At 54.1% G+C, this 122,539-nt stretch overlaps 7 protein-coding genes across 24 annotated transcripts in view; 3 read left to right on the forward strand and 4 right to left on the reverse strand.

Annotated features, from left to right (window-relative positions):
• Positions 1–6,989, reverse strand: part of SLC39A11 (solute carrier family 39 member 11) — a 309,601-nt gene extending 302,612 nt beyond the window's left edge. Inside the window, exon 1 of the mRNA XM_075904010.1 lies at positions 6,801–6,989. The gene's annotated coding sequence lies outside the window, so the exon portion shown is untranslated. The remainder of the gene's footprint in view (positions 1–6,800) is intronic.
• SSTR2 (somatostatin receptor 2) lies at positions 4,676–29,434 on the forward strand. 2 transcript variants are annotated; one of them, XM_006119066.3, is made up of 3 exons: positions 4,676–4,802; positions 7,136–7,267; positions 19,006–29,434. In XM_006119066.3, exon 3 carries the CDS (start codon positions 19,092–19,094, stop codon positions 20,205–20,207), a length of 1,116 nt encoding a protein of 371 aa, XP_006119128.1. In that variant the 5' UTR covers positions 4,676–4,802; positions 7,136–7,267; positions 19,006–19,091; the 3' UTR covers positions 20,208–29,434. The 2 variants fall into 2 exon arrangements, with proteins under 2 accessions (XP_006119128.1, XP_075760123.1); XM_075904008.1 differs by lacking the exons at positions 4,676–4,802; positions 7,136–7,267 and adding an exon at positions 13,967–17,575.
• Positions 29,435–43,949: 14,515 nt separating this feature from the next.
• COG1 (component of oligomeric golgi complex 1) lies at positions 43,950–58,211 on the forward strand. Of its 4 annotated transcripts, XM_075904016.1 has the most exons (15): positions 44,005–44,328; positions 45,581–45,825; positions 47,380–47,561; positions 48,361–48,531; positions 48,666–48,822; positions 49,852–50,062; positions 50,566–51,354; positions 52,441–52,587; positions 53,603–53,764; positions 54,644–54,768; positions 55,619–55,727; positions 56,356–56,465; positions 56,563–56,641; positions 57,165–57,203; positions 58,049–58,211. In XM_075904016.1, the coding sequence occupies exons 1-14, from the start codon at positions 44,041–44,043 to the stop codon at positions 57,186–57,188; spliced, it is 2,799 nt and encodes a 932-aa protein (XP_075760131.1). In that variant the 5' UTR covers positions 44,005–44,040; the 3' UTR covers positions 57,189–57,203; positions 58,049–58,211. The 4 variants fall into 4 exon arrangements, 3 of the variants coding, with proteins under 3 accessions (XP_075760132.1, XP_075760131.1, XP_075760130.1); XM_075904017.1 differs by lacking the exon at positions 57,165–57,203 and having other exon boundaries at positions 43,950–44,325; positions 45,576–45,825; XM_075904015.1 differs by lacking the exon at positions 57,165–57,203.
• Positions 58,212–59,155: 944 nt separating this feature from the next.
• VCF1 (VCP nuclear cofactor family member 1) lies at positions 59,156–73,120 on the reverse strand. 6 transcript variants are annotated; one of them, XM_075904018.1, is made up of 4 exons: positions 72,860–73,110; positions 69,911–70,007; positions 62,821–62,883; positions 59,156–59,790 (listed from the first exon to the last, which is right to left on the reverse strand). In XM_075904018.1, the coding sequence occupies exons 1-4, from the start codon at positions 72,904–72,906 to the stop codon at positions 59,557–59,559; spliced, it is 441 nt and encodes a 146-aa protein (XP_075760133.1). In that variant the 5' UTR covers positions 72,907–73,110; the 3' UTR covers positions 59,156–59,556. The 6 variants fall into 6 exon arrangements, with proteins under 6 accessions (XP_075760133.1, XP_006119142.3, XP_025038397.1 ...); XM_006119080.3 differs by lacking the exon at positions 72,860–73,110 and adding an exon at positions 72,426–72,659; XM_025182612.2 differs by lacking the exon at positions 72,860–73,110 and adding an exon at positions 71,042–71,219.
• A 2,189-nt stretch (positions 73,121–75,309) lies between these two features.
• MTNAP1 (mitochondrial nucleoid associated protein 1) lies at positions 75,310–83,331 on the forward strand. 3 transcript variants are annotated; one of them, XM_006119068.4, is made up of 5 exons: positions 75,310–75,491; positions 76,381–77,949; positions 79,123–79,230; positions 79,808–79,924; positions 81,475–83,331. In XM_006119068.4, the coding sequence occupies exons 2-5, from the start codon at positions 76,389–76,391 to the stop codon at positions 81,552–81,554; spliced, it is 1,866 nt and encodes a 621-aa protein (XP_006119130.2). In that variant the 5' UTR covers positions 75,310–75,491; positions 76,381–76,388; the 3' UTR covers positions 81,555–83,331. The 3 variants fall into 3 exon arrangements, with proteins under 3 accessions (XP_006119130.2, XP_006119132.2, XP_006119131.2); XM_006119069.4 differs by having other exon boundaries at positions 75,311–75,491; positions 81,470–83,331; XM_006119070.4 differs by lacking the exon at positions 79,808–79,924 and having other exon boundaries at positions 81,470–83,331.
• A 432-nt stretch (positions 83,332–83,763) lies between these two features.
• On the reverse strand, positions 83,764–93,171 carry CPSF4L (cleavage and polyadenylation specific factor 4 like). Of its 4 annotated transcripts, XM_075904022.1 has the most exons (9): positions 92,795–93,171; positions 92,247–92,297; positions 90,379–90,506; positions 89,643–89,730; positions 88,615–88,710; positions 87,912–88,005; positions 87,383–87,464; positions 85,454–85,633; positions 83,764–84,166 (listed from the first exon to the last, which is right to left on the reverse strand). In XM_075904022.1, the coding sequence occupies exons 1-9, from the start codon at positions 92,895–92,897 to the stop codon at positions 84,098–84,100; spliced, it is 891 nt and encodes a 296-aa protein (XP_075760137.1). In that variant the 5' UTR covers positions 92,898–93,171; the 3' UTR covers positions 83,764–84,097. The 4 variants fall into 4 exon arrangements, with proteins under 4 accessions (XP_075760137.1, XP_075760138.1, XP_075760135.1 ...); XM_075904023.1 differs by lacking the exon at positions 89,643–89,730 and having other exon boundaries at positions 90,379–90,531; positions 92,795–93,149; XM_075904020.1 differs by lacking the exons at positions 89,643–89,730; positions 92,247–92,297 and having other exon boundaries at positions 90,379–90,531; positions 92,795–93,045.
• A 6,927-nt stretch (positions 93,172–100,098) lies between these two features.
• On the reverse strand, positions 100,099–116,898 carry CDC42EP4 (CDC42 effector protein 4). 4 transcript variants are annotated; one of them, XM_075904024.1, is made up of 2 exons: positions 116,744–116,898; positions 100,099–103,002 (listed from the first exon to the last, which is right to left on the reverse strand). In XM_075904024.1, exon 2 carries the CDS (start codon positions 102,914–102,916, stop codon positions 101,927–101,929), a length of 990 nt encoding a protein of 329 aa, XP_075760139.1. In that variant the 5' UTR covers positions 102,917–103,002; positions 116,744–116,898; the 3' UTR covers positions 100,099–101,926. The 4 variants fall into 4 exon arrangements, with proteins under 4 accessions (XP_075760139.1, XP_075760141.1, XP_075760142.1 ...); XM_075904026.1 differs by lacking the exon at positions 116,744–116,898 and adding an exon at positions 116,043–116,587; XM_075904027.1 differs by lacking the exon at positions 116,744–116,898 and adding an exon at positions 112,306–112,725.
• Positions 116,899–122,539: the final 5,641 nt, after the last annotated feature.

Genomic DNA, 122,539 nt, shown 5'->3' on the forward strand with positions numbered 1-122,539 from the left:
CCGGTCCAGGCCTGGTCCTTTTAAGACAGCAGCCCTGGCTGACAGGCTGGTCTGAACATTCACAGCAAAGCTCCTCCGACACGGATGGGCACCACTTGAGGTGGTTGGCCAAGCCTGAGGATGTGTCCCAGAAGCAAACGTTTGCAATATGAGTCCAGAGCCAACATGCCCCGCTTCACGTATGAGACTGACACACGCCTCTGAGCAGGGCAAACAGAACCAGCGAATCATCCGCTTTCGATGGACACCTGGCCTGGCCCACTTTGTACAAGATGTGGTGCGAACCTTCAACAGTGGCTGCAGCCATGGTTTGTAGGTTAGAATCGTAGAATCACAGAATCCTCGGGCTGGAAGAGACGTCAGGAGTCATCGAGTCCAGCCCCCTGCCCAAGGCAGGACCAATCCAACTCAATCAACCCAGCCAGGGCTTGGTCAAGCTGGGACTTAAACACCTCTAGGGATGGAGAGTCCATCCTCTCCCTAGGGAACCCAGCCCAGCGCTTCACCACCCTCCTAGGGAAACAGTTGGTCCTCATGTCCAACCGAGACCTCCCCCACTGCAACTTGAGACCATTGCTCCTCATTCTGCGTCTGTCACTACTGAGAACAGCCCCTCTCCAGCCTCTCTGGAACCTCCCTTCAGGTAGTTGAAGGCTGCTCTCAAATCCCCCCTCACTCTTCTCTTTCTGTTCATCTCAGAAAGTCAGTAACATCTCTCTCTCTCACACACACACACACACACACACACACACACTGTGAGCTGGAGGAGCAACCCCGCTGGGGAGACGCAGCCGAGACAGCAAGATCTCCCCCCACCTCCACCCTCCAAGGATGATGGGGTGTGAAGGAGTCAGACCCCCGGATTCCCCCTGCCCTCCCAGTCCCTTCCTACAACCCAACAACCCAGCTGGGTTCTGCAACTTCCTCTCCAGCTCCCAAACAGCCAAAGTGCCGTTCCCCCCCCCCCCCCCCCATGCCTGCAGAAGGGGAAGGGCACAGTTAAGGGTTAAGGTTAACCCCTTGTTAACTTGGAAGCTGGCAACGCCGCAACCCCATGCCACAGGCCTGCTTGGGGGCATAGCCCTGCACTTCTCACGCCTCCCAGTTCCACAGGCAGCCATGGGAGTTTTGCCCAAGTACCAGGTGCCCGGGGCAGGCCCCTGGCGAGGAGACAGGCATCTTTTCCCAGGGCACCTTTGTTCCCAGGGACCATCTCGGAGCCTTATTTCCATGCCCCGAATATCAAGGCAGAAGGCAGTTACTCTGCAGCAATCGCTGATGTGCTAATGCAGGAAACTCGGCCAGCCCAGCTGGCACATACCTGGTGTGTGAGCTCAGTCCAGGCCTGGAGCTGCCTGGAGCTAGGGGAGGGGCAGCGCTCTCACATGGCAAGCAGGAGGCTGGTGGGCAGAAGTTGCTGATTTCAAGCAGAGACTGCGGATGCACAACTGCGTAGGAGCTCGCTGGGGCTCTTTAGCACAGCTGGGCTATCCAGCTGGTAGACGGGAAAAGCAGGTATCCACGGCCTCGTATTTCCAGAGCCCTGCCAGGGACCCCCAGCCCCTGAGAGCCTCACGCACCAAATAGCCACGTGGGTACATACGTGGAAACAGCAATGCAGGGAAACAGGGCGACGTAAGAGGGAGAAGTAGATGGAGGCAGGAACAGTGCCACCCCTGCAAGCACTGAGACAAGGAGAGGGGCTGGAGGTTGGTTTCACCATGCAGGGAGCATCGATTTAACCAAATCAATCCAAAAACGAGCCCAGATCCGTGCAGGCCCTGCCTTTGCACTCAGAGTGCCTGTCCCTTAAAGACGCGAGGTAACTCATGTAAGTTCACAAGTCGTTCGCTTCCAAAACAGCACCGGGCTTTGCTAATCAGGAATGCCAGGCAATGACACAGCTGGGGATGGGGAGCCCTGGACCAATGTTTCCACTAATCTTTTCCATCCAGATGCGGAATACATTTTGTTCTGTGCATCCAGGCATGGGTGAATGTGCACCACCAGTAGAAACACAAACCCTAGCTGTGGGCACTTTGCTAATCAGCTGGGCAGCATTTGAATCTCTCATAAGAACATAAGAACGGCCACACTGGGTCAGACCAAAGGTCCATCTAGTCCAGTATCCTCTCTGCCAACAGTGGCTAATACCAGATGCCTCAGAGGAGGGATCACAACAGGTAATCCTCACGTGATCCCTCCTCTGTCACCCACCTCCAGAGAAACAGAGGCTAGGGACACCATTCCTACCCAGCCTGGCTAATAGCCATTAATGGACTTAACCTCCATGAATCTATCTATCTAGCTCTTTTTTGAACCGTGTTCAAGTCCTAGCTTTCACCACATCCTCTGGCAAGGAGTTCCACAAGTTGACTGTGCGCTGAATGAAGAAAAACTTCCTTTTGTTTGTTTTAAACCTGCTACCTATTAATTTCATTTGGTGACCCCTAGTTCTTATAGTGTGGGAATAACTGAACAACTTTTCCTTATTCACTTTTTCCACACCCGTCATGATTTTATAGACCTCTCTCATATCCCCTCTTAGTCTCCTTTTTTCTAAGCTGAAAAGTCCTGTCTTTTTAATCTCTTCTGATATGGGACCCATTCCAAACCACTAATCATTTTTGTTGTCTTTATCTGAATCTTTTCCAATGCCAAAATATCTTTTTTGAGATGATGTGACCACATCTGTACACAGCAGTCAAGATGTGGGCGTCCCATGGTTTTATATAGAGGCATTAAGGTATTTTCTGTCGTATTCTCTATCTCTTTTTTAATGATTCCTAACATTCTATTTGCTTTTTTGACCGCCCCTGCACACAGAGTGGGGCTATGTCTACACTGGCACGATCTTGTGCCAGAAATATGCAAATAAGGCTAAGCGTGGAATATCGCCGAGCCTCATTTGCATATCTAATGAGCCGCCATATTGCGGAAGAGGCTCTTGCGCAAGAAGGAGCATCTACACTGCCCCTTCTTGCGCAAGAAAAACCCTCTTGCACAATGACGTTCCGCTGATTATTTTCAGGAATAATGTCATTGCGCAAGAGGGTTTTTCTTGCTCAAGAAGGGGCAGTGTAGATGCTCCTTCTTGCGCAAAAGCCTCTTCTGCAACATGGTAGCTCATTAGATATGCAAATGAAGCTCGACGATATTCCACGCTTAGCCTCATTTGCATATTTCTGGTGCAAGATCACGCCAGTGTAGACATAGCCTGGATGTTTTCAGAGAACTATCCACAATGACTCCAAGATCTCTCTCTTGAGTAGTTGTAGTTAAATTAATCCCCATCATATTATATGTATAGTTGGGATTATTTTTTCCAGTGTGCATTCCTTTACATTTATCCACATTCAATGTCATTTGCCATTTTGTTGCTCAATCACTTAGGGTATGTCTACACTACCCTCCTAATTCGAACTAGAAGGGTAATGTAGGCATACCGCACTTGCAAATGAAGCCCGGGAGTTGAATTTCCCGGGCTTCATTTGCATAAGCCGGGCGCCGCCATTTTTAAATCCCGGCTAGTTCGAACCCCGTGCCGCGCGGCTACATGCGGCACGGACTAGGTAGTTCGGACTAGGCTTCCTAGTCCGAACTACCGTTACTCCTCGTAGCCGCCCGGCACGGGGTTCGAACTAGCCGGGATTTAAAAATGGCGGCGCCCGGCTTATGCAAATGAAGCCCGGGAAATTCAAATCCCGGGCTTCATTTGCAAGTGCGGTATGCCTACATTACCCTCCTAGTTCAAATTAGGAGGGTAGTGTAGACATACCCTTAGTCTGGTGAGAGCTTTTTGAAGCTCTTCCCAGTCTGCTATGGTCTTAACTATCTTGAGCAGTTTGGTGTCATCTGCAAATTTTGCCACCTCCCTGTTTGCCCCTTTCTCTAGATCATTTATAAATAAGTTGAATAGGACTAAATAGGACAGACTTTGGGGGACCCCACTAGTTACCTCTCTCCACTCTGAAAACTGACCATTTATTCCTACCCTTTGTCTCCTGTCTTTTAATGAGTTATCAATCCATGAGAAGACCTTCCCTCTTATCCCATGACAACTTACTTTACTTAAGAGCCTTTGGTGAGGGACCTTGTCAAAGGCTTTCTGGAAATCTAAGTGCACTATATCCCCCTTGTCCACATGTTTGTTGACCCCCACAAAGAACTCTAGCAGATTAGTAAGGGACAAGCGCACGAGCACACAGTTTACAGAGGCCACTGCCAGACCGTACTGTAAGGGAGACTGGGGGTTGGACTGAGGAGCCCTGGATGTAGAGTCCAAGACCGGAATGGGAGGGTGTGCTGGGGAGAGGCAGGAATGAGAGGACTCAGCAGAGAGATGGGTGGGAAAGGGCTTGAACCCCTATCTCTGTGTTGTGTCTAGCTCTAACTGGCATGTCACACAAAGAAACCACAAAACCTTTTCCCTAACTATAAGGAGAGGATTAAAATTGCAGCTCACCTTTCCAGTAGCCAAGCTGGGGACCTGCACGGCGCCTTTAACAATAGCTCTGATTAAAATTAACATAACTCTGCCTTTCTCCTGGCATGGAAAATAGCCTCAGGCCAAGAGGTGCTTTATTACATTTCAGGCTGGGTGTTTAGCTTTTCCATGCCATTTTTCTCCACCTTGGACTTTATGTCCAAACAAAGGGGCCGATTCGATTCCCAGCTCATGTGCACTGGTGTAAATCCAGAGTAACCCTACAGCCATGGATCAAGGGAGCTGCTCCAGACAGATGCCTGAGTCCCTGCGATCAGAACCTGGCCCTAAGAAAAGCTATTTTCGGAGAACTAACGTAAGTGATCCCACGGTTTGTATGTTACAGGCTCAATAACACATTAATTCTGCTGTGTGCGGGGTGCGACGCTCGCGAACCAGGCCTGTCTATCAGGCAGAGAAGCAAATGCAAAGTTGTTCCTGTCCCAATCAGTGGCATAATTGACTAGCTGGAACCACGTGGCCAACACAATTATGTTGCAAATTGAACCGAAGCCGGGGTATGCTGCTAAAGGGAGCTCTCGAGTGCAGCGGAAGGCAAAGCAGAGCTGCGTCTGAGCTATAGACGGAGAGGAGGAGGACGTGCAGACAGCAATCCGGTTACAGGAGACAGAGAGGGCAGCACACGACTAGGCATTCGTGAGAGATGAAATGATACAGTCATCATTACCAGCAGTAGCTTTATCTGCACTAGCATGCGGCTGGCATGGCAGGGCCAGCTGAGTGTGCCAGTTGGGCAAGAGAGGATGCTGGGGAGGGGCCCCCACATTCCCCATAAAACTCTTCTACTGGGAGAACATGGAGAAAGCTGCAAAAACAACGAGGAGTCCTTTGGCACCTTAGCAGATTTATTAGAGCATCAGCTTTCACGGATAAAACCCACTTCCTCAGATGAACTGAAGTGGAGTTTACAGAGGCAGGGGGATAGATACAGACAAGAAAAGAAAGGGGGTGCTTGTATAAATGAGGCTAATCAAGGCAGGGTGGAAGTGGCTCACTCACAGCACTGATGTGGAAACGTGGATATCAAAAGAGGGGGAAATTGCCTTTGTACTGCGTTAAGCAGTTAAGATCCCTATTCAATCCTAACTTGATAGTCTTGAATTTGCAAAGGAATTCTAGGTCAGCCGTCTCCCTTTGTAAGCAGTTTCTGAAATTCTTTTGTAGAAGGATGGCTATCTTCATATCCACTACTGAATGTCCCCCTATAGGTTTCAGGGTGTTATCATTTTTCGGCAGAGGCTGTCCAGTCTGGCCAACAGACATGGCAGAGAGGCATTGCTGGCACATATCACATTAGTGGACGTGCAGGTGGATGAGCCCTTGATGATGTGAGGAACTCAGTGTCTATAGAACCTCAGTCCCTGCTTCATTACTCCCCGTTACGGCATCAGCCCCTGGCTTGGGCTTGGCTGTGCTAGAAAGCGACAGGGCTTTGGCGAAACGGTTTAGTTAAATTGGTACAAATCTCTTAGGGTGCATGTAGACTACATTCCTCTTTCAAAAGAGGAATGCAAATGAAGGAAATCGAAAATGCAAATGAAGCGCTGATTTACAAATCTCGTGCTTCATTTGCATAATCTCGTCCAATCGCTTTTTCAGAAGAGATTTTTTTCCCAAAAAAAAAAACTAGTTTAGACGGGATTCTTTAAAAAAACAAACCTCTTTCAAAAGAATCCTTATTCCTGAAAAAATGAGGTTTACAGAGTTCTTTTGAAAAAGTGGTAGTTTTTGAAAGAACCATGTCTAAATTGTTTTTTTTTAAATCTCTTCCGAAAAAGCGATCAGACGAGATTATTCAAATGAAGCGCGAGATTTGTAAATCAGCGCTTCATTTGCATTTTCGATTTCCCTCATTTGCATTCCTTTTTCGAAAGAGGAATGTGGCCTAGACACACTCTGACGCAGGTAAACAGGCGCACCTCTCAGGGCCACTAGGCAGCTGCCAACACGTGTGAAGGCAAGAGGGGGAAAGGTTAAAGCCGCGTACACACACCTGCATTAGAGACGTGTACGAGTTTAGCTCCAGGGCAGAGCCCTGCTCACCCGGTACGCTGCTGTTCGCGAGTCATTGCTAGAATTACCTTCTCCTGCTGGGAGGATTATTGTGCGCAGTACAATAGCACTTTAGAGGCCCCAGCCAAGATCCAGGGCCATTGTGAAAGATGCTGTTTTATGGGGAAACTGAGGCACGGGGCAACTAAGAGCCAGATTCTCTGCTGGTGTAAACCAGAATCGCGTCATTAACATGGAAGTGTTTTGCTCAGGTTTACATGGGAAGCCAGATGTGTCTTACCTCCCTCTGAGACAAGCCCTTGAGAGCCCGAAAGGCTCGGCCCCTTGGCTCCTGGCTCACTCTCCATGTTGAGGCTGCAGGGATGAGACTGGCTGGGGATAAAGCTTCTTCCTGCCATGAGGGAGGCAATCCAGCCTGGTGACGTGGCTTGTACCCCTTGTCCCTCTTCGCCCTCGTTCTGACGGGCAGGCTCCGTCCTGCCCGGCCAGGCCAGGCCTGGGACCCGGTGTGGGAGGGAAAAGGGGAAACTTGGAATCTCTGTGGATCAATCCCTCCTGCATAAACAAGAATCTCAGAGCGATGACCCAGCATTTCTGCTGTCAATAATTAACAAGGGCAAGAGCAGCGAGAGCCACGGAAGGGACCACCCGACCGGCCAGTCACAGCAGAAGGGGAGCAGCAGGCCTGGCTGAGACGCACCCTGCCTGCATAGGGATTTCCATACCCAGCAACAGGCCAGCGCGCCGGTAAGCTCTGCTCCAGGGGAGCACATTCCATTTGCTAGTTTCACTGCTCCGCTCTTCCAGAAACCCTCCCTCTCCAGTCAGTGTCCCTACCTGCCACAGTGCGGAGGTGGGTTTGGACAGGGGCAGGGCCTTGGTAAAAGGGTCGGGGAAGGAGGCGAGCCCAGGGCGTTTGGGTCTGAGCTAGATCCTGGGTTGCGCTTACATTCAAAAAGGGACCAAATGAAAGTAATGGGCAGCAGGTTTAAAATGAATAAAAGGAAGTTCTTCTCACAGCGCAGTCAACCTGTGGAACTCCTTGCCTGAGGAGGTTGTGAAGGACTATAACAGGGTTTAAAAGAGAACTAGGTAAATTCATGGAGGTTAAGGCCATTAATGGCTATTAGGCAGGATGGGTAAGGACTGGTGTCCCTAGCCTCTGTTTGTCAGAGGGTGGAGATGGATGGCAGGAGAGAGATGGCTTGATCATTCCCTGTTCTGTTCCCTCTCTCTGGGGCACCTGGCATTGGACACTGTGGGTACTGGGGTGGATGGACCTTGGGTCTGACCCAGTCTGGCCGTTCTGATGTTTTTATGACCTTGTGCTTAAAAAGGTTGGCCACCACTAGCTGAGACTAAAGCTTTCCATCCCTCTGGAGGCTCGGCTGCCTGCCGTAGGCTGAAAGCAGAAGAGACCAGCCTGCCCCCAAACGCCCAGGGCCCCTGCAATGCCAGGGAGCTGATTAGGTGAGACATGCTCCCAGCTGGTGAACTACACCCAGGGGCAGCCTGTGACTATAGGCCGACTCGGCCGTCGCCTTCAACGGCACCCAATGATGACATCACGGGGCACCCGGGGCGCCCGATGATGACATCACTCCATTGACAGCTGTGCAGGCGGGGGCGCTAATTGTGCGTTCCGCCTGGGGCGCCAGCTGCCGCAGCCTGCCTCGGACCACTCCTGACTACACCCCGCGCTGCGGGAAAAATCCCAATGTCACAGCCAATCTGACGTGCGGAAAATTCCTCCCTGACACCAAACGGGTTGGGTCCGGTGTGCACACCCCACACTAGGCCGGGGGGGGGAGGGTACAGAGGAAGTCCCGCCCCCTCCCCAGCCGTACTGGGCATGCTCGAAGTGCTGGGCCAATATAAAAGGAAGCAACTCAGCTCCGTCTGGAGTGGATGCTGGAGAGGAAGGACTTGAGGCGGGAGCTTCAGCTGAGAATAAGCCACAGAGCTTGTGGGAGGAGGTAGGAGCCCCGAGGACCGAAATAAGCCGCCACAGCTGATGGAGCACCAAGGAGTGACTGATGTTGAGGAACCTGAAGATCCCGAAGCTTCGTGGGCAGCCACGCCACAGAGTACCATAAGAAATGATCCAGGGAGGGGCCGCAAATGGTATCTCCCACCTGCTGTTTCGGTGAGATTCCCCGCTGAGCCAGTGGTGGACTGATCAGCCACTGCCAGGGAGTAGTGGAGTCAGGTGGGCCCAAGCCCTTCTATAATGGGCCACTAGACCTTCCCTGTTGGTGGCCCTTTTGGTACTGGCTATTAGGCTACACTGCCCTGTAGTGAAGAGCTGTTCGTTGACTCTAGCTATTAGGCCATGCTGCCTTGGACGATGGGTCTGGTGCCTTTGCCCTAGACCTAGGACCATGGGATGGGTGAGGTCTGAGATCACCCCCCGGTTGTAACTGCGATGTTGACACATATCCTCCTCCCACCCCCTTGGGGGACGCAGTGTGCAGACACTGTGACCCTAGGCATGTGAGCACGACACATCAGCCAGGCATCAGAGACAGAGGAGTTTTGTACCAGCTCGGAGCCCCCATCTGTCCTGTCTGGTGTCCCATCTCCAGCAACGGCCAGTCATGGCCAAGCATTGGTGCGAGTTCTTGGGCTATTACCCCGACTCCGCCCTCTAGGTCTGTCTCCCCATCCGCCAGACACAATAATCCCGATCTGCTTCTTGGGAGGAGCAGGCCTAAGGCTTTGTTAGTTCTTGCACGACGTGTTACGCTCCTCCGGAGACAGCTGTCGCAGAAGAGAAAAGTATCTTTTCCCAAACACCAGCGGTATCTTGTCCCAAAGGGAGAGAACCCTCCTCCGCTTTGTGTTGTTGACACAACACAGGTCTGAATCCAGAGTCTGCTCCAGTTTCCTGCAAAGCATGTGAGATTTCCCCAGCTTTGCCACACTGGTGTCACTGTCGCTTTGGTTTTTGAAACCTACGCCATAATGCCATGCATCGTGAGAGTAGCATCAACTCTCCTTCCCAGCATTGGTAATGTTTGTCCGAAATGCAAACCGTTACCCCCATGGGGAGCCAAGCGGCTAAACGCTCAAGAAATGTGCTGGCTAATGCCAAGCGATACTCTGTTAATTAAGGATCAGAGGGGTGGCCGTGTTAGTCTGAATCTGCAAAAGCGGCGAGGAGTCCTGTGGCACCTTAGAGACTAACTGAAGTGTAGGAGCATAAGATGCATCTGACGAAGTGGGTCTTTGCCCAAGAAAGCTTATGCTCCTACACTTCAGTTAGTCTCTATGGGTATGTCTAGACTACAGGGTTTTGTCGACAGAAGTTTTGTCAACAGATACAGTCAACAAAGCTTCTGTCAACAAAAAGCATCTAGACTGCAGCCAGTTCTGTCGACAAAGCAAGCTGCTTTGTCGACATAACAGTGTGGACGCAAAGGACAGTGTAGATGCAATAATGCCTTCTATCGACAGAACTCTGTCAACAAAAGGCGTTATTCCTCGTAGAATGAGGTTTACATACGTCGACAAAACTGCTGAGTTTTGTCGACGTTATGTCGACATAACTCAAAGGCAGTGTGGACACAGGTATAGTTTTGCCGACAAAAGTCCACTTTTGTCGACAAAACCCTGTAGTCTAGACACACCCTAAGGTGCCACAGAACTCCTCGCCGCTTTTGTTAATTAATAGGGAGCCTGCAACACACAATGGGCCCCAGTCTCAATGACACCAAAGGAAAACAGCAACTCGGGGCCCCTGATGAGAAAACAAGAGGAGAATCCAGAGCATTCATGATGTTGATAAAAGGAAAACACTTCTGTTTCCAGCTGGCAACTTCCCCTGAAAGCTTGTTGTGCTTTGGCCTTGGCCGGCGCTAGAGTAGTACAAAGAAAAGCGAAGCCCACAATGAGAAAACTAGAGTGAGCAGATGTCCTGATTTTATCAGGACAGTCCTGATATCTGGGGCTTTATCTCATATAGGCACCTATTATCCCCTCCACCCACACACACACCACAGCCCAAATTTTCACTGTCTGGTCACCTTAACTTTCCAGATGCCACATCAGTCACAACATCTGCACCTCCTCTAATGTGATGTTTGCCATCAAGTGCCAACAAGGCCTTTCTGCCATGACTATTGGCCAAACCGGACAGTCTCTGCGCCAAAGGATAAATGGACACACATCGGACATCAGGAATGGCAACACCCACAAACCTGACGGGGAACATGTCAACCTGCCTGGTCAATCAGTCATGGATTTAAAAGTAGCCATGCTCCTCCAAAGGAATTTCACCTCCCAGTTACAGAGACAGAGCAGAATTCATCTGCAAATTTGACACTATTTCCCTGGGCTTGAACAAAGATATTAACTGGATGTTGCATAATAAAGCCAGTCTCCCCTGCCTTTCACTCCTCATTTTCACATCAAATCAAAGTATGGGACACTTCCAGCCCACTTAATTAGCCTCATTAGCCCCGGTCCTACAATGACAGGTACCTATTTCCCCCTTCTTTGTGTTATAAATTCTATACATTTGTGTTATCCCTTTCCAGCTCCTCTGAAGAAGTGGGTTTTGCCCACAAAAGCTCGTGATACTACCTACTTTGTGTTAGTCTCTATGGTGTTCCAGGATGGCTCGTTCTTTCCAGCTAGACCATCCAAGAGTTCAAACGGCCAGAGCGAAATATTGGCCCTAACAGAATCAGTGGCAACTTTCTGTTGTTTCCCAGGGAGGCCAGGATTTCACCGCATGTCAGTTCCCCAGTGTAACTTCATCAAGGGAGAAAACCAGCACAGAAAAGTCTGAACAATACGACCAGCTGAGCTACTGTCAAACCAGCTCGCCAACAGGCGGAGCCCCAGTTGGCAAAGACATTCTGGCCAAATGTGCCAACGCGGCCTTTAAGTTTTGGGTGTCTCTATTTTTTGGAAGCCAGTCGTCTTCGCTGTCAGACGCCCCCTCCTGTGCATTTCTCCCACCGGTTTTACTGCTCACAAAATCAGCAAGGCAACTGGATCGGACTGTACGACCCCCTCTTGATTCCTCCGCCTGTAGCGGTCCCCTCAGGGGACACCCTGAGTACTTATTCACCCGTTGTTCTAATGGTCCCCACGGGATTTTGACTTTGCGTATAGAACGGGCTGCAGGGGCGGGCAAATTCAGAACAGCCCATGTACTCTGAACTAGCATCCCCACCGATTGATAGGATCTGCTCTGATGCTGGGTTAGACATCAGCCTTACATCTTCACAGGTCCTAAAAGAGCTTAGAAAGCTTTGACATCCCCCCGTTTCCGCCCGAACACTGCTAGCCGCTGTGCACCCTTGCTAGCCAAAAACCATTTGAATCAGCCATGTAGCTGCTAATCGGTCATTTTTGTTTGGTTTTGGGACGGGGGTTTGGTTTGTACGCAGGTCAGCTTGTCCGCGAGCAGGTAGGTTAAATGTATTTCAACAGCCCATAGATCTGTGAGTCTAATTACAGCAAATCTTTGTGCACTCCACTCAGCGCGGAAGGAGGAGAAGGTGTGATGGAGCTCAGGGGCACTGAATAAAGCATCGGGCAACAGAGAGAAGCTGCCACTAAGAAAGTCACACGGCGTGTAGACATCGGGCCTGGTGCTGTCAGATTTATCATAGAAGGAAGGAACCTGCCAAGCACGTGCCTACAAGTCTAGGAGGGCAGGGGGAACTTCCAGAGGTAGAGAGAATGTTTCATGGTAGAGTTGCAGTGATCAGCACCTGGGGAAGGGCTGGTCTCCTTAGAGGTGCACACTAGGGAAGAGAAACGGAATATTCCCACTGGTCTAAAGGGAGAACTGACGCAGCTCCAAGGGTGTGTCTACACTGAACTCGAAATACGCTATGCAAATTGAGCTACACAGCACTTATTTCGAAATCGAGCACTCTTCCTCCGACTCCCCTTATTCCTCGTACAATGAGGGTTCCAGGATTGAGAGTAAGAAGTCCTTCAGCTGGACAGTATTTTGACACTGGGCATGTCTAGACTACATCCCTCTTTCGAAAGAGGGATGTCAATGAGACAGATCGAAATTGCAAATGAGGCCGGGATTTAAATTTCCCGCACTTCATTTGCATAATGGCGGCCGCACGTTCTTTCGGAAAAGGGCTTTTCGAAAGTAAAACCGCTGTCTAGACGCGGTTCTTTGGGGAAAAAAACCCTTTTTCAAAAGAACCTGTAAACCTCGTTTTTTCTGGCCTTGCAGTTCTTGCGAAAAAGGGGATTTTTTTCCGAAAAAACTGTGTCTAGACGGCAGTTTTACTTTCGAAAAGCCCTTTTTGAAAAGAACGCGTGGCCGCCATTATGCAAATGAAGCGCGGGAAATTTAAATCCCAGCTTCATTTGCAATTTCGATCTGTCTCGTTGACATCCCTCTGTCGAAAGAGGGATGTAGTCTAGACATGGCCACTATTTCAAAATAACTGCTTGCTGTGTAGACACGGACTCTGTTATTTCGGAATAGTGCTGCAGTGTAGACATACCCCAGGAGAGAAGGCGAGCGGGGCAATAATTGTGATTGGACCAGCTTCTGTTGATGAGGGAGACAAGGCCCCTCAGGGTTCTGTGTGTGGCCCACGAGACATTTTGTTTGCTGTTGACCGCACACAGGGCCACCAGAGTCTTCTGGTTTCCAGCCACACAGGTTGCTTCCCACCGGTGTTACTAACGTGACACGCACGTAAAGCCAGGGCCCGTGCAGGGAGGTGCGGGCTGAGTGCACACAACAGTGACTGTGAGAGCTGTGTGCTCCCTCTGCAGCCAATCCCAGCGCTGCCGCGGTTCCGTCGGCGCCCCCCGCACATTCAAGTGCAGTGAGCAACACAACCCTATGTCTGGAGAGACCATCCTGCTTACGACGGTCCTGTGGCCGCTGAAAAGGGAGGAGGGCCAATCGTGTGCCCCCCTCACTAGTTCAGTGACACAGAGCTCTTCTTCAGGTGGGGTGTGGATTTTTCACACCCCTGAGTGCCACCGCTGGGTCACCCTCAGTTTTTAGTGTAGAGGAAACCGAAACCTCCTCCGTTCCTGACATGGAGCCAGCGGAGAAGATAAGCTGTGGTCACACAGCTGGGGCGGGAACAGCACCCAGTGTCCTACCCCGCAGTGCCCGAGCTCACCCCTTGGGGGCAGCACTAAGGAATAACAACCCTTGTAGGAACAGACGTGCCTTCCCAAGCATCAGAGGGGTGGCCGTGTTAGTCTGAATCTGCAAAAGCGGCGAGGAGTCCTGTGGCACCTTATAGACTAACTGAAGTGTAGGAGCATAAGCTTTCGTGGGCAAAGACCCACTTCGTCAGATACATGTAGTGGAAATTTCCAGAGGCAGGCATAAATATGCAGGCCAGAATCAGGCTGGAGATGACGAGGTGGATCCAATCAGGGAGGATGAGGCCCATTTCTAGTAGCTGATCTGGAGGGGTGAATTCCAAGAGAGGAGAAGCTGCTTTTGTAGTTAGCGAGCCATTCACAGTCTTTGTTTAATCCAGAGTTGATTGTGTCCAACCTGAAGATGAACTGTAGCTCAGCAGTTTCTCTTTGAAGTCTGGTCCTGAAGTTTTTTTGCTGCAGGATGGCTACCTTTAGATCTGCAATTGTGTGTCCAGGAAGTTTGAAGTGTTCCCCTACAGGTTTTTGTATGTTGCCATTCCTAATATCTGATTTGTGTCCATTGATTCTTTTACGTAGGGACTGTCCAGTTTGGCCGATGTATGTAGCAGAGGGGCATTGTTGGCACATGATGGCGTATATTACGTTAGTAGATGTGCAGGAGAATGAACCAGTAACCCAAGCTCTGGGTTAAAGACGCTACTGATCCTCATGGGGGCCCTAGGTTCGGCTCTCTGGCTAACGTCCCCAGAGGAGGCAGCGGTGATTGGTTATCGAGCTTGTCTCCGAAAAGGGGCAAGACAGCGCCTGCTCCAGAGAGGCCAGGGTCTAGAGCGGCAGCTGTGCTGTGGGGTGGGGACTGACACTGACAATGCAGCACGGAGCCTCAGTCCTGGAGCAACACTGGCAAAGAGGCCTGCAAGGGCAGCGTGCACTGTGTAGGCGCCAATGTTCCCTCTAATTTTTCCATCCACGTGCAGAATAAAGTTTGTTCTGTGCACCAAGTCATGTGCAGATGTGCACCACCCATAGACACACACGCTGCTAGCTGGGGGCAGCAGTGGGTGCTCTGCTAATCAGCTGAGTGGCATTTGAATCTCTCCTGGGTGGCTGCCCAAGTGCTCAGCTCACAGAACACTGGTAGGCCCCCATCCATACCTGCCTCCGGCTGCTGCTATTGGCCTCGTCCTTCAAACTGATGCCGAAGAGAAAGAAAACATTCTTCCGTCGGCTGGGGCGGGCGACAACAATGTGCAACTCGCCTTCCGCCAAGTACAAGACAGCAGCAGCTCCCGGCCGTGGCTTCCCCACGGAAAGCTGCCTGGATCAAGGACAGCGTGCCAAGTGCCACCTGGGGAGTCAGCAAGGTACAAATAACCCTCTCGCTAGGATGCTGACGGCTGCACCATCTGCTCTCTCCGATCCCTGACACCCTGCGCTCCTTTATGAGCCTCATTTGGATATTTATTTCCAGGCTGTTTATTTTAGGGAATGGATTTTTCCACCCTCCTGGGGATTTATGAGGCTGTGAATGATTTTTCTTTGTACCCCTCCAAGACCTGCTTTGGGAAGTGAACTTCCAACCACAATGGGAGTTTCAGCCCCTCTTGGGGTTAATCACCTGGCTCTTTGGTCCAAACGGCTCTTGGTTTCCTGCATTCTCTTGTCTCTTCGATAAGTGACGAAGGAGGTGGGGGGAAATTGCTAGCAGTTCAGTGCCGCCAAGCTCTCCAACAAACCAGAGCAGAGGTTATTGACCCCACCCCACCCCTTCTTTTGCCTTTTTTCTGCTCCCGTCATCGTTACTTGGTAACTGACACGTGGTAAAAGACAGGCCGCTGCCCATCAATAGCTCGCTGCATGGTATACCTCACACGATCCATGCACAGATCTCAAAGCACTTTGCAAAGGTTGCATCCCAATACCGGTGCCCCTCCCCAGGACAGCTCGGAGGCCTCGTTAGCCCCAGGAAGTCAACTCATGAGGCCGGGGGGAGGGGAGGCTGTCTGTGCAGTTTTCTCAGCGGGGATCACTTTCCATTTCACAGCCATCAAGACTTTCCAAGTGACATGTTGGTCCGATCGGTCCTGCAGCAGGCAGTTCCAGAGGGAGCATCAGCACGTGTTTGTTCCCCCACATGACTGGGTTTATTGTCTTAAACGTGGTGCCAGGGAGGTTCCCAAATAAATCAGGATGCAATCAAGAAATTAGGCCTCACAACACTTGGGTCAAGGGAGAGCATTCTACGGAAGTGGAAGTCAAGACACAGGGAAGTAAAGTGACTCAGAGCCGGACCCTGCACCCGCTGCTCCCACAAAGCATCTTGCTGAAGTCAGCGGGTCTGCTCCCGTGAGCAAGGACTAGTCATGGGAGCATGCACGCAAGGCCGGCCTTTCCCGTGTGTCCCAGAGCTGGGAATCAACTGGCCTGGGAGTTATGGTGGTTCCAAGTCTCCTCCACTGCCCTAACTGTGTCACCTGCATAGGCAGGGGGGCTAGAAGTGCGCCCAAAGGAAACCGAGTCAGGATGGAAAGGCACATTAGACCTGAGGGCTCTCCTGGGGGAAAACAATATGGCCTCTGGAAAGAGAGGTTTTTTCTCTCCAATCCCCGCTTTGCTCCGGAAACTGTCCATGGTGTTTTCTCCCCAAAGAGCCTGAACAGGCAAAAGGAAACTCTCCAAAGCGGAGATGCAGACGTAGCAAGAGCCACTGGGAAAACCTTGCCTTTGTGGTTTTCCACCTTCACCCAGCCCCACTGCCTTGCTCCACGCCAGCCGGCTATGGGGTTTGCGAGTTCCAACGGCCCTTGTGAAATCCATGCGAAATGCCCTTTTCTGCCCCCTCGAGTCGCCTCTACAAAGAAGCCGCATGTGCTGCCAGCGCCTGCTAGGAACGGAAAGACTTGAGACCTGGCTACAGGGCAGGCGTGAGACTTGGGAGACAGGCCAGGGGCAGAGGGACACAAACTAGCGTCGAGGGACAGTCCAGCATCTGCTGCACTTTTGAACAGAGCCGGCTTGGTGAAACCCACCTGGGCTGGCTACGGGCTTATCTCCCTTCCTGGCCAGTGCCTGTTGCAGCTTGCCGGGGAAACCCAGCCCCCTCCGTGGGGATGCCAGTAATTCGAGGCCCTTCTGCCTGGTCCTTCCTCTGTCTGTGGGGCATGCCTCTCTCTCTGCCTACTTTCCCTTTCTGCAGCTGCCTTGTCCCCCCAGAAAGCCAGCCAGCCAGCCAGCCAGCCACGGCTGGAGCCTGCTTTTCAGCGGGCTGCTTGCAACCAATGCCTCCTTTGTAGGCAGAGCAGTCCTGCAGCTTTCCCGGCGGCTCGCCTCACGTATGGCTCCTTCTCAAGGCGACCACATTGCTGGAGAGCGAATTGATTTCCCTTGGATTTTAGAAGAGATTTGAATGGGAGGCCAAACCCACCGAGCTGCATCCCCCCGGGTGTTATGGACCCACGGGGAGGGAGCGAACCCTTTAATCCCTCCCAGGTCCAGATCCAGATCCACTCTCTCACCCTGCCTAGATCCCCCCCCCCCCGCCCCGGGTTGTTCTCCTCCCCCCAAGAATGCAGCTGCGTCTGGGCAGGAGCAACCCCCGCTGCGCCATGCGCACGCGGCGCGGCCCCTGCCCGCTCCAGCCCCCTGCAGAGCCGGGGGGGGGGGGGGGTTCCCCGCCTGCCCCCTTCTGCGGCGGGGGCGGAGGCAGCTTGCTCAGAGCTCAGCCCCCAGCCGCGCCCCCCCGGCCACTCGTGCACAGCGAGCAGCTGCTTCGCATGACGCAGCCGCGGTGCGTGGGGCAGGGGACGGGGGCAGGGGCAGGGGCGCTCTCCGCGGCGGTGCCGGAGCCGCACTCGGGGGGAAGGCGGCTGCCTCGCCAGGAGTTGGAGGGTCCCCGGGAGCCGGGGCTGCGGCCGGAGACACGGCGCCCGGGCGCGACAGGTGAGTGAGCTGGCGGGGGGGGGGGGGGGGGGGCTGCAGGTGAAAACTTCTGGGGGGGAGGCAGAGGGAGCCCAGACCTGCCCGGCTGGGGCTGCTGCGGACTCGGAGGTTTGCCTGCCGCTTCCTGGGGGGCTCCGAAGAAGGCGCCCCCCTCCCCGGGTGTGGAGCCAGGGACATGGCTTAGGGCAAGGGGGCTGGCTGGAATGGGGGGGGCGCGATCAGCTGGGGCAGGGTGGCTCTGGGGAAGGGGGGGAAATGGGTCTGGGGGAGGTTGCAGCGTCCTGCACTTGCTCCTGCTGGGGGCGGAGGGGATCTGTGTGTGTGTATGGGGGGGGGGGTTGGTTGTGGATTTTTGTCCCCCCCCCGCCTTTTCTATTCCCCCCACCTTTACTGACCCCTTTGTGGCTGCTCACAGCTTCTCCCCCCTTCTCGGGGCTCTTCTCCCCCCTCCCCTGCCAGCCACCAGCTCCCCTTGCCTCTCCCCCTCCCCTCTCCCCCGCTAGCTTTCCTCCCCCTCCGCCTCCCCCCACTAATCCCATGCCCCAGGCGCCGTCGGAGTCAATGCACAAGGCTAGAAAAAGCCCCCCTCCCCCAGCCAAACCCAGAAGGGCTCATCCCCCTCCCCCTTTGGAGCCCAATTCGCAGGGGTCTGCACAGGAGAAGCCCAGAGTGCAAGGAGCCCAGAGGGGCGTCTCTGGCAGAGCCCAGCGTGGTCCCGCCGCTCAGGGTGCCAATTAAGACGTCCAGCCGCGTCCTGTCTCCGCTGCTCCCGCGCAGCCGGAGCTCCGGCACGGCCAGAGCCAAGGCATTAGCCTGGCGAGGGGCGGGAGGCAGGCTGTGCCGAAGGGACTGCGGGCGAGGAAGTGCAATTGGCAAATGTGCCGAATTGGTCGGGGCGCTGCAAGATGTGCCGTGGTGCATCCCTTGCCCTGAGCATGCCGAAGGGCGGGGAGCGTGGTGGCCGAAGGAGCGGGAGCCTCCTTCGCTCCTGAGTCGTCAGGCAAACGGGTGGCACATTTTAATTTGTCTCGTGGAAATAAAGCTCTCCCAGACGACTGCCGGATTAGATTTACGGGGCCCACGTCCTCCCTGGAGTCACCCTACTGCCATCGATGGGCTTTCGCCGGGGCTGGGGTGGGCTAGTAATAGCTTATGTGTTACAAACCGAACAGGGAGGGAGGAAGGAGGAGATTTCTAGCCTAGGTGAGACCAGTGGTCTGGCTCCATCAGCCTCCTGCGTCGGATCCAGGTTTCAGAGGAAGGTAAAGAAAAACCGCTGGAGGGAGTTAGGAGATAAACTGTCTCTAGAGAGCATTCCCACCTGACCACGCCCTGCTCCGCACAAAGTTGCCTTAAGCCCCGAAGCAGAAGGGTTAAGCAAGAGCGAAGGTGCTTTCTTATTCTTGTTCTGTTCGCTGTTTGATTTCTAGATGCTCCTCTCTGTTGGTTCATTCGAGCCGGGCACAGATGAGAAGTGATTTCATCTGACTTGTCCTCGCCCGGGACCAACAGCACCATGGAGATGGAGTACGAGCTGCCCAACGTCACTGCCTTCTGGTTCTCCTCAGCCCCCCAGTTCGACAACTTCTCCGCCGAGACGTCAGCCAACACCTCCCAGAATATTACGGGCCAGCATTTTGACCTGACCAGCAATGCCATCCTGACCTTTATCTACTTTGGGGTGTGCATCATCGGGCTCTGTGGCAACACGCTGGTGATCTACGTCATCTTCCGCTATGCCAAGATGAAGACCATCACCAACATCTACATCCTCAACCTGGCCATCGCCGACGAGCTCTTCATGCTGGGGCTGCCGTTCCTGGCCATGCAGGTGGCTCTGGTCCACTGGCCCTTCGGCAGAGCCATCTGCCGCGTCGTCATGACGGTAGACGGGATCAACCAGTTCACCAGCATCTTCTGCCTGACAGTCATGAGCATCGACCGGTACCTGGCTGTGGTCCACCCCATCAAATCCGCCAAGTGGCGCAGGCCCCGAACCGCCAAGATGATCAGCGTGGCAGTGTGGGGGGTTTCCCTTCTGGTCATTTTGCCCATCATGATCTATGCTGGGATCCAAAGCAACTACGGAAGGAGTAGCTGCACCATCATCTGGCCAGGCAAGTCCAGCGCGTGGTACACTGGGTTCATCATCTACACCTTCATTCTGGGCTTCCTGGGGCCTCTCGCCATTATCTGCCTTTGCTACTTGTTCATCATTATCAAAGTCAAGTCCTCTGGGATCCGCGTCGGCTCCTCCAAGAGGAAAAAGTCGGAGAAGAAAGTCACCAGGATGGTCTCCATCGTAGTGGCGGTCTTCATCTTCTGCTGGCTTCCCTTCTACATCTTTAACGTCTCCTCCGTCTCCATCCGTATCGTACCTACGCCCGTCCTCAAGGGGATGTTTGACTTCGTCGTGGTCCTCAGCTACGCCAACAGCTGTGCCAACCCCATCCTCTACGCCTTTTTGTCCGACAACTTCAAGAAGAGCTTTCAGAACGTCCTCTGCCTGGTGAAGGTCAGTGGCATCGATGATGCAGACAGGAGCGACAGTAAGCAAGACAAATCCAGGCTAAACGAGACCACAGAAACTCAAAGGACCCTACTCAATGGGGACCTTCAGACAAGCATCTGAAAGGATGCCAGGAGTGCCCGTCTCCTCTGTCGTCTTTCCTCCCTCCCCCCCTTTATATGGCAGTGGCGCATAGCAAGTCAGGTCCAGAGTATTTGGTCTTCGTTTGCTTAGTGGACGGTGATGTGGAGGGCGGGGGGGGCTGTGCCAAAAGTAGCCACTCTGCACGAGGCAGGCGGGTTTGTTAATCTCCAGAAAGATGCCTCTTAAATGCAACTTTGTGCATGGAAAACCAGACACGCCCACTCGTGCCGGGTTAAACCTCCAGTCCTGGGCCAAATGCATTCCTGTGGCAACTGCCCGCATTGCCCCGGTGCGTTGCCCTCAGAGACGTGTTAGGACATAACGGAGCATGTTCACACATCTCTAGCCACACCCATGGAAGGTGGCAGATCCTGCCTTGTGCACTAGCGGGGCAAGTGTGCCACAGGGCAGCCCGGGGAGGCATTGCTGCTCGATTTGGTCGCACATCCCGGCGTGCCCCTCGCAGCATAGACCAGAGGTCTTTAGACAGACCTGTTCATGCCCGTGTCTGTGCAAAGCAGGAGACTCAGCGGGTAAGCTGAAAACGGGAGCAAGCGGACCTAAGAATCAGACAGTAAGACATGGAGAATATTTAATTCTGTTACCCAATCAGTAAAGGTTTCATTTGTTAAGAACGCCTCTCCTGAAGCTCCCCTACTTTCCGGAGACTGTTCCCGCCTTTATTTACAAGTTGCATCGCCTGCTGCTGGAAAAGCAGCAGAACAGGATGAAAGAGATGCCATCTGATGGCAAACAGCCCAGCCCCAGTACAGCCTGTGAAGATGGATAGAGCTGACTTAGATTTGCACAGGTCTCCTACGAGATTTGGCACCCAGCTCCAGGCAGCCTGGAATAATCTGTTTGTTTACACACTGGTGCCGTCAGATGCATACTGGTGGGATCTAGATGAGCAGTTACGTTTGTCGTGCACCTGTGATCAGCTGACCTGGACTCTGCCCACCAGTCGGCCCCTCTTTCCAGGGCTATGTCTCACCTCCCAGACCTTCCCTTTAGATTAACTTGCCACAAAAAAAAAAGAAATCTTTCCTCCTTTCCCTCACCTCTATCATTTTTCCCCTTCCTTCTCCTGAAACGAATGAGAGAGCCCGCTCCAGGAGGCAGCACAGACCACGTTCAGGCGTGGGCTAGTGATGGGTTGGAGTTTCCATAGTCATGCAGCTACTGCTTTTCTGGTTTTCTTCAGTGGAATATAGCAGGGACTTTTGGAGAGGAGGTTGCCCGAGAGGCATCTTTCACATGGACAATCCCTGCACTTTTTCAGTCGTCAGAGAAACAAGCCCAGATGGGAAGGGCCTTTTGGGTCGAGCATTCGCGATGCTGTCACAGAAACACCGACCTGAATACTTCAGGCGTCTGCGTGCTGGGTTTGGCGTTATTACACGCAGGCTCGTGCTCGCCTGCTCTCTCCGGCTGCTCGGCGATACGTGTCACTCCCACGTACACGCTTGCTGTGGATGGTTCTGGACGAGGGCTGGCAAGCAGAGACTCTGCGGGTTGCAATTTGCAAGCAACCTGCCATCGGTTCTTCTGTGGTGGACGCTTGACGTTGTCATTGCTCCGAGCATGGACATGGCTTGGACGCTGCAGATGTTGTTTAAGGAAGGTACCAAGGGAGAGGCTAAAAGACACTGGATGACTCGATGTAAAATGTTGGCAGATGCCAGGCAGGGTTGGTGAGGGCTTGGTTCTAAAATCCAGGCACCGGTGGAGGGGTGTGGTGGGCTGGGATGCTGGGGGAGCAGGCTGGGGGGGGGGGTCCTGGCCAAATTTTCATCGGTTAGTGGTGTAAATGTGGAGTAATTCTTCAGAAAGCAGCGCCGATCTTCTCCGTACACATGAAGGCAACTGAGTCGCCGGCAGCTGTACAGTGCGTGGGGGAGACTGGAGCTGCTAAGCTACTATGGCGACAGGTGTAAATATGCTAGCTGGATCAGAGAGGATTGCGTGCTGAAGGCCAGAGCAACCGGTCATTGCTGGGTTCATCTGTAGAGAAATCTACTGATGCTACTCGGATCTGCTCCTCACCCCATCAGAGTGGAAACCCTGGGGATTAAGGAGTCAGATCGAGGGAAGAAAAGAACAGGCTTTTCCCCCCCCTTTAAATCACCAGTAGGTCCCAGATTGTACCCACATAACCAGCAACCTCAACCTGGTCTCTTGCAAGAGGTGCTTTGGGGGTAAGACACAGCCCTGGGGAGATGCGAGAGGCCTCTGTGGAAGCACTGAGGGCTCTGAATGTTTGCTCTCCAGTGCTGTGGACTGCTAGAGAAAAGATGCTTGAATTACGGCCAGGTAGCTTTCAGAGGGGAAGTCCACAGATCACATTTACAGGAGGAAGAAAGCTTGTTCTCTCGCCAGTCGTAGGCATTTTGGCAAGGTTGTCAGCTTAGTGTCTGCAAACCTTACAAATAATTAGACACACGCCTCTGGTGAGGTTATTTCCCCACCCACACATGAACACTTTACTGATGACTTGGACTTTTCGGCTTAGAAAAGAGAAAACTAAGGGGTCTTGTTTACAGAGGTCTGTAAAATCTTGACTGGTGTGGAAAAAGTGAATAACGAAAAGTTATTATATTATTCCCACAATATAAGTACGAGGGGGTCACCAAATGAATTGAACAGGCAGCAGGTTTAAAACAAAGCAAAGGAAGTTTTTCTTTCATTCAGCACACAGTCAACCTGTGGAACTCCTTGCCAGAGGATGTGGTGAAGGCTAGGACTTTAACAGAGTTCAAAAAAAGCTAGATAGATTCATGGGAGTTAGGTCCATCAGTGGCTATTAGCCAGGATGGGTAGGAATGGTGTCCCTAGCCTCTGTTTGTCTGGAAATGGGTGACAGGAGAGGGATCACATGAGGATTACCTGTTCTGTTCCCTCCCTCTGGGGCACCTGGCATTGGCCACCTACACCACACCTCCCAAACCCACGTGTGGAACTCCGGGCTAGCATCCACATTCCCTGTCGAACTCGGCTTGACTCCCCTTTGCACAGAGCCTGGTCACGGTCATTGACAGCAATGCAAACCAAGCGCAACAGGGTGGACAGAGCTGCGTAGCTGGCACAGTAATCATTCACCCCGGCGTTCATCGCTACCCATGGTGCGTGGCCAGGGAGAACCTGGGTTTGAAGCAGGCTAGCATTCTGCTGGTGCAAAGCAGAGTTTCGCACGGTCGGCTGCCATCAAACGAATGTGCCTTCATTTGTGTTGAACCAGACTCTTGATATGTTCTTCTCTGAGGAGTTTTCCTGTATACAATGCCTGTTCAAGGGCAGAAATTCTGCCCTCAGGTACTGAAATGCAACCCCATTGCCTTTGTGGGGGTGTTAATCGAGGGTACGTCTCGGCTCTCATACGTAAGCAATTTCCCTCCTCTTCCCACCTCCCCGCCACCCTGTCTTTTCAAACACAGGAGAGAGACCAAGGAGTTTCACCCCTGCAGCCCTTAATCTCACTGCGGGCCATTATCTCTGGGCTGTCTGCGAGTTATGCCATTATATTCCATTTTTATAAGGAAGTAAATATTGACCAAGGCTTTGTGACAACAAATAAAACATACTATTGATGCTCGGGGGATTTAAACCAAGAGGAACGTGTCACATTAAAATGAAATATTAAGTCATGATTGCCAGGTGTGACGCAGCCGGGAGCCCTTTGTTAGGTGAGGGGTTAGTATTACAGCTGGGTTTGAGGTGCTGAATACCTTGTGGGGGGCAGAGGAGTAATTTGTATGGCAAGGAGACAGAGGTCTGTTTCAGCCACTCTCTACTGAGCCGTTTGCAGGACTTCCGCAGAAACCTGTAGCGAGCGCAGCTTTATCCCAGAGCCTGCTAGCACGTTGGGTAGGACGGCGTCATGTATCCTGTCTGCCTGCAGAAATGGCACCTCTTAGGCTATGTCCACGCTCGCGGCTTCCTGCGCAAGTATGGCAGTTCTTGCGCAAGAATCCGCAGAGCGTCCACACGGCCTGCCCGCTCTTGCGCAAGGAAATTTACAGTACGGCGTGGTAAGAGAGGGCTTCTTGCACAAGAGCTATGCTCTTTTTTAACAGGTGTAAGCCTCTTGCGCAGGAGCTCTTGTGCAAGAGGGCAGTGTGGACGTTCGGCCGGGGTTTCTTGTGCAAGAAATCCCTATGGCTAAAATGGCCATCAGAGCTTTCTTGCGCAAGAGAGCATCCACACTGCCATGGATGCTGTTGTGCAAAAGCACATCTCGCACATGGCAGTGTGGACGTTTGCTTGTGCAAGAGTTCCTGCACAAGAACCCTTGCACAAGACGCCGCTAGTGTAGACGTAGCCTTAGAGTTTTAAACCAGCGGAAATGACGGGACCTCGCTTCTGTCAGTGTAAACGGGACTTAATGGCAATTTAGTTTCCACCCGCTGCCGGCCGACTTAGACCAATCCAAACAAGACTCTTGGTTTTACACGAATAGGAGGCCCCAGTTTGGTTTTAAATCGCAAATGAACAAATGCAGTTTTGCTGGAGTGGACCCGGGGAAGAAGAAGGAAAGAGGTGGCTGGCTGTGATGTGTGTTGAAGAGCAAAACCCTTTGGAAAATGAATTGCTTGGCTACTTAATACTATGCACATCGTGGGGCTCAGCCTCTGCTCCCAAGAACCACGGCTCAGTTAAGGCCAACTTTTGCCAAAAGAGGCCTCTGATTTGGGGTGCTTCGCTCCCCACTTTGCTCCTGGCTTTCAAAGGGCTGACCCCCTCTCTCCCCCAGCTGCAGCTGGAATCATTAAGTGCAGAAAGTCAGCCGGACCCCAGGACTCAAGTCCCACTTATTAAAATGCTGGGCCATAATGAGGGTTAATGAAGCTCCGCTGGTTCCCCAGCCACACTTGAGGCAAGAGAAATAGTCCATGAAATGGCTTGGGCCTGATCCAGGACTGGGACTTAGCCCAAATTCCTAGGATGGGAGAGCAGAAGGACCTCCTGCGGCCCCAGGGCTGAGAATCGTCAGCCTTGGGGAACTCGGAGCCTCCACTTGGGTGCAGGGAGGGATCCAGCAAAACCTCCCACTGTGGGAGTTAAGGGGGAGCATCGCGGGCAGCTGCAAGGTGAGGGGGGCAAAGGAAGCTGATGGGAACTGTCTGGGTCCTGTGTCCAAGAGGCTTTGCTCAGGGACAGGGGTTTGCAGGCACATGCCCAACAAACACCAATGCCCAGAGGCCCCACCCGAAGCAGGGAGCCACGGGCCTCCTGCGGGGAGGGGTGTGAGGATGGGCTGGTGGGATGCGGCTTCCATGCATCCTCCTCCATCACCCCAGTCAGCAGCTGAGCCGTCTGCCCATGTTCCACAGGCAGGATTCTCCCTGGAGTAAGCGGGGGTGCCATCAGGAATTAACCCTCTCTGGAAGAACTGAGGAGTCCCATGCACTGCCTCTGCCGCTCCCTCTCCTCCCATGCACTGGGCTCAGCTCGTAACTGGAGCGGTTCCTCTTCCTGCAGATCCTACAGCCTGCTCCGGGCTGCGTCCCCGGGTGGGCCCGAGGACTGCCGCAGGTCCGGATTGAGATGGACTGCGGCAGCACTCAGCGGGCTAAGCCCCGAACTCGCACAGGAACGTTCCCTGCCTGAGGAGAGAACCGTTCTCCTTCCGATTCTTCGGCCAAAAAGATTCCGCCGTTCAGCCATGCCCGTCACGTGCCGGATTTGCAAGGGACCATGTCCTGCCTACATGGCGCATTGGGAAAAGCCTCGTGTGCCCCTCGCCATGCCAAAGCGCCTGCCTCGGTGAACGTCACAGCAGGCGTGTTGATTGGGGAGGGCTTGCGGTGATGTGAAAGGGGAGCGGGAGGAGGCGTTTTTTCCACACTGCAGACTTCCCCTTCGGCTCATTCACGAAGTTAATTAAAACGCCTCTTGGTCCTAGCTGGGGCTGCTGTAGCAGAGCCCAATAGATCTCAAGGATATTGGGAAGCAGAGAGAGAGAGAACCACTAAAGCTTGGCTAAGAAAAGAGCTAGATACATTCATGGAGGTTAGGTCCATCCGTGGCTATTAGCCAGGTATTAGCCTAAATCCCTAGCCTCTGTGTGTCTGGAAATGGGTGACGGGAGAGATCACGTGAGGATTCCCTGTTCTGTTCCCTCCCTCTGGGGCATCAGGCATGGGTTTCCTTCTGTCCTGCATGGGCCTGGCCCTGCACTCCATGGGCTTACAGATGCTTTGTTGCTTGCAGGGTTGTTTGAGTGCTGGGCTGCGTGTGTTGCTTTGTTTACTGTAGGGCTGCTGCGCAGAGGCGCTGAATGGCACGCGTGGGATCGTGGCGAGTGCCAGTTTCGTTGTAGGTGGCTGTGCATGCTGGTTTGTCATTGGACCACTGCTGCTCCGGAGGGCTAGGCCGGCCACGCTGGTCCGGACCTGGACATGCTCTCGGCGTAGCTGATGTGCCAGGCTGCAGAGAGGGTTGAGGACATGGACAAATATCCCGGAAGAAGTCGGTCCTGAGATGTCGGAACCCTCTGTTGTCGTCGCGCGGCTGGTGTGTCTGTCCCGACCAGCCACTGAACATCAGCGTGGCCGCCGAGCCGTGGTCGAAGGAACCGAACTCATCAAGTAGGGCTGCTTTGCAGGTCTCCAGCACCTCCTCTTAAACCCTCAGGAATTCATTGATCCCTGCGACCCACCGGCGAACAAAAAGACTTACCGCCCTCCCCCCATGTTCCAGACCAGGACAGAGCGACAGCGACTTGCTCAAAGCGCACAGCGAGACTGTCCTCGGACCAGAAAGAGAACCCAGGAGTAGGCACTCCCAGCCTTTTTGTTAGCCACAAACCCTGCTTCCTCGCATCAGATCATGCCACCAACGGACTGGGGGGCGGGAAGCTATCAGCAAAACTGGAAGGAAGTGGGGGAAAATCTTGCCAGAATCCCCCAGGTGGCCGTCTTCGGCTGTTCTGGCAATAACCAGACAACTTTGGAATAAATTTCAGGGCAGGGCAATGGAGCGCACTAGAGACAATTATCCTCTGAATCTCCAACAAGCAGAGGGAGAGGGGGCAAGCCAGGAAAGGCAGGCAGCTGCTTCTCGCTCAGTCTCTGCACAAGTAGCAACTCTGGACTGGCGGCCAGTGAGTCCATCTCTGTTCAGCCTTGTTGCAGGGAGAAGGCACGCGGCGGCTAGCTCCACCAATGGCTATTAGCCCAGATGGTCAGGGATGCAGCCCCATGCCCCGGGGTCCCCGAATCTGTCAAACAGCAGGATGGTGAGCTGTTAATTTCCCTGTTCTGTTCATTGCCTCTGAAGCATCAGGCCCTGGCCGTTGTGTGAAGCCAGGATGCTGGGCTAGCCGGGCCATTGGCAGATCGGCGTGGCTGTTCCGATCTGTGTCTCCTACCATGGCCTGAATCCCGCCAATGGATTTGCCAATGCTTCGGGCACGGTGGAGACCGGCTGTGTGAGGACAGAGACGTTCACGGGAGGCTTGCTCTGCCGTCTGTCACGTACCTCTTGTGAGCATGCAGCGAGGGCGCCGCAGCTCTCCAGCCCTGCGCCTCCCACCCACATTAAAACCCAATGGTGGCCGTGCAGCCTAGTGGTCAGAGCAGGAGCTGGCACGTCTGGGTGGTAGGTCCATTTCCCCCACCAATTTGCCGTGCGACACCGAGTCTGAAACAGGGACGTGCCTAACCCCTAGATGCCAGCTTTGCACAGCACGGGAAGAGGCGCAGCTGGAAGGCGCGAGGGAAATGCAGAACACTGTCAGCCGGTACAGGCCAGAAGGATGAAGGGCTCCGGGCCTCATGTGGATGTACAGCACCCGGCGCGCTCAGGGCCCCCAGTGCTCTTAATGAATCGATATCAGAGAGAGATTCTCTCCCTTTGCCCTGGGATTAGCAAAGTCAGCGATTCCAAGCCAGAAGGGCCCCCCCACAGGTGGGGGGGTCTTCGCAGAACGAATTCACAGCTGCTCAGAGAGACCCTCTCCCCGTCCCTCTCCCCAGGAGCCAACACCACAGAAACTCCTGGCCATTCTTGTCAGGCTTGCCCCTCTGAGCCTCTGCCAGGCTCGGGTCCGTTGGCCTCCACGGGCGTCAGGCGCGCGCCGCTCCTGGCAGGATCGGGCCCCTGAGCTACATTTGCGATTCCTCTCTGCCTTCAGCATCCCTCTCAGAGCGGGCGCGTGGCGTGAGCGAAAGCATGGATGCCCGTCTCCATGGCGACGCGGTGGCCATCACTTCACAAACGTTTTAGAGCGTCGGGGACGGCCGAGACCAGTCCTGCCCAATGGGGACATCACCGTTCTCCTCTGCCCGTCCTCGCTGGGGGCCCTGCTCCCTGCAGGAGCATGATGGGGCGGGGACAGACGGACAGGAAATTGTGTTTTGTGCTTAACCCTTGTAGGTGCACGGTGGGGGCTGTACAGCCACGCGCACAGCACAGAGCAAAGCCATGCATCCTTTGCTTGATCCAACGCACTGGCTGAACATGAACCAGGCTCTCCCATGCTGGGGAGGTAACGCTTAGGAATCCTGGGTTTCAGATGGGGGAAATCAAGGCGGGGGGGCAGGTGACACGATAGGAAAGGTCCCTGACGCACCCAGCGGGTTGACAATATTGTAGTTAAGGGGTGAGGATGGTCGTGGGCGAGCGTGTAACGAGAGGCGCCGTGTTTTCGGTTCGCGGAGGACGAGGGACAGGCACCCATGCAGGTGCTAGAGTCGATGTGCTGGGCGCTCATTGGGAGCGGGGCCCTGCAAGGAGCTGAGTGCTGCTCATTGGTAGTGGAGGGCATTTGGAACCTGGCATAGGTGAGCAAAAGAGAAACTGCACGTGGGCTCCGGTGGGGCCAGCCAGGCAGGGACTAATAATGCAGGCAGGGGCCTGGAGGGGGGTCTTTTGGCCAGCTCATGGTCACCTTCCTGAGGTCTTACCCTGCTTCTCCACACTCCACCTCTTTGCTCTGTTTTTTCTGAGTCCCCTACCACTGTCGGGGGGACCTGCCAGGCCCAGAACTTGCTCCCCTGTGTGGTATAAGCCCTGAATTCAAAGCTAGCCTTAAAGCTGACTTGTGTGGCCATCGGCCTGTCTGGGTGGGACCCTGGGGGATCCCAAAGCACTCCGCTTTATCCGGGCCCCACATTTGGAGCGTTTCTCCTGGTCGAACGAGAAGTCCTGTGGCACCTTATAGACTAACAGAGTTATTGGAGCATGAGCTTTCGTGGGCAAAGACCCACTTCGTCAGACATGCATGCATCTGACAAAGTGGGTCTTTGCCCATAAAAGCTCAGGCTCCAATAACTCTGTTAGTCTATAAGATGCCACAGGACTTCTCATGGTTCTTGCAGATTCAGACTCACACGGCCACCCTCCTGGTCGAAGATGACCCCACGGAGTCCCACCTACACCACTCCTTGGCCGAGTGGAGTCGCTTGGGCACCACCTCTGCCGCTCCCTCTCCCCCAGCGTTCGGCAGGCTGGCTCTGCCGTCTCTGAGTCTGCGGAGCTCTGCCGTGGCTCCACGCGGCTCTGTTGCCCGGACACTTCCTTTCCTGGCAGATTTTCCTAGAGCCTGGGCCCTAGGGGTGCAAACCGGAAGAGACCAATTTCCAGTACCAGGAAATGGCATGACCTTGCTGGGTCAGCGTCCTCTCCTCTGCCCTGTTGTAGGGAACAAATCCCCTGTCCCTTTATTGTAGATTTGTTCTCTACCACAGTTTGCCTGTGCAGCAACAAGAGTTGCATGGTTGCGGCAGCTAATGCTAGTTGCCTATGCATGTCTCCCAGCATAGCCGGGCTCGGCTTCATCTGAATGATCATCCTCATGGTTTTCCCAGTTGATCCATTTTTATGTGTGCATGCAGCCCCAGGCAGCAAGGCCTCTGTCTCAAAGCAATCCCTTTTATACCCAGGTGGTAACACATGGAAACGGAAGCAGCTGAACTCCCAGCCGGAGATCCAGGCCAGTCCTCGGGTAGCGAACGTGAGGTGTGACACCCCGCATTCCCCTCTGCCTCTCCCAGTTCTTGCTCCCTTTGCTCTCTGCACGAGGAGGTGGTGCTACGCCCTTGTTCACACATACAGCCCTTTGGCCATCAGCTCGACTCCAGTAGCGTCACACAGGTGAACAGTTGGGAAACAGAATGGCTCCTGTAAGAAGTGATACCTGAGCTACCTCCCGCTCCACAATTTCCCCTGGAGAGCGGTAGAGAGAAATGTTTCACGTGGCTCATTGCAGAAAGTGTCCCTGCAGGCAGTAGCAAAGCAATGCAGTGACCTAGGAGCTTTGGCATCAGGGAGAATTCAGCTCAACCTCTGCTTCCCAGGGACTACAGCGGCATTGAGAAATCAGGGCCCATTGCAGGTGTGCAGTCTCCGGGGTATATTAGTCCAAGAAGTCCATGTACGTGCTTTGGGCCAGCCGCCGCATGCACTGATGCACGTTCTATCGGAGCCCTTCTGTGACTTCTCTCCCCCACTGAATCGTAACCTGAGTCACTCTCAAAACCCTGGTTTACACTCGGGCTTTATTTCAAACGAAACCCTCCTTACGTCGAATTTGTAAGCGACGTGTCCACACGACCACGCCTGTTATTTCGAAGTAACGGGCCGCTTAATTCCAAATCTGAACTCCTGCTTTTCATCAGGAGTAACGTTCATTCCGAGACCGCGATTTCGAAAGAGCGGTCGTGCGGACGCTCCGGTGCCGCTATTTCAAAACAACGACGCCCCAGAGTCATGCGCACGCATTACTCCCCGGGCTCTGAGTCCGAGGCAGTGTATCCACATTAACGGAGCCTGCCTCAGACTCCTTGCAAGGCCGTAGTGAGAACAAGCTACAGCCGGGCCCCGAGTTACGAACGCGCAATCCACGCTTACGAACAGCGCGGTCACATTTAAATGAATGGAGTCCGACTTACGAGCAGATCGAGTTACAACCAAGTGTTTGGTCCGTAACTCCTTTGTAAGTCGGGGACTATCTGTATTTTGAATTTGCTAAATCGGGAGTTAAGATGAATGTAGTCATTTTGAAATCGTTTCCTTATATAGACATGGGCAAAGAGTAAAGTCCCTTCATCAATTGAAGGGCTTGGCTCTCCTCTCTTTAATCCAGTGTAGATAAGGAGTAACTAGGAAGTCAGAGCAGTCACACCTGTTTGGCACCACGTTAAGGGCCGGAGCCAAGCTTGTACAGGAGATCCAGGAGAATTAGGGCTCTAAATCCACTGCTTCTACACTATTATTTTAACGCGAGCGGTCATTTTCTCCTCAAAGGCATCTGAAGACAGCGACCACTCCGCTTGCTTCATCCCTATGGTTATTTGATTCAATTCCCATTGACAGCCCATTCACTCCAGTGTTAGGGAGATCCGGGTGGGTTTACATTGGCGTGAGGACATACGCCCCTCCTTCCAAAGGAGAAACGCTCTGACTGCGGCAGCGGTTCCGCCCTATCCCTGCTGTGGGGCTGGTTGGAGAGGAGAGAAGGGGTGTATATACAGTACATAGCAACACATTTTAGTATTATTATTGTAGCGAGACACATGGGAGTTTTGTACCCCGCTATTTTGCTGTTGTTCCGAGTGTACAAGTTCATGTGCAGTGTTTGTGTGCGACTGTCAGGCCCTCCTTGTGTATGGTCCCAATTGATCTGGGTTGCCTCGGGACCCAGCCCTGTTACCCCTGCTGGGCGGAGCAGGCCCACCAAATTTCAGCTGCACTACACAGAGGAGTAAGACATGCTCACGCAGTAAGGGATGGAGCCAGTGTTCCCTGTCAGCGGAGCGCTTGAGTAGCTACCCAGGAGAGAGTCTAATGCCGGCCCGCTGATGAGCGGAGCACCCGCAGCCTGTGCTTCTATTGGTGGTGCACCTCCACACATGCCTTGGTGCACATAACAAAATTTATTCTACACACGGGGGAGAAAAAAAATAGAACATTGGATGCAGCATCCTCTCCTTTATGTGCCAGTTACACAGACGCATTGACACATGAGCCGCGGAATAACGGCGTTAGCCTCTCTGCCGAGTTAGGGCAAGGGAATCTTCTCTCACTCGGAATGAAACCTGTATCCCTCGACCCGGCGGCTGTCTATCTGTGTTCTCTATACGACGTGCGTGTGTGTCGGTTGTGGTACCAGATGTGACTTCTCGGACTGTAACACCAGAAGTAAAGTGACTTCATTGGCTTTTTGTTTCTCTTTGGGAGCGTGCGGGTCTAGGCATCTGAATGTGAAACCAAGTCCTCTGCTCGGGGACCGGCGGCTCGTTACCTGGCCCCCCATCTGGAAGCTAGTGGGGGGGCAAGAAAGCAAAATATGATGGATCAATGTTGTTTGCTCTGTTATAAGAAGGGATCCGATTTTCATGGGAGCAGAAATTGTGGTGGCAAGCCCAGCCCTGAGCACAGAATGGCTCAAACACCCTCCAGGGTCAATTCCTCCCTGATTGCTCCTTGTTCCTAGGAGCAATAGTATACACTGCTCATGTAAGCTACCGGCAGAGCTAACATCTTCCCTCCCACCCCCAGCTTGGCTGGGTTGCTTTGGCCAGCGGGAGCCTGTAGCAGAAGCTGTGCTACTTGCCCCATGGAGGGAGTAAATGGGCTTCACCTAGACCCCAAGTCCATGGAACCAGTGCAGAGGTGGAAGGACGCGTAGGCATCAGTTACATTTTGTAACCTCCTTGATAAGGCTGAGTCTGGCCCTATGTGATTAACTGAAAGGCCAGGAAGGCAGTGGCAGGGGATGAAAACAACCCCTCTTCCCCCAGCTGCAGACATGCACCCGTCGCCAATGCACCAGAACAGGGGCTAGACACGCACTGTCAATTCCAGACAGACCTAAGACAATGAATTGGAGGGGAGGGAGGTTGATCTCATGTCACCCCCCAACTTCCACCCCTCCACTAAACAAAAATCCCAGCTGCTGACCGTCTTTTCCCATCGCTGTTCCCCCAAAGGCTGGGACGCCGGCTCCTGGGAGCCCGAGGCAGCTTCCCATCCTCCTGCTAGGTCACGCCTCAAGCAACCCTATGGAAACCCATCCCTGGGGTGCGACACAGAGCAAGCTACGAATCAAGGGGAGAGACAGCATCTAGGTCTTAACTACACAGGGAGAGAAGGGAGATTCCCTGAGGGAAACATTCACCACCGAGTGCAGCCTCTGCCCAGTTCAGCCCCGCAGCGGAGAACGGGAACTCAGAGCACATGGAACTTCAAAAGCGATTTGGGCACCTAAGCCCCTTGGAAAATACCAGGCAGAAGGGTTATCTAGACGGCCATTCACTGATGTTCCTGAAGAACAGGGAGGTGAGAGATGGAGGAGGGGAGATGCTGGAATTGCCATTCCTCTCCCTTAACCCCTTTAGACAGTTGAATGACCAGCCGGCCCAAAACTAGACTCCGGCCCATTTTCCTGTTGCTGAATTAGAGAAAGAAAGTCACCAGGCCTCACTCACCCTCCAGGAAGCTGGAACATGCCTTCAGCGTGCCACTACGCTGTGCTAATGAGGAGGGCTGGAGCTCTGGCACAGCGTTGTTTAAATCAAGAGAGTCACGGCGCCATCAGGGTAAACTGAATAGGAGTTTGGTAATTTCTGATCATACCGTCTGGCCATTCACCCTGGCTGAAGAAAAAGGGTGAGGTTTGGGGGGGGGAGGCCCTTCACTTATCCCAGACGTGGGGAAAGCATCAGACTGAGGAGGAGGGGAAGGCAGGAGACTGTCCTATTCAAGTGAGCGATGCTACGACCGCATGCACCACACCACAACACAACACAACACTCAGAGCAGTGAGTCGGACCCATGCTGGAGGATACAGAGCTACGTCTACACTGGCATGATTTTCCGCAAATGCTTTTAACGGAAAAGTTTTCCGTTAAAAGCATTTGCGGAAAAGAGCATCTAGATTGGCACGGATGCTTTTCTGCAAAAGCGCTTTTTGTGGAAAAGCGTCCGTGCCAATCTAGACGCGCTTTTGCCCAAAAAAGCCCCGATCGCGATCAGGGCTTTTTTGCGCAAAACAAATCTGAGCTGTCTCCACTGGCCCTTTTGCGCAAAAGGACTTTTGCCCGAACGGGAGCAGCATAGTATTTCCGCAAGAAGCACTGATTTCAGACAGTAGGAAGTCAGGGCTTTTGTGGAAATTCAAGCGGCCAGTGTAGACAGCTGGGAAGTTTTTCCGCAAAAGCAGAAAAACTTGCCAGTCTAGACACAGCCCAGGAGTCACCACTGTGGGATCAACTTGCTTTCCAATCCCTCCCTGGCGTACCGGGCTGGTGACCCATCTAAAACCTTCCTGCAGGAAGTCCCAGATAAACAGAGAAGGCACAGACACGCCCAGAAATCATGGCATCAGAGACTTTTCCTGCAGGGTGACCAACCTGCTGCCTTAACAATCATCTTTTTTTTTAAAGGAGAAAAAACCTTTGGCTTCAGCCTCTCTATAAGGTCGAGATTTTTGTGGCAGAGGCTGGAGGGCAGGTTAGCCCACACGGGCCTCATGTGGGTCCTCGTGTACCTTCCCCAGCAGCGTCTAGCACTGGTAATTGTCAGGGACAGGTAACTGGGCTAGACAGACCTTAGATCTAAGCCAGTCTGCTACTTTCTATGGAAGCTCTAAAAAAAAAAAAACCATAATGAACAGAATAAGAAAAAAACCACACAAATCCCTGTAGTTTCAATCAAATTATCTATAGCAAAATTGTTTGAAATTCTGGCTTTTCAAAGTAAACCCATTTTGGAACAGCTGAGTGTGCCAGAAAGTTTTCAAAAAAAAAAAAAAATCCAACAAAAAACCTCTGGGAATGGTTTTTTTCCCCCCTATTAAACATTTTTTGAGGATTGCTAATCTTTAGAGAAAGTATTGCAACTGGACCTGTTTAGCACTGAGAATGCTATACTGCTCAGTCACTGGTTCTGGCAACCTAGATGACACAAAAACACAAAGCACCGACTGGTCTGAAATCTTTTCCTAAGACGTTAACCTGTGGAACTCCTTGCCAGAGGATGTGGTGAAGGCTAGGACTTTTACAGGGCTCAAAAAAGAGTGAGATAGATTCATGGAGGTTAAGCCCATCAATGGCCATTAGCCAGCATGGGTAGAAATGCTGTTCTTAGCTTCTGTTTGTCTGGAGATGGGTGACAGGAGAGGGATCGTGTTGTGTTCCCTCCCTCTGGGGCATCTGGCATTGGCCACTGTCAGCAGACAAGATACTGGGCTAGATGGACCTTTGGTATGATCCAGTCTGGCCATTCTTATGTTCTAAGTTTTGAGTCATGACAACAAAGCTATTGGCCTTCCAGAAAAGAGATGCCCAATGGCCCGGGTCTTTGCATTCCTGTCTATCAGTCATCAGTGCTCCCTGCAGGAGAAGGGTGAAGCTGGCATACATCACAGAAAAGTCCTACGCTCATCTCTGAATAAAACAATGCCTGGTATAACAAAAGCATCTTTTATGAATATTAACAGGTCCCAGGGATGACATCTGCAAGCAAACTACCAGTCATAGGAAATCTCCTCTGTTGGAAAAGAACACGTGTATGTCACAGACATATTGCCAGGGAGATTAACAGAGATATTTGCTGACATTGTAAAGAAATTGTCCTTTCTGTAATTTATTGAAGAACAGCTCGTTCTGCAACCAGAGAGCGCTGATGCTCAAGTCAGGCTGTGCACAAAGGCTTGCAGAAGCCCTGGAGAGCACAAAACCACTGAAGTAAACCTCTGACAACCCGGTCTAAGCTGCAAAGCCTGGATCAGAGGCAGATCTGAAGGATCAAGAGGAGGTTGGTTTGTTCCATTCTGAGCCAGCTATGGAAGTCTGATCTGTCTCAGCACTGCACCAAAGCTTGGGGTCTCTTTGGACTCTGATACCGCAGCAGGGGCATCTCTCCAGAAGTCCTGTTCTCTCACCACACCACACAACCACAGCCCACTGAATCTGCTTCTTTCAGTTCATCACCAGAGATCCAAAACCAGGTAGCCTGTGTGCACACACTTGTGGGAAAGCCCTTTGCAAACCGCAATATTTCTGGGGCAGGCAGTTTTACTTGCTAGAGGGAGGCATTTGTTTAACTAGAACGTATGTGCATTAGCTCTACAGCAGTGGTCACCAGCCAGTAGATCTGGATCTACTGGTAGATCTTGGAGCCTCTGACAGGTGATCCTGACAGGTTTGGCAGGGAGGCTGTCAAGTGCCAGCACTTCATCTGCCCCTCTCAGCACTACTGTGCTACTCCTGCCCTCTGCCTTGAAGGTGCCCCTCACCCAAAAAGGCTCCTGCTTGCTGTGCAGGGCACAAGAAGAGGAAGGGGGGTGCTGATGTCAGGGTGCCCCTCCCTCTATCCTGTACCACATCTCCACACAGCAGAGAGGAGCAGGGATGGAGACAGTTTGCTGGCTGCTTTGGGGAGTGGTGCAGGGCCAGGGTAGAGGTAAGCCTGCCTTAGCCTCATTGCACCACCACCCTGAAGCCACCTGTGGAAAGTGGTGCCCAGCTGGAGCCTGCATTCCAAACCCCAGCCCCAGTCCTGAACCCCAAGCCCCCAGCCTGATAAAAGTGAGTGAGATTGGGGAGGGAGGGTGGAGTGAGCAGAGAGAAGGGGCAGGAAGGAGGCGGGGCAAGGGTGTTTGAGCGTGAGGTAGATCCTGGTTTGCACTTAAATTCAGAAAGTGATCTCATGCTTAAAAAGGTTGGAGATCCCTGATCTAGAGGTTTCCCAGGCAGACTCGTATATATGAAATCTGACAAGCAAGACACCTTTCGGCTTCAATCAGGAGATGTTAAGCCTTCATAGCAAGCTGCAATCCAATAACCAGGCTGGGAAGCTCTTGCAAACCGAACAATGATTAGAATGGCCGGCTTCGTCATGTTTTTGAGACAGTTCCGATATTTTCGTCCTAGTTCGGTGTCACACTTCATGGGAAACATGGCTTGCGGGGGTGGGACTTTCTTGTTTAGGAAAAAAAAAAGGGGGAAAATAAACGAATGCACACCCATATATTTCGTCCTTGCCCAAGGCAATATTTGCTCAAACCTGAGAACAGCTGTATTGTTACAAAGCTGTTGCCTTAACAATTATTCTGTTGAAAGCCTTCTTCCGCAGGGCAAACTTGATTCTACTGGGCATATTTGGCAATGTTCATATTGTACATATTTACAGAGCTAACTCCGAAGCTGTAACCCTGGCTTTCCTTGATCCAACTGGTTATTTGACATACTGAAGAGGCTACTTTGTATTTAGATAGGGCGGGGGGGGGAAGAAATCCTGAAGCTGTTGTCCATTTTTGCAAATCCTTTCCTTTTAATTTGCTGTACAAATTGGGACGTGACTGTGTTAAATGCAAGCATCAGAGGGGTAGCAGTGTCAGTCTCTATTCACCACAGGAATCCTCACTGCGTTCGATATCTGTGACTACGTCTCCTCCTAGTGTCTGGCCCCAATAGTTCTTGCAACTGGCTTCTTATTGCTGAAAAAAAAAATGTGGGTTCTTCTTGGCGTTTGAAGTACTGTGTTCCAGTCTCCCTCAATAGCTGAGGTATCAGCCCCAGTGAAACATACATACTATTGTTTTATTAGTGGTGTGGATTTACTGGCTTGCATAACTCAAAGCCTTTTAATATCTTCAACTAGTAGATTTACTCAGTGTTGCTCGGATCCTTAACTCAACTAAGCCTTTTTTTTTCTTTCAATAAAAGGAAAATGTATGCACTTTATTTAAATTATTGTGTGTGTCAAAAATACAGTGTTATTCGTGTGAAGTTAATTTTTATTTTGGATTTCTTTAAAAGATGATTTTTCCTTTTTTTGTATTTTTTTTGCATGGGAATTCCATCAAGTGTATTGTTTTCTTCATCCCTATAAACTCTTATCATTAGTTATGTTTTAACTAAAAGGGGGGTGCAGAAATCAGTGTTGGGGGATGAGGAAGGCTCAAGGCAGGGGTTTAAGGATGTGAGGGGTGCAGGAGTTAGGGTTGAGGGTATGAGGAGAGGAGAGGTGCAGGGCAGGGGGTTGGAGTTGTGGTGAGGGTTGGGATGTGAGGAGTGGGGCAGGTCAGAGGGTTGGGGTTGTGGTGAGAGCTGGGGTGTGAGGAGAGGGGCAGGTCAGGGGGTTGGGGTTGTGGTGAGGGCTGGGGTGTGAGGAGAGGGGTAGGGCAGGGGGTTGGGGTTGTGGTGAGGGTTGGGGTGTGAGGAGAGGGGCAGGGCAGGGGGTTGGGGTTGTGGTGAGGGTTGGGATGTGAGGAGAGGGGCAGGGCAGGGGGTTGGGGTTGTGGTGAGGGTTGGGATGTGAGGAGAGGGGCAGGGCAGGGGGTTGGGGTTGTGGTGAGAGCTGGGGTGTGAGGAGTGGGGCAGGTCAGGGGGTTGGGGTTGTGGTGAGAGCTGGGGTGTGAGGAGTGGGGCAGGTCAGGGGGTTGGGTTTGTGGTGAGGGCTGGGGTGTGAGGAGAGGGGCAGAGCAGGGGGTTGGGGTTGTGGTGAGGGTTGGGGTGTGAGGAGTGGGGCAGGTCAGGGGGTTGGGGTTGTGGTGAGGGTTGGGGTGTGAGGAGCGGCTCAGGGCTGTGTCAAGGTACAGGAGTCAGGGCAGGGGGCTCAAAGCAGGGGTTTGTGATTGGTGTGTGTATGGGGGGTGCAGGAAAGGCAGGGGGGCCCGAAGCTACTTGCTCTTCCCCTTCCTGTCCCTGTAACAGAGCAAGAACAAAGTGCACAGTTCACCGGCCTCCTGTCCTCCGCAGCCAGAGTGAGGAATGCAGCAAACTGTGCACTTTCCCTTCACTTCCTGACAGGAAGGGGAACAACTAGCAACAAATCGGGGGGGGGGGGGGGGGAGCTTCAGCCCTCCTCTCCCTGACATCACCAAACCCTTACGTTGCTTTAAGGTATGATAGGAGGAAGCTGTATACTGAATCTGTGGTCCTCGCTCTTACTGTTCAGGAGGAGCTCCTGACAGACAAACTCTCTAAAGGAGATAGTAGATGTATAAACACCAGAAACATAGAGTAACGTGCAAATAATAAACAGACGCCAACCAGAGGGTCCGTGTTCAGTTCTGCGCTTGCTGGCTGTGAAAACAGGTGCGCCCCTACGTGACAGGTTAGGTTTCGGTTTCACTGTTTCCAAGAGCACAGATATTCCAGCTGCTAAGCAAATACAGCACAAAATGAGACTGAAGGATGGAATACAAGGCCTAGCACCAGGGCCGGCCCATGACATTTTGGCACCTGAGGCGGGGAGCTCAAATGACGTCCCCGTGTCCCCTTGCTTGGGCCAAAACTTTGAAGGGTCTCAGTTCTGCCTCCTTCCCGTTCTACTCCTCTCGTGGTTCTGCTCTGCTACCTACATCTGCACCAGCAGCAGGCACAATTTTCTACCCTCTGGGTCCTAGTGGCACCCCTCTACAGTCCGTCACCGGAGGCGGCCACCTCAGTTCGCCTCATGGTATGGCCAGCCCTGCCTAACACCTGAGCCCACATTATTTTGGAACGGTTTGATTCATATCTCCAAGCACAGTGCAGTTCCAGCCTTTTGCCCCGGGGCAGACGATAGAATCTGGAGGCTGCAGGCAGGGTACCATTGCTGTTCAACTTGTATTACTCAAATTGCAAATTCATCCTGAAACCTTCCCCTGGAGACACAAGGGATGTTAATTCAGCTTGATGAGCGTCCAACAGCTCCTAGGACTGTTTTTCACGTAGGGCAAATGGCCTTCAAGCAACAATTAATCACAGACAGGAGGAGAAATACACAGTGGCATTCCAGCGCCTCTTAACGTTCAGGTACTTGTTTCTGGTACGCGCAGAGTGAGAATACGGTACTTTGAGATGCCTTTCCCATTTTCCCCAGCCCATTTCCCGGATCAATATTGGACACCTGGCAACCCTATCCACTCTACAAATATATCCCACAAACTTTGCCAGAGTCCTTCCAAATGCAGAATGGAGTAAAACAAACTATCCTAAATCATTTCACATGTAGGACAGATCAGTGGTCTCCAACCTTTTGACACCCACGATCACTTTTTAAATTGCCAGAACAAGCCAAGATCTACCGCCCCATCCTTCCCTGAAGACTCCACCCCTTCCTTGAAGCCCCGCTGTCTTTATTCTCCTCTCCATCACTTGCTATCCCCAGCCCTTATACACTCTACACAGCCGCTTTTTTTCTGATTCTTCTGTAGGAAGAGGTTTTTCCAACATTTGGCCTGTCTAGATTGGTCCAAATGTCAGAAAAACCCCTTCTTTCAGAAGCCCCCTTATTCCTCGTGGAATGAGGAATACAGGGGTTACCGAAAGAGCATGTTTGCTCTTCCACTAAAAAAAGCGAGAGAACAAACGCATCCCTGGATGTGGAAAAGTTTTTCCGGGATACCTCTGGAATCCTGGAAAAACTCCTGCAGTCTAGCCATACCCTCACTGGGATGAGACAGGATGGGTGGGCTCTGGGGTGGGAATGAGGGATTTGGGTGTGGGAAGGGGTGAGAGGTGCAAGTTCTGGGAGGGAATTTAGATGCAGTAGGAGGTGGAGAAGGGGACGCTGGCTTGGGGAGGAGGCTCCAGGCTGAGGAGTGTTGGAGTCAGGTGGAGCGTTGGGGTACTGAGCAAGCCACATGCTTGTGGATGTGAGGGTGCAGGAGTTTGGGTTGGGGTATGTGAGGGGCTCAGGGCAAGGGGGGGTCGGTGTATGATAGGCTCAGATCTAGGATCTGGGGTGGAGGTGTGCAGGAGCGTTCTGTTGTTGCGGCCAGATGGAGGCTTGGCCCCAGTTGGGGGTTTGTTGTCCAGGCTTCATTTTGAACTAAAATACTATGTCAAACACAAAAAGTTTCTGCCTTGTCTTTATTTATAAGAAGGGCAGGGAACCTGTTTTGAGTCAGGGGTCACTGACCCACAAAAAGGTCAGTTGTGGCCACACAAGTGAGATGCAAAGAAACAACTCCTCCAACCCCCCCCAAGCCTCACTAATGTGGCCCCAACTGCGCTGGTGCGAGCAGGGAACATGGTACTGGGGAAGGGTGTTAGTGGGTGTGGATGCCAGTGGGAGCAGGGGACAGGGTCTTGCTGGGGGCAGGGGACAAGGAGGGCCCCGCACCCGCCTCCTCCTGGGACTCCTACCCCCCTTTCCCCCCGCAGAGGAGGGTAGCCCCGGAGCACACCTCCTCCAGGGATGACTTCCCCCTTTCCCCGCAAGTTCCCGGCACGCCACAAACCTGGGGGGAAGGGAGCAGCCAGCACATTTCCGGGACCCCCGGAAGTGGCGCGCAGCTGCAGGACTTCCTTCCACCCCACAGGAAGCCGGTACTACCTCCATTTTCGCTGGAGGTAGGTAGTGGGGTTTCTTGGGGGTGGGGGGAAACGGGGGAGTCCCCGAACACCTCACGATCGACAGGTTGGTGACCATGGGGATAGATTGTGCAGTTCTCGTTCCATCATCTGAGCCCATATTTAGGACCGGACCCAGGAGTTAGACACGCAAACACTTTCTTAGGCCAAGTCTATCCTGGCACTTTACAGAGCAGTAACTTTCTGGCTCAGGGGTGTGGAAAAAAAAAACCACACTCCTCTCCCTGCACCAAGCACAGCAAGTCACAGCACTATGAAGCGCCAATGTGATCTAGGGATGTAAAATCCCATTTAACTGGTGGGTGTGTGATGTGGGGGGCCGCCATTGGGCTGGAGCAGCCACCCCCTCACTACAAGCAGGGGCTACTCCAGACCAACAAGAACAGTCCTGTCAGCATCCGGGCCTGAGCCAGCCGGTCTGCAGCAGGTAGGGAGCTACTCCAGTCTCCACCCATTAATTGCTTAAACCTTCACATCCCTAGCGTGAACCAGGCTACAGCACTGGGATCCACATTCCTAGCACTGTTAACTACTCGCCTCATGGAGGTGGTTTATAGGGAGATCTCTCTCCCAGCGTTCATGCTGTAGCCACACTTTTCTGTTTAAGGCGCTGCCGCTTTGGATACATAGAACTTAAGGCCAATAGGGACGATTCAGTCTTCCCTCCTGTGCATCACAGCCAATAAATTTCACCCGGTTACCCCTGTATTGAGCCCAATAACTTGGGTCTAACTAAAGGTGATCTTTCATATTTCCACCTTAATGCCGGCAGAAATATTTTAAAGGTGTATTCAAGCATATATTATAAAGCAGTATGTACTATGTGTTACTTAACTACAATTTTACAACTCAATATAACCAGTTTTTAGATTGGATTTTGACCTTCCCCTGCAATGGGGAAATACATAAGTTGACTAAAAACCAAAGCAGACTACTCTATTTGTATTGTGCAAGCTCCATCTAGAATGGTAAACCATGTAAACAAGCAGCATTATAATAGATCAATGTTAGGCACTGTACAAGAAGAGATGGACTCCACCCTCTAAGAGATTAATCTACATTCAAGGTTTATAACCTAGCTGTAAAACAAACACACGTAAAAATTGGACAAAACAGAAGCTTTGAAAACTCTGGAAGGTTTTTTTAGTTCCGGTGGATTACTGCTTTGTGGAAATTAGTGCCTAGTTCCCACAATGATGTGTGCACTAGAAACACAGAAACAGTCGAAAGATTAAAAAAACCTGGGAGTTGGGCATTTCTGGTAGAAACTTCATGTTTAAAATCTCGTTATGACTTTCTCCTGGGGTTCAGCAAGCGCCCCCAACAATGGCACACAGGGATGGGGATAGGACAGTATCAAACTGAGGGTGGGGATGCCATGTGTTAATTTTTTTGATTGGAATGGCCAGTCCAAAGGGGATCCTGGTGCTCTGGTCAGCACTGCATACTGGGCTGTTAAAACAAAACAAGTTGGCCTGGGGTTGGCAGGCTCCATACCTGGTTCCATGCGGCTCCCCAGAAACAGCAACGCGTCCTTCGGCAGAGTCAGCTGCTAGGCTGAGGAACCGCGACGAGGCCTCTAAGTGCTGCCCTTGAACTGCCCCAAGCGCCAGCTCGGCAGCTCCCATTGGCTGGGAACCACGGCCAATGGGAGCTCCCGGGGTGGTGCCTGTGGGCAGAGGCAGACCCTCCTGGCTGTGCCAACCCCTAGGGGTCACCACTTATGGGGAGCCACCAGAGGGGAGCGCTGCCTGGAGCCTGCATCCCGAAATCCCTCCCACACCCCAACCCCCTCCTGCACTCTGAACCCCTCGGCTCCAGCCCCCCCCACCCCCTCTGCTCTCAACACCCCTGAGCTCCCTCCCGCACTCCAAAACCCTTGGCCTGAGCCTGGCAGCTCCCCCTGCACCCCAAACCCCTAGCCCCACATCAGAGCCTTCACCCCCTCCCACACGCAAACCCCCTGCCCCAACCCTGTGAAAATGAGCGGGGGGGGGGGGAGCAAGAGAGGGAGGATGGAGTGCATAGGGGCGGGGCCTCAGAGAAGGGGCGGGGCCTCAGCAAGGATGGGGGGGAAGGTGTGAGGCTTTGTGCCATTAGATCCCTAGGCGGGGGCAGGGCATCTGGCAGGGAAAGGCTCTATGGGGTGGGCGCCCCATGGCAAGGGCTGGAGAGGTGGGAGCCCGGGGGGGGGGGGGGAGGGATGAAGTTTGGGGGCCCCTAAGGAAGGGGTTGGAGGGAGGGGGAAGTGAGGGGGCTCTATGGGAGAGGGAGCAAATGGGAGGGGAGGCCTATGGCATGTGGGGATTTATGGAAGGGGGCGGGGCTCAGCACCCTGGGACCCTATGGATGGGGGCGGGGCTGCTTTTGCCCTCCCCAAGATGGCGCCGAGCGGTGCCCGGAAGTGCCGCCGCCCCTCCCCAAGATGGCCGCGGCGCCCCGGCCACGTCGCGCGCGCCACCGTCAGCGGCGGACGGTGGCCGCCCAGGGTCGCGCCCAAGATGGCGGCGGCGGCCGGGCTGGCGCGCGGCCCGGAGGCGGCGGCGGCGCTGTTCGAGGCGCACACCACGGCCGAGCTGCGGCAGGTGGAGCGGCGGCTGCGCGGCGGCATCGAGCACAAGCGGGAGGAGCTGCGGCAGATGGTCGGGGAGCGCTACCGGGACCTCATCGAGGCGGCCGACACCATCGCCCAGATGCGCCTCAGCGCCGAGCGCCTGCTGGGGGCCGTGCGGGGCCTGCAGCGCGGGGCGCCGGGGCCGCGGCCGGCGCGGGGCGCGCGGGGGGGCCCGGTGAGCGAGGGGGCGGGGCCTGGGGGCGGGGCGGGGCCAGGTGAGCGAGGGGGCGGGGCCTGGGAGGCGGGTGAGCGCGGGGGCGGGGCGCGCGGGGAGGCCAGGTGAGCGAGGGGGCGGGGCCTGGAGGCGGGGCGGGGCCAGGCGAGCGAGGGGGCGGGGCCGCCGCTGGTGGGGGCGGGGCCCGGTGAGCGAGGGGGCGGGGCCTGGGAGGCGGGTGAGCGAGGGGGCGGGGCCTGGGAGGCGGGTGAGCGAGGGGGCGGGGCCGGCGGGGCCTGGGGGCGGGGGCGGGGCTCGGTGAGCGAGTGGGCTGGGCCTGGAAGGCGGGTGAGCGAGGGGGCGGGGCCTGGGCGCGCGGAGGGCCAGAACACCATGGACATCAGCCTTGGCCAAGGAGGCGCCCCCAGCGCCCGGAGCGTGGCAGGTGCTAGAACCCCCCATAAAGCCCCCCCCCCCAGGGCTGCCCCAGAGCCCGGCGCCCTCGCCAGCCCCCCTATAGCCCCCCCAGGGCTGCCCCAGAGCCCGGCGCCCTCGCCAGCCCCCCTATAGCTTCCCCAGGGCTGCCCCAGAGCCTGGCGCCCTCGCCAGCCCCCCTATAGCCCCCCCAGGGCTGCCCCAGAGCCCGGTGCCTTCGCCAGCCCCCCTATAGCCCCCCCAGGGCTGCCCCAGAGCCTGGCGCCCTCGCCAGCCCCCCTATAGCCCCCCCAGGGCTGCCCCAGAGCCCGGTGCCCTCGCCAGCCCCCCTATAGCCCCCCCAGGGCTGCCCCAGAGCCCGGCGCCCTCGCCAACCCCCCCCCAGAGTCCTCCCCCCGGGCTGCCCCAGAGCCCGTCGCCCTCACCAGCCCTTCTATAGCCCCCCCAGGGCTGCCCCAGAGCCCGTCGCCCTTGCCAGCTGCCCACGCTGCCCTTTGGAGAGCCGGCTGCAGCTCTGCTCCGCTCCTGCCTGGTGGCCCACTGCTGGCTGGGACCTAGCTCTGCCTTTTCCCTCCTGCCAAGTTGTGCGTAGAGCTGTCCTGTGAGACTGGCTCCCGTGCTGGGCATTGCTGCGGGAGGCCACTGGGAACATGTTGCCAGTGGATGCAAAACCTGGGTTGCAGCGCTGGGTTCTGTGCGGCTGTAGCCTGCTACATGTCGCGTCAGAGAAACTGACAGGGACTTGCTGGAGTTAGCAGAATTATTGCATGAATTTAGCAAAATTACTCCCTTGGCAGTGCGATTGTCCCACAGTAAAAGCCTCTCCTGTCATGCCCAGACGATGCTGCACTCGCAGGAGAAGTTCTATAGCATGGCCGCACAGATCAAGCTGCTGCTTGAGATTCCAGAGAAGATCTGGAGTGCCATGGAGGCCTCTCAGTACTTACACGCCACAGAGCTGTACCTGCTTTGCTGCCATCTCCACAGTCTCCTGCAGCTGGATGCCTCCAGCTCCCGTTACAGTCCCATCCTCGCACGCTTCCCCATCCTAGTTCGACAAGTGGCGGCAGCCAGCCACTTCAGGTAAGCAGCCAGATGGTGTTTGCAGCTCTAATTTGTCTGTCAGGGCACTTTACTGCCTTACTATTGTACTGACAAACTTGAAGGTCCCTTACAAACATTCAATTATCCCTCCTATTCTGTCTCTCCTAGGGGAAATGGGGATTATTGTTCCACGTGCACACAGGATGTGAGACACAGAGGTGAAGCAGCTTACCCAACATCCCAGAAAGGGCCACTGGCAGAATTGACAATAGAACCCAGGTGTCTCGACTCCCAGGACTCTGTTCTCCTGTCTCATAGAAAGGGGAAATCTAGAACAGAGCCCTGGGAGTCAAAAGTCCCATGTTCAGCCCTGGACTTAACAGGAAGGAAGAAGGGGAAGGAAAAAAAAAAAGTCCTGCCCCTTCCGCCTTTTTCCCCCCCTCCCCTGCTTTTTTCCTATTTAGTCAAGGACTGAACGTGGCCCCCTCTATGCTTGTCAGGCATCACTCTTGAATGGATCAGAAGGGATGCTTAAAGTGAGATCTTGCCTTCCCATTACCAGACAAGTGTTTCCATCCCCTAAGCCGCTCAAGATATCAACATGAACCTTTTGTAAGTGGGACAGTCCATTCCAATTGGATGGCTGAATTGGCTTGGACACCTTTGCCCGTTTCCCAGTGGAGAATCATTACTGTCATAACATAAGAACATCAGAACGGCCGTACTGGGTCAGACCAAAGGTCCATCTAGCCCAGGAGCCTGTCTGCCGACAGTGGCCAGCACTAGGTGCCCCAGAGGGGGTGGACTGAAGACAATGATCAAGCGATTTGTCTCCTGCCATCCCTCTCCAGCCTCTGACAGACAGAGGCCAGGGACACCATTTTATCCCCTGGCTAACAGCCTTTTATGGGCCTAACCTCCATGAAATTATCTAGCTTCTCTTTAAACTCTATTATAGTCCTAGCCTTCACATCCTCCTGTGGCAAGGAGTTCCACAGGTTGACTACACGCTGTGTGAAGAAGAACTTTCTGTTATTAGTTTTAAACCTGCTACCCATTAATTTCATTCGGTATCTTCATTTGCGGACCTTTCAAAGACACAAAGTGCTGTGTAGTCGAGTGAGAACGTACTGGAGTACGTGTTAGCTGGCAGGATCATGGCATGTAAACCACCTTTAAGATTGCACTTTACAGTTACTGGGCTAGGAAGGATTGGTGAGCTCAGCCTCCAGGACTGAGCCATATAGTCAGCTGCCTTGGGTGCCTTATAGGTGATTCTTGTTGATTATCCCCATGGATGCAGAAACGGCTTCCCCTTTTGTTCTATGTAGTCTCTTGCACAGCTGCAGCCACCTCCTACTTTCATCCTGTGGGCTATGCATCAGGCAGCAGCTCTGGAGCAAAGGGAGCCCAGCTGGCCGTGCAGTGGGGAGGAGGAGATGAAGGGGGAGAGGGAAGGGTGTGTGGTGAGTGGCCAGAGGAGGAGGACAGTGGAGAAGAGCAATTGGGGGAAGGGGTCTGGTGGTCAGCAATTAGAAAGTTGACAACCCTGTTCCACACGTGGTGACTGTGTCTGCCTGGTTTCCTCATTAGATCCACCATACTGCACGAAAGCAAATCACTGCTAAAATGCCAGGCTGTTTCTGACCAAGCAGTGGCAGAGGCCTTATGCTCAATCATGCTTTTGGAGGACAGCTCTCCGCGCCAAGCCCTGGCAGACTTCCTGCTGGCCAGGAAATCAGCTGTTCAGCAGCTTCTCAACCAACCGCATCACGGTCAGTACAACTGGCTTCTCTCCGGAACTGATGTTAAAGGGAGCTCCAGTGTTTGTTTCTCTTCTCAAGAAACGGGCAGGAACTGAGCGGAACGGGATTTGTCCTATCTGGAGCCACTGTGGGAATGTCATTGCTTTGAATCAGGGCAAACAGACAGCTCATTATTTCTCTTGTCCTTTAAAACAGTAGTGGCCAAAGATAGCTGGGACCAGGAGGCTGCTTTAGCACAAGAAGGGGGTGACTGGCTCAGAGCGACTTCTGTAGCTAATTGACCTGTCACAATAACTGCTCGGGCTGCATGTATGAGTTGTTTATATTAGGCCAGTGGTCACCAACCAATAGATCGGGATCTACTGGTAGATCTTGAAGCCTCTGACAGGTGCTCCTGACTGGTTTGGCTAGGAGGCTATCAAGTGCTGGCACTTCAGCCGCCCCTCCCAGCACTGCCCCACTGATCTTACCCAGAGCCTCAGAGCTTCCCCTGGGAACCTCCTGCTTGTTGTGCAGGGTGGGGGAGACAGAGGCAGGGGGGCACTGATGTCTCTGTCCCCCTCTGTTGTACCCCATCTTCACAGATTGAGGAGGGCAGGGCCTCAGCAAAGGGGGGGGGCAGGAGGACTTGGATTTGAGGTAGTTCTTGGACTGACAAATTCAAAAAGTGATCTTGTGCTTAAAAAGGTTGGAGACCACTGTGTTAGGCCCTTCTCTAGTAACGGTGGGAGCAGGTAAGTGCAGATCTATCTTCACTGCAAAGGTTTCACTGTACCTACACATTAAGAGGAGATGTTTTCTTTTTTAGGTGCTGGCATAAAAGCCCACGTGTGTTCGCTGATGGAGTTACTAACCACAACCCTGTACCAAGCTCATGCCCTCTTTTACACCCTGCCTGAAGGGATGCCCTCAGATCCTTCCCTGCCCTGCAGCTTGCTCTTTTCAATGCTGGAGACCACCACAAGCCAGGACCCAGCAGGTGAGCCGCTTGCTCAGGCAGTGAGGTTTGGGATTGGCTTCTCTGTCTAATGGCCTTCTGTGCATGCTTATGCAACCAGGGCTTGGGCAAGGCCATGGTGAACCCACCCCGCTCATGTGGCACCATTCTTCTAGGCAAAGGCATCCACGTTTTGAAAGAGGAGATGAAGCTGAGCAGCTGGTTCAAATCTCTACCACTGTCCATTGTAGAGTTCCAGCCAACCCTCAGAACCTTGGCACATCCAATCAGCCAGGACTACCTGAGAGACACTCTCCAGAAGTGGATTAACATGTGAGTGTATAGAGGGAGATTTTTCTAAGGGATGGGTTAGGACAGTGCTCATTCTATCACTGCATTTCTCCTACAGTGAAAGAGGAGTACGGCTCCATCAGACACCACTAGATCTGTCTGACAGAATTAAGTGCTCCTGCAGCACTCCTGGGCTGGGAGCTGTAAAATGAAGCCATGGCTGCTCCCATGGGATTCTCATCTGCCTGTCAGGACACCTTTGTCCGCCACAGAAATGCTGAGATCGAGGATGATACAGACAAAAAGCTCCTTTGAAAGCCAGCTTGCTCAATATGCTGTAAGACAGCAAATTATGCACAGATCTCTTCCCTGCAACACTGAGAATAGTAATAGAGATGTATCCATGTTAGTCTAGTCTAGCTGAAACAAAAAACAGGACTTCTGAGGATCTGAGGAAGTGGGTCTGGCCCACGAAAGTTCATCACCTAATAAACCATCTTGTTAGTCTTTAAAGTGCTACATAGTCCTGTTTTTTGTTTCTGCAACATTGAGTGATCTGTGTCTAGGGTTCCTACAGTATTACAGAATAGAAAGTCCAGCAAACTCTTATTCACATTGCAAAATGCGCCTCGGTCGGTACCTGTAATCTTTAGTTTTTCTTTCCTGAGGTTGGTCTCAGTCCAGCATCTCTCTTCTTATTGCTGTCCTGCTGTGCCTTGTGAGACAGAGCTTACCTTATAAAGGGCCCAGGCTCCTCCCCTTTCCCAGCATGCCTTGCCAAGAGGAGAGTGACAGTCAGGCCTCTCTGTAGAGAACCTGATGTGCTGCTAGTAGTTCCTGGGGATGACTCAGCATGTGGGTTAATGAGGCTAGGGATGCAAGTAGCTGGATCACTGTGCGGGAATAGGTAACTTCCTAGATCATTTTCAGCTCTGCCAGAGGTCTCCTTGCTACACCCTTTCACTGAACAACAAGAATCCCTTTGTAGTCCAGCCTATCACAGTAAAGGTTCTTGGCTGGATTTTCTGGAGCTGTGAGGGGGTATGGGATTGAAGTGCATGTTACTTTCAGGTGTAGTGAAGATATCAAATCTGGACTCATCACTCTGCTGGTCTACGTGAAGAGCCTGAAAGGCCTGGCTGGCATCCGTGACGCTGTGTGGGAGCTGCTCACCAGTGAGTCCATGAGGCAGAATTGGGACACGGTGTGTCGTCGACTCTTGGACAAGTCCATCTCTTTCTGGGAGGACTTGCTGCGGCAGCTTTTCTTGGACAGATTACAGGTGAGATGCGGTCAGGGAATCAGCCAGGCTGACATGGGCTGCTTGAAATTAGTGTTTAAGTGCTGTCGCCTTTCACAGCCTGGCAGCAGTGTTCTCTAATTTTTTCCATCCGTGGGCAGAATAAATTTTGCTATATGCACCAAGGTATGTGTGGATGTGCACCAGCAGTAGAAACACATGCTGCCAGCTGTGGATGCTTTACTGATTAGCTGGGTGGCATTGAATTGCTCCTGGGTGGCCGCCCAAGCGCACAGCTGACAGGGAACGCTGCCTGGTAGTCTCAGCAGAGAACAGATTGTATGAGTGGGCAGGAGGAACCCACATTAGCGGGCTACGGGGAGGCTGGTGATGCACGGGCAGGTTTACCCAGCTGCTCCCTTTGCTGTACAGTCTGTGGAGAGGGGCCTTTATTCTCCAGGGCTGTCCCCAGTACCTTTTGGCACCCTGAAAATGGGTGCTGTGACAGCCACCAAGACCTGAGAGAGCCCAGTTCTCTTTTCCAGACCCTGACAAAGGAAGGATTTGACTCCATCTCCAGCAGCTCGAAGCAGCTTCTCATTTTAGCGCTCCAGGAGCTTGAAGCCAAGTCCAGCACCTCCGCCCCCAGCAAGCACACCCAGTTTGAACACAACATGGCTTTGTTTCTGTGGTCAGAGAGCCCCGGCGACCTGCCTCCTGATGCGGCCTGGGTCAGCGTGGCAAACCGCAGCCCGTTTGCAAAGAGTGGCCTATCCATGAAGGCCCAGGCTCTCACGCCCTGTGTGCAGAGCTTCTGTTCTGCCTTGGATGCCAAACTGAAGGCGAAACTGGACGACCTTCTGTTCTACCTTCCCGCTGACTCTTCCACGCCCAAGGAGACACGGGGCATGCAGGCCAGGAACTCTGCTTTTGATAGATACGCCGATGCTGGCACCGTAGAAGAGCTGCTCCGGGATCACTGTGTTGCCTGCATCCAGTACGTCTTGGGCTGTGCTAGAGAAGAGCTGAAGAGCGCCGAGGACAAGCTGAAAGGACGCACCGACGCTCTTCAGGATGCCAAGCTTGATACCGTCCTCTTCATGGCAAGACTGTGTCAATCGCTAGGCGAACTGTGTCCTCACCTGAAGCAGTGCATTCTGGGTAAATCGGGCAGCACAGAGAATGGAATGAGGGAGACCCGGTCTTCTAAAAAGCTGGGGAAAGGGAAAGCCCAGGAGGTGAATCCCATGCAGGCCAAGTGGCAGGAAGTGAAAGAACAACTCCTGCAACAGAGCCTGTTTGCCTATCAGATTTGGAGCTCCGCTGTTATAACAGTAAGTAGCAGGTTTCTTTTTCTGTTTAGGCTTCTTTCACAGCTGCCCACAGCCACTATTACGCTTGTAGCTTACTAGTTCAGCACAGACTTTTCATTCGTTAGAACACTGCTGCTACAAGAGTTACGGTACCTGCTTAAACAACAAATGGTCCTGCAGCACTTTAGAGACCTACAAACATTGTATCATGAGCTTTCGTGGGCACAACCCACTTCAGATGAATAGAGCAAGGGGTCTGGAGTTACAAGTCAATACCAGAAAAAGAGCGCGGGGAGGGAAAGAGAAGGGAAAAAAATCTTGTCAATTAGAGTGTCTGTGCAGAGAGAAAACTGTTGCTTGCCATTTTAACCAGACTGACCATTCTCTCAACGACCTTAAAACATGCATGTTGCTTCAAAGAGATTTTAACTCCAGACTTCAAAGAGAAGCCTCAGAACTGTCATTCATGCTTAAATTTGACATGTAAGGGCCTTAACAAAGATGCTAATTATCTCACCCATTACAAAGCTAGCTTCCCCAGTTATCACCCCCTAATATCATTATCTCACAGACACTAACCTTCCCCCTTCACTCCTCCCTCTGATCTAAAATCTGATTTGTCAATTTTATGTGTTCACTTTTTTTTTTAATTGTATCACTTTGGTATATATGGTCGTGCCAATTTTTTTTTCCACAAATTGATCTGAGGAAGTGGGTCTGGCCCATGAAAACTCATCACCTAATAAACCATCTTGTTAGTCTTTACAGTGCTGCATAGCTCTGTTTGTGCTAAGTGAGGCTAATAGAGTGGGCTATAAGTGCAGGATACTTCACTTTTGATGTCATTAGGGTGTTGAATGTAGTGGTCCATCCAGGTCAGGTACTTGATCAAATGCTAATGAATATGGCTGAGCAATAGCTCTGACCTAGTCACACTCTGCTGCCAGATCCCGTTGTGTGACGTTAAAGACAAATGGAAACAACTTTGCCCACCTCAGTCTCCTCAGCAGATTCACTAAGTGAAAAGCACAAAGCCATAAGTAAACCATCTGACCCCTCCTCTCTGCAGTGACCTGTTCCTGAATATTTGTATTTTTCCCCTCCTAGGTCTTGGTTCACCGTTTCACCCAGACTTTGCTGCTAGATACAGCTGGCTCTATCTTAGCGACAGCCACCAATTGGGATGAAATTGAAATTCAGGAGGAGACAGAATCTGGAAGCAGTGTAACGTCAAAGATCCGACTCCCTGTACAGGTGTGAGAAACGTCCTCTAGGTGAATGGAGGGAAATAATCTTTAGAGCCAAAAGCTAGTAGAAGTACTTTCTCCGACTGCTGCCTTATTAAATAGCTCCCAAACCTATACTTCACTAGCGGCGTGAAAAGGAGTAAAAAATACTCCCGAGTGTAAGCCTGAGTGATTGGGAGGATGGTGCTGTGAACAGTGATAGAAAAAGAGGGAAGACGAGTTCAGTTTAAGATCTTAATACAGCAATGGAAGCCAGATAAGTACTTCTCTGAGCACCTTCTAATCTTTAATGTATTGGACCTCTTCATCCCCCTGAGGACGACATGAGTTGAGATGTGGGCTTAAATAGGAGACAGGCCAGTGTTATCAGCAATACAGTCCGTGGTTGAAACGATAAAGGGAAAGAGCCCTAGGGGAAGAGCTGAGCCCACCAAGAGAGGACAGTATCTCAAAACCCCATTGTGTGTAAGAGGTCAGGAAAGAGGGGCTGAGCAGCAGCCCAAGTAGGATGAGAGTAGAGTAGAAGCCCTGAGATTTGGCCAAGAAGAGGTAACTGAAGACCAGAATGACACCCGTTTCCATGCAGCAAAAGCAAGTTAGGCGCCTGTCTGGAAGGACCACAAGGCAGGGCTAGAAGAGAAATCAGAGCATTGGTTGGAAATTGCACACTTAATGATATTCGCGTGGAAGGGATGATAGCTGGCAAGGCAGCTAGGACTAACAGATGGGTTGGAGGCTGTGGAGACCAAGACATGCTGCACAAGGGAAGAGCCAGAGGAAAGTGAGAGGGAAAGGATACGTCCAGGGCTAATAAAAGTAAGGAGATAGGTCAGGATAGGACCACTGGGGCAGGGTACTGTGAGGAGAGAACCATGGGAGGCGATGGAGAAGAAGGAAATGATACCAGGGGAAACCCAGAATTCAGAGCTCATCTTACTTCCTTGATCGTGCCAACATCCCCTACAGAAAGGTCAGGACCATATCTCCTTTCATTGGTTTTTTTTTTCTCCCCACCCCCACAGCCATCCTGGTATGTTCAATGCCTCCTGTTCAGTTTGTGTCAAGAAGTCAACCGGGTTGGAGGCCATGCTCTGCCAAAGCGTACCTTGCAGCTGCTGCTGAAGACGTGCCTGGCAGAAGTGCTGGCTGGCTACGAGAAGCTTGTCGAAGAGAAGCAGGAGAAGGTTTGTAACTGGGATTTCATTCTCCACTCCGGGACAAACTGCTGGATTTAAGGGTGTGCTAAAAGGGGTCTGCAAGTGCCATTGCTATTAGTCAATCTTTCCTGCTGGCCAGGGAGCCCTACAAAAATTCACCGCCGAGAAGCCCCCAGAAATGTGAATATGCATTGTGGGGCCTCGCCCTAGACTGGGATCTGGCTCTATGCCACATCTCTACATGCCAGTGCCTCCGTTTCCCCAACCAAGCCTCCCTTTCATGGATTTTGAGACTGTAAAGTGCCGTAACCCCTTGAGAGTCTATGCAGGGAAGGGAAGTAGTGGGTTGCACGCTTCCACCTGTCTGCCTAGATGGTCAACACAGGCCTCGAAAGGGAAACAGACCTTTGTAAGGTCTCACTTTTCCCATTAGTATGATGCTAGTAGAGATGGCTGCAGTTCTCAGGGGGTGGTGGTGTTACTATAGTAATGCAGACAAGACAGAAGATCTTCTGTATATTCAGTTTGAGAAACTGAAGCAAGTGCTTTCTTTGTCTAGTCCGTGTGTCACTACATCCTTGATCTTTTCTTCTGCTCCAGGAGATAGTTGGCATGTCTGGTTTGGTCATTGCTTTTCGATGCTGCTTTGCTAATATGTCCAGAAGCCTTTGGCACTGTTAGAACTAATACGTTCATGGCACTTCACAAACAAGACAGCATGCCCTGTAGAACTTACGGTAAAAGACAGCACACAAAGAGGATGTGACATAGGGTAGCTATCTGAACTGTTTGTCTGAAGCCTGCTGCTTATTGATATCCAAGTAATTTGTTTGTTCTGTCTTCAAAACACCTTTGGAAATCGTTATGAAGAGAATGTTGAAATGTGCCCGTCTGTCTTCCTTGCAGAAAGGGTCATTCCCAATGACTCAGAACAGGGCGCTGCAGCTGCTCTATGATCTACGCTATTTGAATATAGTCCTAACAGCTAAGAGTGAGGAAGCAAAAGCCAGCAGGAGCAAGCAGGACTCCAGGTACCGCCAGTGTCCTAAGTCAAATACAAGAGAGGCTGTTCAGTGTTTAAAGCAAAGTCAGTCCACTGGTGACATCCTCCTTCCTCACCCACAACCACAACTTAGTGGCTCTTTTGGTCTTGCTATAGGACAGAAGCCACCTACCCAAATCCATCAGAGCAAGCTAGAAGCCTTTCAGGGCAGCATGTGGGGCACTGATGTGTCTGCCTCTACCTGTCATGTTCCTGTCCCATAGAAGGAAGGCTCCAGTATCTTTTCCCCAGCTCTAAGCAGTCTAAAAATGGAAGAGTGGGATGCAGGTGGAGTATTGGAGCTGAGCCACACCAACCGGTCCCCTCTATTAGGGTAGATCTTATATCTCTAACAGATGCCTCCAGAAAACTCTTCTGCCTCTCGAAGTAGTCTTGATTAATCTTATTTTTAGAAACGAGGCACCTGTTTAGCAGCAGGTTTGTGAAGCAGAAGGCCAGGAGCACAAACCCATCTCCAGCACTTCAGAACAGATGGCTTCCTCTCCAGGAACGTTTTGTAAACAGGAATAGAAAAGCCTTCAAAACCCTTTCACCTCGTCCCTGCCACAGTTAACTGACACAATAGGAGGCTAATTAAATGCAAGTTTTCCCCTGTTCCAATGAACTAGGGGAAGCCTGGTAAAACTGACAACTGCTGCTCCTCTGATTTGTGCCACCTGCTTGTCCTGAGACACAGGTCAGCTGAGAGGGGAGCAGCTTTGTTTGAGGGACCCTGGCAACAGCACAGTTTCCATTTGCCCCATCATCAGCTTTTGTCCGCCTTGTAAATCTGCTTTAATAGGAGGAACGTAATTGGGATTTTTTTGGGCCTGTTGTAGGATTGAGAAGGTGACAGACTTCTTAGAAGCCAACATTGATCCGTTTGACTTGGATGTTTTCACTCCACATTTAAACAGCGGCCTTAACCGCCTGGTGCAACGAACCTCAGTAAGTTGAGGGAAAGCAATCCTCTAGCGGAAGTAAACATTGCAAAACCTGTTTGCTGCCCTAGTCTACTGTAGAGTTACCAGGCAGGCCGATCATTTCTTTGTTACACGGTTCAACAGTAGCTAACTATTGGCCTACGCGCTAGGGAATATTGGTTAATTTAACAGTTAAGTAACCTCATGAATTCTTATCGTTTTCTCAACTATTCTATACTGCTTGGGGGCAGGGCCAGACTACAGTGCGCACTGGCCCCACTCCCAAGGAGCCCGCCATTCCACGCTGCTACCTCTGTATCAGAGTCAACAATGTGGAGTGCCTGGCAAGAGCTGGTCCTGTTTAAAAAACAGCGCCCCTCAGGAACCAGCTGCTTGTCACCCTGTGCTGTTGCCTCTGATACAGAGGCAGCAGCGCAGGGTGGCAGCAGCCCCGTCTGGGGGGGCAAGACTGAAATGTAAAAATCTAAGCTAGTTGGAGGAAACCGAGTCAGCATTACATCAAAAACAATTGTGTGTGTATTTGAGGGCTTCTCTGTATAAGCAGGGGCTTCTTGCTCCTTGCGCTGTTGCTGTTTAACGGAATCCTCAACCACCAGAAAAAAAAACCCCAACACTTATTTCCTGTTGTCTAGGTCCTGTTTGGCTTACTAACGGGGGCAGAGAATCAGTATACCAATAGAAGCAATCATCTGAGCTCCCAGGAGCCTCACAATATCTTGCCATTAGCATCTAGTCAAATCAGGTAAGCGGCTCAGTTATACACATACTACTTCTTAGAAAGCAATTATCTTGAATTGATAGTTCTGTATGACTGCATTTAATTGTCATCTCTCTCGAAGATTTGGACTTCTACCACTGAGTATGTCAAGTTCTCGAAAGACTAAATCTGCTGTTAAAACCACAGAAAATCCAACTCAGGTTAGTAAAATTGTTATAAACTATCCTAATTTTACCCCACGTCCCTACTGTGTTACCAGGTCTGAAAGGAGCCTCTTGTAAGTGTCCTAGGGTTAAGGAGGATAATTAAAATTAAAAAAAAAAAAGAGCAACAAGAACTTAGTTCAGGGATCCTAAAGAAGGAAGAATGGGTTGAGCAAATATGTCAGCAGTCCCTTTTAAGAGAAGTCCTTTTTGGGAAAGTACTGTACAAATCGTAATCCTCACAGTAGGTTTGCATGTTAGAAATTCCCCTTTTAAAGAACCTGATTGCTTGCAAAAATGAGCTAATTTGCCAAAGGCTAAAAGCAACTGATAGCCCCGAATGCCTAGATTGTGCCTCAGCCCCAGGCTCCCAGCTGTCAGACCATGAAGTGCACTGATAACACAGTTGATCCACTGATGATTTAAAACTTGGCTTCTCCATCTGTATTTAAGAGAAGCAGCAGAGGAATGTTCAACCATTAATGGATGCTATCTAACTATTTTATAAACTTCATTCCAGTGTGATGGTGACCCGTACTCCTGAAGAAATCTTGCTTGGGTACTTAAGCTTGTGTGCATTCTGAGTGGCTTGCTTCACCTAAAGTGGCATTTATAATGTTTACCAGTTGCTCTGTATTAACATGAAATGTGTACAATGGTACATATGTCCCACAGCTTAAATGCCTGTTTAGACAGGGCTTCTGTGCTGAGGACTGGGAGAGCTAAGGAATACCTACCTGCTACAGGAAGTGGTATTTCTAAATGCACTCCCTGAACCCGTATCTCAGTATGGCCCAGTAAAGATCCCCTGCTCTTGTATAAGAGTAGGGATAGTTACCTAAAAGGGGGCCAACCTATTGCATTCTGCTACTTCACTTTCTTTGTGTAAATCAGCTTTTAAAAGGGTATTCTGGACCTCTTGGCCTCAGATTAGCTTGTGTAGTTTAGAAACAGTGATGTGTCTTCCCTGTCTGCCTGTGTTACTAGTGGTGGCTGCAGTGATGCATGTCTATCTAGTTACATAGAAAGCCCCTTCTCTGAAGGGCTAGCAAATACGCTCTCACCACCTATGTAGTGAATCATGTACAATTGTAGAGTACTTAAACTGTTGTCTATGTATAAAAGCAACAAGAGTAGGTTTTTGCTCATTTTTAAAGCAAGGGAGAAAATGGAAGTAGCCACCTGAAGTACTAGAAATCTACTAGAAAGGGATCATAAGGCTGAGTAATGCTGCATATGTAGTGGGAGAAGCAGGGGTTCAGGCTGGACTTGGTTCCAACTCAATTAAGTTCCTGATTCTTTTACCTTACTGTGCCTCCCTGCAGTTGCTAACACCGGGCTGTGTGTGGAATCAATGTAAGTGGTGCTACTGCAGTCACTGAGTCTCTCATTTTAAAAAAACAGGTTCTACCTCCTTCAGTCATCACAGCAGAAGAAACATTCCGCCCTGGTTCCTTGTTCAGACAGCTTGCAACGGAGGAGGGAGACACGGCTACACCATCTCTGTTCAAATTAGGTTGGCTTTCTAGCATGACCAAGTGACCTAATAAAAAGATGAAATACTCAAGCTTGTCTACACATTCATTTCCACTGAACACATTCTCCCATACCTGTACTGGCGAACCTGTTCAGGATTAGTTTCTAAGACCACATGCCCTTATCCCTTCGCCCTAGCAACCGGAGAGTGGTTATGCCATTGTTTAAACTAGGAGTAGGTTAAGAGATGGCAGTGTGACCATACACTCACCCTTTTCTCCTCTTCTCAAAGCTTTATCACTTAAGGCTGGGTAAGAGAAGGAGTGGACTGCGAAGTTCAGCTTTCCCTTTTGCTGTGTATCTCAGGCTGTGTCTACATTGGCACAATCTTGCGCAAAAGCAGCCCCTTTTGCGCAGAAACTTGCTGCCTGTCTACACTGGCCACGAGTTCTAGCGCAAGAACACTGACGTTCTAATGTATGAAATCAGTGCTTCTTGCGCAAGAAATATGATGCTCCCACTCAGGAATAAGCCCTCTTGCACAACTGTTCTTGCACAAGAGGCCAGTGAAGACAGGCGACATGAATTTCTTGTGCAATAAAGCTCTATGGTTAAAATGGCCATCAGAGCTTTCTACACTGATATGGATGCTCTTGCGCAAAAGCACATGCCAGTGTAGACGCTCTCTTCTGCACAAGTTCTTGCGCACAATCATGTCAGTGTAGACATAGCCTCAGAGTACTGTGGCATGCTCTCTGAAAATACCCAACGCCTCCTGTCTCAAGGGGGGAAGCTGCTGCTACCTTGGCTTCATGCTGAAGTTTCATCTAAGTTTTCTTTATAGTTCTTGAGAAGAACTGTTTGTCTTACCGCTGTGTGGAGGACTAAAGGTAAAGTTTAGTAGGCCCAGCTCACTACACTGCACAGGAAGTTCTCCAGTTAGTGATCTTGGGTGATACCAATACCACTAGACATTTGCAGCGAGTGTCCCTTTAACTACTCTCCAGCTTTGCAAATAATACTTGACCATGGAAACTAGGTTACTAGTTTATTGAAATTAAAAAAGATTTATAAAACTGAAGATGAACGTTTGAAAGGACTTTACATAAAGCAACAGTTGCTAACTAACAGATTAGGCAGTCAATCTGAATTGGACTCATTATGCACGCCTATAATACAGATGTGGGTTCCTCGGACTCATTGTACATGTATTTGACACCCACCCCAAAAATAATCCTATAAAAATTGCTTCAAAGCCCCTTTTGCATTGCAATAGTGCAGCAAACCACAAGTAAACAATTTCCTGTTAACCTGTTATTTCAAATATAGACTGAAAAGGCAACAGGCGTTTTGTGCAATTTTAACAAACTTTTAAGTTGAAATATCAAATCTACACAGTGCTGTCCCTTCACAGAAGGCAAGGAACTGCTGGTTCATCATGTAGGAGGGCGTCCACGGTTCTGTAAGCTGTGAAAGTGTGCCTCCTTCAGGATCTGGTTGATGTGGAAGTAAGGACCTTGACTTAGTGCAGACTGCTCATGGAAGGATGGGGGGGTGACAGGACTGGATGCTGCAAGTATCTGGTTTAAGCTGGTTTCTGGACCGCTTCCTCTGTCAGGGCTGTTGATACTACTGCTACTGCAACTGCTGCTGCTATCGCTGCTGGAGGACTATGAAACAAAGAGAAAGTTAACAGGAAGGTAATGCTTTTTTTTTTTCCCCTCCTATGCATATTTTTACAGCTTAAGCAAGAATTCTTCTCAGTATTTCCCTCCCACAGAGTTTCATAGATCACCTGTAGTCTGGACAATTGATAAATAAATCTACTGAATGCCAAGAAAGCACATCCAGCTGTTTTAATGAGGGTCAGTCCAAAGACATTTCAGGAAGCCCAGGTGATGTGCAATTAATTGTGTCCACTATTCACTAGGGCTGTTTGACCCAACTTATGGAAAACTGCAGGTTAACAGTTATTTATAATCAGGACTTCAGACTTCATCCCATTACTTGTGTTAGCACAAGTGAATTTTAATTAAATTTTGGTCTGCTAAGAACTGGAAATGAGAACAGGATTTTAGTAAATTTTACAAATCTCTAGAGTAAGGTGTAAAGTTTCATAAAATCCACCCCCTCCTCCCCACACACACACACACTTTTTTTCATTTGTCAGTAAGCAAGTTCAGAACAGCTATGCACATCACACAAAGCGCATAGGACACACAACACCCAAATTGTCATGGGACCATAAGCAACAGGGTATACGTTTCCATTCCATTTGCAAGTTAGATTTCTGTCCTGGAACTAGGGATGTAAAAACCTGTTTAATGGGTTAGCCAGTCAAATGTAATGTTTGACCATCTAACCGATTAAAGGGGAGGAGGGCAGGGGGGCCATTCCAACACTGTGGACAGGCTAGAGCGCCCCCTTCCCTTCACTGCAGATAGGAGCCGCCTCAGCCCTTACTGGTTAACCATTCACATCCCTACCAGGTACAGATTGACACACTTAACCAGGATTCTCTGGTCTGGCAATCTCCATGGTCTGGCACAGATGTTGGAGGACTAGAGAATCCCAGAGGAGGGTCAGTAGCAAGGCTCCCTGCGGGGCTGGCAGGGCATTAGGCTGCCCACAGCTAGCTGATGGCAGGTCTGCCCACTGGAGATGGGAGACATGCACGCAGCTTCCCTGTGGGACCTGGAGCCCCAGCACTGCACATGTGGCTGCCCAGCAGGAGGTGAAGAGCCAGCTAAGACGCCAGCGGGCTGGGCCAGGGGTGGGAGCCAGCAGCAGTGGAGCGGTTCCTCCCCTGGTCCGGCAAAATCCCTCATCCGGGACCAGTCAGATCCCAAGGATGCTGGACCAGCAAGGTCCAGCCTGTACTTAGTTTTCTGCAACATAATGCATTTTATACTGCAGTGGGAAACGTTTACCCAAACACCTCAAGGCTACAATAAACAGCAAGCCCCTAAATCACTCATGCAGAAAGCAAGACAGAACTCATGATTTAGCTTGCATAAGAGGACAGGTTTTTTTCTCTGTAACCAGAATAAAATGTGTACGTGGTTTTAATGGTCATGACACCAATAAAGTATTTTCAGTATTCCACACGCACACAGCTTATTTTTGGTGTTCCAAAAAGACATCAAGGCTTCATCTTCACAGCAAGTTCTTCCAGCAGAAAATATGCTGAGGGACTCATTAGCATAAATTGCAATCTCATTAGCATAATTTCTGCCATTTGTTTTTGAGCAAAAAACAGCAGTGTGGACTTTTTTGTGCAAAAAAACCGTTTTCTGCAAGATCCTTATGTCTGTCCCGGAGAGATTGCAAATTATGCTGAGTCCCTCATTAGCATATTTTTTGCTGGAAGAACTCACAATGAAGATGTAGCCCAAGTGGTTTAGGCTAAACAAGTTTAAGGATAACTAATGTTTTAATGGATTTGTTTTTGTTTTAAACAGTTTCCTGTTTTGCTATTCTCATGTAGTGTTCACACTGACATTGTGCTAAGGGCTTGAGAATCTGAAAGTGAAAACAGTTAATTTACCATCCACTGAGAATTAAATTTAAGAAGTGAGCATTATAGAGTAGACTTTAATCTATGGTTATTGTTAGTAATTTTTTTCAGTAATTTATAAAAAAAGTTTTCATCTGATAGCATACCTTTACCTTAGCATACATTACTTTGGCCAAAAGGAAGAGAAATGTTTGCAAATATATACATCTCTCTGTAACAAATCCCATCTTATCCTCCAACTTCTAGTTTGAATACAAGGCCACTTCAGCTTTTTGTATGAGGCACCATCATACAAGTAATGTGTGTATTATATAAATCAAAATTTGGCAGCCATTATGCATTTTTTTGGCAGAGTACTGTTTCTTAAGAACAGTCAGCAGCAATTATATTGATCAGAAGCAAGCCCAATAAGATACATCCAGTAGGGATGTGAATTAAATGGGATTTTACATCCCTAACAACTGTATGTTTGTACTCTCAAAGTAGGCAAAGCCTCAGTACATCCCCTTGAAAGAATCTACTACCGAAGAAAGAGTACACTGAAGGGTTTACCCTAGGATCTGGAGCAATGCATGCTCACAGATCAGATCAGACCAGACCAGACTGCAACAGAAACCACTTCCAAAAATCAGCCAAAAATATCCATGCTCATCAGATTGCTAATGAAAGCAAGCATTTGACATGGACCATGACACCAAACTAGTTAAGCAGAGTGTAGAAAAATCGATTTATATAACAGGTTTTAATTATTGCACCATAACAGCAAGCGATTCCATTTTGCTTTTTTAGGTCAACTATTATAATAATAATAATAATAATAATTAATAATAAAATAAAACAAGAACACAAAGCTGAGGCTGATAGAAACGGTGAGTCTGAATTATGGGCATTTGAAATCAGTGCAAGACCACTGAGCAATAGAATTCACCAGGTCAACTAAAAAGGTATTTCAAACTTCCTTTGTTAAGAATACAATAAACAGTCAATGCTGTATGAACGACTGGCTGTTTTTCCTACAGCTGTTATACCATACAGAGGCAGAGATTACACAAGAAGGGCACATAGTGGTCATTAATTCACATTTGCTAAGTCACCTCATTTTTCATAAATTACTTAATGCATAAAATATAAACTGTGCACTTTTACACTCATAAAATTACAGCAGCCTTGGAGAGAAACCCACCGCACAGGACACTTTGTTTTCGTTTATCCTGCTTTCCTTACAGTTTTTCGTTACAGGCACCTTCTGAAAATCAAGGTAAAAACTATGATCAGTACTTAGTAGTAATACTTAAATTTTTAAGTCATAACAGAACACACTTTTTAGTACTGACTGAATATAGTTTCCAGTCTCTAAAAGCTTTCTAATTGTAACTATTAAGTGAAAATGTGACATAGCTTGTGTCCTGGGACGCGTTTCCTACCTCTAAGGCTGTTTACAGGTGTCTCAGTCAAACAGTTCTCCGTTTATTTGAACGGATACAAAATGTGAAGCTCTTTATTGCCCAAATCACATTGAAGACGTACCTTGTTAACAAACAGTTGTAAATTCTTCTATTGAAAGAGGACCATAATTAGGCACATACGGTCCTTTTTAAGATCACTGCTGAAATCATAATTATCTACCCAACAATAGATGGATATCAAAGGCAAGATCAAGGAAAAGGATTTCAAACATCTTCAGTATTGAAGGGAATCTTCAAAATTCATCTGTCACATCTACCCCACTTTACTAGTACATACACCAAGTAGCTACAATGCTTCAGTTCAGCTACAATTACAAAAACAGAACTGGAACACAAGAGATCAGTCAAGCGTGTGGGCTTGTTTTGCTGTTCTGTAATGGAGCACCAAGCAAAGCATACAGCCAGTTAGACCAGTGTTTCTCAAACGTGGACACCGAGGTTACACATGGCCACCAAGAGCTTTTTGTGCAGCCACAGCTGAGCGGCAAGGAGCAGTGGCTCTCCCCCAGGGCCACCGGCAGGGGTTGCCCTGGTCCCCCAACCCATTGAGAAGCAGGCAACTAATGAGAGATCCCCACTCTCCCAGGGACAAGGGGGTTTCCCCTTCAGCATGGGGGCTGCAGGCTCTGACCACGGCAGTGGAGCTTCGGACTCACCCCTTCACACACACACTGCCTTTGGCCACGTGTGCTGGCTCGAGACTCTGGCTGCATCCAGGTTTCAGCCACACGCTCCATCCCCCAGCTATGTGGTGGCAGGTGCTGGTCCCAGGCTCACCTACACACGTATTCATTTCTGGTGCCGGGTGCAGAAAGGACTCCGGGCCCCAGGCTCACCCCTGCAGCTTCCTGCTGCCTCCCCATCCATCCCTCCAGGTCTCTGCTGCCTCCCTACCCATCTCCTCATGCAGAGCTTAATTTGTCTCCCAGCTTGCCAAAGCTAAGTATTGTGAAAAGTGATATAGGAGGCCCCCGATTTGCGACGCAATCCGTTCCTGGGGAAGCGTCGCAAGCCGGGAGCGTCATAACTCGAACCCTCATTTACGATAGGCGCCATGCACCTGCCGTAAATGCAGGCTGAGGACAAAAGTCGGGGTTTCCGGCCCCTTCTGCACTTACAAAAATGGCTGTAAGTGCGGGGGGTTGGAACTCTGGTGGTCACAGGTCGGAGGCCTCCTGTATTTGTATTTTTGTTACTTTCTCTTTTCACTGCCTCCCATCTGGCTTGCAAGTCTGTGCTTTGAAAAGAGGCATTAACAAAACACTGTTCACAGAAACAGATTTACTAGTCAACTAGTCTAAAAATGAAAAACAAAAAAAACCCAAGAACATGCAAGCACCTTATGTGTTTCTATACTGTTTAAGTCTGTTAAAGCAGTGGTCCTCAACGAGGGGTACGTGTCCCTTCGGAGTACAGGGTCTTCCAGGGGATACATCAACTCATCTAGATATTTGCCTAGTTTTACAATGGGCTACACAAAAAGCATTAGCAAAGTACCAACTAAAGAGGTCATATAAGCAATGACTTGTTTATACTGCTCTACATATTATGCACTAAAATGAAAGTACATTTATATTCCAATCTATTTAGTTTATAAATCTATGGTAACAATGAGAAAGTAAGCAATTTTTCAGTGATAGTGTGCAGTGAAACTCCTGCATGTATCTGATTTTGTAAGCAAGTAGTTTGAGTGAAGTGAAACTTGGGGTCTGCAAGACAAATCAGATTTCTGAAAGGGGAAGAGTAGTTTGGAAAGGTGGAGAGCCACTGCAGTAAAGAACAGAGAGAACTGGACATGATGTTATTAAGTCTGCAAAAAGACCCTTCCTAAATACACAACGATTTGGACAGGTGTGTGCATTTTCCCCCATAAAGTATTTTAGGAAAAGTGGTCAGAGCAAGATTGAGACCACCATGATTTCTGTTGTGAGAATCCCTGATTTAGACCATTATTCTCTGAGTCTGAGACAAGTTTGGGAATAGGCCTTCATACATCATGTGGGATCACAATAAAGAGCTGGAGAGACCTCCCTTACCACAGAACGTTTGGGGGAGCTACCCTACCTGCAGTGCTTGGCAGAACCATGTTCAGGTTCTCAAAGCAAGTCATAACACAGTAACTCGCTCAGCTGATGGAGCAAGGTCTAACGACCTGGTATCCTGTCCTCAGCCTGACCAACCAATTATAGAAACCCCATTTCCTAATGGTCCAACAGCGAAAGCTTATTCATGAAGGAAGGAACATACATTAGCTGAAATAATGAAGATCCTCATTCTTCCTCAGGAGAAACAAGTTCTTAGTGCTGCTTCTCGCTGATGACTCTGTTCATCATTAGGGGTTTATGGGTGGTATAAGATGGAACCCTTAAAGTGGCCTCATCACCAGGCAGCTTACAAAATCAGCTACAGCACAGAGCAAACCCATGTGTGCTAGAGCAGACTATATAGGAGGCAAAAATATACACATGTGCATCTGAAGGCAGGACCCAAATTTCTACCGTATATTCCGGCGTACAAGACGACCTCTGAAGTTAAAAAACATCCCCCAAAAAATCGGGGGTCGTCTTGTACGCCGGATGCCCCGCCGCCGGAACCCCTCCGAGGCTTTGAAAGCCTCGGGGGAAGCCGGCGGGGGGGCATCCCAGGCGCGCATGGGCTGCCCGCCCGCCGGAGCCCCTCCGCGGCTTTGAAAGCCTCGGGGGAAGCCGGCGGCGGGGCATCCCAGGCGCGCATGGGCTGCCCCCCCTCCGGAGCCCCTCCGCGCCGCCGCGGAGGGGCTCCGGAGGGGGGGCAGCCCATGCGCGCCTGGGATGCCCCGCCGCCGGCTTCCCCCGAGGCTTTCAAAGCCGCGGAGGGGCTCCGGCGGGCGGGCAGCCCATACGCGCCTGGGATGCCCCGCCGCCGGCTTCCCCCGAGGCTTTCAAAGCCGCGGACGGGCTCCGGCGGGCGGGCAGCCCATGCGCGCCTGGGATGCCCCCCCGCCGGCTTCCCCCGAGGCTTTCAAAGCCGCGGAGGGGCTCCAGCGGGCGGGCAGCCCATGCGCGCCTGGGATGCCCAGCCGCCGGCTTCCCCCGAGGCTTTCAAAGCCGCGGAGGGGCTCCAGCGGGCGGGCAGCCCATGCGCGCCTGGGATGCCCAGCCGCCGGCTTCCCCCGAGGCTTTCAAAGCCACGGAGGGGCTCCGGCGGGCGGGCAGCCCATGCGCGCCTGGGATGCCCCCCCGCCGGCTTCCCCCAGGCTTTCAAAGCCGCGGAGGGGCTCCGGCAGGGGGGGGAGCCCAGGCGCTCCTGGCGGCTTTGCTCCCGGTGCCTCTGGTCTGCTGGGGACCATCTCCAGCAGACCAGGGACACCGGGAGCAAAGGAGGCGGAAGGGCGCTGGGGTATAAGATGAAACCCTATCTTTTAATTAAAAAGATAGGGGGTCGTCTTATACGCCCAGTCGCCCTATACGCCGGAAAATACGGTAGTTTATAAATGGAGATCTTTAGTATGACTAAGGAGCAAAGTTAAAGTCTTAATGCAAAACCACACGCCTGAGCAGGACAGAAAACATGTCATAGCATTCCGAGTGCTAGTGCAATAACCAAGATTTAACATTTGCACAATGCCCTAAATGTAGCTATTTTCTAATATGTGCATTTGTGAACCCCAAATTCAGCCATCTGGAACTGTTCTATCGAGCAGAGGTTGCCTTGTTTTCATGGCAATTTGTCAATTACAAAGCACAGATGTTACATATGGTCAGCTCCATATGTCAAAGCAATATAAATAAAGAATCTTCATGCACCTTGAGCACAAGATTCAATTTCACAACTTGCCATGTGATGTCTTTAGAGATATGCTGAAATAGTAATATCTAATTTTCTTATATAAACTGAATGCATCCGTGATAGAAATTGTGAAGTTTAGATCACATAGGCAGAGAGATTTTTAAGTCTACTGCCAGAGCTGCCAGGCAGAAACACTTCTTCTGTACAACATCAGGAATAGGGATGTTAAAATGAGGTTCATTTACGAATCAAGTAGTTCACAGAATGTATACTCACTGTTCAATTAGTCATTAAGGGAAGGCAGCCCGGCTCAGTCCCGGCTCGCACCAGATCCAAGACCAAACCCCTCTGTGGCTCTGCAATTTAAAATGCAGTAGGAGCTGGGGGGCAAACTGCCTGGCTCCTACTGCCTTTTAAATTGCAGAGCCACTGCGGGGTTTGGTTCGGACCTGGCATGAAGCGGGACTGAGCCAGGCTGCCTGCTGGCCAAAGCAGCCTCTGTCTGCTGCGCGTCTGGGTCCACTATGGCCAGAGGCTGCTCCGGCAGCAGCCCCTGTCCACCGAGGGGCAGGGGAGAGGGAGAGTCAAAGCAGCAAAGCAGCCCCTATCCAAGGACAGCCCGGGCCACTGTGAACATGGGCTGCTGCCGGAGCAGCCTCTGCCCACAGTAAGCCTGGGCCCATTGCGGCAGAGGCTGCTTCATAGCAGCCTCGCCTGCTCCCCCCACTCCTCCCAATCTGCCTTCGGCCACTGACAGAGGCAAGCAGCACCATGGAGACGGTGCTGGGAGGAACTAGCTTTTAAGCCTGCTTCCCCCAGCACCATTTCCTGCTTCCCCCCTGCTCCCTCTGGCAAAGCTTGGCTTGCCAGAAGCTGCTTAACACACCTGGAAGTTTCTGTTGGATAAGTGATTCAATGTGAAAAATGGAAAGCCAATATTTGTGCCCTGCTGTTATATCCAAGAACCAAAGGGCAAGCTCATCCCAGGAAGTCTTACTTCCAGTAAAAGGATAGTCAAAGCAGCCAAGGGCTTTCATGACAAACAACTTGTTAAACTTTTTCCATATAAAGTCATGGTCTATCATACCAGCCACTCCTTTAAGCAGCAAGACTCGTCCGTCCCCCAGTTTTTACAAGTAAGTCCAAATAGGCGGATGGGGTATGAATTTTCATATTGTTTTAAAATTAAATAGTTTAGAGCCATGACAATAAAATAAACAGTATTTTGCTTAAAATGATGTAGCACACAACTTTTTGTATTGTTAAAATACAGTACCAAAGCTAGCAGCTTATACTAATTGAAATACATGTACACACCTTCTCTTTTTTTGCCATGACAAACAGCCAGGCTTAACAATAAGTGGTGTACACATGAAAAATCCCACACCCACAACCATGATTCCATGAACACATTTAGAAAACTCTCGTTACCATCTCAAACATGAGGAACTCTCTACTACAAATAGACTGGGAAAGATGTGCAATGGGAAAGTTACTACAATTCAGCAATGCACATACAGTTGAGTGGTCTTGAAGGAGGGAGTTTGCTGGACCAGGGCAGGTCAGGCGTGGAGCTCTCCCAGGGCTCCCCTCCTGGCCCCCATCCAGTGACTAGGCCTCTTCCTGGCCACCGGCCTGGCCAATGTGCTGCCCCCAGCCTGTGGTGGGGCTCCACGCCTGGCTGGAGGCTCTGCACCTCCCCTGTCCCCGGCCAGTGGCTCCATGCCTCTGGCTGTAGGGGATCCCTATCCCTGGCCTCCAGCAGATCCACACCCCCAGCCACCAGGGGCTTCGTGTTCCTGCCGGCGGAGCTCTGCTCTCAGCTGGCAGGGCTCGTGCCTCCTCCTGCTCCAGCAGTTGGCTGGGCTTCCTGGCCCTCCAGGCCACTGGCCCTCCAGGCTGCCTGCCAGCTGAGTTCCCATCTGCTGGCAACCTCTATGGCTGGGGCTCTTTGGTCGAGCAACATCCGTGGTCCTAATGGGCCACAGATCTTGCTGGACTAAAGAGTCCTAGACCACAGAGGTTCAATCTGTACTAGCTTCTCAGTGTCAACATGTACAGTAATTTAGGCAGCATTGGACACCACTTGTTTATTTTGGGAATAAGCATTGGAACTAAGTCTCAAAGTTAGAAAGTTATTACTTAGCCCTTGCATAACAACGTCCATGTGCAGATCTCAAAGTGCTATGAAAACAACTAATTTAGGATGTTATCTAATACCCACTGAAATCAATGGAAGCCTTCCCATTGACTTCAATGGACTGACCCTCAATTTTCACTCTAACCGTGCCTTAGGGTTAACAATGTCTTATTGCTGGGCAAAACTGAGGAACAGAAAGGTTAAGAAATCACCCAATGTCACACACAAAGTACATGGCAGAGATAGGAGTATCCAGATAGCTAAAGTCCAAGTCCCATGTTAACCACAAAAAGCTCTCCCCACAAAAAACTGAAATACTTGGCACCCATATAGTACTTTGCAAATATCCAATGAACACCACTGCTTACTAAAGAACACTGTGCATCATAACACTTACCAGGCTATTAGCACAGGGAAGAGTGCTCATTAGTTTTCCGTTACTTTTCAATCATTTGTTATAAACAAGAAAAAAACTCTGCGATCCTAAGTAGTGTGTCTAGCCAGACAGAGCTACCATACATTACCACCAAATTATTCCCTTGTTGTCTTCCCTATTGTGTTGCATATAGTGTGCCTATAAACTCTCTGGGGCAGAAAATGTCTCTTTTCTAAATGGGAAGTGCTTAACACATTTTGAAAATATATATTTTGTACAACACCCAATTCAAGTAAATTAATTGTTATAAAACAGTACACACACACAAAATCATTAAAAAATAATCAACTGCAATGGAGAACATGCTGATTGTGCTTCAAGCCTCAAAATTTTATATTCAAGATATGTCATAAAAAAATCACTGTTACTTAGCTGATTTCCATTAATACAATTATACACATTGCAGTTATGACTCCATCTTACAAAATTAAGTCAATCAGAATCTAATTGGAAAATCTCTCACCTCAGTGTCCCAGGAGTCCTGAAGAACAGCATTTCTGGTACTACGCTTTGTCTGTGGGATGTGGCCATCTTCTTCACTGCCATTCCGTCTCCTCTTCCTGAAGAAATTTATGGGAAAAGATTTAAGAGAAATTACCTCACTTTGTAGACAACCCCATGAATCTGTTGTTGGTGGAGGGTAAAAATTAATAGGTTTGGAATGGCCTTTTGCATTAGCGGTTCAGGGTTCAGCCACAGCATTACCCTTAAACATGCTTTTTCCTTTTGTTTTCATAGTTTGGGATGATAGGGTCCAGTCAAGACCAGTATTATGTTTTGATATATATATAAACTTGCTCTTTCTCTCTCTCTCTCTGTTCCATAGCCTAGGAAACTAGATAACTATGGAGTTGCTCTATTTTGTTATGTCTCTTGCTTATCCTCATTGGCTCTGCATAACATCTTCAGGGTCAAATTCCTTGTAATCTCTGTAACATGTTAATTTGTAGTATAGGAAACTGTTGATTCAATTAGAAATTATATAAATAGTAATTAGGGGTGGGTATAATTGTATTCATTATTTGCTTATTAATATTCATTTTATGGGAGTTAACCTTACTAAATAAAGTTTTAGGAAAAGTAGTGATAGACGTGTGAATTAACATACTAAAATAGATAAAAGGTTCTGACTATTGCCAATTCGGGGCCACTTGGACACTGTGTTGAATGTCCAAGATAAACGTGCAGTTCCTTTTACCCCATCCGCTCCTGGGTTACCTGTTTCTTCTCTAACATCTGTGAGCAAATAAACAGCAAAAACCATAAGCTACAGCTACTTATTGGATGTCTCAAGAACCCAACAGCTTAGAACATATATTTTTCCACAGCTGCTGACAAGAAAGTACTAGGAAATACATCTCCCTCTCTCACTACATAACCAGCATAACCAGCTGGAAGAATTTGGACTGATCTTCCACCAAAAGAGAAAAGTGTGTTTAAATTCTCTAGACTACTTTGAATGTCTTAGCAATACATGTAAAACATTTATCTAATACTCAGACGTTCTAAAAATAAGGTTGGGGTTTCTGAATGACATCTGACTAAGGAAAGCAGCAGGGAATAGAATGGGAGTGACTAAATTTTCAGTAGCTACCCAATTAAATTCATCTTGTTTATATGGATCCTGCAGTTAGACACCCACGATGCCTTGCTTTATTCTCTTGACTCTGACAGCATTTTAAGTTAACTAAGATTCCGGGTCAACATTTCTTTAAACACTGAAAGAAAGCATCCCACTGAGGCTTTGAAAAACATAACATTAAAGGCCAGTCCTGTTAATCTCTCACTGCTTAGGATGGCTTTGCCAACCTTTTATGACATCACTGTTGCTTCATGATATTATGAAGACAAACTAACTGTAACCACAAGGTATTTAACCTCTTAAGATGTATCTATCTCTTTATGAACTGGCAAAACCTTAATATTAGTGGTTCATAACTCTTTCTCATAATTTATATGATGATGGTAACACACAAAAGGTTGTCAGAATCAGAGCCATAACCTGCTGGTATATAAAATCTAGGCTGCTCTAGCTTCTGGAAATCACTGCATGCCGCATAATGGGCTTAAACATGGCACTTGTATTGAAACTTGGCTTTTGTACTGATTCTGTCCTTTGTAAACAAGTTGTTATTTAGTCAATGCCTTCTGGATAACAAAATAATGATGCATCTTTATTTGTATAATTGGATCTCTAAGAGCCCGCAGTCATGGACCAGGAAGCCACAGTGCTTGTGCTGTGCAAACAGAACAGAGATGGAGTGTAAGCTCTTTGGGGCAGGGACTAAGCATTAAGACAAGAGAAAGATACAGATGAACTGATGGAGGTATAAAAGAAAACCATGGTAAAATACTAATCAGTATGATAGGATGTGGTCTCAGATATCACCAGCCTACCCCTTGTCAAGCTTTTTGTGGCAAAGGAAAGTTTCCAGAAGGAATCTGAAGAAGGATAATGAAGTTGCTTTATGAATGATTACAGGGAATGCTTCCCGAACATGAGGCACAGCACGGAAGAAAACATAAAGGTACTAACAGATGGATGACAGGAATTGTGAGCCAATCAGCAGTGGGAACTGACATTATTATACTGAGAGATAGCAGGGCTGTGTAATGAAGGGCCTTGAAAGTACAGACAAGTAGGTTTTTTGATATGATAGAGAAGAAGGAATCAGTTGTGGGATAAGAAAGAGGTGACATGATCAATGTGACAGGCTAGAAAGGTATCTTTGCAGCACCATTCTGAAAGGATATGAGACAGAGAGGCGAGACAGTATCTTAGCTATGTTATGCGGAAAGCATCTGCAAGGTGTGAGGACGTAGAGAGCGGTCTGAGTGGAGGATGACAGCCACACTGCAGGAAGGAGAGTTTTGTTCTCCATAGCAGAGATGTAATGGAACAGGCTGAGAGGAGGGGGAAATGAGGAAGAGCCAGGTTACCCTGCTCCCAGGCCCGACTGCTTGCTTAGGCTGCTCACCTTGGGTATGTTTCTATTGCAACCAGACACCTGACTGAGCGCTTCACTGCTGTGCAGCCATTCCCCCTGGCTCTGGACCGCGGGGGGGGGCCCCAGCCCAGCATCGACAGGGCAATGACGCAGCCCCTCCCTCGGAGCCCGGCAGCTGAGCGCCCTGCAGGCAGACCCTGGCGGGCAGCGGGGAGGGGCGAACAGAGGCCTGGAGCAGCGCGAGAGGGGCCCAGGGCAGGGGCACAACGTGCCCCCCCCTCACTGTATTAATAGCAGCCCCCCCCCGAACCGAACCTCCCCTCCCCCCCACCACTGCACTGCTCCCCTCAGGGTGCCCCTCCCCCCGCCACGCTCCGGCCCCGCCCCCCGCGCTACCCCTCCCCCCACGGCCCCGCCCCCGCCCCTCTACCTCAGCCCGAGGCCCCGCCCGCCCCCGCGCTCACCTCTGCCGCGCTCCCCGCTCGCTCGGCAGCGGCTGCCGGCAGCTCATGGCGGGGCTCCAGGGGGCGGGGCTCAGAGGCGGGGGGGGGGGGTGTCTCCGGCCGGAGCCCAGACCGCGGCCCCCGTTGCCGACACTCAGCCCCTTCCTCAGCTCTCACAGCCGCTTCCGGCGTCTCCGCCTCCCGCGCAAGCGCATTGGCTCATCCTCCCCCCCGCCTCCCCCGCCCAGCTGTCCTCCGCGCAGGCGCACTGTCCCATCCGCGGGGCACTGCCCTTACTGCGCAGGCGCGCGCACCAAAACCCGCCCCCTCTCGCGTAGACGTAGGGACCACGCCCCCACTGCACTACGCAGTATTTCCGTATCGCGCTTGCGCACTGGCTACGTGCCGCTTCACTGCGCATGTCTGCAGGCCGGACTACCGGCCTGGTTCACCTCAGCGGGTTCCTGAGTCTTCGGCGCATGCGTCTTCCCTCAACCTAGACAGGGTCAACAAATCAAGCGCGTGCAGTCGCGCTAGGCCCCCGTCTAGGTGACCTTTGCATTTCCTGTTTGGAAATGTTATTTTTAGGGAATCCTAGCGGGGCATCCCAGGCAGGAATCTGAGTCCTCCCAGCGACTCAGCCAGACTGATGGTAGCACAACCACAGTCAGTGACATTTAATATCAGGCAGGTGAGAAGTCACCCTGCTGCTGGGTAGGTCCCCTGCAACAACAGCTTTATTGACACCCTCAGGGCAAACAGTCCCCATGACCTCCTTCAACAACAGCTTTATTGACACCCTCAGGGCAAACAGTCCCCATGACCTCCTTCAACAACAGCTTTATTGACACCCTCAGGGCAAACAGTCTCCATGACCTCCTTCAACAACAGCTTGATTGACACCCTCAGGGCAAACAGCCCCCCATGACCTCCTTCAACAACAGCTTGATTGACACCCTCAGGGCAAACAGTCCCCATGACCTCCTTCAACAACAGCTTTATTGACACCCTCAGGGCAAACAGTCTCCATGACCTCCTTCAACAACAGCTTGATTGACACCCTCAGGGCAAACAGCCCCCATGGCCCCCTTCAACAACAGCTTTATTGACACCCTCAGGGCAAACAGCCCCCCATGACCTCCTTCAACAACAGCTTTATTGACACCCTCAGGGCAAACAGCCCCCATGGCCCCCTTCAACAACAGCTTGATTGACACTGCCCCCACATGGGCTCCATCACTCAGTTTTACTGATGCCCCTCAGTGCAAACAGTCATTCCCCTTATCAGGGCAACCTTCAACAATGGCTTTACTCACCTCCTTAAAAAGGTCACCTACTGCTTTATTCTGTTTCTTTTTATTTAGAGGCTCATACTAGTGCCTGTCACCCCAACCTTTGAACACCTCCCTCGTGAGATTGGAGACTGGCAGACGTGATAACAGCAAGGGGGCTGCAGAGGCATAGACATTATCACTGCTCTCCCCTGGGGAAGGAGGAGAGGGAGATGCTCCTTATTTGGGGGGGGGGTCATGAAACCACCCTCCTGTCCCACCGTTGTCCTATCTTTTCACATTGAGACACTGGTCACTACAGAAGGCCTAGGTTTAGCTGCTGCTTTTAGTTACCCAACTCATGGTTTTATCATCACATGTGTCAGGGACATCAATGTTCCCTGTAAGCTGTGTGCTTGGGCGGTCACCCAGGAGAGATTCAAATGCCTCCCAGCTCATTAGCAAAGCACTCACAGCTGGCATAATGTGTTTTTGCTGGTGGAATACATCCACACATGCCTTGGTGTACAGAACAAAATGTATGCACAAGGGTGCAAAAAAAAATAGAGGGAACCTTCCTTGGTCAGGGTATTTTTGTGGTTTTGCGTAAACCCCTGGCTCCCAAAGTCGTGATGCTGTCGGCTTTCATTTAAAAACAAAAATAATCACGCATCTGACGAAGTGGGTCTTTGCCCACGAAAGCTTATGCTCCAACACTTCAGTTAGTCTATAAGGTGCCACAGGACTCCTCGCCGCTTTTGCAAAAATAATCTTCTAGCCCTCACAGAGGAAAGGTGAACCTTCAGGCTCAAAACCCAAAAGGCAAATTTAAAAAAAATCAGTTTCATTTGGGTTCTGGACATCCAACACTCGGGTCATCTGAAGAACTGGGCTGTGCCCACGGAAGCTCATGCTACCATCTACATGTTTTGTTAGTCTTTAAAGTGCATCCAGACTATTTGTTGTCTTTTAAGTTTATCCTGTGCAGAATAACTCGGCTACCCCCTGAAGCTAAAAAAAATCAACTACTCTCCTCCTTCAAAAAGTATTATTTTTTACAATCACATAATTTTTTAGGCCAATCTCATAACATGGGAGGGGGCTTTGAAAAGTCTGAGCCAGGGTTCCTGAACTCTTGCAGTTTGCAACAGGAATGCTACAAAAGTAGCACATAACATGTCATGTGACAGGGTCAAGCTTCAACAAGAGCTTTATTAACACAACCACGTGGGACTGAGCAGAGAGGATGGTGCAGCCCTCAGGACACAGAGCTAGAGCCAGCCACTGCTCTAGAAGGACTTGTGTTCCCCCTCCGAAATGCTGCTGCTGGCTCCAGGCTCCTGGAGCTCAGGGCTGGAAGTAAAGCTGTCCCCACTGAGCAGGTAGGAAATGGGATGGCAGCCATTGGTCTTGCTGCAGGAGGAGGGAGGATGCTAATGGAGCAGAGAGGAAGGAGAGAGCTTAGCCAGGAAATTGGGTGTATTTCTGCTCTCAGTGAAGTGTCATCGTGACAAAGGCTGGAGTAGGGAGGTGTGGTTTTTTATTTACACATCCAGCACCCAGACAAATCAGGCAGCATTTTGAATCCTGTTTTGTTCTCTCCCCTTCCCCCAACGCACCGAGAGAGAAGCCAGCCCTTCTCTGGAAGGGGCTGGCAAACTTTTTTGCTTTGAGGTTTTGTGTGTCTAATTGCTGGAGGGAGGGAAGGGAAAACATCAGAAGAAGCGCCGGGGGTACTGCAAAACTCAGATCTCCTTCCAGGGGGGTGGAGGGTTTTTTGTAAGGGGTGGGGATGGCAGCATGAATGAGGTATCCTGTTCTGGGACCCTCAGCATCAAAAAGGCAATGTTCACACGGCTGCGTCAAGGATCAATCATGCAAGGTTTAATGCAGGCAGGACAGATGGGAGTGCTGTGCTTAATGACATGTTTTCTGCATGTGACCCTTGCAAGTTGCATTCCCTTTGCAGTCTTTCAATTGTGGCCACTCTAGAACTGTTGCACTTCCATCTCTCTCTGCCACTGTCTTTTTTTTTTTTTTTTTTAACTTGGGAGTGCTTATCACTTAACCATGCATGCTTCCCTTTCCATGTACTAGTCATGCATTTTATCCTGCTGTCAAACAACTTCCTCTTGCTAAACTAGCCCCTGCTTCTGGCCTCTCTCCACTCCTACACACCTTTCCTGAAATGAGCAGCATTTCACCATAATTCCTATCACAGAATCTCTTCTTGCTCATAAATAACCCTTTTTTATTTTCCCACCTTTGCAGATAGAAAGATGGCAGGTGTCCCACCAGGAATGGAACTGTGCCCCTATTGTGGGAAGCCATTTAAACGACTGAAATCCCATTTACCACACTGTAAGATGGCAGGAGACAGAAACACTGCTTTTGACTCAGGCAAGGTGCTATATCCTGACTTGGAAGCATCTTATGCCAAGCCAGTTAGACCTCTGGCTCCCGAGGAAAAAAGGGGGCAAAGCAAAGAGAAGATGATAGGCATAGACAATGGCTCAGAAAGAGAAAGTAAGAAAAAAAACCTTGACACAACAGGGAACAAAGCAGAAAGCAAATTAAATCCCTTGCAAAGAGGGAGTTTTGCTGGCTCAGAAATAGCCAGCAGTTTGCCTGCAGAAAAACCAGGTAAAAATACAAAGCGGCAAATTAAACTGGCTTCTGAAAAGACCCACCGAGAGGAAGGAATGAGACTAGTTCAAGAAGAGGCCAGTATGCACACAAAAGCATCAGAGGATAGAACTTCAGAAGCAAAGCATGCGAAGAAGTTACCCAAAACCCAAAAAAGCAGAAGTAAAAATACTTCTGGTGCTGAGAATTTGGCACCTGGTGGCATTCTAGAGCCTCCATCAAATCAGGATGAAAAATCTGCCTTGAAGTTCCCTAGCGACCCAATAAGATCTTCTGCAAAACAGAAACAAAGAAAGGTAGGGTCTCCAACACGGGAGGTGGCGGGTCCTTTGGATTTACCCACTAGTGAGCTTGAAAGTATTCCTAGGGCAGCTATTGAGGGAGCTAAAGTAGTTATTAAGAATCATCGTGTCAAAGTGCTAAGAGGTAGGACTGAATCCAAAATTCAGGGCTCCCTGGCAGACAGTGCTACCACAGGTAATTCTACAACCCAGAGATGTTATATGGAAGTACTAGCCCCAGACAGCTCTGAAAGCCATGCTGCGATAGTCCAGCCTGACCATTGGAAGAACGAGAACGTTATAGGGGCCGTGAACACAAATGGTTTTCATTTGAAGCTTGCAGAAAATAATACGTTGAGTGCAGAGCGCGAAAAAGGGGATAGTTTAACAGCAACTGAAATGCACACACGCACTGATGACAGGGAGGCCGACTGCCTCACCCCGCTGGACAGAGTGGATAAAACCGAGACAGAAGAGAAGCAGTTTTACTTAAATGGGGACGTGGATTCTAAGGCCGCTTTCTCGGCTTCCCTCATCGAGAGGCGCCATTCAGCAAGAGACACTCTTAGTAGAGCCAGCGAAGGCATAGCCAGCCACTACCTAACCTGTGTGCAACAGCTTCAGAAGGCTGAAAAGCAGATTGGTTTCCTTTCTGAGCCTGCCCTGATTGCAGGGAGAAGAAACAGCGAGCTGGCTTTGAAACACCACTTGGTCCACACCTCCGAAAACCAGCCCACTTGTCTGTTCCAGTCTTCTGGCAGAGATATACAGGCAAGATCCATTGGGCTGGAGTGGTTTCCAGAACTGTATCCTAATTATCAGAGGCTGAGCATGCTTCCAGGGAGACCTGTTCAAGGGGACACGGAAATCAAGATGAAGAAGATAGAGCCTGGTTTCTTGGAAGGACTGCAAGGTAAAAGGAGGCTTTCAGTCACTACTTTTGAGATGTTCTGCCTAGCAATCACAGATGGGCTACATCCATTATATAATATCAGGGAGGGGGTCCCTTCCAGTTCTAGTCTTCTATGATAAGGGGCAAAGCTATCATAGAACACTAGAACTGGAAGGGACCTCGAGAGGTCATCAGATCCTGTCCCTTGCCCTCACGGCAGGACCAAGCACCGTCTAGGTCAGCCCTGACAGGTGTCTGTCTAACCTGCTCTTAAATATCTCCAGTGATGGAGATTCCACAACCTCCCTAGGCAATTTATTCCAGTGCTTAGCCACCCTGACAGGCATTTTTTCCTAATGTCCAAACTAAACCTTCCTTGCCACAATTTAAGCTCATTACTTCTTGGCCCATCATCAAAGGCCAAGGAGGACAATGTTTCTCTCTCCTCCTCGTTACACCCTTTTAGATACTTGGGACATAATAGCAGCTTGCAAGTATCTAAAAGGGTGTAACGAGGAGGAGAGAGGGGACATGATAGCAGCTTTCCTCTCTCCTCCTTGTTACACCCTTTTAGATACTTGAAAGCTGCTATCATGTCCCCTCTCAGTTTCCTTTTTTCTAAACTAAACAAACCCAATTCTTTCAGCCTTCCCTCATAGGTCGTTTCCTAGATCTTTAACCATTTTTGTTGCTCTTCTCTGGACCTTCTCCAGTTTCTCCGCATCTTTCTTGAAATGTGTTGCCTAGAACTGGATGCAGTACTCCAGTTGAGGCTTAATGAGTGCAGAGTAGAGCGGAAGAATGACTTCCTGCTCTTGCTCACAACACTCCTGTTAACAAGTGATTAATTGAGTGATTAATTGAGTAAATAAGCCCTCATTTACGAGCTGTCACATGGAACCTTAATTTGTATTCACTAGGATTAGCATGGCTTTCCCTAGAAAAGCAAGCATGCTTCCCTCAACGTAGGCCTTGTTTTTTCTAGATAGGACGGACCTCTTCATGCAGCCTATGATCTCTCTAGTCCAGGGGGAAGGGTGGTACGTTTTTCCGCCTCGAAAGAAGCAGGGAAAATCCCACTGTTGGAATCATTTTGAACTCTGCTGCATGCAGGGAGTGCAGCTTGCAGACTGGGAGGGAAGGGAGACAACATAACCCAGCCCTGTTGTCCCACCTCTGACTTTTGTTTCATAGTTCCCCTTGCAGAAAGGCGTCTGATGGATGTGAAACTCAAGGAGCTGCCTGGCTGGCTGGCAGCTTGTGACTTCTCTCCAAAGGGACTGGTCAGAGCAGTGCGGAAAGGTGAGCCTGGATCGTTTGCTTCCTTTCTGTACGTTGACTTGTCTGAAACCTAGTCTAAAAAAAATTAGATTGGCCCTCCTTGGTCTGGCACCCTCGGGACCTGACTGGTCCCAAAGGAGGGAGTTTGCCAGACCAGGGGAGGTCAGTTCCAGTCCCTCTGCTGACGGTCTCCTGGGATCCATCAGCAGACCCAGCCAGGCTTCCTGGCCCTGGGACACTGGGCCCCCTGCTAAGCTTCACTGCCTCAGGGCTGCCGGGCTCCGCTGCTTTCAGGCCACCGCTGCTGGGCTTCTGACTCCCTGGACAGCTCCGGATGCTGGGCTCCATGCTGCCAGCCTCCCAGAGCTCTCCGGTCCAGAGAGTCTGTTGTCCAGCAACAGCCGTGGTCTGGTTGCCAGACCATAGAGGTTCAACCCGTAGCAACAGCACATCGGGGTGGGAGACAAGGCGAGGTAGGTGGCATCAGTTATCTTCATGGAAACGGAAGTGGCTTGACTCATCCAACCATTCAGCTTCTAAAATTAGTCTGTCAGCTGGAGACGAATAACCAAGCTGGCCTGCATTTCGGTTTCCCCAGCCTGGAGCTGTTACTACAACAAATACATCGACGTAAAGAAGGGCGGAGCTGCTGGGATCTCCATGCTGGTGGCTGGATATTGCATCCTGAGCTATGGCTGGAGATATGAGCATCTGAGTAAGGTTTTCTTTTTGATGTTTTGTCTCTTCCAAGCCGGTCCTTTTATATTAGAGCGGGGCAAATCTCTGTTAGCCAAGTGATTTCAGGGTTATCATAGAACACTAGGGCCAGAAGGGACCTCGAGAGGGCATCAAGTCCAGTCCCCGGCCCTCACGGCAGAACCGAACACCATCTAGGCCAGCCCTGACAGGTGTCTGTCTAACCTGCTCTTAAATATCCCCAGTGATGCAGATTCCACAATCTCCCTCAGCAATTTATTCCAGTGTTTAACCACCAGGTGGTGCACATCCACACATGCCTCAGTGCACATAACATTTATTCTGCACATGGATGGAAAAAAAGAGGGAACATTGAATACTAGGGCTGTCGATAATCACAGTTATCTAAAAATAAAGCATGATTAAAAGACTGAATGATGGTAAATCAGTTTTAAACCCACGGTCAAAAAAATGAATATCAATTGGAATTTATTAAATATTTTGGATGTTTTTCTACATTTGCAAACATATCGATTTCAATTGCAAACACAGAATGCCAAGTATGCAGTGCTCGCTTTATATTTTTATTACAGATATTTGCTCTGTAAAAATGGTAAGAGAAATAGTATTTCTCAGTTCACTTCAAACAAATGGCGCAATAGTGGATGTACATCGTAAAAGTGCAATTTACAAATATAGATGTTTGGGGTACCTAACTAGAGCCCTGCAAATCCGCAGATATTCACTTTATATCTGCAGGTATCCACATTCACGGATAGGAATGCGGATATTCGCGGCTCATTTTTGTGGATACATGTATACATTTTGTATCTAGCAACTTGCACATTTGTGGATAGCTGCAGGTATCCACATGCATGAATTTTAACATCCCTAATCCACATACACAAATCCATGTAAACATGTAACCGCTGAATTCAGTGGTTACATAGTTACACGTGGTGGGAGGGGGGAGCTGGTGCTCACGGCAAGCCAGCTTTTAAGCCTGCCTTTCTGTGCTGCCTTTCTGTGCGCAAGAGGGCTTTTGCCCGAACAGGAGCAGCAGAGCATTTCCGCAAGAAGCACTGATTTCAGACAGTAGGGAGTCAGTGTTCTTGCGGAAATTCAAGCGGCCAGTGTAGACAGCTGGCAAGTTTTTCTGCAAAAGTAGCTGCTTTTGTGGAAAAACTTGCCAGTCTAGCCGCAGCCGTGCTGCTGTGTATTTATGCTGGGGAAAGCACAATCAAAGCGGTGTGCCTTGCACTCTGTGTGAGTACGTACATGGAAGCATCTAGCCAGTTGTGCTCGCAATACTCTTATTTCTGCTAGCTGGGTGTAATTAGGATGCATTTCCCCTGGGTTCTCTTCCTTTCCTGCTTGAACTATCATTCTTCCGCTGCCTGGCATTTACAGGACAGCTGAGTTAACCTGCAGGAGACAATTACAGTGAACCCAACAAATCAGTGAAATCGCACTCCGGCTTAGACATTGATGGCCACTGGAAAGTCCCGGCTGAGCTTAAATGCTACCAGAGAAACGTTCACATTGTATTTCTTTTTCTGTAAAGAACAGGATCGCTGGCGCAGACATCACTAAGGAAGGCACAAGGGCATTTGAGGATCAGAGACAGAAAATACACGACCGCCGGGTGAGACTCCGGCACGGCGCGTACGACCCACTTTCCGGCAGATCGCACAGCTTTGGAGGCCAGCGCTCTCCTCTGTTTTAATCAGCTCCGTTAATTTATTGCCAAAGGGAATGTTTTCTATTTACTCTCCCATACCGTGTAGTGTTAGCCAGAGGGGCACGTTCTGCAGAGACTGACAGTTTTCTGAGAGCACTAGCAGGAAATCTGAGCTGATGTTTAGTACCCGCAGAGCCAGACCTGGATTATAGGGCAGAAACTGGAAGATCAAAACCTGAGAGCTCCTGCTTTTAGCTCATATAGCACCTGAATCTGGTGCCAGATGTTCTAGGCCCCTGAGAACTTGCAGGGGAGGGGGCAGGGACTACAGGCGCCTGCTCCCCCCATGTTTTAGTTTCAAAGGTGAATGGCAGGTTCCAGTGTGAATACTGGGCAGAGGACCCCAGCCAATAAGACAGGGGTGGGCAAAATTTTTGCAATGGCCCTGGGCTGCCCCGGAAGGGGCAGAGCCTCAGGTGGAAGGGGCGGGGCCAGGACACTTCCCGTGCTTCCCCACCCACGACCTTGATTGGTCTGTGGGTGTGGGAGCACATGAAGTCTTTGCCCCCACTGCCTCCCCCAAGAAAACCGCCAGCTGTTCTGAAGAGCTGGCAGCTCCCTCTAGGCGCCCACACCCCTGGTGGTGGGAGGAGACTTTGCATACTCCCTCCCCCAGGCCTGGACTGACCCGGGGGCTGGGAGGGAAGGATCCCATGAAGTCTGCCTCCACCCTGCAAGGGAACCTCGTGCTTAGTCACCCACCAGCTGAGCAGCCACTGGAGGTTGACTCTTAAGTGCTGAGCCTCTTGCAGGGCTCCCTGCCCTCCGGCACATGGTACTTAGAGTCAACCACCAGGGTTGGCCAAGCACGTCCTGATTGGCCTGGGGCAAGGGAGTGGCAGGTTGGGCCTGCAAAGGCCCTTTGGCCTATCCCAGCAATAAGAGGAAGAGGAGGAGTTTGGAAGGACCATCTGCCCAGCCCCCCAGCTCGGTTGTAAAAGTGGGATGGCACCAGGGACCTATGACAGACGCTCAGCGGGGGAAGCATGACAACCCCTGGTCCCATTCCGCGTCCTGCACCCGTGCTAAGCAAGACATGCTGTTTGGCCCAGCTCTGCACGACAGTCTGAGCCCAGACGCCACACTCTGCAAAGCCTGGCTCGTTTAAGGACAGGGCTGTGAGCCAGTCAAGCGCTGCAGGAACCACGTCAGATCTGATCTGGAGAGCTCCAAGCTGACAGTTTGACAGCGCAGCAGTCGGGGTAAGACAGACCCCTTCTCCGCCACACAGCCACCGCGACGCACGAGGGCAGCCACCCAGCCCGGTCTCTCCCTTGTAAGCAACACGCGGCCTGTCAGAAGCTGTTGCCGTAATGACGTGTAAAGAGGCACTAAAGCAAAGCAGGAATGACATTAACTCAGCAGCATCCTATTATCGGCACAGGACAAGCCGTACTATTCAGACGGTCCTCTGGGTAGAACATGACCCTTCTAGCAGAACAAACAAGAGTCAGTGATTAAAATAGTGTTGATTCTAACCCTGCCTCTAGCCAGCTAGGATTCTATTTCCTCTCTCCAGGACAGCGTAATGCAATCAAAAGGGGATCCAGAACTGTTGGCCAAAAGCTTTATTACAAATACATTACAGTAGCATTAAAAAACAACACTCCGGCTGCCGAACAAGAGTAAAACCACATTTTACCAAGACTTCTCTCTCCCTTGCAATAAATCTGGTGTTTTCTTAACTCCGATTTTGTACGAGGCGCGCTGTTACAAGGCAATATCGTCCCGCCTTCCACTGGAGCCTTAGCACCCCTCTTGAGGGCGTGTTAACCCCATTGTACAGTAGGAGAAGTAGAGGCACACAGCTATTAAGTGACTTGCCCAAGTTCACGCATCAAGGTGGCGGTTAGTGATGAAACCCAGTTCTGGTCCCCGTCCTGTCGTCTAACCACTCCAGGCTACGGAAAGGTCAGCTTCTTTCTCCATCTCTCAGCAATTGCATGAGATGTTTTGAGAGAGAGCACCTTGAGTATTGGGAGAGGAAAGAACTTGGATTCGGCCGTAGATTCACAGGATCCTGCTAAAGGCTGTGAATTGCAGTCTAGAAGCCAGAGGCTGCCCTTTTCAACTTCGCGCCTACTGAAATACTTCCTGACCCCAGCACACAGCAGGCCCCTGAATAGTAGCCAGAATCCAAGCGGACTGTTCGACCGTGCCTTTCAAAACCACGGTTTAGTGCTGGCATGATTATCAGTGTCTGACACACCAGCCGGGCCTGAGCCCCCTGCCAACACAACAGGGTGGGGTCAGAAAATAAACATCCAGTTACAGTTCCAAAGCAACTGCATTTCTCCCTCCCCTTTCCCCAAGCAAAGAGTGGTAAAAAAACCTGCCTGGAGCAGGATGACTCCGACTGGGCTTTAGAAAGACACCCACTGTCCTGACTGGCCGCCAGTGTATCCCAACATAGCCTCTTCCTTTGGCTCCTCTTCCTGGCGTGCTCGCCAATCATTTCCCCGGCTGGATTCCCAGCCGACTCTTGCGGCATTTGTTGGCATAGTGGCCCTTTTCTCCACACTGCAAGGGAAGCGAATAGCAGAACATCCCCATGGGCAAGGAGATCAACCTAGTACAGCACAGAGCAATTGCCCAGGATGGAGGGTTTAAAACAGGTGGGGAGTCTGGCCCCTGGATTGCCTGGATCCAGTGCCCGGGCCTCAGGGCTCCACCCCCCTAAGGACTGGGGAGCCCACCCTGCCTTTCCAGCCTCCACTGCCTCCCGGACAACTAATTTTTCTGTGGGTCAGCAGTCCCTGACCCCAAAGAAGGTTCCCCACTCCTGGTTTAACCCAACACACCGGCTGCATCTAGACTGGCATGATTTTCCGCAAATGCTTTTAACGGAAAAGTTTTTCCGTTAAAAGCATTTGCGGAAAAGAGCGTCTAGATTGGCCAATCTAGACGCGGTTTTGCGCAAGAAAGCCCCGATCGCCATTTTCGCCATCAGGGCTTTTTTGCGCAAAATAGCTTTCAGCTGTCTAACACTGGCCCTTTTGCGCAAAAGCATTCCCAGAAAAGAGTTTGTGCCCGAACGGGAACGTCAAAGCATTTGCGCAAGAAGCACTGATTTCGGACAGTAGAACGTCAGTGCTTTTGCGCAAAATCAAGTGGCCAGAGTAGACAGCTGGCAAGTTATTCCGCAAAAGTAACTGCTTTTGCGGAAAAACTTGCCAGTCTAGACACAGCCCCCTTGTCCTGGCATAGGAGATGGAGATATCGGGTTGGTAGGATCTGGCCTGGCTCGTCCACAGGAATAATGGCCAGCCAGCTGCGCCACTCTTGTCCCAATTAATCGGTGGTAGGACGGAGCGGCCGTCCCACACGTGGGGTCACCGAGGCACTCGTCGTACCGACCCCCTGAACCGACACTCCTGACTAGAGTCCCCGCAGGGTAACTAGCGTCCCATCCTTCTGCCTCACCCCCACTGCACTGGAGTCTGTTCTGGTTTTATGGCACCGGCCCACTCCCCTGCCAATCCAGACCCCCACTCCAGTCCTGGGGGCTGCGTGAGAGATCGTGGCAAACCCAGGAAGACAAAGGGCTCAGCAACGGGCAACAACAAGGCAAGGAGCTGCTGCAAGTCAGCAAACCCAAGTGCTTTTTAAGCTGGAGTAGAACCTTGTTCTGTCCCCTTGGGGAACAGCAGCCGGGCAGCGACGGCTTCGAGTCCGTGGGTCCCATAATAGCAGTAGCCTCGGAATAAGACCAGACAAGGCTTGCTCCAAGCACTGGCATCTCTGTTTGGAGCCGAGAGTGTGGGGGAAGAATCATTTGTAAAGGGCTCCCCGGCACCAGACACTGACCTTGAAACATGTGACTTGCCCAAGGGGTCGGAGCACGGTGTAGGGGTAACCCCCAGTCTCTTGGGCCTTCTTCATCTGGCATGGGGCAGCCTTCACCCCGGGCTGGTGAGAAAGCGAGGGGACCTCCAAGGCTTGCGGCTCCTGACCTCGCTTGCCAACAGCGGCTGGTGGGGTCAGCCCCTGCAGCACAGGAGAAATCAGCCAGGCTAGCTGTGGTCAGGGCAAGCTAGCTACAGGGCAGGAGCATCCGAGGTTCACAGCCGGCTTTCCCGTCTGCTGGAATCTCACCCCTGGCTGTGAATTGCCATGGATAGCCGCTGGGCCTGAGAAGGACTTTCTAGCCGGGGGCGAGGGTACTCAAAGCCTTGTGTTGCTGCCTATTTCTCGGAAGCGGCACAACTTCAGCAAGGGAGAGGAGAAAGACCCCGCTCCGGAAGATCCCAGCGGTTATGAGGCTCTCCTGTGACGCGGGAAATCTGGTTCAAATCCCAGCACCACATCAGGTGTCGGGGGGCGGGGAGTTGAATCTTGGTCTCCCACATCTTCGCAGAGAACGGTAGCCACCAGGCTAAAGGGTACAAGCAGGCACCTTTTCCCAACCCTTTCCCCGCCCCAGTGGTGGGTAAATCCAGTCCTTGGGTTTCTGCAAACATCCCCAACACGTAAGTAAAAAAGCTTCAGGGGGTAGCTGAGTTAGTCTGTACAGGATAGACTTAAAAAAACAACCTACTTATAGTCTGGTAGCACTTTAAAGACTAACAAAACACATCGGCTGTGTGTACATTGGCACGATCTTGCGCCAAAGTGGCCACTTTCGCACAAAAACATGCTGCCTGTCTACACTAGCGGGAATTCTTGCGCAAGAACACTGACATTCTAATGTGTGAAATCAGGGCTTCTTGCGCTAGAACAATGATGCTCCCGCTCAGGAATAAGCCCTCTTGTGCAACTGTTCTTGCGCAAGAGGCCAGTGTAGACAGGCAACGTGAATTTCTTGCGCAAGACAGCCCGATGGCTAAAATGGCCATCAGAGCTCTCCTGCGCAAGAGAGCATCTACTCTGGCACGGATGCTCTTGCGCAAAGGCACATGCCAGTGTAGACGCTCTCTTGTGCAAATACTTTAACACAAGAACTCTTGCGTTAAAGAGTATTTGCACAAGATCATGCCAATGTAGACGTAGCCATCGATAGTATTAGGAGCTTTCGTGGGCACAACCCGCTTCTTCAGATGACTGGAGTATAGGATGTTCAGAACCATCTGAAGAAGTGGGCTATGCCCCCGAAAGCTCATGATCCCATCTACAGCTATGTCTACACTCACGGCTTTCTTGCGCGAGAAATATGCAAATGAGGCTACGCGTGGAATATCGCTGCTCCTCATTTGCATACCTAATGAGCCGCCCTTTTTGCAGAAGAGGCTCTTGCGCCAGAAGGAGCTGTCTACACTGCCCCTTCTTGCGCAAGAAAAACCCTCTTGCGCAATGCCGCTATGCCGATTATTTTCAGGAATAACAGCGTTGCGCAAGCGGATTTTTTCTTGCGCAAGAAGGGGCAGTGTAGACAGCTCCTTCTGGCGCAAGAGCCTCTTCTGCAAAAAGGGCGGCTCATTAGGTATGCAAATGAGGCACGGCGATATTCCACGCGTAGCCTCATTTGCATATTTCTCACGCAAGAAAGCCGGGAGCGTAGACATAGCCTACATGTTTTGTTAGTCTAGTTCTACCAGACTTCCTGTTGTTTTTTAATACTTCCGTAAAACTTTGGGTTCAGTTTCCTCATTACTGACGAGTGCTGATTTTGGGGGTGGGGGTCAGTTTTCAGGGATCTTGCTGTGAATTTGTGAACGGTTTTGGATCATCCAAGTCAGGGTTAGGGAGAAGGGTGGGGGGGAGGGAGAAGCTAGTCGCTGAAGAGTGTCCAGCCCTCACCTCAGGAGACGCCCACATGGGCGCCTTTCCAGGCCTGCCCTGGGAGAGATCCGAGTTACACAGCGTCACGTCGGCCTTGGGGCTGTCGGAGGGGCAGAAGGAAAAGACAGTCAGTGATACCAAGCAGGGGATTTGACAGGCCAAGCAAACCTCTGTCACAAGCAGCCTTGTCCGGCCGGCCCAGGCAGTGTCATGCAAACCCAAGTGCGAGACCCAAATGGGGGAGGGGAGGCAGGAGGGCAGAGTGGGAAGCCAGGGAATTCCCAGGCTCGGAATTCCGGGAAGCTGGTAGCCACATGCAGTCACCTGCCCTGCCCAGCAGATGGCGCCACGGGCACAGAACAGAACTGGTGAGGCTGCGTGGAAGGGATTAACTCAGGTTTAAGATCCAGCTGTTCTGCAGACAGAGGTGCTCCTCCATCTCCCCGAGGCAACTGCCCACTCTCTGGGCTTTCGTAGAGGCAGTCTCCATGGTACCCCTCCCCCCAGGCCTTGCCAAAGTCCCTCCTATCCCCTCCCAGATACATACTGCATGAATTTGCACTTGGGTCCTTCCGGGCAGAAGCCGGCTAAGTAGTTGACACACATCACTCTCCTGGTGTGTTTGTATTTACACAGCGGACCTGCCACAGACGCACAGCCAGAGAGGGAGAGAGGTCAGTCAGCACGGAAAGGGGGCAGGGCCGCCACTGGGGCTGGGTCAGCGATGGGTCTCTTCCTGGGACCAGAGAACGGAGCCCCCCCCCCTCCCCTTTGTGAAGAGTTTGTGGCCTCATTTCTTCCTTTACAGTCTAACTCCCTGCCCCCCACTGTGTGCTCAGTGCCCAGAATTCCAGCCAGCTGCTTAGACACAGACCATATCCAATGGCCATGCATTTTGGGGGTCATGAGGGCCAGATTACACACGTACCCTTTTCCATTTCTACCTCCTGTCGGTTGCCAATTTTTTAATTAGCTTCATGAACAATCATGTGTTGCAGAATAATGCAAGGGACTCTATAGAGAACAAAGTGTTTATCACTGGAAGATCTCAAAGCACTTGAAGGGCCTTCAATATGCCCAGAGTGCTGCCAGGCAAGTATCGGGCCCATTTTACAGATGGGCAAACTGAGGCAGGAAGGAAAAAAAAGGCTACGCCACACCTCAGTAACCGAGCCAGGAATAGAACCCAGGCATCCCGCCCCTTAGGCCCCCGCTCCCGTTCCCGTAGTTACCAAGCACAAAGCATTCACCCTGTTTGCAGAACCCTCTGTTGTACCAGGGACAGTCCTTAATTCTGGAGGCTGGGTCAATGTGCAGGAAGGGGCATTCTCTGTTGCTGCACTCGCCTGGGACAGGATATTTATGGAGAAGAAAGAATTGTAGTGCCACATATTTGAAGTCCTGTTGCTGCCTGCCTCTCAAGATGACAGCCAGCAAAGATCCCTCCTTCCCCCCCCCCCCCCTGTAAAGAACCATAAGAACAGCAGTTTAGAGAGCACCAAAATTTGAGAGGCAGCCACCTCTGGGCTGGAGCGCAGCCCCCAGCGAGCAGAGACCATGCTGCAGAATAAGGAGAGAAGAGAACGTTTTGGGCCACAGGCACCAGGTTGAACCTCAGCTCTTCAGGAAACAGGCATGTGTCCCACTAAAGCAAACAGGGATTTGGCCCGTAACGTCCTAAGCCAGATACACCCCCTTCCCGCCCCCAGCAAAAGCACGAAAGGTCAAGTCAGCACAGAATCAAACCTGAGCAGTGTTCCCTGAAAGTTCAGTGCTTGGGTGGCCGCCCAGGAGAGCGCTGGCCAGCTGACTAGCAAAGCATGGCCAGCATGTGTTTTGACAGGTGGTGCACATCTGCTCATGCGTTGGTGCACGTAACAAAATTTATTCTGCATGGGGATGGCAAAAGTTAGCAAGAACACTGCTTGGGATGATCTGGGGGAGTTCAAGTGCTCCTGACCGGATACTTACAATGCCCCCTTCCTTCTGGGGGTTTCCTTTAGCTCCCCCAGCTTGGCAATCACTCACACGGTACCAGAAGGTTAAACACACCTGAGCACCTGCCTCCAGCCTCTGCCCCCAGCCCAACGAAGAGCTCTGGGTTTGCACGACCCCACCACATCTCAGCTGCTGGCCCTGCCAGACAGAGATGGGGCTCTCCAGAGCTCACACCCTGAACAAGAACAGGGTGGTAGAGGGGCCGCCCCCCATGCGGGCACATGGACCTCAGGGTCCGGGGAGCAGCCGTTAGCATGAAAGGCCTGGCTGAGCAACGCACCTCGACAAGGGACCGGCTCTGCTGCGCTTGGGGGCAGCCGGCACGACCGGCAGGGAATTCCCATCTTCCCTGGTGCAACGGGAACCTGCTGCCAGGTCCGGATTTATAAGGGTGCCGATGGCCCCGGGCCAACACTCAGCCTGTGCCCCTCCCCACCTGCGTGCCCCCTGAACTCCTGTCCCCAATCGGCCCTGCCCCCTGCTTGCTTCTCTGCCCCTTCCCCACCCCCACGCCTCTGTCCCCTCCCCCGCCCGCATCTCCCTTCCCTCTGCCCCTTCCCCCCTTCACATTCCTCTCCCCCTCCTCCCGGCCCCCTTTCCCCTGTCTGCAGCTTGCTCCTCTCTGCCTGACCCCTTCCCCAATGAGAGCAGCAGGCAGGGTCCGGTGGCGGTGGAGGGCAAGCAGAGGCAAGGCCACGGCTGGGGCCCACGCAAGGTGACTCTGGCCCTGTGGCTGCACAAAGCGTGGCCAAGGGGGCCAGCCGGCCCAGCCATCTCAAACCTACGTCGACTTTGGGCACAGACCCGCCCGGGTCAGAACTCAGTAGGGTCAGGCAGGACCTGAACGTGCCTTCACTTTCGCACGGGACAGGCCCCGTTCCCCACCCGTCCCGGCAGAGCGAGGCCCGGACAGGCCAAGAACCGGCTCCGACGGGGTCCGGAGCGTGCGCACGCCCCACGGGAGCTGCCCCCGCTCAACGAACCGCGCCACGAAGCCGCCAGGCCCCGGCACCTACCAAACTTGGAGTAGAAATAGCACTCGGGCATCTTGGTGACATCGTACTCATGCAAGAATTCGCACTGGTCCCCCCTCTTGCACAGTCCACGCAGCCAGTGCTTGCACACCACCGTCTGCTCCCCGCTGCTGTGCCGGAAGGGGCACATCAGGCCTGGACACGGAGCAGAGACGCCTTCGTCCCTCCTTTTTCCACAGGAGCCCACTCCCCCCCCGCCTGCCGAGAGATGCCGGCTCCTACTCCCACCCCTGCCCGGGGTGCTCCTGAACCGCAGCTATGAGGCAAGGGGAGGCATTGCCTTTCCAAACTGCCCCGCCCACACTCCGCCCCCTTTAGCCTGGCTCCCAGCCTGCCCCTGGGCTTCTGCCATGCTGGGGTTGCCGCCACTGGGGCAGGGCGCTCTGTCTGGGGCCAGGCCAGGAGACTGAGGATACCTGGCCTCCCACATGCCACCTACCCTCCATGAGCCATGGGGCCAGGGAGGCTCATGCAGGGGGCTGGAAAACTGTCCCTGTGGTGGGGGTCTTGCCAGGAGGGGGGGGTGGCACATGGAGGTGTCCCCGGTGGTGGGGAAGGGTTTTGCACAGGCTCTTGGGGGCACGGAGCCATTCGATGGGGGCAGACTGGGGACGGAGTGCAGACAGGGCTGTGCCTGGCAGTTTGGGCAGGCAAGGGTACGGGAGGGGGTTGGCTCCCAGGGGAAGCAGGGCATCAGGCGGGAGGGGCTCAGGGCTGGGGGATTTGCCCCCCCCCCCCACTGCTAGGTTTGCCTGCCACCCATGTGAGGCCTCCGTGAGGAGTCTCCCCCCCCCCCACACACCCCCTCTCCAGCACCCCCGCAGCCGGGGCTGCCATAGGCACAGCCGACAGCGTGGGGACCCCCTTCTTAGCAGGGTCTCGCACGGCACCGGGAAGGAGACGCTCCCGCGCCCGGGACCTCGGGGGGTGGAGCCCCAGGCCCTGGTGGGAGCGGCCCCAGGAAGCGCGCTCGGCTGAGCTGGGGTCTCGGATGCTAAGGGCTCCCTGCCGAGGTGCTTCCGGACCACCCCATCGGCATGGTACCCGGGCGCCGGCGGGAGGCCAGGGCAGGGCACTAGCCCCATGGAAGGGGACAGGCGGAGACAGAAACAGACCAAGGCCTCGGTCCCCAGGCCAGCCGCCCGCTCCTCCTCCCTGGGAAGCATGTGGAGCAGGGCCGGGGAACCTTTTTTGGGTCGGGCTGCAAAAAAATAAGAAGCAACCCCCTCTCTTCTCCTCCCCCCCCCCCCCATTCCCCTTGCACACCAGAGCCTAGGGGAGCCGGGGCTGGTAGATTTTGTGGTATCCCCCCCCCCCACACACACACACAGTGGGGTGGGGCCAAAAATGAGGCATTTAGTGTGAGGGAGGGGGCTGCTGAGAATCAGGCTTGGGAGCGAAGTCGGTGGGAGGGAGGGTGCAGAAGCAGAGTGGGGGTGTTGGGTCTGGGTGGTAAGGAGGGTGCAGGAGCGGAGTGGGGGGCAGAGCCCGGATAGGAGGGGGCCACAGGGCCGGAGCACCAGCTTCCCAAAGCCGGAAGGGCCAGATCTAGGCAAACCGGTCCCTGGGCCGTAGGATTCCCCACCCCTGCTATAGAGGGACCATGCTCAGCCGCCGGCCCTGGGCCCGAGGGTCCCCAGTAGGTCAGGGAGTGGTGCTGCCAGCCTCCAAGCAGCCCGCTTGCTCCGGCGCCCGTTCGTGCCAGCTGGGACGCTGGATCCCAAGTGGGTGGCAGACCCCACAGGCTGGTCCCGGAATCTGCCTGGGGGCCTGGAGACGAAAGGCTCCCTGCCAGGCTCCCGGCCCCTAAAATGCCAGCGTCCCTGCGCCCCCCCCCCCCCCCAACTCACCCTTTGCACACAGCCCTCGGAGGAAGAACTCGCACACGGACGCCCCCGACTCTGGGGGGAGAGGCAGTTAGCGGGGGGCGGGTCCCCCACCCGTAAGCCCCTGCAGGACGCCCCGCTCCCACCCCACTTGTCGCTCTGCAGAGGCGGGACCCCGGGGCTGGGCCAACCCCCCAGCTAAGAAGGGGAACGCCTCCCCCTCCACCCACCAGTCTATCCCCATGCAGCACCCTCGTGTCACTCTGGGGGCAAGCCCCTCACCGTGGCACCTGGGCGCCGGCATCGCCACCTGCAGAGAGGCTGGGGTCAGGGGGCCCCTCTCTGTGCTCACCACACCCCATCCAGCTCTACCCCAGCGCTGCCAGTGCCAGATCCCACCCTGAGCCCCCTGCCAGCCCCCAGCCGCTCTGCATGACCCGCCGGAGCCCTCTCCGGGCCCGTGGCTGCAGAGAGACACCCCAGGGAGCTGGGAGTGTGAACTCAGAGCTGGGGCAAGACCTGGGGGTCAGGCCAGGGCCCCTCAGCTTGGAAGCTGCAGGTCCCCCACTTACTGTCCATGCCTGGGAACGGCAGGAGCAGGGCCCCTCGCTGGAGGGCCACATCCCGCTCCAAGTCAAACACCAGCTTCTCCAGGCCAGCGATGAGCTCCTGCATCTCTGCCCCGCCACCGGGGGGCACCCCCCACCGAGCCCCAGGCCCAGGGAGCCAAGCCAGCCTGCACAGGCCCAGCTGAGGAAGGGGAGTGAAGAAGGGGCCAACTGCAAATCCCCTCTCTCCAATCTGCCCTTCCCCGGATGCTGCAAGCTCCCTGCTGCCTCCCTTCCCTCCTGAGCCCCCAGCTGCTCCCAGACGAGCCCCCACCCAGCTCAGAGCCCCCCAGGAATCTGCACCCCCCCTGCTCTGGCAGCAACCCAGGGAAGCGAGCAAGGAGGCTGCAATGTGGAGGGAACAGCTCCCAGCATCTGCTCTCAATTTGCAGCTGTGATTGAGTGGGGCTGGGCCCCAGCTGTAAGGAAATCAGGGCTGGGCCCCAAGCAGGCCGGCCAGGTTAACCCCTCGCTCCCCGTGGCCCTCCGCACAGACCTGGGCGTTTACTGCCAGCTGGCCAGCACCTCCCCCCGAACCCCAGGCTCCCTCCGAGTGCTTTCCCTTAACCCTTTCACTGCACAAAGCTTTGCTGGGGGGCAACTCCATCACCGTGGGGGGCGGGGCGCTCCGGGGGCTGTTTCTCTGGGGAGCCACCTGGGTCCAGTTCCAGAGAGCGAGGGACAGGCCTATCGGGTTTCCCTCCATCCCCTGACACTGACAGCAGCTCTTCTGCTCAGCTGGTGACGTGTTACTGAACCCCCCCTCCCCAGCTGGATTTGGATCTGGCTCCGCTCTTCCCCGGCACCTGGCCCGTGTTATAAAAAACCAACAGCCCAGCACGCTCGCCTGGCCAGAACTGTTACACTTATTTATTGTTTCGACCGTCAGGAGCAGCAATGGTGGGCGGCCCCCGTTGCGCTCGGTGCTGTACAAACACTAAAAACGGCCCTCATTTGCCCCCTTTTCAAAGTGCCACTGGCCTGTGTTACGGCTGTGCCCACAAGCCAGCAGTCTCATTTTTCCACCCTGGTGCGGAATAAATTTTGTCATGCGCACAGAGGCACCTGTGGATGTGCACCACCTATAGAAACATATACCGAGCAGCGTGTGACTCTCTCCTGGGTGACCACCCAAGCGTGCCACTTACAGGGAACTCCGGGGTTGGGCCATGCTGCAAGGTGGCACAAAACTCCGGAGGGGCAGCGACGTGCCACCCAACACGGTGCGTCTTGGGAGCTTCAGGTGCAGCCTTCCTGGAGCCAGCTCAGGCCTTGTTTAGCCCTGGGATGCTCGTGCTCTGCTCCTTTGGTACCTGAGCAGGGGGAAAGGCCTGGGCACAGCTTACTAACACGGGCCTCGTCCAAGGGGTACCGAGGCCAGCGGCAGACTCCGGCCATCAGCTCTAGGCAGGGATGGAGGTATCGGCATCTCCCCAGCCCAGCTCGTGTCTCTCCTCTGGGTGGAGCCTGAAGGGCGTGGCCCGTGCCATGTGGCTTGTGCTTCGTGGCACCCGCTGCCCCTGTGCCCAAGGAGAGGCTGAATGAGGAGCTGGCCTAGGTATTAACCCTCCTGCAATGCCCCTTCCGGAGGAGGCTTTGCAGCCATGTGGGCATCTCAGCCTCCATCACCGTCCTCCCTGCGTTCCCCCCGGCATCCGGCCCGGCAGCCCCATGCGCCCCTGCCAGCACCTCCCTCTCCCCCCGCGGGCCCCGGCCGCAGCCTGCTCAGCCAGCCGTGCTGTGCGCTCGGCCCTGTCAGCGTGAGGCACGGGGCGCTCGCCGACGGGCAGCCGAAGGTGACAGCCGTCGGAACAATCCCTGGCAACCGCTTGACGGCTGAGGGGGCTCGCGAGGCAGGCGCCGGCCCTGGTGGCGGGGCGCTGCTCGCGCACCATCTCCAAGGTGAGGGGCCGGTGTGCTCCCTCTCCCACAGGCGAGAGCGAAGCAGCCGCTCTGGGGCCGGCGCACCACGGGGAGGGAGGGCAGAGCGGCCGGGTTCCCCCGTCCTGCTCCCTTTCGTGACGGGAGCCTCTTTAAGATCCTGGCGGCGACAGAGCGAACTGAGCGGCCTTGAGGCAGGACAGAGGGGGACATTTCGCTCTCCACGCTCTGCTCTGGAGACCTGGGCCCGGAGGTGCCACGTGGACCCTGCCTACGTGGGATGCGGTGGGGGGCTGCTACTTGGAGCACTCCACGCCCAAGAGCATGGCCCCCTGGATCCCACCGGGAGCCTAATTTTCAGAGGCTCCCACTGACTTGGCCTCTCCACACCCCTGGAAAGCAGCTTCCATTGCTGACCAGACCCAGCGGCTGCAGCCACGCGGAAAGTCTGAGATCTCGCTTCTCTCCGAAGAGTAACTGTTAGCAAAGTGGGCATGAAACTGGCGTGCGTGGTGCCCATTAGGGACCCGGGCAGAGTTCAGGAGATGGGCACCACTGGGGACCCTAATACATGCCAGAGGTCACCCAAGGAAATGAAGAGGTAGCAGGTTTAAAACAAACCAAAGGAAGTTTTTCTTCACGGTCAACCTGTGGAACTCCTCGCCAGAGGATGTTGTGAAGGCCAGGACTTGAACAGGGTTCCAAAAAGAGCGAGATAGATTCATGGAGGACAGGCCCATCAACGCTTCTTAGCCAGGATGGGGTAGGACTGGTGTCCCCAGCCTCTGTTTGGCCGAAGCTGGGGATGGCCGACAGGGGAGGAATCACTTGATGATTCCCTGTTCTGTTCATTTCCTCTGGGGCACCTGGCATTGGCCACTGTCCGAAGGCAGGACACTGGGCTAGATGGGCCTTTGTTCTGATCCAGGATGGATGTTCTTACGCAGCTCATCCCATGACGGCAGGGACAGAGGAGTCTAGCCCATGGTTATTGGGATGGCCACACGGCCGGCTGTAGCACCTACAGGGCTGCAATGAAATGGGAACCGTCTCTAACCGTTTTACAATGTCGACATGTGCCTCAGTTTCCCCGTATTACACCTGACTACGCTGTGGGGCAAACAGGACCGTTTGCTCTCTGGGCCGGCTAAGAGACATAGCTGCGAACATCACCGTGCTGTCGGAGCCAGGATGGGTCAGGACAAGGGACTAGCCCAGGCTGGTCCCACCTCCGTGGAGAACCAGACAACGGCAAATCCAGCCACCGGGACATTGACACCTACCAACCAGGCTCCAGAGAGAGCTGGATTTCCCCACCTCTCAGCAGGGAGGCAACCGCCCCGGGTCCCAAAGGACAGAGAGACGTGAGTGCTGGCACCTAGCAGCCATTGGAGCTGTCCCATGGCCCTGGCTAGGCGTTGACCTGCGGCTCTGTGCGGACCTAGGCTGCTGACGGTGCGAGTGTCAGTGGGGGGAGGCGCATCCGGCCCCGTCTCTGCCGCACCGAGCTCCTGGGGCGAGCCGGAGCCCCGTGGGAGGCGGGGAGGCTACATGGCCAAGCCTGAAGGAAGCAAGAGACACCTCTGCGAGGAGACCGGTCCCCAGCCGGAGGTGGGGGGCTGGGAGCCCTGCTCCTGAGCATCCGTGACCAGAGCAACACCGTCCTCCCCAGCCTGCCTGCGTGGAGGTTGCGGCAGCTGGTGTTGTCCGGCTCGGGCAGGCAGCCGAGCCCCCAGGCAGCGGGGGAGCAGTAGGGTTAGGGGTCAGGACCAGCCGGCGGAGGACGCTACCGCCAGGAGGCTGCCCCGAGCTCCAGGGGAGGCAGGGCCTGGGGAGCTCAGGGTGGAGCAGGGAAGAGGGTTCGGGGGGGGGAGGGCAGCCTCTTTCCAACCTACTGTCCCCCCCCCGCCAAGCAAGGAGGGACCCGAGCCAAGCCCCTAAGACGCAGACCAGGGGCCCAGCCCCCCAGCCCTGCCTAGGCTCCCACTGGAGCATGGGGGCTTGCCCCTCTCCCCCCAGCGCGCCCGCCGGCCCAAGCCTCCGTGTCTGGAGCCTGCTCCCCGGCCGGGGATGAAGTGGGGGGGCAGGGGACACACATTTCTGGGGGCTCCCATTTGTACAGGTGTCCCTGGCCAGAGCATCTCTCTCTCCTCCTCCAAGGCCAGCGGGGGGAGAGGTGGCCCCATTGCTTCCTCCCCCCCCCAAAGCCGGGCCTGATCACCCATCCTATTCTGGCTGTGCCACTGGTGCAGATCTGCCCCGCCCCGCCCCCGTGGCACCTGCCCCAGCTGCCTTCGCTCCAGCACGGGCAGGGCAGGGGGCTCCCAGGTTCGTGCACACGCGGAATTCAGCCCTCCTGGCTGCCCCTGCCAGCTGGTACCACGACACTGGGACTTTAAGAAACCACAGAGGGCAAACCCCTCACCCAGCCGCCAACTGCTGCTGCTTTCTTCCCCCAACAATAGGCCAATGTCCCAGCCCAGAACTCCCATTGTATCAGCTGCCGCCTGTCCAGAGACCCCGCCCTGCGCCGCCCTCACTTGGCACTGCCCCTCTAGTGTATCGGAGGGTTAGAAGCCTGGCCCCACCCTCTCCCCTTTGCACGTTCTCCCCCTGCACACTAGGGTGTTTGCACGCTCACCCCCTGCACACCTGGGCGCTTGCACGTTCTCCCCCTGCACACTAGGGTGTTTGCACGCTCACCCCCTGCACATCTGGGCATTTGCACGTTCTCCCCTTGCACACCAAGGCGTTTGCAACCTCACCCCCTGCACACCCGGGCATTTGCACGTTCTCCCCCTGCACACTAGGGTGTTTGCACGCTCACCCCCTGCACACTAGGGTGTTTGCACGTTCTCCCCCTGCACACCAAGGCGTTTGCAACCTCACCCCCTGCACACCCGGGCATTTGCACGTTCTCCCCCTGCACACTAGGGTGTTTGCACGCTCACCCCCTGTACACTAGGGTGTTTGCACGCTCGTCCCCTGCACACTAGGGTGTTTGCACGTTCTCCCCCTGCACACCAAGGCGTTTGCAACCTCACCCCCTGCACACCCGGGCATTTGCACGTTCTCCCCCTGCACACCAAGGCGTTTGCAACCTCACCCCCTGCAAACCCGGGCATTTGCACGTTCTCCCCCTGCACACTAGGGTGTTTGCACGTTCTCCCCCTGCACACTAGGGTGTTTGCACGCTCACCCCTTGCACACCCGGGCATTTGCACATTCTCCTCCTGCACACCTCGGCATTTGCACGCTCTCCCCCTGCACACCCGGGTGTTTGCACACTGCCCCATGTGCTTCAGTTCTTCGCTGGCCTTCCTCCTGCTGTACAAAGTGATGCTGGTACATTAGAACAGGCCCCCTGCCACCTCCCCTGACCTTGCTAATATCCCTCAGTCCCACCCACAACCAGGGGCCCCTGGAAGCTGGGTGCTTGGGTGGCTGCCCAGGAGAGGTTCAAATGCCACCCAGCTGATTAGCAAAGCACCCACAGCATGGCTTTGTACTGGTGGTGCACATTCACACATGCCTCTGCGCGTGTAATAAAATTTATTCTGCAATGGAAAAATTAAGAGGGAGCATTGCCCACAGCTCCCTGCTACTCCCTCTCCCCCCCCCCCCAGACAGCTCCACCAATAGCCCTCACACTCCCCCCACCTTATAGCACAGCTGCCCCAGCTCGGGGAGCACACACAGGCAGTCCATGCTGTTCCAGCCCTAGTGCTTCCCCCCGCCCCAGCTCTGCATCTGCCTCTCCAGGCGGCTCTTCCCCACCAGCCAGGCCTGGCTCTCCTTGCAGCCAGCTCCCGGTGCCTGGCTGCAAACCCACCAGCCGATCCACAGCAACACAGCCCAGGCCCGGCCAATTTTCCCCACACCTGGACTTGGGCCCAGGAGCCTCTCCGGCATCCAAAGGACCATCCCCCAAGCTGCTGGGAGGCGAGCGAAACCAGCTGGCCCGGTGGGGTCTAGCCGGGGGCTCGGCTGCGCAGCTGGGCCTGGCCGCCGTGCCGAGAGAGGCGAAGGAACCAGGTCAACAGCCCCGCGGGGCAGAAGGTTACGAAAGCAGCAGCTGACGTCCGAACACTGGCCGCCTTGTGCAGGGGACCAGCCTCACTGAAAGAGTCGCTTTGTGCGCCGCGGCCGAGCGTGCCACCGGGGGGGGGAAGACGAGGCCGGAGTCTGCGGCTCAAGTTACCCCGGGCCAGTTTCCCCTGGGTTTGGTACATGATGTTCTGGAGCAGCCCAGCCTGGACATACGTGGCTCTGGGGACCCACTCGGCAGGGCTGGCAGCAGCGGGTGGGGGGAAGGGGCATGCGAAGGAGCAGCCTGCCAGCAGAGAGACGTGCCCGAGGGACCAGGGCGGCAGGGGTATGGAGAGCTGCTGCAAAGCGCTTATAGCTGCAGCCTCGCATGCTGCTGTCTCTTTCCTGGATCCCACAGCCCTCGGCCCCACCAGCTGCAGGTTCGTCTTGGCAGCCGCCCCCTTTCCTCCCCCCAGGCAGGGATGAGAACACAACCAGCCCCACATCCCCCCACACTGTCCCACTGCAGGCTCCCTGTAAGCTGAGCACCTGGGCGGCTACCCAGGAGAGATTCAAACGCCACCCAGCTGATGAGCAGAGCATGCCCAGCCGGGTTGTGTTTCTCTTGGTGGTGCACATTATTCCGCACATGGATGGGAACAAATTATTCCGCACATGGATGGGAAAAATGACAGGGAACACGGCTGCCAGGTGCCACCTTCCTCAAGGACAAGGGCTCACGGGGGTGGGGGGGCTTACGAACAAGTCCAGGCTCGCTGCGTGATGGCGTAGGGAATGGCCCTGCCTATGCAGCATCTGCAGGCTTGGGGGCACCGGGGGGAGACAGACAGCAGCCAGCAGGGGTGCGGCTGCTCCCTCCAGGTCTGTTCTTTAGCCAGCTGATATCCCGCCCCTCCCCCCCCGCGTGACCTGCCTGACTGCAGCTGCACCAGCAATCCCATTTGCCCTTCAAACCCGCAGCCCGTAAGCCCGCGTCTCTGAGCACGGAGGCCCGCTGGGGTTCTGTGGGGCTGGGCGGATCTCCTGCCAGGAGAAAGCCCCACAGGCAGGATCAGCCTGGCGGTTCTCTCCCCCCACAGGGCGGCCCGGCGAGAGGCCGGCTCCCCACTCCAGCAGAGAGATGCAACGTATCTGGGAGCAGAGCGGGTGGATGCGTGTGCAGCCCTGGGGACGGCAGCAGGAGGCATGGAAGCACCAACTGGATACTCAGCATCTCTCCAACCCCCTCCGCCCCGCCCACACATTGCCCAAGCAGGGCTTACGATTGGAGTGTGACAGACCATGCCCCCCATCCCCCCGCCAGCCCGGCACTGCAAAGACCCCCCCAGGAGCCAGGCTCTGCTTTCACTACTGTTTAATTCTGTTCTGCATTTTACATACATCATAAAATCCCCCCCCCCCCCCAACATCCTCTGCTCGGCTGCGCCGTACAGCTCCCAGCGCGCCGGGCAGGCACGCTGCAGGATATCCAGCCGCTGCTCCCTCCTGGTGGGGCAGGGGGAAATTGAGCACAAAAATTAAGTTGGAAAAAAAAAAAAAGAAAAGAAAATAAGTTAGAAAAGGTCCCCGTTAGTGTTTTATTGCTACCCACGAGTGCACGGAAGGAAGGGCAGGGGCCCATCGCTGCAGCCGACGGACTCCGCACCCTGGTCAGGCTGCACCTGGCCGCTCGGGCGTGTCTGAACAGGGGCCGTCACCCCGGGGAGAAGATGGGGCAGGGAGAGTGATTCTACCTCTCGCGCCCGCTGCCCATTCCCAGCCTGCTGGCCTCCAGGAAGCGGAGCCACGCCCATCATGCCCACGGGCACAGAGATCAGCCCCCACGGCAGGCCGGGCGAGGGGCCAAGCAGGGCCCCCCTAAGCTTTACGTCCAAGATCACGGGCTACCCTCCTTCCCCCAGAGGGCAGCTGGGTCTCACCCCGCCACTGCCCGGCCACAGCATCCCATCCGTCCGCGCTGCACAGGAAAGGCACGGTGGGCTTGGGGCTGAGGCCAGCCTAGGGACAGAACAGCTGGAGGGCCAGCCAACATCTCTGCCCCAGCCCTGTGCATCCAGACAGCTGGGGCTAGCGGGACGCCCCAGAAGGTTCCTTCCGCCATCACCCTCCACACATCTGGTACCAGCACCAGCTCCTGGGTCCTGCTGCTACAGCGGCAGGCCCCCTGCCACGCTGGCGACCGCTCCGCATCGTACCAGGATGTTCCGGTTGGGCAGTGGGGAGAGGATGGGATGGCAGATGTCCCTGCTGCAGCATCCCAGAAGAGGGATTTTCCCAGAGCAGCCCATCTGGGATGAGGTCGGGGTCCAATACATAGGACCAGCTAGGACAGGCTCCAGGGAGCCCGTGGGCCTTAAGACACTGCAGCAGGACACACACACAAAATGGAAATTAGATACAAACATTTTTTTTAAAACCCTTCTACTGCTCCTAGAGCTGCAGGCCCTCCCCAGAGACACGCCGGCAACCTAACGCGTCTGCCGGCTTGGCACCGGCTGGCTTTCCGATCCCGCTCCGCTCCACAATATGCAGAATTCTCCACTCCGGAGCCACGCTCCGTCCGACTGGAACGTCCCCTCCTCCGCAGTGACAAAGCGGGCCGAGTACAAATCAGAGCCCAATAAAAACACAGGGGGGAGACTAGAGATGCCAAAGGGCCCTCGAGCTGGAAGCCTGTTCCTTGTAGTTCAACTCTATATCGCTTGATGTGGGCAGGCAATCGCGGTTCTAGCCAAAGTCCAATGGAAACGATAGTAAATTTCCCCCTGGCTGGAAGCGCTGGAGTTTTCTTCGGGGAAAGTAACCGTCTCCCGCGTGGCGAGCAGCCTCGGGCCAGCTCCCGACTGCTGTTCTCCCCTGGCTCGTAGAGCCGTACAGGGAGAGGCTGTGACACGTAATCCTCGGACTTTAAACCCAAGTTCCTCCCTCTCCCGCAACAACCTCAGAAAAACCCTTTAACATTTATCATCTTCCTGTTCCACAGGTTCATTCACAGTCCCCAGAGGGACAGCCGAGGAGCAGACAGGACTCTGTCTGCAGTCTGTGGGGAAAGGAAGAGGAGTTAGGAGTTAAGTATTTCCCGGTGCTATTTCTTCTGACACAGTCAGTTGCCGGTTATTCCTTCGTGTGCCCAAGCTACCGCAAACGAACACCAGTCTCGCCTTGCTACACTCGGATCTCGTCATCCTCCTCATCCGCGAAGGAGAACTCCTTGTCGGGCCGCTTGGGAGGGCCGTGCCCGGCATCTGCAGGGACCCCGTAGCTCTGTCTTGCGGGAGACGGGTGGCGTTCCTGTGCCGAAAACGAGTGGCTGTCCCTGCCGAGCGGGCCACGGGCGGGGCCCAGGCTGGAGGCCACAGCTCTGCTCTCGTCCTGGCAGGGTGGTGCCGATGGTAGGGAATCCGGATTCCCTTCCCGGATGAGCTGGTGGGCTGCGGGTACCCGGGTCGGGCCTCCATCCCTCCAGGGCTCCTCCGTTACCATGGCACCCAAGTCTTCCTGCTGGTCCCACTCGTCTTTGTCCATGATGCTCAGCACATCCCCCAGCATGGAGGGCCCCAGGTCGATGTGGAAGGACATGATGGACTCGGCATGTTTCATGCCATAGCTGCTCTTCGGCACCACGACGGGCAGCTCCGTGAGGTCCCCGAAATCGCGCTCGTCCAGGCTGGGGCTCTGGGGCCGGGCGGCGGCACCGTTGGCACGCAGCGTCTGCTCCGGGGCCGCCGCCTCCTCCGGGGCTTTCTTCACGGGGCTGGAGGAGAGGCTCTTGGGCAGCTTCCCGGCGCTTTTGTCCGCCTCCTTCTCGTTGAGCTGAGGCAGGGAGACGGCGTTCTTCACGAAGATGGCCGAGTCCCTCAGGGAGCCCAGCATGTCCCGCCGGTCGCCGCGGGTGACCGACTGCGAGCGCTTGCTGCTGCGGAACTTGCGCGACAACAAGCCGGGCTTGGAGGAGCCCGACTCCGCGGGGGGCTCCGGCTCGCCGGCCTTGCTGTTGAGGAAGGAGGTGTCCCCGAAAGCGTCCCCCGCGCGGCCCACGTGCATGGTGTGGCGGAAGTCGCCCAGCGGGGCGCTGATCATCTCGGCCGTCAGGTCGGCCCGCGAGCGCCGCTTGGAGTGGGCTGTGTTGGAGACGAGCTGCTTCAGGATCGGCATTGTCCCGGCAAGGGGGGGCTGGGCGGTGCCCCCTAGAGCCCGGAGCTGGGCGGCGAGGCCTCGCGGTCCTCCCCAGCAGCGCTCACCTACACGGAGAGAAGAGAGGACGCGGGTTAGGCTGGGGGGCGGAGAGCGCGCCGTGCTGCTCCCCCGTATCTCGCAGGCCGCGGCCGTGCCAGGAGCACTTCCCTTTGCACCCCTCAAAGCGCAGACTGCGCTAGAATACCCCCCCCGCACCCCCCCGTCCCCGACACAACCCAGAGCTGCTCCCAGCCTGTTTCCTGCTCAGCCCCCCGGGGCCAGGAAACCTGCATTTGCTGCTGGAATGCGCTGGCTTGAGTTCAGCGCCCTGCGCGAGTGAATTCAAGAGGCTCTCCCCTGCCCCCTCCCTGCAACTGATACCCCCCAGAACCGCCCCCCAACTGACACAGGGGAGCTTTGCACAGCCCAGACGGCCGCCCTCCGCCACCGAGCTCCTTTCCTTCCCAGGCCACTTCCTTTAATAGCAGGGGGTGTCAGATGCCAGAGCGTGGGGAGGGGGAGAAACTTGGAAACAGGGCTCGTCTCTATTTCCTGTGCTGAACGGCCAGTACCGCTGGGTCTGTGGAGGAGCCGCTGCGCTCCACCCCAGAACTGGGGCTCCCTGCTCCGTCAGCTCATCGAGGGTGCTGGGATGGGATACATTTTCCATCCCGATTACGGGGGGGAAGAACCAGTCGTCCTGCCCACCATAGCATAAGAGGGCCACGCACAATACAGGGACGGAGCGTTCAGCTGCCATGCGGGGACAATCCATGCTCCGGGCTGGAGAAGAACAAGAGAAACTGAGGCAGGGAGCCCCAGGAGAGGTTTTGAGGAAGTCCGAAACAAGAGCCCAGTGCAGAAGTGGCCGGTCTGTAGGGCCAGGGCGGTTCCCCCCTGTTCTGGCCCTGCGCCTCTCCCCGAGGGCGGGTCGCGAGGTGGCGGCTTTGTTGGAAGCCACATGGCGAAAATGCTTTGGATTTTTCCCCACGAAAGCCGGCGGCGAGGCGCGGCCGCGGGGACGAATTGGAAACAGACGGCAGGAAGCGCGCGAGGAAGGCTGGAAAGGTGCCGAGAGGCCCCGCGAGCCGAGGGCTGCGCCAGGCGGCTCGGAACCAGCCAGTCGCCTTCCACGGGAGGGAAAGGGGCTCGCGGTTGGCGGGGCGGCAGGACGACGGGTCTGGGAAGACGTAGGGATGTGAAATCCTCCCCCCCCCCGATCTGTCAGTTAAAAGGGAGGGAGCTTCCAGCCCCCCTCAGAGCAGCCCCCCTCCCACCTGCGGGGCGCCCGGGCTCCCTGTGGACAGAGGTTGCTCTGGAGGCGAGAGCAGCCCGTCGGTGGCAGCCCCCCTCCAGCCCCCCCGGGTCACCGGTTAACCGGAACCAGCAAGCCCCACCCGTGTACTGGTTGACCTGTCACCCCCCCCCAGCTCCCCATGTCGTGGGGCTCGTCACAGCAGGCTGGCACGCCACCTGCAGCCGCCCCATGGAATGGGAATTCCCCACAACCCGGTTCTTAGCCATTCCAGCCCCACACTCCCCACGCTGGGAGCTAGCCAAGAACCCCCAGCGACAGCCTCCTCCCTGGACAGCAAGCTGGCCCGGACCCCCCAGCACTGACATGGGCCCGGCTCCCCCACCGGGCTGGGGCACGGAGCCCTCAGCAAGGCCGGGTTTAAACCCCAGGGCCGAGGCTTGCTCTGAGCCCCTGGGGCAGCTGCCGTGGCGGAAACGTCCCCTGCCTGGACCGGGCCTGAGATCCGCAGCACAGGGGCCAAGGCGAGAGAGCCGGATGAGGGAGCTGCGTTTGCAGCATGCCCAGAGCTCCCTTGCTGGTTCCCAGGGGCTGGGAGCAGCCTAAGCCGGGCCCCCCATGCCCAGGGCCCTGCCCCCCAGTCCCGGGGGGCACGAGAGCCCTGAAGGAGCGGGGCAGCCAGCGCCAGACCAGTCGCTGCCCCTGCCAACCAGCACGGGCGGGGATCGGCACAAGGAGCCATGCAGGCTGGGGCAGAAAGAGGCATCCAAGCTTCTCCCCGTGTTGGCTCCAGCTCCCAGCTCAGCCGGCTTCCACCCCCCTCGGGCCACGTGCACCGGATTCCTTGGCTCGGTCACGTGGAGCCACCAGCGGAAAGGGGATCCCCTGGGTCAGAGCCAACGTGGCCGGGCTCCCTCGCCAGCGGGGATGTGGCTCGGTGCCAGCTCTCCCCTGCAGACGCCCCTGCCCTGTGCGGCACCCTCACTATCCAGGCAGATGCTGGAGTCAGGGGATGGGAGCACACGGGGGCTCCGGCGTCCTCAGGCAAAGTTCCGCCCTTCTCGTCTCTGCGCAAGGCCTCCGGGCCAAAGTTGTCCCTTCAGCCACAGCTGGGGCAACTCTTTTCTGGGGCCTGCAGGGAAGCGGCCAGGACACCAGGTCCAGCTCCTAGGCGAAGGACCACGGAGCCGCACATGCCACGGAGCCACCCCCCCAGGAGCGGGACCTGCTGGCTGTTTTCAGGGTGTAGCTCAGTGCCCTAGGACAGGCAGGCAGCCTGCCTCAGCGCCACAGAAGCCTGAGTCCCCCCCCCCCCGTCCCTCTCTGACCCCCCCATCCAAAGCCACCATCTGCACCCCAAACCTTTCATCCCTAGCCCCACTCAAAGCCCAGCCCCCAGCCTCTACTACCTAACCCCTCCTCAAACCTGGAGGCCCCCTCCTGCACCCCAACCCCCTCATCTCTGAGCTCACCCCAGAGCCATCACCCCCTTCTGTATTCCGACTCCCTCAGCTTCAAGCCCCCTCCTCAGCAGCTTGTGCAGAGGTAGCAGTTTTGCCGGGGGGGGGGGGGGGCGGGGGGGGGGGGGAGCTGCTGCACTGCAGAGAGAAGCCGGCCAGGCCTGCAATGCAGATGGGCATCGAGAGAGAAAGGACAGACCGATACACACACGCGCACAGACATACGAGTTTTCCCACGGCGGCTGTGGACCGGAACCTGTGACTTCAGCCCACGGCAGCTGCGAGCTGCGGTGGAGGGAGAAATCCCGGAGCCCCAAGCAGGCCCCTGCAGCTGCAGGCAGTGTGGGGACGCTGCCCGGAGCTCCCCACTGAGTCAAGACTATTTCTAGGACAAGTCAGGGCCAGGTCACGGGCTTCTGTGAATTTTCCTGCCTTGCCCAAGACCTGGCCCGGAATGTCTGCTTGAAATATGGGCGACATCTGTCCCTATTTCAGGGGACAGGCCCTCTGGCCCCCTCGCCCCAGCAGGCTGCGATGGACTCCTGGTGTTTCTGGACACGATGCGGGGTCCCTGGCAGCAGCACACAGGAGCCGGCCCGGAGCCCACACCGACTGGGCCAGGAGTCTATGCAGCGGGGCGCCCCTGCGCCCTTTTCTCCCTCCCCGGGCCCGGGCCTTCCACCGCTCGACTCCTGTGCTGCCAAGTCCCAGAGGCTGGGCTGCTGGGACTCCGGCTAGAGAAGGGGGACAAGACGCTTTGGCAGATACCACCCTGCCCCCACATTACGGGAGAGAGGCTCCTTTCTCCGAACCTGGGGGAGGGAATTAAGGCCACAGGCTCCCCCGGCCCAGCCGTGACAGGCCCGGACTCCAGCCGCGCCAGAGATGCGTAGCCGACCTGAGCCTGCCTCCTGCCTAGCGTTTAGCTCACAGTCTCCTGCCCCTTCAGGGCTAGCGACGCTGAAGGCTTCCTTAGGAGCAATCAATAGCCCCGAGACACTGCCAGGCTGCAACCTCGCTCTGCAGGGCCTCTGTGCCGTGTGGCTGCTGCCCATGCAGCCGTGGGCCTGTCCTGTGCCCTTTCCCCCAGCGCTGCAGCATTAACCCAGATACCCTGGCCCTGGTACCCCAGCCTGGCACTCAGCACACACAGTCCAGACACCCCCTTTCCCCCTGCAGAGCCCTGGGGCGGAGGCTGCCCCGTCCGGCAATGGACTGAGCCATGTCGCAGTCACCCCCCAAGCAGGGGCGTGACAGAGCAGGGCAGACCCAGCCCTACAAGGACCAGACTCTGGGGGTGGGGCCGGGACCCTGAGCAGGGAGGGGGTGGGGCGGCCTGGGCCTGGCACTGGGTCTCATTCGTTCGTCTGTTCCTGCTGAGTTTCATCCCGGCAGCCTCTGAGTCTTTGCTACCCGCCCCTGGGCCCAGGCACAACCCCCCCGCCAGCTGTGGGGCAGCCCCTCTGACAGCTGGCATTCGGGATCCCTTCACCCGCCTGGTGCCCGCAACGGCTCCAGCTCTCTCACTCTCCAAGGCCTGGGGAAATCGGCACCGGGTTACGGAGCATTTTGCTGTCATGAAGCCGGTTCAGCCCCGGCCCAACTCAGCCGCACCCCGGGTCGAGACGGCTCTGGGGTACTTCGGAACAGCTCTCCGGTCAGCCCTCCAGGGGGCGTCTCCACAGACGGACCAAGGACTGGCCGCCACACGGGAATGCCCCTCCCCGTGGGCCAAGAGCAAGGCCCCTCCAGGCCAGGTCCCGCCCACGTCTGCAGGGTGCTGTGGGGAAGCAGCTTCCCACAGTGAGCAGGGTCAGGCACACGCTCTCTTGATTCAGGAACTGGGGGCAGGAGGAGCTAGGTTCAATTCCAGATTCTGCCACTGACTCCCCGTGTGCCTTGGGCAAGTCCCTTCGCCCCGGAGGAGCAGGGGAAACAAGACGCTCTCCAATCCCGTCTGGAGGGGCAGCAAAGCCTTGTCTGAACAGCCAGCGGGGAAGGCTGCGTGGGGCCTGGCCGGGCTCTCGCTTGGTGTCGGTGCCGCACTTGGCGTAATGGAGCCAGGACTTGAGCTGCTGCCTCTGTGACCGGAATAATAAATCGGCTGGGCTTTCACGCCAGCCCTGTTCTCTCTGCACCGCACAGCAGGGCAGACAGGAACTGGCCTGCGCGCAGAGGATCCTCGAGGGAGCCTGTACCTGCTCTGGGAGCCGAGCCATCGGGAGATCCTAGCCCAGGGCCACAGGACGCCTTCCCCATGCTGCCACAGGCCGCGGCAGGCAAAGCTTCGTGCGCCTTTCCCGGGCGTTTTTCTGCTACCTCCGGAGAAGCTGGAGGCCTCGCCCAGAGATGGCGCTGGGCTTTGGAAGGTGGGACACGTCCCGCCGCCCTGCGCCCTCCTGCCTTGCTCGGCCACGGCGCACCAGCCACGGAGCACCAGCCACGGAGCACCAGCCACGGAGCTGCTTTTCCCAGAGCGGCAGCAACTGCCCCCCCCACACCTTCGCAGGGCAGCGAACGGGCACCCGAGTCACCTTCCCGCCCAGGTTTCTATAGGATGCTCCAGATTTGGACCCAGCTGCTTGGCCAGCGAAATGCTGCAAGCTGTCGGCATCTCTCAGACCCAGAGAGACGGTGTCACTGTGCAGCACCCCCGCCATGCTCGGGACAGCAAGACCTCGCCTGGCAGCAGCGTGTAAAGGGACTCGCCCCCCCCTTTCTGCTAGGGACCATGGCATAGAGACCTCTCCACAGGCAGATCCCCATGGCAGGCTGTGCCCAGAGAATGCTCACGAGCAGTTCTGGCATCCTCGGAAGGCCGGTTCATTTGCCGGAGCAAAGTCCTGACACTTTCTCCGTGAGCACGTCCCCAGCCGGGCAGGTTCTCCCCTGCCCTGCGTCCCAGCTCAGCCCGCCCTGTCCCATTACGGGGTTCCCCTGCTTCCCCCGCAGCGACAAGATACAGCTACACTGCAAGCTACCCCCCCTCCCGTCCCCCGACAGGCCTGTATCTACCAGCACAGGCTGTGGGGCTATGAAACCGCAGTGGAGATATTTGCGCTGGGAGGAAATTGAGGCTCTGAATTCCTCCCCAGCCGGAGCCGGAGTCGGAGCCGGGACAGCTGGCCAGGGGAAAGGGTTTTCTTGCTGTACGGAGCCCCCCCCCCAGACACACTCCACGCTGTGGCCACGGCTGCTCCATGGCTCAGCAGGGGAGACTTCCTGCTTTGCAATCACTTCCATCTCGCCGCTCTTGCTTCACGAGGCTCCAACGGTTTCCCAGCTTCTGCCCCCGTTAAACAATAACCCGTTAGACACTCGCTCCCCCGCCCGCCGCCAACTACTCCGGCCCAAAGCTCTTCCGGGCACGGCTGCCCCTCCCTCCCCTCTCCAGCATCCTTTGAAAGGGGACGAAAAATTAGTTCCAAGGAACTTGCCAACTGCCTGCCTCTCCCAGGCAGTTCAGAGGAATTGATCCACCCGTCACGGCCGGTCCTTGCACGTCCCCCGTGGCTACGGTGCCGGAGCACGCCGCTAACATACGTATCCATCCTCCTAAGACGGGCTGGGGGTCCTAGCCTGGATCACGCGGGCCAGAGACCTTTCCCACGCTCATTGCGAATGCGCCACCCCGGGGCTGGCACCTCCCTTTGCCGAAGGAACAGCCACACCGCAAAGAAAAGCCGCACCGGCGCGCGTCTCAAGACCCGGATCCACTGACTCGGGCTTGCAGGGCTGACCGCTGTGTAGACGCCGACTCTGCGCCCTTCCCCCACTCTGGGTTTCAGAGTCCGGGCGAGAGCCTGAGCCCCAAACATCGCCCCTTGCTCTTTGGCGCGCCGGTGTTTTAGCCAGCGGCCCCCGGCTCCGAGGCTCAGGGCCAGCGGCCCCCGGCTCCGAGGCTCAGGGCCAGCGGCCCCCAGCTCCGAGGCTCAGGGCCAGCGGCCCCCGGCTCCGAGGCTCAGGGCCAGCGGCCCCCGGCTCCGAGGCTCAGGGCCAGCGGCCCCCGGCTCCGAGGCTCAGGGCCAGCGGCCCCCGGCTCCGAGGCTCAGGGCCAGCGGCCCCCGGCTCCGAGGCTCAGGGCCAGCGGCCCCCGGCTCCGGGCCAGGTTTTGGGGGTGCTTCCACCCAGTGTAAACAGACGCTAACTGGCTTGCCACAGGAAGCTTGCGGTCAAGCAGCGATTTGAACACCCCGCTCTCCAGGCCCTAGTCAAGGCTTTGCATAGAGGTGCTGTGCTCGGTACTGAAGCGAGGGCATGATCCCCCTCCCCCCCTCCTGGGGTGCCCAATAATCCTTACAAGTTGCTCCTCCCAAATCCGGGATCCTCTGATCCGGCATGACCACGGATGCTCCCGGATGAGAGCGCCCCGGAGCAGGAGGGCTGGCGGCTGGGAGCCCGGTGCAACCCTGTGAGTCTGCTAGCAGCGGGGCGCAATGGGGGCTGTCTGCCACCCGGCAGCCCAAGCGCGGACGTCTGCCCGGGCCGTGTCAGCCTGGATGGTGCCGGGGCCGCAGTATCCCGGGTGGCAGTGGCCGTGTCACAATTGGGGCTGCCTGCTGCCCGGCAGTGGGGCTGAGGTTGTGGCAGACCCATCGGGCACCGTGCTGTTCGGCAGCGGGGCTGGAGCTGCGTGCCAGCAGCCGGCAGTGGAGCCAGGGCTGACCTGCAGACAGCCCAGCCGGGCCGAAGGAGACGGCAGCGAGAAGGGGCAGCGGGCTAAGGGCTGGTATCAGGAGACCTCCCGTTATCTGGTCCCGAGGGCGCCAACAAGGGAGGTGCAACCTGTACTAGCTCATCAGTCACTAGCGCCTCCTTATAAACGCCAAGCCTGCTTGGTTCTCGCCCTTTCTCCAGCCAAAAGGAGCTACAAGGGATGGGAAAACAGACTCGTCGGTTTCTAATCAAATTTCCCTGCCTGGTTCTCAGGGGGGATTACACGCTTGCCCATGCGCTCGCCTCTGCCGGATTCCGGGCCCCATTTCGACTGGCCTTGGGCTTTACATAAACCAGAGAGAGGCCCCCGGCCAGCTCCCCAGCTGGTGCACGTCACTGACAAGCCACTGAGTTAGGCCAGCTGGGGACTCGGCCCCCCCAGCTCATTCTGGGACAAGCTGGTTTCTTGAGCAGCCATAAGAGACTCTGAAGGCTTGGCGCCGAGGCAGCTGGAGACCCAAGAGTTACTGACTAGCATGGCCAGCAGCCTGCTACAGGCTCAGAACAAGCCCCTGCCTAGGCGCCGGATGCCGTCTCCTCTGTCAAGCTTCGCTCCAGAGATAGTTGGGGAAGACGGGGGGGGGGTGGGGTTGTCGAGTGGGAGAAGAAACTGTGCTAGCTGGTACTTCCGGAGCGCTCCAGCCCCCCTACGGAAGGGCTGGCTTGCCTCTGCCGGGAAGGGGTGAAAAGAAAGAGCCCCTCTCTCGGCTTCTTATGCCGCGCAAAAGGAGCCAAGATCCCACGACGCTCCCGCCCGCGGCTGCTTTTCTACAAAGCCGAGAGAAGCCGCACAGCCGCCTGCCCCCTCGGACGCCGCAGAGAAAGAGCAAGAGTAACCTGAGCCACGGAAAAGCCACGCCAGCGTCCAGGGTCAGATGGCTCCAACCGCCCTCCCCGGGCACAGCCGCGCTCGGCAGGGCAGGAGGCCAAAACCCCTTTCAGAGGGCGGGTGGCTTGTAAGCAGGGGAGTAGGAAGTGAGAGGGGTCAGAGGGGAGCAGTGATTAATCTGCTCGGTCAGTTACACTCCTCCCCCCCCTTTCCTCCCCTGACTCATGGCTGCTGAATTTGCTCTCCAGTCCGGGGTTCACAACCTTGTTCTTTCTGAAGCTCCCCCTGCCCTGCAACTTGCTCTAAAAAATGCCACAACCACCATTTTTCTGCATCTAAAAGCCCGTGCCGGCGTTAGGGAGTTGCAAGCAAGCTGGGCAGGACTCGGGGCAAAAGGCCTTTGTGATTCAAATGCCTCCCAGATAATAAGCAAAGTGCCCACTGTTTCTACTAGTGGTGCACACCTGCACCTGCCCTAATGCACATAAAATTTATTCCACACACTGTGGCAAAATTTCTACTTGTGTTTCTACTAGTGGTGCACATCTGCACCTGCCCTAATGCACATAAAATTTATTCCACATATGGTGGCAAAAACGAGAGGGCACGCTGCCCGTACCTTGTGTCCTTTTGCAGCTGTCTGCTTTGGGAGCACGTCACACCGGTGCCAGCAGCTGCAGGAGGTGTTGGGGAAAGAGACTGTTCAGCCCAATACTTCTGTACAGCACCTGGCGCAGCCGGTCAACAAGTCCGGGGCAGAGCAAGGACTGGCACCCAGGGGCTCTGAATTCCCAACCCCACGTCTATGCCAGTTCCTCCCCCGGCTTCCGCCCACGCCTCTGCACAGACGGCACGCTGTCACACGGGGCCAGAGAAGGGCAGGCCGGGGCGACAAGCCGGAAGTCACTCGACATGGAGAGCGTTGACTCAGGGTTTTCCTGACGCACTCGCACAGGCCGGCTCTGACTCGCCCCGTCACCATGACTCTCCTCTGACATGTGTAACAAGGCCGGCTGGCTGGATACTGGAGCCGCCAGCTTGTGCATTGCTTCACAAGGCTACAGGATCACGGGAGTTTCCACCCCCCCCTTTCCTCCGTCACGCTCACCTGGGCTGCTCAGTCCTGCTGCAGCGAGGGCGCCCCAGCTGAAACCGGGAAGAGGGAAAGCGTCCAAGACCAGTCCTGTGCTATCCAACACGGCGCTCTGCTCACACCCTCCCACCCCCGTACAGGGCCTGACTGCACACCGGAGCCGTACCCCAACCAAGGCATCCGACCAATACAGAACAACTGCAGGAGGGGAGTGGTGAGTTTATCTTATCCCACTGCAGACAGAAGCTGCAACCCAGGACTAGCCTTTGCCAAGAAACGGATACGATGAACCTTCAATGCATTTATGAGAAACATCTGCAGCATCAACTGCAAAGCAGGCAGGGGAAATTAGATCCCCATCTAGAGTGCTTGGCCAGAGAGACACACAGATCTTGGCTCTTGCCAGCATACTCCAGCACGCGCAGACACAGTTAACCTGTGGAACTCACTGCCACAAGATACCAACACCCCGACAAGCTTAGCGAGATTCCCAAAGGGGGCTGGGCAGTTCTACGAATGACAAGGTTGTCTTTGATGAAACTCGGGATAACAGGAGTTTGGGAAAGGCTAGAAACGCTCATGCGTTAGGGCATGAGCCAAGCTCTAATCAGTGGTGGGAGCGGGAGGGCTGAGGAGAAAGCATTCCCTGGGGGAAAAGCTATTCCTTAAATACCTCTTACACCATCCCCTAAGATAGCAGATACTGGCCAGTGTCTTTGCTGCATCCCCATATTTGGTTGTGGGTGCAAGACCACTGCAAGGCAACACAATGCAGTGGGGAGTGCTCAGGGATGACTCACCAGGGCACTGATTAACTCCCAGGCCCCATATCACAATTTCTGCTCAGAACAAAGGCACAGAACAATGGGACCCAGAACGCAACCATCAGCAGAAATCCTCCTGACTCCCAGCCCGGGCACACTAACCCGCTGTCACGGCAGGAGTGTCAGGAGCGGGTTTCCCTGAGTCACCGAATGCCAGGGCTGCTCCCAGGCAGAATCCAGCCTGGATTCCATCCGGACCCACCCAGACTGGTTTACCAATCGCTTGCCGCAACGCAGGGCCCGGGCGCGGCTAGCCGAGTGCCATGCCAGGGCAAGAGGTCTGCTCCATGCCAGCCTATGACCTGTCGGTTAGGCTCGGTCAGCCTGTGACACGAGGACACACCCCTTTCACTGGGGGCCAAGAGAGGCACTGAATCGTCTTCACTCTGGACCTCACCTGGAGTAAAACCACACTCCAAGGAGCAGCAGAGATCTAGCACCAAAGGCGGCCCTGCCGGCAGCATAGCCTAGTGGATAAGGCCCAAGATCTGCCCCTCTATTGCTGGCTGGCTTTGGGCCAGTCATGTCCCACCCTGTGCCTCAGTTTCCCCACCTGCCAACAGGGATCGCACGGGCGCTTGTAAAGTGCTCCGGAGATTTACACTCATCATAAGCTACAGCCACGTTTTCACAACCGGGGGGAGGGAGGAGTCTTACACCGGCAGGGGCCATGCCACCAATTTGTCCCTGCTCTCGTGTCACTGGCCACAAAGGCCCCGCCCTGGACCAAGCAGAGGAGCGCAGAGCCCTCTGCTACCTGGCAGAGCGCCAGGCCCAGCGCCCGCCCCATGGCAGTCGGGGCACTCGCTGCGTCTCCTGGAGAGCCGTGGGCCCATGAAGCAAGAGCCCAGCCCCCGGAGCCTCGGCACAGCCCAGGCTGCAGCCGGGATCCCAGCTCTAACAAAGCCAATAGGATGCAGAAGCCTCCGTCTAGCTCCCTTCGCCCTCTGGCTGGCCCTGTGGTCCTGCATCAGCTGCCAGAGACAACCCCAGAGGGTGAGCGCCGAGCATCCCTGGAAGAGATCCATAGGGATCTCCCAGGCAGGGAGGGGCCAACCCCAAGCACTGTCACGCGCTGGCCCCTCCCCAGAGCCCTTTGCCCCGGCTCTGCCCTCCCTTCCCACGCTGACGCTGCCCCCTGCTCCGGCTGTGAGCTCGTTCTCTAGCCGGGGGCAGGGCTGAAAGCCTGCATCCCCCCGCAGGGCCAAGCCCAAAGGGCAGATGGGGCTTGGTGGCTGGGCCCCCTGTCAGTGACCCCCACATTGAAACACGCCCAACTCGGCCATTCCTGGAGGACAGGTCCGGCAATAGCTCCCAGCCACGCTGGGCAGAGTGGCACCCCACGCTCGGGACCGTCCTGCGCCTCGGTTTGCCAGGAGCAGACAACAGGGGAGGGATGTAACGGCGTGTGCAGTTAAACAATTACCCAGCTACCCACGACATGCAACTCCCCTCCCCCGCCACTGCGGCTCTGCCAGTACATTTTTTAGCCGGCGGGCAGGTAAGCTGGCTCAGGCCTGGCTCGCACTGGTCCCAGCAGCTAGCCCCACTGCAGCTCTGCATTAAAAGTACTTTAGGAGTGACACTAATGCGGCACCAACAGCAGGGGTAGCTGCTAGGACCTGGCACAAGCCAGCCTGCCAGCCCACCGGCTCCTAAAGTACTTTTGGTGCAGAGCCACGGCGGGTATCCGTGTAACCGAGAGCGTCGGCTACACGGTTAGCGGATGACACGCATTTTAACCTACCCCTGCACAGCTGAAAGTCAGGGTCCTAGTCTTGGCCCAGCAGTGGAAAAGTCAAGCCCAGGCTAGGAATCAGCTGGTTACTCATGCCCCCTGCCAGGTGTTGGTGCCCACCGACTAAAATCCGCTGGCCCCGAAGGCCTGCGCGGTAGCTAGCCAGACCCGGCACGGACACGGCAGAGGCTGCGTTCTGGCCGCAGTTATTCTGAATCCTCCTGGCCTCCCAAGAGAAGCCAGCTAAATAATTCATGGTGGCTGGGAGCTGCCCCAGCTGGCAGGCCTCAGAGCAGTTCAATGGGCTGTTCACAAAGGGTGCAGCCAGGCTCAGCTAAGAGGTGGAGGCCGCTGAGGAGAGGGGATGTGTTGGAAGAGGGGTTGGCTGCTCGAGGCGAAACCTGGCGACCTCGCAACCAGCCGGGGGGGGCTGCAACACAGCTCGCCTGGTCCGTGCCAGGAGGGGGCTACCCTACGGGCGAAGGGGTTTTAAAAATACACTCCGCCGGAGCCCCGCGGCACAGTCTCGCCGCCCACGGGCCTGTTGTGCAGGAGGCTTGGGGAACGTGGAGCCACGCCAGAGTTAGCAAGTTAGCCAGAGTTATTCGGAGTCAGGGGAACGAGCCGCTCGCTGCCCGCCTCCCCAGCCAGCCACAAACCAGAGCAACCACTGCTCCGCCACAGCTTGGCAGGGCGGCTGGGGGAGGTAACCCAGCAGGGCCTGTGTGCGCTCGGGTCTGGGGCTCTTTGTTCCATCACATTTCCCTCTGCCCGCTGGGGAAGGGGGAGCCACTCAGGGCGCCCCAAAGAATAGCCCCTTCTTACAGGCACCTCCGGGCACGCGTGGGGGGCAGTGTATTGGCCATTGAGATTGGGGGGGAGGGGGAGGAACGTAAAACGAGAAGAGGGACCCAGGCCAATCCGAGAAGGTGGGTGCTCAACTGGCCCAGCCTACAAGAGGCCCCTAAATCGGAGGGCCCATGGCCCCTTCCTGCAGCCCAGCCCCGCCAGCGCGTCCCGGGCTCGGAGGGTCTCCAGGGCAGGGCGCGCACAGACAGCCCAGCCCTCGGGCCGGGGCGCATTTGGGGCCAGTTTCTGCAGAACCCCGCCCCTTGCACGGAAAGCCCCTCTCCAAGCGCAGCGCTTGGGCTCAGCCACCGCCTGCCCCCCTCCAGGACCAAGGCACCTACTTGTCTCCCCGCGCAGCAGCCGGGACCGGCCCCCTCTGCGCGAGTTTCCCGGGGCGCCAAGTTCTGCCCAGCCGCGCAGCGGGGCCCTTCCTTCGCCAGGCGCAGGCGAGCTCGCTGGGGAATCATTAACCGCGCCGCGCCGCGCTCCCCTGCCCTTTGCTCGGCGCCCAGCGCGCAAAGCCAAAACAGCGGCGAGAGCGCGCCGGTCCCCGCCCCTCCCGGCTTTAAAGAGCCCGGCGAGGCAGACAAAGCCCCGCGCCTCTGCGGGAAGGATCCGCCGCAAGCCCCCGCCCCAGCCGAGCGGCCGGGAATCTCCGGCTTCCTAGGCCGGGGAAGGGGGGCGCCTCGGTGCCATCCTGCCCGGCCTCCGCGCCCAGGGCAGCGGCTGCGAACGTGGAGCTGTGTGCGCGCAGCGATCGTCTCCTTCCGGACAGCGGGGGGCGAGAGGCGGACTCGGCCCCGGGTCCCGAGGAGTGACCCCTCCGGCCAGCCAGAGGCAGCCCAGATCGCCCCCCATCTCATAGGCAAACTGCAGCCATGGAGGGACCCCCCCTTATTGTCCCCACACTCTGCTGCCAGCCAGCCAGGACCTGCCCCACCCCGCACACAGCTGGCTCCCTACCACCTCCCCCCCCCCGTGGGAATCCATCTGCCCCCCTCCCCTCCCCAGGTCGGTGGGGCTGTGCCGCGTGGGGACCTACCTCGTCGCCGCTCCCAGCCGGGCTTTGTTCCCGGAGTCCTCAGCCTGTCCGCGCGCTGCGCTCCCGGGTGCCCATCGCGTGTCACTTTCCCAGCTTGTTTCTCCTCCGGATTGAAACGGATCAACCCCCCCCCCCCCCCCCGAGCTAATCACTTATTCGGGGATGATGTCATGGCTCGGCCAGGGCCAATGGGGTGCGGCGGCGTCACAGGGACAGCCCCCCTCCCCGCCATTCAAAACGGGACTGGCGTTGCTTTTCCGTGCCATGTGGCAGGCGGGGAGGGGGCCCCGGTTGCCTAACGCTGGAGAGTCCCTCCCGAGTCATGTTCACATGGATCTGCGAGGAGAGAGCCAGTTAGTCAGCGCGTTCCCGGCCCCGGGGGGGCCAAACTGTCTCCCACCCCAGAGCACAAAGAGACTCAGGCAGCAGCTGTCAGGCTGTGGGGCTGGACCCCAAAGTGGGTCATGACGACCCCCCTTGTAATGGGGTCCCCAGGGCTGGCTTAGACTTGAGGCCTGGGATCAGACCCTGTCGGTTTTAGGCCTGGCAGCCGGGCTCAAGTTTACTGCCCTCCTGCCTAGGGCTGAACGCTTGGACTTCGACTTTGGCCGACACCGCCGGCTCTAGGTGGCTCAGACTTTGGCCCAGTGTGCCCGGTAAGGTGAGCGCTTGCGTGGCCCCGCCAGCGAGATTGCAGAACCACCCACCTGATTTGCGGAGCGCCCACCGCTAGGTTTAAACAAAAAACAGGACTATGTCACACTTTAAAGACTAACAAGATGTTTTATTAGGTGATGAGCTTTCCTGGGTTAGAGCCACTTCCTCAGATCAAATTGTGGAAGAAAATTGGCATGACCATATATACCAAAGGATACAATAAAAAAAAAGTGAGCACATATAAAAAGGACAAATCAAATTTCAGAACTGGGGGGGGGGGGGGGGGGGAGATAAATGTCTGTGAGCTAATGATGATATTAGAGGTGATAACGGGAAGCTAGCTTTGTAATGGGTAAGATAATTAGCATCTTTGTTAAGACCCCGGCGTAAAGAGTCAAATTGAAGCATGAATGACAGTCTATAGGTGGGTACGTTTGCATGCACAGTGGTGCACCCAAACATTTATTCTGCACATGGATGATGCTGATTATCTTGCCCATTAAAAAGATAGCTTCCCCCGTTATCACCCCTAATATCATTATCTCATAGCCACTAACCTGCCCCCCTCACCCTCCGCCTCTGTTCTAAAATCTGATTTGTCAATTTTATATGTGTTCACTTTTTTTGGTTGTATCCCTTTGGTATAAATGGTCATGCCAATTTTCTTCCATAATTTGATCTGAGGAAGTGGGTCTGGCCCACGAAAGCTCATCACCTATAAACCATCTTGTTAGTCTTTAAAGTGCTGCTTAGTCCTGTTTTTTGTTTCAGCAAAACCAGACTAACACAGCTACGTCTCTATTACTATAAAAACAAGAGAGGCCCTCTTTGTATTGTTCTTCTGCTTTTGGAGGCTTTCGGTGAGTGAGGTCTCATTTTGAGGCTTTCTCTGCTGCCACAAAGACTTAGCACCTTACTTTCCCTTTAAGAAAGAAAGGCTGAAATCGGCCCATCTCCACTGAATTCCAGGAGCTGGGAGGTTGAGGGAAACACCAGTGATCAGTAACAGACTAGAAAGTCGTCTGAAGAAGTGGGTTGTGCCCACGAAAGCTCATGATCCCATCTACATGTTTTGTTAGTCTCTAAGATGCTGCTAGACTAGTGTTTCCCAATTTTATTTGGCCACGGAACCCCTAGAGTTGCCTTTAGAAAAAAGGCCCCTGCCGCATTTCGTTGAGCAAAAAAAAAAAAAAAAGCCCTCGCCATGGCTCTGTCTCTTTAACAGGGCGGGGGAGTGCCGGCTCTTCGTGAAACCCTTGCTTTCACTTCGCGGATCCCCAGGGTTCCCCGGAGCACCAATTGGGAAACACTGTGCTGGCTGTTTTTTAAGTTTTTCCTGTTACAGGCTAACTTCAAAAGCACTTCACAAACAGCCTGCCGCTTGAACCTGCAGGGCTGGAATTCATAGGCAAACTTGACACTATCCGAGGGGGTATGAATAGAGCCTGGGCGTGGTAAGCCGTGGGTGGTGGGGGAAGATTGGGATGAGGTAGCTCCGCCCCTTCTGCCCAGGTCTCGCTCCCCACCCGGAGCACCACATGGAGATGGGGCAGCGGGCACTCCCTGGCATGGGGAGCATGGGGACGGAGGGTGCTCGGGAGCAGCAACATGTTGTCCCTAGTCTGCCTACAGGTGGCATTCTGGGGGTGGAGTCTGGGTGGGGCCAGGCTGGTGGTTTGGGAAGGCAAAGCCTCCCCCTGCCTATTACAGTAAAACTCCAATAGTCTGGCATCCAATAGTCCGGCACTCCTGATAGTCCAGGATCAAAATAACAAGAGCCTAGTGAGCGAGCTTCGGCAAAAAACGAGTCACAAAGCAACAGCGGCAGCAGTTGAACCAAGCGAAAAGGGTAAAAAAGGGTTAAAAAAAGTAAAACATCACAGTATACTGTATACAGTATGTACAATAAAAAGGGTTAAGAACACTTTGTATACAGTATATAATGTATACAGCATAGACTGCGTCTAGACTGGCAAGTTTTTCTGCAAAAGCAGCTGCTTTTGCGGAAAAATTTGTCAGCTGTCTCCACTGGCCACTTGAATTTCCGCAAGAACACTGACGATCTCGTGTAAGATTGTCAGTGTTCTTGCAGAAATGCTCTGCTGCTCCCGTTCGGGCAAAAGTCCTCTTGCGCAAATGCTTTTGCACAAGAGGGCCAGTGTAGACGATGCGGTATTGTTTTGCGCAAAAAAGCCCAGATCGCAAAATGACGGTCGGGGTTTTCTTGCGCAAAACCGCGTCTAAATTGGCAGGGATGCTTTACCGCAAAAAGTGCTTTTGCGGAAAAGCGTCCGTGATAATCTAGCCGCTCTTTTCTGCAAATGCTTTTAATGGAAAACTTTTCCGTTAAAAGCATTTGCAGAAAATCATGCCCGTCTAGACGTAGCCTATATATATAACCAGCTTATAGTACGTCCTGAGAGTCCGGCATATCTGATAATCTGGCACCACCTAGGTCCCAAAGGTTCCGGATTATCGGAAGTCTGTAAACCCGGCAGCCCCGAGCAAGCCCCTTAGCCTGGCTCATGGAAACCTGCTAGCTGTCCTGGAACTGGCACTCTAAAATTAACGGCGTGGGTTGCCGCGTGGCGGCACAGGCTGGCCACCTGAGGACTGTCCCAGGGGGACAGACGGGCTTGTACTTGCTCAGGCTGCAGCGTTCACATCACTGTGTATAACTCGGCCTCTGCCGGGAAGGAAGCACAGGCGGCCCTTCTCCTGGTCCCGCCCTTTCCTGCTCCCCCACAGGACTCATTCAACATAATAACGCCCGACATAACTATTTCGAAATAAGCTTATTCCTCTCCACAAGCAGGAGTTATTTCAAACGACCAGCCCCTTGTTTCGAAATACCAGGCTTGCTGTGCGGATGCTCTCCCTGTTGCTTGGAAATAAGGGGAGTATTTGGAAATAACTCCCCAGTGCAGCCATGCCCTTAGGGATTAGGGTGAGACCTCAGTGGGAGCGGATGGCTGCATATCTGCCTTCTGTGGGGTTTCTGGCTCCTGCCTCAGAAGTGGCTGGTGACGGCTACGTCACACACAGGTGGCTCAGATGGGTGGCCCATGGGTCTGCTCCAAGCTGGCTGGTCCTAGCCTCTGTGGGCAAATGCAGCAAGAGATGATTTGCACCCAGCACGGGCTCATGTGTCACCTTGGATGCTGTAATGCCCCTACCTACTGTTGATGCTGGGCCACTGTAATATAGACGTTGTGCAGCTATACGGCCTTAGTGTAGAGGCTGCGGCGCCGCAGTGCCCTAGTGCAGATGCTGTAGCACCACAGTGCCCTAGTGCAGACGTTGTGCCTTAGTGTAGATGTTGCGCCGCCGCAGTGCCCTAGTGCAGACGCTGCACCGCCGCAGTGCCCTAGTGCAGAGGCTGCACCGCCGCAGTGCCCTAGTGCAGACGCTGCACCGCCGCAGTGCCCTAGTGCAGAGGCTGCACCGCCGCAGTGCCCTAGTGCAGATGCTGTAGCACCGCAGTGCCCTAGTGCAGACGTTGTGCCGCCACAGTGCCCTAGTGCAGATGTTGCGCCGCCACAGTGCCCTAGTGCAGACGCTGCACCACCGCAGTGCCCTAGTGTAGACGTTGTGCCTTAGTGTAGATGTTGCACCGCTGCAGTGCCCTAGTGCAGAGGCTGCGGTGCCGCAGTGCCCTAGTGCAGATGTTGCGCCGCCACAGTACCCTAGTGCAGACGCTGCGCTGCCGCAGTGCCCTAGTGTAGAGGCTGCGGCGCCGCAGTGCCCTAGTGCAGACGCTGCGCCGCCGCAGTGCCCTAGTGTAGACGCTGCGCTGCCGCAGTGCCCTAGTGTAGAGGCTGCAGCGCCGCAGTGCCCTAGTGCAGATGTTGCGCCGCCACAGTACCCTAGTGCAGACGCTGCACCGCCGGAGTGCCCTAGTGCAGACGCTGCACCGCCGCAGTGCCCTAGTGCAGACGCTGCACCGCCGCAGTGCCCTAGTGGAGACGCTGCGCCGCCGCAGTGCCCTAGTGCAGACGCTGCACCGCCGCAGTGCCCTAGTGCAGATGCTGCACCGCCGCAGTGCCCTAGTGGAGACGCTGCACCGCCGCAGTGCCCTAGTGGAGACGCTGCACCGCCGCAGTGCCCTAGTGGAGACGCTGCGCCGCCGCAGTGCCCTAGTGCAGACGCTGCACCGCCGCAGTGCCCTAGTGCAGACGCTGCGCTGCTGCAGTGCCCTAGTGTAGATGCTTCCTCCCTCAGTGGAAAGCCGTTTTCCTGCTGCTATAATTAACCCCCTTCTCTTTGCAACTGAGCTGAATCGACACCGGGGTCAGCCCAATGTAAGTGGATTGCTCAGGGGCTGAGCAGCCAGGCCACTTCAATCTGATTGCAAGTCTGCCTGGGCTCAGGCATGGAAAGTTAAGTGGCTTGCCTGTGGGCAAGCAGTAAGTCACTGGCGGGGATTAGATGCACTCAGCCCTGCGCTCTGGCCTCTGCCTCAAAGGCCCTTCACCCATGAGCCCGGCTCGCTGACTCTGCAGAAGGAATTCACCTGGACGGCGGCCACTGTCAGTTTGCAACAAACCAACTCAGTTCTAATGTCTCATCGGCTGGCTCCACTGATTACTGATGGCTGCTCCTCTGCCACTGGGGAGAGAGCTTGTTATTCCTGAGCACGGGGAGAGCAGATAATGGGCAGAGGAAGAAATTGCTCACAAACGGTGCCTGGCTGGGATTTGTGGACAAGGAATTCAGCAGAGCTAAGGGACTGCAGGGTGCCCACCTGGCTAGAGGCTCTTCCTGCCTAGCTGCTGCATGCAGTGAATGCCTAGGGTGGAGGGTCCAGAGCCCTAAAAGCACTTTCAAGGGAGGGCTCCATTATCCCCATTTTACAGCTGAGAAGACTGAGGAAGAGGAAGGCTGAAGTGACATGCCCAAGGGCAAAGATGAGCCAGAGGCAGAGCCAGGACTGGACCCCACCTCTGCCAAATGCCAGCTGGGGGTCTACCCACTGCCCCACGCTGGCTCCCTACTCATTGGCTGATAACTGTTTGTATACACAGTACAAACTACATTTAACTTAACCCCCTGGTCTCCCAGCCCCCAGCGGCTGCGTCGCAGGGTGCTGGCAGGAGAGCGTGTGTTTGTGTGAGACAGCGCAGTCAGGAGGAATTAGAA

Source organism: Pelodiscus sinensis, chromosome 20 (genome assembly GCF_049634645.1).
Source record: "Pelodiscus sinensis isolate JC-2024 chromosome 20, ASM4963464v1, whole genome shotgun sequence".
In the NCBI taxonomy this organism is placed as follows: domain Eukaryota; kingdom Metazoa; phylum Chordata; order Testudines; family Trionychidae; genus Pelodiscus; species Pelodiscus sinensis.

Excerpts from the sequence above, each read along its gene's own strand:
- SSTR2 (XM_006119066.3), top strand. The coding sequence starts at position 19,092 with ATGGAGATGGAGTACGAGCTGCCCAACGTCACTGCCTTCTGGTTCTCC.
- COG1 (XM_075904017.1), top strand. The coding sequence starts at position 43,965 with ATGGCCGCGGCGCCCCGGCCACGTCGCGCGCGCCACCGTCAGCGGCGG. Across the intron at positions 48,532-48,665 it reads CACAAGCCAGGACCCAGCAG|GCAAAGGCATCCACGTTTTG; the intron begins GTGAGCCGCTTG and ends CCATTCTTCTAG. Across the intron at positions 50,063-50,565 it reads TTTTCTTGGACAGATTACAG|ACCCTGACAAAGGAAGGATT; the intron begins GTGAGATGCGGT and ends TCTCTTTTCCAG.
- VCF1 (XM_006119080.3), bottom strand. The coding sequence starts at position 72,529 with ATGCTGGGCTGGGGCCCCCCCCCGCGGTCCAGAGCCAGGGGGAATGGC. Across the intron at positions 70,008-72,425 it reads GCAATAGAAACATACCCAAG|GAAGAGGAGACGGAATGGCA; the intron begins GTGAGCAGCCTA and ends AAATTTCTTCAG. Across the intron at positions 59,791-62,820 it reads AAAACAAAGTGTCCTGTGCG|TCCTCCAGCAGCGATAGCAG; the intron begins GTGGGTTTCTCT and ends TTTGTTTCATAG.
- MTNAP1 (XM_006119068.4), top strand. The coding sequence starts at position 76,389 with ATGGCAGGTGTCCCACCAGGAATGGAACTGTGCCCCTATTGTGGGAAG. Across the intron at positions 79,231-79,807 it reads GGTCAGAGCAGTGCGGAAAG|CCTGGAGCTGTTACTACAAC; the intron begins GTGAGCCTGGAT and ends CGGTTTCCCCAG. Across the intron at positions 79,925-81,474 it reads CTGGAGATATGAGCATCTGA|GATCGCTGGCGCAGACATCA; the intron begins GTAAGGTTTTCT and ends TGTAAAGAACAG.
- CPSF4L (XM_075904022.1), bottom strand. The coding sequence starts at position 92,897 with ATGCAGGAGCTCATCGCTGGCCTGGAGAAGCTGGTGTTTGACTTGGAG. Across the intron at positions 92,298-92,794 it reads GCCGTTCCCAGGCATGGACA|AGTCGGGGGCGTCCGTGTGC; the intron begins GTAAGTGGGGGA and ends CTCTCCCCCCAG. Across the intron at positions 88,711-89,642 it reads AGAGCCGGTCCCTTGTCGAG|GCGAGTGCAGCAACAGAGAA; the intron begins GTGCGTTGCTCA and ends ATCCTGTCCCAG.
- CDC42EP4 (XM_075904024.1), bottom strand. The coding sequence starts at position 102,916 with ATGCCGATCCTGAAGCAGCTCGTCTCCAACACAGCCCACTCCAAGCGG.